This window comes from Acipenser ruthenus, chromosome 7 (genome assembly GCF_902713425.1).
Source record: "Acipenser ruthenus chromosome 7, fAciRut3.2 maternal haplotype, whole genome shotgun sequence".
Classification (NCBI taxonomy): domain Eukaryota; kingdom Metazoa; phylum Chordata; class Actinopteri; order Acipenseriformes; family Acipenseridae; genus Acipenser; species Acipenser ruthenus.
The window spans coordinates 2,247,466-2,391,644 of record NC_081195.1 but is presented as its reverse complement, the minus strand read 5'-3'; the positions used below and the strand labels follow the sequence as shown (position 1 = coordinate 2,391,644).

General features: G+C 39.0%; 3 protein-coding genes across 12 annotated transcripts; 1 reads left to right on the top strand and 2 right to left on the bottom strand.

Moving 5' to 3' along the window:
• Positions 1-17,047: 17,047 nt before the first annotated feature.
• Positions 17,048-29,056, bottom strand: LOC117416235 (xaa-Pro aminopeptidase 1-like). The gene is made up of 20 exons (XM_034027325.3): positions 28,994-29,056; positions 28,625-28,749; positions 27,155-27,218; positions 25,394-25,498; positions 25,154-25,246; positions 24,562-24,705; positions 24,171-24,266; positions 23,534-23,615; positions 21,478-21,688; positions 21,121-21,210; positions 20,849-20,899; positions 20,494-20,552; positions 20,331-20,408; positions 20,164-20,235; positions 19,923-19,983; positions 19,651-19,720; positions 18,900-19,073; positions 18,435-18,511; positions 18,187-18,285; positions 17,048-17,865 (listed from the first exon to the last, which is right to left on the bottom strand). Exons 1-20 carry the CDS (start codon positions 29,004-29,006, stop codon positions 17,746-17,748), a joined length of 1,884 nt encoding a protein of 627 aa, XP_033883216.3. The 5' UTR covers positions 29,007-29,056; the 3' UTR covers positions 17,048-17,745.
• A 6,718-nt stretch (positions 29,057-35,774) lies between these two features.
• cusr (Copper-only SOD repeat protein) lies at positions 35,775-57,236 on the bottom strand. Its single transcript, XM_034024530.3, has 10 exons — positions 57,065-57,236; positions 54,084-56,172; positions 47,866-47,965; positions 44,128-44,205; positions 43,293-43,397; positions 41,176-41,317; positions 40,038-40,152; positions 39,148-39,272; positions 36,995-37,075; positions 35,775-36,768 (listed from the first exon to the last, which is right to left on the bottom strand). Exons 1-10 carry the CDS (start codon positions 57,102-57,104, stop codon positions 36,662-36,664), a joined length of 2,982 nt encoding a protein of 993 aa, XP_033880421.3. The 5' UTR covers positions 57,105-57,236; the 3' UTR covers positions 35,775-36,661.
• A 7,472-nt stretch (positions 57,237-64,708) lies between these two features.
• LOC117414749 (gamma-adducin) lies at positions 64,709-136,628 on the top strand. Of its 10 annotated transcripts, none has more exons than XM_059026118.1 (17): positions 64,709-64,832; positions 89,867-89,915; positions 109,038-109,127; positions 116,131-116,358; positions 121,390-121,528; positions 123,234-123,385; positions 124,049-124,129; positions 126,040-126,189; positions 126,453-126,596; positions 126,778-126,876; positions 128,434-128,607; positions 129,458-129,718; positions 130,958-131,077; positions 131,424-131,510; positions 132,127-132,250; positions 132,961-133,056; positions 133,887-136,628. In XM_059026118.1, the coding sequence occupies exons 4-17, from the start codon at positions 116,164-116,166 to the stop codon at positions 134,168-134,170; spliced, it is 2,106 nt and encodes a 701-aa protein (XP_058882101.1). In that variant the 5' UTR covers positions 64,709-64,832; positions 89,867-89,915; positions 109,038-109,127; positions 116,131-116,163; the 3' UTR covers positions 134,171-136,628. The 10 variants fall into 10 exon arrangements, with proteins under 10 accessions (XP_058882101.1, XP_033880424.3, XP_058882100.1 ...); XM_059026116.1 differs by lacking the exon at positions 64,709-64,832 and adding an exon at positions 65,347-65,516; XM_034024533.3 differs by lacking the exon at positions 109,038-109,127.
• Positions 136,629-144,179: the final 7,551 nt, after the last annotated feature.

Sequence of the window (144,179 nt, the reverse complement as noted above, 5' to 3'; positions counted from 1 at the left end):
TAATGGGACTTGTGGTTTAACATCTTGTAATTGCTCAGAAGTGACTTCTCCTATTATTAAAAATGCATGTCACCAACCTCATTTAAAGCAGATTTCAAACCACATGACACTTTTTTTATTGCATCACTGGCCCAGTTGTTACAAGTGTTCTGTGTGCATTACTGTTTATTGATTTTGGTTTTAAAGAAGCTTATCCAACCTCAGCTTATTGAAGGAATTGGAAGATGACTATTGGGATCAATCTATCGCTCCAAAAGTGTTTGAATTTGCATTTGAGAGCTTATGAAAGGGGTAATGGTGGCAGACCCCACGTGAACAACCCCTTATAGTTTTATTTGTGTACCAACAATCCCTACTTGAACGACCCTGTCATTCAGATCTGGGCCTCTCTTATGTAAGATTGCCAACAGGGCTACATTGTGCCGAGTTTGTGAGGTGGACTAATGTGACCTGAGCCAGATTCAAATACAGGCCTCCAGTCTGTCAGGGGGGAATGCATCAAAGGCTAGTAAATGAGGAAGTTGTGTCAAGTCTTTCCTCGTGTTAAAAGCCACAGATCCTCACTGGGGTTCAGTCAGAAACTGCAACGTCTTCATGAGCCGCTTTCCTGTTCTATGACCTATACTGTAGCTAGAAATGGAGCTTGTAGAGTGGAAATGTATTGGTAATCATATTAGAGAAAAATGTATATGTTAAAGGGTACATCAGCACTACATGAAAAATAAAACATAAACTATCCCACCTTGCTGTTCCGAATGTATTTGGTCATTGAATAATAATCCATATGCGCCCAAACATCTGCATAATGCCACACTGCCATGTCCAAAATCACTGTTCTCGAGCATCTCTTCTGAGCCAAAAAACATGACTTCCGCATGTACCCTCACATGTGCTCTGAAACGTACCGACGCATGCCCAATGAAGCGTTGTATAAGCTTTATTACCGCTGTGTGGAAACACACTAATCTGTGTGACAAACATGGTCCGTCGAATTTTCCATAAGGAAGGAACTTGTACCTGCTTTTGTTTTGTGTAGTAGACATCTTTCACACTGTTTCCTTCGCATGTTGTATTTTGATGTTTTATTATGATTAAATTTGAATTGAAACTGTTAAACTGTGTGGGTGTGTGTGCGTGTGTGTGTGTGCGTGTGCGTGCCTGTGTGTGCGTGCGTGTGTTTGCGTGTGTGTTTGTGCGTGTGAATACGTGTGTGTGTGCGTGCATGCGTGCGTCAGTGTGTATGTGTGTGTGTGCGTGCGTGTGTGTGAGTGTCTGAGTGTGTGTGAGTGCATGCGTGCGTGCGTCAGTGTGTATGTGTGTGTGTGTGTGTATGTGAGTGAGTGTGTGTCTCATTGGATTTATGACTAAATCCAACACCAGGGAAAGGAAACCTGAATGTACTAATTACCGTTAACCTGTTTTAGAACATGGAGAAAAGAGAAATACTGGCCTGCCATTGCCAGAACAGTATGCACAGTAGGAGGCAGACTTCATTTCTCCAAACACTTGTGAGGAGTGGTTGCGCAGTGTAGATAAGAAGGCAGTGCACACTGTGAGATACATCTTGTTTATTATCACAGTGGGCATGCAGAGGCAACAAAAAGGAAAGCTGCCTGCCTGATATAAATGAAAAATAAAAAAGGATGGTCTTCTACAAAAAAGAAAATACTGACACATTTATTTTGCACCTGCTGCTCATTACCTGGGAGTAATATCACACTTTATACTTTTATATGTTAGCTTGCGAGGTTCGGGGGGCGTGGAGCTGGGGGGGGCCGCTAATCTTCCAATCTTTCAATTTTCTAATCTCCCGTTAATTAGTATCTATTTACTATTTAAGCCCTGATCACCTGCACCTTTTCTGTCTAGTGTTTTGTTTTTGTAGCAAACGCTCAGACGCCGTCGTTTCGTGCTTTATCGCTAATATCTAAACTTCGTTGCCTCGCTCACGCAGGTCGTTTCTCTGCACATCGCTGCCAAGATATTAGCAATCATTTTCTTACCTGCTCAGGTGATCTTTCTTTTCATTCAGCTTCTCTTTTCGGCTCCAAGAGCTCCAACGTTACTCTTTCCTGTTCCATCCAGTCTCCACCCCGCCATCATAGCCGTCCAAAGCGCAGCTTCATTACTCAACTTGTCTGCAACCTTATCAGAAAGTCTGGTCCTCCGTTAAACTTTCAAGCTCCTTCGACATGACATCAACATTCCCGTTGTCTGCGATTGCCTTACCTTAGCTCTATTTAATTCTACTACGAAGTTTTGTCGGCGGAATCTTTCTTTACTCCTCGCCTGCAATCAGACGCCCCTCCCCTCGCTCCCACAGAGCCAGCACAATTACCGTTCCATCAGAAGATCCTGCCCTGGACCTCCATCAGCTACGTTCAACCTTTTAAAGACGTACCCAGCCCATTCTAAACTCCATTTTCAACCAGTGGCGGCTCGTGACTTGACTGGTCACAACATTCTCCAACGACACTGCTGTACTGTAACTTTTCCACCGGCACCTCACAGACTATGGTTACCATGGCAACGCCCTTATTGAGTGACTGCAGGGAGTGGTAAGTCGTCATGGTGACCAGGCAGCTTCATCAGGCTCTGCGTGCTCTGCGCCTCAGCACTGCAATCTTCCGGCTTACTGTTGCTGTGCTTTCACAACTGGCGGAGACGACTTCAACGCGCCGAACCATGACATCTAAATACTGCGTTAACTTATTTATATTCATGACTATCTGTCCTAAACATGTCTAGAATATTTATTATTCAAATCTAAAGGAATAAGCAAATGTTGTTCTACATAGACAAGGATTTTAATCGTAATAACTTCATAGATTCTACCCTGCTTCACTCAAGTCAATGATGTAATTCCAATCATAACCTCTGGATGGCAGTATAATACCACAAGCTCTCTCTCTCTATACATTAAACCAGTTTGGTTTCGCTGCGAAGCTCGGACACTACAGCTTTTCTATCTATTCCCGCAGTTCTCACTCGGATGGATTCTCGGGAGTTCCCCTCCTGCCTCATCCTCTGTTTATTATTATTATTATTATTTATTTCTTAGCAGACGCCCTTATCCAGTGCGACTTACAATTGTTACAAGATATCACATTATACATTATTTCACATTAATTTTACATACAATTACCCATTTATACAGTTGGGTTTTTACTGGAGCAATCTAGGTAAAGTACCTTGCTCAAGGGTACAACAGCAGTGTCCCCCACTGGGGATTGAACCCACAACCCTCTGGTCAAGAGTCCAGAGCCCTAACCACTACTCCACACTGCTGCCCTGCTGCCCCCCTTATCTATATCAAATGACATTCTTCAATTTCAACTCTTGCCCCCCCCCCCCCCCCTCCCCCCGCCCCTTTGAGGCGGACTGCTCCCGACAAAATCAATAGATTTTTCAACAGCCTCAGAGCAACGGATTCTTCATCCTCTTAGGTTCTACAGCGGCCTCAGTTCTATGTATTCTCCATCTCTGGCTTCATCTAAATCACTTTAACTCACAGTCCAATATCCACCGCATTCAGCAGATCTCTGCGCTCTACAGCAGATATTCACACTACCGATGGCAATCCACCATTCACTATTACAGATCCCTGTTTCAGCAGATCTCTGCGTTCTACAGCAGACCACCACGCTCTACCAATGGCAGTCCACCATTCACAATAACAGATCACTGCTTCAGCAGATCTCTCTCTCTCTCTCTCTCTCTCTCTCTCTCTCTCTACAGCAGACCACCGCTCATTATTGACAGCACTTCTTTGTTTACTTCCTCAGATCTCTGCACCGTTCAGCAGATCCCGTCCTCTACTGTTAATTGCTCCTCACTGCAGCAGATCTCTGCTCCCTCTTCAGATATACTCACTATTATAGCATGCAAGTTGCTTTAGTTCACAGTCTAAATCTGTACCTGCACTACTCTAGATCTTCCAATGCTTCCGCTTTCCTCCAATACGCAGATCGTGGAAGCATTCCGCAGTCAAGGCTAATGCTAATCCCCATCTAATCAAAAATACGAGGTGCTTGTCTTTCTCAGCAATCTATTCATATGTCCACACATCCTCTCAAATATTACAGCATTAATACATGGAGAGAAACGCGGTGAGACTGGAAATCTGTCTTGTTTATGAGTTAAGGAGTTCCACTCTAGGAGAATAACTGGAGTTGTGAAACCCAGTCTCTCAATGTGAGTTCACCTTTTCCATTTCAAGCAGACATGATAGTAGCAGACTGCAGATCGATCCCGTATTAACTGACACATAGGATAGTCAACATCTCATCTCTGCCCTCCATTCCAGAAAATGGAGCACAAAGCGTGCTGAGCTTCCCCAGCAGTCGATTTACGCACATTCATTCAGTTCCAGCTGCTACCTCAACTGTCAGTTCCAGCTCCCCTTCGGCCTCCACTTCTAGTCTCCAAGTTCCGTCGACTGGTCCCGTCTGCTGCGTGCCCCCCCCCCCCCCCCCCCGATTCCCCAGCTTCACCAGAATCATACTCTCAGTAACCTCCTTCAATCTGCTCAGCATTTCATATCTGCAGCTCTCTCCCTCCTTCGAAAGTTTCATATTGTACAGCTTGGTCAGTGTTTTAAACGTTCCGTGCCAGAATCGGATTCATCCTATTCCTTCAATCAAACCAGATCATGGCTTTCATCGTCCAGCTAGGGATTTTCTATTCCCACCATTCTCTCCATACCAGTAGTTTGTCTGACTCTTTGCAGAATCTTCAAAGATCCCCCCCCCCCCCCCGCTGCACCTTCCCGCCTGCCCATATCAACAGTCATTCTCCATTCACTCATCTCTACTCTTCGGAAAGTTTGCTTGTCCCCTTAAGAAGATCTCCTCATGGAGACCATCTGCCTAACAACTGATTCTTAAGAGCCTTCCCTTCTGCCTCACCTTCCCGCTGTCCGCATCAATGAACATTCTCAGTTTGCTCATTCTACTCTTCGGAAACGCCACTTCTCCCCATACAAGGATCTACCTTTGGAGATCAGTTGTGTACCTCCAGACAGATCCATTTCAGCACGGTCAGTTAATTCAGCTGTCAAGCAGATTCCCCTATCTGCCCCTTATTTTCAACGTCAAGGTATCTCATCTGCTTCTCGGCCTTCTTCGGTTTCCTCAGAACTCACTGTTTCTTCTGCTTCTAATTTACTTCACCATTCGGTCGTACCTCCAAGAGGGATCAATTTCAACGTGGTTAGTCCATTCAGCTGTCAAGTAGAGTCCCCTATCTGCCCCTTTGATCATCAAGGTATCCCCCCAGCAAGAACCCCCCCCTCCCCCCCCCCCGGACCCTCAGTTCATTGATTCCCCTCGCTCCTATCATCACTCATCGCAAGTTCTCAACCCACCAGAGCAAGCCTACCTCCTCTACTCCACCCCCTCATTGATTTCTCTCGCTCCTAGGATCAGTCGTCACTGGATTCCAACCCCCCCCCCCCCCCAATCATTCTGTAGGCACAGCCCCCTCTGCTGCGAGGGCCAACATCAATCACAGCGGCCTTCAGCTTCCTCAGAAGCTCAGAATTCACAGTTCCTTCAGCTTCAAGCTTCCCTGCAGCGACGAAGATCTCCTAATCAGCCCACCTCTCCACCCTCCTTTCTAGAGCAGGCCTCCCTCCTCAGCTGTATTCTCCCCATTCATTTTGTATAGGTGCAGCTACCTCCGCTGCAAGAGCCAGCATCAACCACAGTCTGATCAAGACCATGGGCCGCTGGTCCTCTTCTGCAGTAGATTATTACGTTCATTCATCTCCCTCCGATATAGTTGCAGCCCATTTTAAAATCGCTAGCATGCCCGGAGTGGGGGCTACCTGTTCGCCGGGGCCACCAGAGGTTTTCCCCTAATCCGCCTCAAGGGGTTTTTTCCTCTCCACTGAGCGGCAGGTATACACATAGTCACATCCTACTAACAAATTTACTAATCTCCCTCTGTTCGTCCTGTTCGTCCTTCTGGTCTTTTGTCTATGTTATGCGTTGACATGTGCTGTCTTTTGTTTGTCTCACGGTGTGGGAGTTTTCGTGAGGTGCCGGGGGTCCATCCTTTGGGGGGCAAGTGAGGCTCACTTCCCCGACCTCAGGGCTAGGCAGCCACCTCCCTTACCTTCAGGGGTTCTCACCGCGTGAGTCAGAGCGGACCCCCGGCCAAATTCTGTCCTGTCGCAGCTCCTGCGCTCATCTTATCTCACTCGAGGCTCTCTTCTATTCTGCCTCTCTTCAGGACGTGGTCACTCATGCCGAGTCCTATACTAACCTCAATGCTTGTCCTTATTTTCAGGTCCCAGGAAGCGTGACGTCTCGGCCAATCAGGGGTTTTACGAGCGCCCCTTACAGAAGCCTCAGATGCTGGGTACCTCTCTCATCTTCTCCCGAGGGGCGGCTTTCCAAGTCATAACCCTCATATGTGTTTTCGGTTGCCGGGTCCTCCGCCCCTGGGATGTCGACAGCGTCGGCCCCAGTAGGTGACCTCTTTTCTATCCTGTCTTCGGTCGCTGGGTCCTTTGCCCCTGAGTTGTGTTGGCAGCGCCGCCCTCAGTCAGTGACCATCTTTCTATCCCGTTTCGGTTGCTGGGTCCTCTGCCCCTGGGATGTGCGACAGCGTCGCCCTCAGTCAGTAACCACATTCTGTCCTACTAACTGCTCCTTGCTGCTTCTTCTGCCTTATCCTTCCCCCCAGCTCACGCCCAGTGAAACTGAAGATAAAAAAAGAAATTCTGCAGCACAAAGCAGAAATAAAGGGAACACATTTTCCAAAATGAAATAAACATATCTGTCCCTGATTATTCCCGTCAGATGGGCATGGAGCGACTTAATTAAAGCAATAAAATATTCAGAATCGATTCCTGTGTTGTATGATAGGCCTGAAACATAATTGATGCTGGGATGCAGGGCCACTGCTGGGATTGTGAATCCTTTCCATAAAGCTGTCACTTGCATTACAATGGCCATGCAAATATTGAAATAGTCACAGACTTTGTTTTTAGTGACCGGACTGGAATTACTCTTTCTCTTTACTAAATAAAGCTATTCTGTCACGGAGGGACTCAGCTGTGCGCTAATGCATTGAAATACTGGCTGTGGCCACTTTATTAGGAACTATTAGCACGCACACACACTTGGATTCACGTCATGAGGAAATGTTACACAATAGAACTGAATGAATTTACTGTATGTGCCCTGTAATGGACTGTCCTGCTATAGCCTAGAATACTTATTTTTAATGTAAGATTAGTCAAAGAAAAGAAGGATTTATCAGTCTGAGGAAAGGTAGTTCATCCTCCTTCAAATAATTAAACCTTTCAGACTTGTCTAGTCCAATCAGAGTAGTCTTGGTAGCCCATGGTGGTCCTTTAAACCCCAATGACAGAGCGATAGCTGCAGTTTTCTTTTCTTTGTGTCCCAGCCCTGTAATGTATATCACAATAACTATCAGAGACTGGGAAGTCACAAAAGACTAGTTTCCTCCCATCAGTTTCTCTGAAACAGAACTGCCCTCTGTAGTTTCCACAGTATTCTCTGTAGCTTTCCGGAACATTTGCAGCAGGCACATTTAAATAGGCTTTATCCCCAGGTCTCTTAAAATATACATTTATTTCATTTCACAACAGCAGAGAAACAAGGAAATTTAATTGGGAGAAGCTGAGGCTGCAAGGACTCATAGTTCTCATTGACTTGAGCGTAACACTTGAAGAGTCTATTCCACTGGCAGCACAGCCAATTATCTCTGAAATACCTATAGTCTATTTTGAAGCAGACACTTGTTATCTTTAAGGCAACATGTTTGATCTGATTAATCCACTCTACACCCACTCTCCCATATCCATCCACAGAGGTGATCTCAAAGGAACTCAGAAAATACATTTTTGAGGATATTAAATTGGACCGGCATATATCACAAACAGAAATCATGCTTTGCTTCCAACAAAATGTCCTATAATGTAGGGCACTGCACCTTTCAACAATCCTGGTTACCATTCAATCAAATGAGTGGGTCTTTATGATAGCTGCATCCAGTTCAGCATCTCCAATAGCATTGACAGGCTTTATTGGTTTACAATAACAGCTTTGCAGTAGCCAACTCTTAATTAACTGCAAGCAAATGTTGCACGACTTGTTTTTGTTTTGTAAACTAAAATCCTTTCATACTGCAAACATTTAAAGCAATAGTTGTCAAGATGGACCACTTAAAATCTTTACTTTTGTTTTCTTTCAGTAACTTCCTTTTTATAATGAGCTGACTTCTTTTGTTAAACGATTTTAGAAGTGTGTAGGTGCAAACAAAAACACATTTAGAGTCCATAATAAAAATGAAAACGTTGTGAAATCAATGCTATCTATGCATGATATAAAAAAAACCCATAATGACTTTGTTTAAGTAAATACCTACTGAGCAAAAGGTTTATTTTTCATTTTGGTGATAAAAATTGTCCTGTAACTGTGTGGAGATATTAACTGACAGCATTTAATACCTCAGGTCTAATCATGAACTAACTACACTGTTGCCTTACTATGGGTGTACCTTACCTTGGGCCATAGTACCATACCTTGACACTCACTGGAAAGGTACAAGTTTCACAAAGTGCTGGCCCCTGATCTATGCATTTTAAATTGCACTGGGTGCAGAAGCAAATTACTGGCACAGAGAGCTTGACACATTTTTCACATCTTTAAACACCAGAAGCAAAACAAGCTAATTAATACTATACAGTATATGCAAAGCAACCACTCATTTACAATAGAACTGACATAATATTCTAAACATGTACAAAGCGTCCAAGCAGTAGTCAGTGGCCAACTTCTATCCATTTCTATACATGGACTTCCTAAAGGGTCATCGATGTGTAAAATGTCTTGAAGGAGGGGTATTATACTGCAGTAGAATTAGGAATTGCACCATTCCTTTGTATACCTGTCTGTAACAATTGATATATATGACTGTGTTTGGAAGAGCTTTAATGAAACAGTGATCAGCTTGTCGTAGTCAACTAGATGCTCTATAGGCATATTGAAAATAAATCGAGTCAAAGGTGGCTCCCTGATATAGACATCTTATTGCAGCTTCATATAATGCATTATTGTTACAAGCCTGCGGGATGAAATGTGAAGATGGGTTTGAAGAGATGTTAAAGTAGAATCTTTAGTAATCGAATTCTATTGTATATCTCTATATCCTATTGCATATCCTGAAGAGAACACCTGACCTCCTAATGTTGTTACAACAGGATTTGATTATTAAAGCTTTCCGCCCTTACACTGAAATATAACACAGCAACCTGTGTACCTGTCCGTTTGTGTTTGCTCTTGTTTTTCTTTCTTAACAGGCTGTTTCTAGTCCCGAGGCTCATGCTGATGCATTCCCATTAAATCATACCTCAGCCCCTTCCATCTGGATAATAAAGCATAGTCTGTATGAGCAAGCCAAGGAAACAGGGCTGATTGGAGCTGCTGCAACACATCCAAATATTACATTTCCTAGGGGTGTAGTCCTAAACCTGAAGGTACCGGAACACCACTAAAACTTACAATTCTAAACAACAAGCATGATACGAATTAATTTTTATACTGAACTTCTAGTAACACATGTAAAATGTAATGCTGTGCATTTATCTCATTTCTACACGTATTTCCACAAAGTGTTATAACACGAGATCAGAGCAACACCCTCTTGCAGGTCTGCCTACAGAACCAGGCAGTAATGGGTTCCACTGACATTGAAAGAGTTGGTGGAAAAGCCAGTCACAAAAACCCATCAAAGGTTCTTAGGCAGGATCATTATTTTTAAATTGTGAGTTCTGTGCAATTTGGCGCTTGTCAAGCAATAGCAGATCAGGCGCAAGTTAATGTCACAGCGGAGAGGACGTCGCTCTACACTGCATTTCTGAATAACTAAAGGCCTGATAAAAAATGACACATTTCAGATAAGCGCTGCCTCTAGGACCTTTCTCCGCTCTGCTTATGCAATTCTATTGTTGTTTCCAATCAGGTTTGTGTTTTCCATAAACTGCAGTCAGGGGTGACAGACTCAGTACTGTAAAGCTCATATCCCATACGTCTTATTACACTCTACTGAATACAACACTTTTGTTGCTAGTTAGTGGGCATTCTACTGAAAACAGATTTTAAGGAAAGGCATTCCTAACTCAAGAGTCAAATGCTGCCACCATGTGGCAGCTAGTTGAAATTCTATGAGTTTAATATCAGAACTTCTGAAATGATTTTAACTGGCATAAATATTTGCAGTTACACAGAATTCTTCCAATTGCTTTTCAAATACATTTCTACAGTAAGTGTGTTAATCCAACGTGAATATAAAGCAAGTCCTTTGATTGTGACCCCTAGTGCTGTACTAAGTACAAAGGTAACACACAAACTTTGTTAACTTGCATCAAAAGGTTTTGTCCAAGCATCAATAATTAATATTAGTAATGTTATCTGTAGAAGAAGAAGAAAACATAGTCTTTATAGAAAGTGTTGTTTATATTTGTATATGTGTCCGTCTGGGGCTCGGGTTTTCTCTCCAGGGTCAGTACAGAGCTTCAAGACAAGCCCCCTGGTGGGAGAGTGCTGTTGCAGGTACAGATTGTGAGGACAGGGCTCCATTGAATGCTTTGGTTCCAGCACTGTCATCTTGTTGTGCAACGAGTTCAGATAAACCAAACAAACAGATGCACTTGCTGTTCTGCATATGGTCAGGGAAAGCCTGAGGTTATGACAGGTCAAACTGGACAGGGATTCAAGTATAAACAGTCAATTAAATCTTTCATCCCAAATATAATACAGTACAGCATGGACATGATTTTCAGAACAAAGAGTGGATTTTGAGTATATATACTTAAGTTGTGTATACATAAAAGTGGTTTTATTTTCAGATCATAAAGGTGAACTCAACTACCAAGTGTTGAAAATCAAGCCCTACAATGTGTGTGTGTGTGCGTGTGAGAGAGAGTGTGTGTGCGTGTGTACGTAAGTATTCAATGAAGCCAATGAATGCACACATCAGCTACAGTTATGCATACAGTATACATATTGAGACATACTGGTTATGTTGGAAATGCTGTTTTACTACTAAACAGTGCTATTTCATGAGAGAGTTCAAATGCAAACACATGCAAATATAGTGGTTTCCTGGTTTATTGGATAAAGAAACATACTTATTACACACCAGGGTTTTTTGGGGGATTATATAGTGTTTTGCCTTATGTGCAAGCATTGGTTCTTGTTTTTACAGTATATTCTATAGTACATCTAATGCAAGTGCTGAAAACATTATATTTATGAAGATATGTAGATCATCCTGCCACCGTCATCAGAGATCCTTTCACCAATGTGGTCTTAGTCTAGGTCCTTGTTGACAGGTATGCGAATCACAATAGACACTAGTCTTCAGGCCACAACTCAGCAAGGTTGTGGGTTCAGTGTAGGGTGCTTGAGTCATGCAGTTTCATAATAGAAACTCTAAGTAATACAGCATTTCTTTTTTTTATTATTATATTATCTCCACCGTTATCATTTCCCTGAATTTAAATGTATTGTGTAAAATCCCCTCATTGGTGGGATAGTGTAGGCTATTACATTTTTTTTTTTTTTTAGGCTATTAAATATTCTTTTTTTAAGCTATACATTTTTTTCCAGCTATTAATTTTTTTTTTTTTGGCTATTAAATATTCATTGTTTTTAGCTACTAAATATTCTTTGTTTTTGGTTATTAAATATTCTTATATTAAATACAAAGCTGTGCTCAATTATATATAAGGCCTGGGGAAAGGGATCTTTAAATATGATCACTTGTCTGCTTCATTGTTCAAAAGGTTTCAGACGCTGTGAAATTACCCATGAAAGAACTGAGAATGCAGTGTTTGTAAGCACTTTCACAGCAGTGCTTTGTCCCCCATAGTAACATGGTAACGAGAAGCAGACAAAACACGCATGCTGCAGCTTCTCAGAATGCTGCCAACCTTCTATCACCTTTTATGATGATTCCGTGTGGTACTGGACAATAAAATATATCCGGAGAGTTTCATGACGAGATTAACTGATCAGTCCTTTGGGAATCCGGACAGTTTATTGATATTTCAAAGTTTTGAAGTTTGAAGTTATAACTTTGTATTGTGTGCCATGACATTCTGGTTGCTTTATATGGGCTGATTCCTGCCAGTGTTATAAGTATTCCAAGTGGCCCACTGGCACTGTTCCCCAAAGATTCAATGAATAATCTGTAAACAAGGACAAGCGAAGAGAAAGGATGTGAACAACAAAAGAAAGTCGTTTCCAAGGCAACATATGCGGGTAAGTTCAGTCACATGAATTCATTTGGATCATTTCAATGGCAACATGAGTGGGAACATCTCTGCTACTGCAAACGGCTTCAATTTGAACAAAACCACCGACCTGGGGATAGCTAACAGAGAGCTGCATGATGCTGCCATTGGTAAGTGCATCGTTTATAAAGTATTTCTAACTTGTACAGTGTTAAACTCCAATCCCAGTACAGTACAGTGAGCTTATCCAGTAAAATGATGTGCAAAGAATGGTTTGTATTATATACTCCACAGTCTTTTAGAAAATACCATGTGGTATAGCACTGAAAGGACATTACAGTGAGATAATTACTGTTAATGGTGGTAATATTGCTTTCAGTTTTATTTGCTCAGAATATTACATGTTTATGACTGTTTAAAGGTTAAAAGACCCCTAATAGTGTTACTATGACCATAGCCAATATACTGCATAACCTTAACTAGTACTGTTTTGGCTAAATTAAATAAGCATGACCAGATATGTGATGTTGGTTCCATCAGCAAAAAAAGAATGCTTCCCACTGGTGGCATAACGATGAGTCCAAAATCAAACACATTATAAAACATTTTTAATATTCATAATCCTAATTATCTCACTGTGAACACAGTAGGAATTTGTTTGTCATACAGTATGCTGCTTTTTCCATTTCTACATTACAATAGTATAGCTCCAATAAATCCTTATTCATGCTAACTGTTGATACAATATATTATATATTTTTTTCTTTCTGTTTATTCATCACTGCCCTGGTATAAGAATAAAAGCACATTTAACTGGTCAGTTACATAACTTGCTGAATGCACCTTGAGTTCTTGACAGTACAAACACAAAACACTGACCAGTAGAAGTTAACAATACAAGTGCAATGCAAATAAATGCAACTTCCCAACGTTTTGGGATGTTTACCAGGCCTTTGTCAAGAGAAAGTGTGTTTGAAAACAAACAGATGTACTTATAGGCTTTTGATGCCATGGAAATTACACTCACTTATTTCTATTTAAATCTATTAATGTGTTTGGAATGTAATTTGCTACACAGTTAATGATACACATGTATGTGTCATTTCTTTCTTTTCAGAGTTTAAAGTCTTTACCATCGCGATTACCTCTTTAGCCTTGTGTATCCTGACCCTTACTGGTATATTCTGCAGCTTTTCCTATCACAACCGAAGGTGTTGAGATCCAGTTTATTAAACTGTGTTCATTGATACATTTACAGTAAAAAATAATGGAAATGTTGTCCTAAGCCTTAGTTATCTGCTTCATTATTTGGTTAGACAATTATGGCTTCCACCTCAGCTACTCACTCATTGTGTGATCCCTGATCCAGCTCAGCTACTCACTCATTGTGTGATCCCTGATCCACCTCAGCTACTCACTCATTGTGTGATCCCTGATCCAGCTCAGCTACTCACTCATTGTGTGATCCCTGATCCAGCTCAGCTACTCTCTCATTGTGTGATCCCTGATCCAGCTCAGCTACTCACTCACTGTGTGATTCCTGATCCAGCTCAGCTACTCACTCACTGTGTGATCCCTGATCCAGCTCAGCTACTCACTCATTGTGTGATCCCTGATCCAGCTCAGCTACTCTCTCATTGTGTGATCCCTGATCCAGCTCAGCTACTCACTCACTGTGTGATCCCTGATCCAGCTCAGCTACTCACTCGCTGTGTGATCCCTGATCCAGCTCAGCTACTCACTCGCTGTGTGATCCCTGATCCAGCTCAGCTACTCACTCGCTGTGTGATCCCTGATCCAGCTCAGCTACTCACTCACTGTGTGATTCCTGATCCAGCTCAGCTACTCACTCACTGTGTGATCCCTGATCCAGCTCAGCTACTCACTCATTGTGTGATCCCTGATCCAGCTCAGCTACTCTCTTATTGTGTGATCCCTGATCCAGCTCAGCTACTCACTCGCTGTGTGATCCCTGATCCAGCTCAGCTACTCACACACTGTGTGATCCCTGATCCAGCTCAGCTACTCACTCGCTGTGTGATCCCTGATCCAGCTCAGCTACTCACTCGCTGTGTGATCCCTGATCCAGCTCAGCTACTCACTCACTGTGTGATCTGTGGGGCTTGCTTTGAAAGAGGACCCCACTGGAGATGAGGGTGTATCTTAATTGTACATAAAGCACAATAATAATCATTCATTAATAATCTTTTAAGTTTTTTTTTTCCCAAGATGTTATGTCTGTCAGACAAGTGTACGAACACAACTGGTAATGTACAAAAGTGTTTTAAATACCTGTTTTGTAGAGCTGTTTTTAAATTGGTAATGTTGCCTTCAGTTCTGGGTGTACAATTCAGGTTTAACCCTGTTTGAAATGAATGACACATTTACAATATAAATACAATACACATTCTATAATCTGCTGTTTTATGTTGGGTTTTTTTTCAGTTGGTGGTTATCTTTCTGACTGTAAAGGCTAGTCTGATATTTTCCTGAATAACAATTCATGTATTTTGGATACAATTACATTAGATGTGCCATTTTGTCCTTACTTATAACAACCAAAGTAAGGAGAAAGTGTTTATCATCATTAATAGAGACGTACTCAAAAAAGGAATAAAAACAATGATTGTTTGCATACTTTGCATTCTCTTTTATGTCGCCCAGTCCTTTGGAGACATTTCATTAAGGAGCTGAATAGATTTATTTTTTTCTTAAGAAACACTGTACACATGAATGCAGACTGCATTTGATTGAGTTCTTCATTATCACTTCACAGGCAATTCAGGCAAGCCAGGGTGTACGAGAACACTGTCGCCCATGAGAAAGGACAGATTCCGGTGCATATCAAAGGGGTGAAGAGGACCCACAGCTTTCAGCAACGATTATCCTTAATGAGAAAGCAGGATACTTACAAGGACAGTTCACAGATTTACTTCATCTACAGCAACCCCATTGCAGTTGCTGAGGAGGATAGCAGTGTGATGCTGGAGGATGATCAGATCCCATTTCAGAATATGATGTTACACAGTGATAAACTCAGTGATACTGAACAGCTGGGAGGTGTTATCCATGACCCATCCACATTTTACATGCAGCTCTGAAAAGGGAAGTGTAGGGAAGCTTACATCTCTGTAACATTAGGAACCTATGAGTTCCCAGTCCCTTAAATTCAACACCTTTGACTACCAATGAATTTAACACTTATAAAACCAAGTTTAAAAAAAAATTATTTAAAAAAATGGGGTGGGGGGTTTGAGCTACTGATCAATTATAACTTCAAAATGTGTTAAGTATTTTAAAATGACGAATACAGTAGTTGTTGTTACTTAGGAATTACTGTAAGTATTGTAAATATGGCAGGTAGATTTTTAATTCTGTGGGAACTAAATACAAAATGTGTGTTTTGCAAAAAAAAAAAAAAAGGATTAATACATAACAGCTTCAAGTTATGACACATGCACATGAGCTTGTGTCCTGCTGTTTATTGTTTATTTCAACATTATCTTGACTGTTATTATTTTATTAACTAAATAATAATAATCCATGTTGTATTAGCTATTATTGTATTAGCTCAACACAAAAAGTGGAGTGATTTATAATTAAATGATTAAATGAAAATAGGTATGTATGATTCTTCTTATAATCCCTACATCTAAAACTAACCACTACTGATATTTGGCGAGAGACCTCCTGGTGAATCTGTTCCTGGGTCTTGGTAGACTGGCCATTTTTTGTTAAATTTAGTTAATTACCCATCTTTGTAAGCACCCTCTTTCTGAGGGTGCTAAATAGATTTTTCTTTCTCCAGCTGTCACTCGATTAAACAGGACTGATATTTTAACCTAATTCATTGTGAATCTGGTTTATCTGAAAATAGATTTTTTTTTTTTTTCAAGACTGCATGGTTAAACCTTGGCAAAGTTCCAAAGAGGTTTGCCCATTCCCCATGTGAAAGATCACGAGACCCAGAACACACCGTAAAAGACATGCAAGATTAGGTGTATGTAACATGAACTCTGTACCATAGCTGTGGGGCCACAGCAGCTCTGTATACCAGGACAAAGTCCTGTCCAGAGACAAATCAGTGTGTCCTTTTGCAAAAGGGTCATGCTAAATGTCTAGAGGGACTTTCATTTAGAAAGAAGAGCAATGCAATCAGATAAGGAGAAACTGCATCAGTTGCAATAATATATTCACAATGTCACTACCCTTAAGCAATGTTAAATGTTAAAATAATCCATATTATAAACTCCCAGATTCTCTTAACAATGTAGACTGGGAATAATGGAAAGGCCCCCAGTCCCTGATCCAATAGCCTCTTCAACCTGGTGTTTAAAGCAAATACATCTTTCTGATTTGAACTCAGAGTCTCTATGATTGGTTTTATAGAAAACAGAACTGATGTAATTGTTATCCCTGAGAGTCTCTTAAACTGAGTGTAGTAAGAGGCTCTGAAGTCTGTGAACAATTTAATCAGGGAACTCCTTTTGAATTACTATACTTGAAAATCTACATATGTTTAAATTTGTATTTGTCTGTGTTTCAAATAACAGTTTTTTCTGATCTTAAATTGCAACCCAGCATCTATATTTTATAATGTCAATTATTAATAAAAACATAAACTTTTTTTTTAAGACATGGGAGTCAACAGATTATATTTTAAACATTATTTATTATTATGTCAACCTGTTGTTTTAAAATAAAAGTTAGAAGTTAGTGTTCTTTTTGCCTTCATGCATCCATGAGTATAAATAATTATTGCGATTCCAAACTCTGTTGTAGATTTCAACAAAGATGTTTTATTCAATACAGTTGAACAGCTGGGTATTCCATTTTCCCTAAGCACAGGTCATAACAGAATCAACAAGACAATACAATGCTGGAATTTAATATAGCTTCTCTTAGACATCACCCCTTATTCCTCAACCTATCAGAATATCATTGACCACGTGGGTCCACTTTCATTTTATTAACTGAAGTGATTGTAACATCAAAGCCTGTTTGATGTTCCCCTCAGGAAACCCTGATGTTATAAAGATAAGGAAGGAGATTGTTTAAGCTTTCAAGGAAGCCCCCAAAGTGTCCTCTCTGACAAAGCACAGGGTCCCCTTTTAAACTGCCATTTGGTGCACTTTAAAAGCTTTCCCTTTATCATCTGTCTTCCTGCTCCAGTAATTAATATTAAACCCAAATGGTCTTTTAACTAACTAAATAAATTAACCCAAATACTAACAAACTAGAACTAAACAGTTCATCTTTTAAACAAATCATTTCTTAAAGTGCACGTTTCTCCAACATAACTGTATTAATCTGCCTGCATTTTCATTTATAAAATAAGCAAACAATTGTGGAGACTTTAGCCACAAGATTTTGAAACTGTCACTTTTTTTTCTGAAGATAAATGATAAGATAAGGACCTTCTTGTTCCATTCGCTTCTCCATGTTAGATTAAACTGTTAAATCGAGCAGCGCACTTATGCAATGGGCTGAGTTTCCCTGATGAGCCACTGAAGAGCAGCGTGTCGACCTTGCCTCTCCAGCTCAGCCCCCACCACCTCTCTGCATTGCTTGTGGTACTCATCCACCCAGTCTCTCTGCACAAAACAACAAGGTGCATCATCAAAAAAAAACAGCAATGCGTTATGTTTTCACCTCCGGTGGAAGATTAATGTCAATGACCTTCAATAAAACAAAGCAGATAGGATAATAGATGACTTGGAGTCCATTCAAGACTGGTATAAGATAGTGAGGGGCTAGGATAATGTCATTAATCAGTAAACAAAGAACAGGTGCGGGTGACGGGACTTTGTACAGTACTGTGCAGAATAGCACATTATACATTTGCAACATACAAGCCAGTTAACAGGTGTCGGTGTATGTCATATGAATGTTATGGGTGGTGAACATGTTCTTACCTCCTTTTGTGTTAACATGTCAGTATTCATCATTTTGACTTGAATGGGGACAAGAGTAAGTGGTTCAAAAGTCAAACTGCCTCGGTTCCTGTAGTTGTACTAAACGTAAAAAAAAAAGAAAACGCACAGAGTAACCAGTGCTTTTGTCAAGCTCAATGTAAACTGTGACTGGTAATGCTGACTCTACCTTGCTTGGCTTAAAAACGCTCAAGAATATCTACCAGAAAAAAAAAAGACAGTAAACTCACCTTCGGTTTGGCAGGAACCACAAGTACAACATTTTCAATTCGAATGCCGAAAGATCCGTCCTCATAAAATCCAGGTTCTAAAGAAAATACCTTTTATTTATACTGCTCTATATATGATGATATATGATATAATCATGGCATTTCTTAAGCAGCATGACCTAGGGATAGGGCTGGTGAAGACCCTTTGTGCAGTTAAATGCCCTGAGCCACAATACTGGTCCTAATGCTGCTAGGGGGGTTTAACAGCACTGGTTTCAGGTGCTTGAACAGATTGATTTGTAGCAGAAAATGTAACATTACGTTCTACCGTACCTAGAAAAGCAGTCAACCCAAAAGGGGATCCAAACAGATCATATAAACTAGCTGTGAATGAACGTGTACAGTAGCATTTCAAAGTTTGTGGTCTGTGTCACTAATGTTGCCAGGGGTTAAAACAATAAATGAACAGAAATTAAAATAGTTTACCATCACTGACTATCATCCCTGCCTCAAGAGGCTCGTCAGCAAAGGTTTTGTAGCTGATTCCACAGGGGCCCTCGTGGACGTTCAGAAAACACCCAACTCCATGTCCCGTCCCATGAAGGTAATCAAGACCAGACTCCCAGAGAGCAGAGCGTGCAAATGAGTCCAGGAGGTGCCCTACAGATCACAGAACAGAGAGTTTGCACAGAACCAATCTACAGTCAAAGTGCTGCGTATCAGTACGCAACACTCCTTACATACAGATTGTGTAAAGTCACTGGACCTCTGATATGCTAGACTAGAATCAGAATGGTCTGTATTTTGCTTGAACCAGCCTAAACCAAACGAGCAAGATGGACTGAATGTCCTCCTCTCGTTTGTAAACTTTCTTATGTTCTTATGTTCTTATGTTCTTAAACCTGGGCCAAAATCATTTGCACCTGGATTTGAGAAGTACCAAACTAGAGTGGATCTCTGCTGTAACCTAGGAAGTGTGAAGTAAGGGAAAATAACTGGGGATCTGAACAACTTGGTTCAAAACACTGCTCAGCAAGCAATTCAACCCTCTTTGACCTCTTGTTCCCCAGTCACATTTGGCAGTAAAAACAGGGTAACGTTGGATAAATCATTTGTAAATGTAATACATTGAATCTAATTAAGGAATGTATTACAACTTGCACAGCATTTTTTGCTGTAAGTGGCAACTTCCCCTCATAACACACATTTAGCCCAGTAGCTCTCTCGGGACAAGTACCTTTGGTTCCACTGGGAAAAACTGCAGCATTTATAGCTATGTAGCCTTTCAGGACATAGGTGAAGCATTCCTATGAAGTATACAAAATAAACTGGTTAGTAAAGTCATCTACAAAAGGAAAATTTCCAAAATCATATCTGAACTTACCAAAAACTGTTCATTTTTAAACACACACTGTTCACTTTTTGTATTATACCACAAGTGTGCCATAAAATGATGACTTGAGGTATTTCTGCAAACAGATCTCAAGGTGCTAGACTTCCTTTTTGTACCTTTTCATAAGCTGTAGGGGTGCCAAAATGAACTGTCCGGGTTACATCAGTTGTTCCATCCCTATGAAACAAAGCAGCTGGTATACACATGACTGAATGTAATCAAATAAAAAGGGTTTCAAGGCTAGGTGCTCTATCATATTAATACAATATATTTAAAGTTGGACGCATATTTATTTTATCAAAATGTTTTTTTCTCGCAAATATGTACATGTAAATGTTAGCTTGTCAATACACTTACTTGAACTGAGCTCCAGAATCTATCAGGTACAATTCATTGAGGCTAAGAGTCCGGTTGGTTTCTGGAAGTGGGCTAAGGAAAGAAAGCACAGCAGTGCCCATTATACAGTACAGCTGTACCCAACACCAATTCAATTGCAACACACACTTATCTAATTGTTTTCCTACCTGTAATGAATGATAGCACCATTCGGTCCAACGGCAGAAATTGTGGGAAAACTCAAGTCCACAAAGTCTTTCTGTTGACTGAAAAAATATATGAGTTAATGTAAGAGTTTCCTTTCTACCCTAAAAATACCCAGGGAAAATCTGATGGTGGTTTCAGTCTCACCGACGAAGTTCTTGAGCTTTGTCAGCACTTGATATTTCTGTCACTGTGCCCTTTGGGACCTTGGAAGAAAAAAAAGATATTTTTTTAAAAAAGAAGGTTGGCTAATTTAGCTTAAGCTACTATCAGCAAATGTATTGATCATATGAATGAACAGCTAGCAAAATTGGCCTCAGGGGGTGCCACGAATGTTTCACACGGCCAGGTAAATAAAAGAAGCTGCAGGCAGTTACTACGCTGGACAATGTGTCCCCTAAAGAACTGGTACGGAAATGGGAGGAATGATGCAGCAGTGTTGTGGGCGTGTCAAACTCATTAAAACTCACCTCATTCCTAATGAATAAATAAACAAACATACCTCTTTATCTAACCATGCAAACAGTTCACAGAGTGCAACAGCATCTTTGATCTAAAACAAACAAGAATAGAGACATTACATTTGCACTGGCATTATATAGTCACTTATTTAACACTGAATATATATAGTCACTTATTTAATACTGAATATATACAGTCACTTATTTAACACTGAATATATATAGTCACTTATTTAATACTGAATATATACAGTCACTTATTTAACACTGAATATTGCTAAGCATGAGCTGGATTCTGCCTGGTCTTACTCACATGTGCCCTCCTCATGCCTTCAATTTCAGTGGCATTCTTCACTGCCTTGGCAAGGCATATGGGTGTGTATTGAGTTGGGGATCTGTGGATCTAAAGGGTAGAAAAAGTAAAGGCAAATTTAAATCAGATTTTACAATGAGTGAAACCTGTTTAGTTAGCTCTTGAAAAGTTAACTCAGTACACATCAAAGCTTTGTCACCATGCTTGTCCATCATATGAAACGTATTGGCTCAAAAATCTTTTTTTTTTTTTTTTTTAACTGAGCATGCAACTTATATAGATCACATGCTTTCAGTGGACTTGACCATATGAAATGTGGCTGAATTGTTATTGAATTTATTCTGTGGTTCTACACACCTTTGGAATGGTGTTTGTCAGCGCAAAGCTGGCTTTGTCACTGATCCACACTTTCTCCTTCGGACCAAGCCCACCACAGACGCCCTGCAGTTCTGTCAATATTGATTCGTACAGGAGAACCTGGACTTCAAACTCAGGTTTAGAAGAGGAGTTTAACTGCAGATGTTCCTTCACAGCTGGATCAGCCATACAGTCTCCATTTATGAAAAGTCTGTGAAAGTGGAACGCACCGATAATAATTATATATTTTAATTCACTGCTGATGGAAGTGAAGAAATCACTTAAATCACTCACACAACCAAAACAGCTTCAGTTAAATCACCCACACAACCCAAACAGCTTCAGTTAAATCACCCACACAACCAAAACAGCTTCAGTTAAATCACCCACACAACCCAAACAGCTTCAGTTAAATCACCCACACAACCAAAACAGCTTCAGTTAAATCACCCACACAACCCAAACAGCTTCAGTTAAATCACCCACACAATCCAAACAGCTTCAGTTAAATCACCCACACAACCCAAACAGCTTCAGTTAAATCACCCACACAACCCAAACAGCTTCAGTTAAATCACTCACACAACCCAAACAGCTTCAGTTAAATCACTCATACAACCCAAACAGCTTCAGTTAAATCACCCACACAACCAAAACAGCTTCAGTTAAATCACTCATACAACCCAAACAGCTTCAGTTAAATCACCCACACAACCAAAACAGCTTCAGTTAAATCACCCACACAACCCAAACAGCTTCAGTTAAATCACTCACACAACCCAAACAGCTTCAGTTAAATCACCCACACAACCAAAACAGCTTCAGTTAAATCACCCACACAACCCAAACAGCTTCAGTTAAATCACCCACACAACCAAAACAGCTTCAGTTAAATCACCCACACAACCCAAACAGCTTCAGTTAAATCACCCACACAACCAAAACAGCTTCAGTTAAATCACCCACACAACCCAAACAGCTTCAGTTAAATCACCCACACAACCCAAACAGCTTCAGTTAAATCACCCACACAACCAAAACAGCTTCAGTTAAATCACCCACACAACCCAAACAGCTTCAGTTAAATCACCCACACAACCCAAACAGCTTCAGTTAAATCACCCACACAACCAAAACAGCTTCAGTTAAATCACTCATACAACCCAAACAGCTTCAGTTAAATCACCCACACAACCCAAACAGCTTCAGTTAAATCACCCACACAACCCAAACAGCTTCAGTTAAATCACCCACACAACCCAAACAGCTTCAGTTAAATCACCCACACAACCCAAACAGCTTCAGTTAAATCACCCACACAACCCATACAGCTTCAGTTAAATCACCCACACAACCCAAACAGCTCCAGTTAAATCACTCACACAACCCAAACAGCTTCAGTTATCACAGCAGCTTCTTACAAAGCAGAACTGACTGTAATCAAATGTTAGCCAATGAACGTCATTCAGGCAAAACCCTATGGGCCATTACTGCAGCCTTGTGTTTTAACCTGAAATTGTTTTTAGCCACTAACGACTTCTTAGAAAATGTGATGGAAGAGTGTTCTCACTACCCAATTAACAGTGGGCTATGTGGGACATCTATCAGCCTTGTGCTATGATTTTAAAGGATTTCTTTTCTCCAGGGAACACATACAGAGACCCTTCCATGCAAAATCCACAGACTGGAAGCTTTATTCCTGTTGTATAAAATCAGCATGTGAAGGGTCGAGAGATATATAGATAGATAGATAGACAGATAGATAGATAGATAGATAGATAGATAGATAGATAGATAGATAGATAGATAGATAGATAGATAGACACACACAATGTACTCCTTTTTCATATCTTTTAAACGATGAAAGTGGTCACTTTTTGAATCCCAATTCAGTTGCTGGCTCCCTGCAGGCGAGTGGGATCAAGCTGTTCCTCCTCTTACTATTTAGCTCAATCCCCAACTTTCAAGTGAGCTAATAATGAGGAAGCTATGGATGTGCATACAGTCAAAACTAATTATTTCTGTAAAAGCAAAAACACTAGCACCAACTTCCTACCTGATGGAGCTTCTTCCAATTATGGCATAGGCAAAGAACACTGGGTTATACTCAATATCTGCACCACGGAGATTAAAAAGCCCTACAAAAAAAAAAAAAACAGAAATAACATTCCATTATAAGTAGCTGTTAAAAAAGCAAGGGACTCAAGCTCTTTAACCTGGGCTAAATTTCTCCTGAAAGCTCAATTGTCCAGCTTGAAGACAGGGACATTTTGGGAAACAGCATGTATATGCAAAGGGCTTCTCTCTATAAACATATTCAAATTAATAACATATACTCATTTTGTATTTAAATAACGCCTCTTTGCAATCAAAAGCTACAATAACTAATTAAGAAAGCATGAACAGACAGCCTTAGAGGACTAATTAACAAGCAGTTTAGAGCTTCTTAGAGTGCAGCATGAGCAGTATAGAATATTGCATGCACTATATTGCTTTACTAAAGTGCAAAATAAGTGGGCAACACATCAAGTCTAACTGTTGTTGATCGCTAAAATCCTTTTCACCCCTCTAACTTCAAAAGATCTTTCACTTTTAACATATTCACTTGACCTTTAATATAATATAACTCCTCATCCTCTAACGATCCTTGTCACACACGGTAGATCTTATGCCACGCAACCCCTCTTACTTACATGCAATTTCATCCAACGCTGTGATAACAAACCAGGTGATCTTTCTGTCAGCCATCTTTGTCCGTAATGATGTGATCTTATCCTGCCAAGTTATACCTGAAAAGAAAACAGTGCATTTTCCCACCAGTTTATATTTCTGTATCGCAGTGTGTCTTAAAACATGCAGATATCAGATAACAGTACATTTCACAGTACTTTCCACTGCATTCACTTTGAAAAGTCTGTAGATATACATTGACTATATTGTACATCTGTCTATGTTTGTATACATTTTACTTATTTTATTTTTCAGTTGCTGTGTTGTTGTTTTGATTTGTGTTTGACAAGACTCAACAATTCCCCCAAAACAGGGATGTCACATATTTATCAAACATGAGCAGGTTATATTCACCTGTGTAATTCAGTCCCAGAACTATTAAGGGTGAACTCGGTCTGGCTGATCGATCCGTCCAAAATAGATCAATGAGGTTTTCTTGAACAGCGACAAGAGAGTGTCCAGCACTGGTCAAGGCTTTAGACATGGTTTTCCACTGATCTGAAAAAAAAGAAAACTATGTTTAAGCATTTGGACAGAGAGAGATGTAATGAAGCAATTTAACCCATTAAGTGCCATTGTCCTCATTTGAGGACTGGCTATTTTGTCGTTTTTTTGGAGCATTTTTAACTGGCATCTACCTGTTATTTTAATTTTCTGTTTAACTATATTGCTATGAAAACTTACTCTTAATTTTGCGAATCGCAAAATGTAAGTCTAAATGTAAATACAGCTTGTGTTCTGATTTTATTTTTCAAAGAAATGTATTTGGTACTTAATGGGTTGGTTAAAAAATGGAAACATTAGATGCATTAGCTTTTAGACAGTCAAAATACCAAAAAATAGGTATTGATATTGTTTCTTCTTTACTAGAACCTATCAAATGTGTCATTTCCAGTGGAAAGAGTCAGGTGCTAATGCTATATTTTTTGACCCATCTTTTACTGACCTGCAGGTATGATCCAGGGATCAACTCCAACCTTCGAACCCTCAGGAAGAACACTTAGCAGCCAATCTTCCTGGGAGGGAGTTTCCTTTAAACCTGCACAGAAATACCACATCAGCCTTGATTAGAGAACAACAATGAGGCTTTAAATAGAAGGACATTTCAAACCAAATCCAACTGGAAAATATTCAACAAAGACCAAATATGAACCCAGCACTATCTGAAGATATTTAAAACAATTACCCATCTTCATGAGGGTCCAGTTTTTATCTATCTGCTGAGCAGCCTGCAGAAAATAGCGACCATCTGTCCATATTGCTGCATGCTTCTCTGTGATAATAGCAGTGCCTGCAAAGAAATATTACAGCTTATTTGAACTATAGGTCAGACCACTTGATCTCACTATGAAAAATATTAGCTATGAATAACTGTCAGTCAATGTACAGTATCTCATAAGAACATAAGAACATAAGAAAGTTTACAAACGAGAGGAGGCCATTCGGCCCATCTTGCTCATTTGGTTGTTAGTAGTTTATTGATCCCAGAATCTCATCAAGCAGCTTCTTGAAGGATCCCAGGGTGTCAGCTTCAACAACATTACTGGGGAGCTGGTTCCCGACCCTCACAATTCTCTGTGTAAAAAAAGTGCCTCCTATTTTCTGTTCTGAATGCCCCTTTATCTAATCTCCATTTGTGACCCCTGGTCCTTGTTTCCTTTTTTCAGGTCGAAACAGTCCCCTGGGTCGACATTGTCCATACCTTTTAGAATTTTGAATGCTTGAATCAGATCACTGCGTAGTGTTCTTTGTTCAAGACTGAATAGATTAAATTATTTTATCCCGTCTGCATACGACATGCCTTCTGGTCACTCTTCTTCGCACTCTTTCTAGGGCAGCAATACCCTTTTTGTAACGAGGTGACCAGAACAGAACACAATATTCTAGATGAGGTCTTACCAATGCATTGTAAAGTTTTAACATTACTTCCTTTGACTTAAATTCAACACTTTTCACAATATATCCTAGTATCTTGTTGGCCTTTTTTATAGCTTCCCCACATTGTCTAGATGAAGACATTTCTGAGTCAACATAAACGCCTAGGCCTTTTTCATAGATTCCTTCTTCAATTTCAGTATCTCTAATATGATATTTATAATGCATATTTGTATTGCCTGCATGCAATGCCTTACACTTTTCTGTATTAAATGTCATTTGCCATGTGTCTGCCCAGTTCTGAATGCTGTCTAGATAATTTTGAATGACCTTTGCTGCTGCAACAGTGTTTGCCGCTCCTCCTATTTTTGTGTCGTCTGCAAATTTAACAAGTTTGCTTACTATACCAGAATCTAAATCATTAATGTAGATTAGGAATAGCAGAGGACCTAAAACTGATCCCTGTGGTACACCACTGGTTACCTCGCTCCATTTTGAGGTTTATCCTCTAATCAGTACTTTCAGTTTTCTAAATGTTAACCACTCCCTAATCCATGTGCATGCATTTCCTTGAATCCCTACTGCGTTCAGTTTGAGAATTAATCTTTTATGCAGGACTTTGTCAAAAGCTTTCTGGAAATCTAAATAAACCATGTCATATGCTTTGCAGTTATCCATTGTCGATGTTGCATCCTCATTCAATCAGACGTCGTTCTGTCTACACCAGAAGTGATCTGGTCCCCGTACCCTGACTTCCTATTTTGTGTTAAATATCTTCTCCCTAAAATTTATTTTAAACTAGAATATCAACTACTGAACAAGGCACTTGCTACTGCAAACAATCAGACTATTTTTTTCTGTTAAATGTATCACAGCAATCTGTAATCTTTCAAACTATAATCTTTTTTTTTTTTTTTTTTAACTGATTAACACTGAATGCTTCTAGACAAAATAAAATCCATTCAGGCCATCCTCTCAGCATAATAAAAACATAATGATAAATGATCAAAGGAGGGAAGCTGAGATACATTTCTCAACAATGAAGGGTAAACAGCTTCGCCAGCTCCGGTACCTGCAGAGCCAGTAAATCCGGAGATAAATTCCCGTCTGCAGTCACAAGGTGCTATGTATTCACTCTGGAAAACAGAGGAAGGAGAAATATGGAGAGAAAGAACTAATTAGGAGGAGTAAGAACAAGGCAGCCTGTGACAAGCACACTGATTAGCCACTTCCTCTTTCATTAGGACAAATAAGTAGATACACGCAGATAAGTACCACTGCACTTCTCATTAAGGTAAAGGTCAGGCATGCCCATATTTGGAAAATGGATTGCACTGCTAATCACAGGCTGCACAGGGCTATTCTGTATTAATCAGAGAATGTCCCTGCAATAAACTCATTCTGCAGCTTTATAAATCCACCTTCATTTTCCACAAGTCTAATTGGTGGCAATTAACTAGTGTTTCGAAAGGGGTTTTAAACATTAATTTGTGCTGCGTTCAACCTTGCATAATTATAAAGACTTTCAGCTAGACTTCACCTATTTTCCTATGGAGAATTACCTCTTATCATGCCTCATTATAAAAAGCATTACAGAACCTGCGGCGGTGTTTATAAGAAACACTTTACTTTCTTTTGCTGCATTTGCTGTTGTCCATATCAACATAGTTTTGATACTTTTTATTCACATGTAATAATAGGCAGCAGTGCGGAGTAGTGGTTAGGGCTCTGGACTCTTGACTGGAGGGTCGTGGGTTCAATCCCAGGTGAGGGACACTGCTGCTGTACCATTGAGCAAGGTACCTTACCTAGATTGCTCCAGTAATAACCCAACTGTATAAATGGGTAATTGTATGTAAAAAAAATATAATGTGGTATCTGTATAATGTATAATGTGATATCTTGTAACAATTGTAAGTTGTCTTGGATAAGGGTGTCTGCTAAGAAATAAATAATAATAATAGGTAATTAAAACAATGGAATTGCTTTTTTTCAACTCAATAGATTTTTTCTTTTAAACACCCCAATGTGTCCAGCCCGTGCTCCCTCATGCAACAAAGCTGGTGCTCTGACTGAAAACTAGCAGCATATTGTGGGAACAGAAAACCAGCATTGTTGCTGGAAGGAGTGTGATCTGGACACACTGCAATCCTTAGAAGACATTCGATTTTTCTCCAGGGAAACGCTCCTAAGTAAGTGTTGAGAAACGTATTGCCCAGTTGATGTCCCATGATGTGTAATTAAACATTTTTAAATAGTCTGCAATCTTTTTCTACACGTGAACGCTGCAATATCGACAACACGGCACACAGAAAAGGTAACACAATCCGTCATTGTAAACTTTGCAGGGGGTTTCTGTTCTGCAAAAAATAAATGCTTTTTTTTTGTCATCGTAATTTATTTTTGTTGTCTTCTGCATACAGTACCTTAATAAATTAATCTTTACATGAATGAAACATGCTCACACAAAATTACTCTGCTTAATTCAATTGATTTATAACAGACAAGGTAAATGTGGAACCAGCTAGAGCAGCTACAGTACCTGGTGTGCATCCCCTGATGGTACTATGTAAGCCTGTATGGGCTCGGAGATGTACTTGCTGTTTTTCATTGCTTGCCGCAACTGTCGAAGCAGCTCAGTGGTGATCTTGGGAGGCATTCTTTTACCTGTATGAATGCAATTTCAAGTGAATTCAAAGAAAATTATTAAATTCTCTAATATATTTCCTCTAAGGAGGAGTACAGTGAGCCTCTACTGTATCAACAACACTGGAATAGTAAATCTGAAATTGTGACTTCTATGAGTAAATAAGTAGTCCTACTTGTAATCAATATCAACTGCAGTGTTTTAAATACCATATATAACAGCAATCTTAATATGATTTCAAAAAGAGGTGCACAAATTATTTACCTTGACCTTCCATTTCCTTTCGCAGATGGTAAAATAAATGGATTCACAGGCTTTAAAAAGACCTGTGTATGAAAAGGGTGTGCCCTGACCTTTCATCTCATAGTCCAAGGGTGCTCTAGATTGCAAACTGAGTCAGCATTTTTCCTCACAGGCAACTCTGATCTTGTTAAAGACAACTAATGTAATTTCACTGAAAGCTTGGTGCCATCAGATAAAGTGTAAAACCTGCTGTATAGTTCAGGGTGGCACAGTGTGTTAATGTGCTGGTCGTAAACTGGCACATAGCCTACCTAAGTGTATTATTTATTATTATTTATTTCTTAGTGTATAGTGTAGCCGCGCACTGTGAAGTACAGAAACGCTGTCTCTTCCTTAAAATGTTCTGGGAGGAATGGGGGTGTGTGGCCAAGTGGGTTGCAGTCGCAGGTGTAGAGGTGATGCAGTGCTCAAGTAATGACAAACTCATAAGTTCACGGTCCAAACAATGTTTAATTTGATACCGTTTATAATCCAGGTCGTTATGACCGCAAATGATAATCACAGCAATGTGTATTGCACTGTTAAACACAAGTTACAGTGCTGAAATAATAAACACAGTATTAAACACACGCAAGACACACACATGATCACAAGACCACTGTGAGTGCTAACATGCAAGTGGTGAAATACAATTTATTCGTGCACAGTTGTGCAGTGTTGTCCGGGTTTGGTGCTGGCCTTAAGCGACAGCTCCAGATCGTGTTAGCCGTCTAAGGCCCTGTCCACACTATGCCTTTAAACCCTATTAGTTGCATTTAAGCCGGCTTAAAAGTGCTAAATACGGTTTGTGTCCACACTACGCAGCATTTAATACCGTACTCGAGAACGGGACTCGAGACCACCTCAGGAGGTAGTCTCGAGTCCGGTTCTAATTAAATCGCATCAGGTAGTGCGGTTTATCAGAAGTGTAGACGCTGTAATATCAAACTACATTTTTTTGTGTATCCTCCAATATCCCAAAAGTGCTTTGTGGTATGTTTGGCGAAATACTCAGAGCAGGCGCCTGAAGGACTATCAGTGTACACTCCGCACTAGGTATTCATTTTTATGCTTCAAAAAATCTGTCAGGACATATCTGTTAAACTAGTGGGGAAAATAACAAAAACACAATGTTAAATTAGGCGACTGCAAAAATGAAATGCGATTTAAAAGTAGGATCGGGGATGAACAAATTCCGTAATTTGTCAGCTCTGTTTGAAATAAAATTAAGAGGACCAGAATTAGGCTCAGGCAAGATATGAAGGTAAAAACAATTATTGTTTTGTAATTAACAGCTTTTCCTGAGTTTAATTATAAAACAGAATCAGCTCAATTTGTTTAAAGGGACTTCACCTGATTAAAAATAAAACCTGAAAACTTCAAGCCCTACTTGTGTGTGTGTGTGTTCGGATTTACTTTTTCTACAATACTTATATTTCTTTTTAGCAATGTGGACCTCTGTTAATATGGGGCATAACACATTAAAATAAAATACAGTGCATGGTGGGATACTATCATATTAATTTCCACGGTTCGTTGCGCTGCTGGGAATTGTAACTGAACTATTCTAATGGTGTGTGGACAGATTAAGCCTGACTAAACATGAAACGGTACTTCAATGTGGACACTTTGAGCTGTAGTAATTAGAGCGGTTTCGAGTACAGTTCTCGAGATCAGTTATGTAGTGTGGACAGGGCCTAATAATAACAAACAAGTAGGCCTATAATTAGACACGACAAACAAACAAAACACTCACGGTATGTTAATAGTTCTCCTTTAGCGGTTCGCTCTTGGCACACAATTGGCCAAGGGATGAAAAGTGAATAACAGCAGCTGCTGTCTGATTTTACTTTAATATTACTGCTGTGCTGGGCTCTCCTCCTTCTGACTGTCCTTTGCATTAGGACCACACTACATTAGTACTGCAACTCTGGTTGAGAACTGAACTGAATGCAACCATGCAATGAATAATGGAAGCTTCCAAAGGCTTTACACAAGATATAGGTCAAAAGTGGCCTTGTAGCTTTTTCACTTACTGATAAAGTTTAAGTGTCTACTTGTCAGTTTGCAGACATTTATAGCAGTGTTTTACTGGCTCAATGAAATAAAGGCACTCAAAATCAGTTTGGTTAGTAGCATTCTTCCATCCACATCCCAGATATGATTTTAAACTATCATCCAGGCACATAATTACAGTTAAGCCTCCTGACAAGAGAATCTCTTCATGGAAATTAATTAATATATAATATATATATATATATATATATATATATATATATATATATATATATATATATATATATATATCATTATTGCTTACATATATAGTATGAAATGTTTCACAGCCTTTAAGTAGCCTCCCACGTCTCACCCTGAAGCCTGCCTGCAAACTGACCCGTAGACATTTAAACTTTATTGGTAATTGAAAAAGGTGTGTAACATTTGATGTTTTTGTTTGTTTGTTTGTTTGTTTTGTTGTGTTTTTTCTGGAAATATGAACGGGACACCCAACAACACACATCTACTGTTGTAATACAACACAGCCGTGCAGACATGTGTGTATTCAGAATAGCACACATGCATCGACAGTTTCCTTTATCAGGGTTTACACAGTTATTCACATACTATTGTGTTCAGTAAAATGTAGCGCTTCTACCTGTTTTCCCGTATTTTTTTCTGTTTGTTTGTTTTGTTTTTTGCTTGAATGGCTGTAGCTCCGTGTGTTAACAACTGCTTCTGGAAGCTGCCATTTCCCAATGACGTCTTTACCCTAACACGGGCAACCAATCAAAACAAACGAAGCCACTGAGGGGCGATCCTCAGATTTATCTGACCTGAGTGTAAACTGTAGTCTGCATATCCGGACACAATGCAACACATTGATTGGAACACATGATAATTGCATATTCCTGTTAACTTTTAAAAAAATAAAAAAGTGAAGTACATTTCCTATGAAAATGCCCATGCAGTAGATTCCTATGAAATGCATATCACATGTGCCTAACAGTTTTATGCATTTAACCAGAAAAGGAATGCACTTCACAATTGTATGCAATTACACCGTGTAACAAATTTTTTTTTTTTTTTGGTTCCTGGGTAGTAAGTGTTATTTCCTAATTACTTATGCCTCAAAAGTATAGAAAATGGCTATTATTCCCCACAAACTTTGCTTTTGTGACCAGGACAGTGATATTTTGAAATTTACCTATTTTCCAGAACATTCCAGATAGATTCAGTGCTGAGTAAACTTGGAGTAACTTCTAGAACTTTCTAGAACTTTCCAGTAATATAAATAGTAGTATAAATACAGGGGCCTTAAGCCCACCAGTTCAGTTTAGTTCCAACTGCCTAAGTGGATACATATCTGCATTTTTCTGAGATGGCATCAAGAGGTTGCAAGCATCCGGCAGACGCATTTTGCTATGTCTGCGGCCAATTTATCAAGACAAGAGCGAAAAAGTACTCCGTGGAAGCATCTGCTAAGATGTGTGAGGCCTACAAGGCATATTTCGGCTGCCTGTCGGGGATCAAGACAAATCCTGGGCACCTCATTTCACCTGCGAGCACTGCAAAAAAACTCTGGAAGGTAAGATGGACAATTGTTGCTCGGAATTTTAAGTTATAAAATTTGTTAAAATTTTTAAAATTGTAAAAGTTTTTAATTTTAAAATGTTTTACAATTTTCAGTGTTATTGAAAAAATATATCATATATGAAAAATGTTACGAGAATCTCTTACACATTAGTCATGGGTGAAATAAATGTATTTTTGTAGGATGGTACAGAGGGGAAAAGAGAGCCATGAAGTTCGCTATCCCAAGAATTTGGCAGTAACCCACTGACCACTCAAGCAACTGCTACTTCTGCATGGTGGACCCTTCCAAACGTCGGACTGGCAAGAATGCACCTGCTATCACGTATCCGGACCTTCCTTCATCCATCGCCCCGGTGCTACACTGCCATGAGCTCCCGGTACCCACTCCTCCAGAGAGAGAGCAGCCGTCTTTAGAAGAGAGCAGCAAGTCAGAGAGCGAGGAAGACGTTGTAGATCCAGATGACAATTTCAGAGGTGGAGCTGAGGAGAGAAACCCATACTACCCCAACCAAAAAGACCTCAACGACTTGATTAGAGATCTTGGTCTCACCAAGTCCAATGCCGAGCTTTTGACGTCTAGGCTCAAGCAGTGGAACTTGTTGGATGAAAGTGTGCAAGTCGCAGATCAGAGGAAGCGTCACCAACCTTTTTCCAGCTTCTTCACCCATCAAGATGGGCTCTGCTTCTGCCACAATGTGACCAGTCTGTTCGAGGCAATCGGAATCGCCTGTAACCAGAATGAGTGGCGCCTCTTCATTGACAGCTCATCCAGGAGCCTCAAAGCCATGGTGCTCCATAATGGTAACAAGTACCCATCTCTTCCACTGGCTCACTCGGTGCACCTCAAAGAGGATTACAACAGCATCAAGACCTTGCTGGACGCCTTGAAGTATGATGAGTATGGCTGGGAGGTCATAGGAGACTTCAAAATGGTGGCATTCCTGATGGGTCTCCAAGGCGGTTTTACCAAGTTTCCCTGCTATCTTTGCCTTTGGGACAGCAGGGACACCAAGGCGCACTGCCACAGGCGGGACTGGCCACAGCGGACCGAGTTCTCTGTGGGGAGGAACAACGTCAAGTGGGAGCCACTGGTGGACCCCCGGAAGGTGCTAATGCCACCACTGCACATCAAATTGGGCCTTATGAAACAATTTGTCAGAGCTCTAGATAAGGAGTCGGCAGCCTTCAAGTACCTTCAAGACTTCTTCTCTAAGCTGTCTGAGGCAAAGGTCAAAGCCGGTGTCTTCGTCGGACCACAGATAAAGAAGATCCTGGAGTGCAATGAATTCCCCAAGAAGCTCACTAGTAAGGAGAAAGCGGCTTGGAACAGCTTTGTCGCAGTGGTTCGGGGCTTCCTGGGCAATCACAAGGCCGAAAACTATGTGGAGCTGGTTGAGACTCTGGTGAAGAACTACGGCACAATGGGCTGTAGGATGTCCCTCAAAGTCCATATCCTTGATGCTCATCTTGATAAATTCAAGGAGAACATGGGAGCGTACTCGGAGGAGCAAGGCGAGCGCTTCCACCAGGATATACTGGACTTTGAACGCCGCTACCAAGGACAGTATAACGATAACATGATGGGAGACTACATTTGGGGGCTGATTCGTGAAAGTGATTTACAGTATAATCGTAAATCTCGAAAAACTGCTCACTTCTAAATCTTTTGTAGTCATTTTTGTATTACTTTATTATAAATACATGTTAATTTGGATTCATATGTTGTTTTTTTCTGACTTTATGTGAACGAAAAGACACAAATTCGCCCGTTTTCTCATTGGAAATAGGTAAATTTCAAAATATCACTGTCCTGGTCACAAAAGCAAAGTTTGTGGGGAATAATAGCCATTTTCTATACTTTTGAGGCATAAGCAATTAGGAAATAACACTTACTACCCAGGAACAAAAATTGTGTTACATAGTGTTATCAGCTAAACAATTAATGTATTTTTTAAATATTTTTTCCAAGAGGTATTAGGGGCAATTCTAAAGGTTTTCTAGCATTCATCTAGTTTTATTTATTTTTTTTATTTTTTTTGAGGGGGGTCTGGCAACACCGAGAGCTCTGACAATAGGGCAGTGTTAAGGTCATGTGATCGTAAAAAGTGTGTTCAGTATTCATAACATTACAGTATATCGAATCCTTTACCGAAGAAAATGTTTTGCAAAGTGTAAAGAACAAAAAGGCAGCTATAGGAGTTTAAATGCATTTGTACCGTGAGCTCAGCTTTGAGGTGCTGGAATGGGTTTTTTTCTTTAGTAGAAATGTTTTCATATTAACTATTGTACTTGATAACATTCATTTAAAAATGATATTGATGCCTATGATGAATACTTTGTGTGACTTAGCTATTAACATTTTAAATATTTAGTACTTTGATATATGTTTCAATATTAACTAAATCAAGTTATTAATCAAACTCATAAATCTTGTTACATACCGGTAATTGATTTATTAAAATGTTTGGATATGCTGCTATTTTATTGATTACTGGCTCGTTCACAGTCGTCTTAAAATAACGCTAGAATATTTTTGGAATATAATAATAATACAAAAGCAAAACGTTTTTTGTCTGATTCAAATTTCGCTGGAGATGGATTTATTGTCATAAGTTTTTTTGGGGGGGGGGGTACAAGCCAACTGAATGTGATTTTGCAAGTTGTATTGTACAGAGGCTCTCGTTTCCTTCTGTATTGTGCGCATTCGTCTTTTTTGTGCATCACAGTTCCGCGTGAGAGGTAATGGATGGACATTTTTGTTACACGGTGTTCAGAAATTAGGATTTAAGATTTTAACAGGTGGGCTTCGGGTAAAAAAAAAAAAAGTTTGGGAACCGCTGTTCTAAAGCACATAAATGGCTGTAGTTAGTACAGTAGTTACATTCCGTGTAGTGTATTCTTATGACCACAAGAGGGAGGGAGATCTTTTAAAAAATATAACAAGAACACATTTAAGAGCAAATCCATGCCTGTGTGTGATAATGTAATTCGTGTTTGTAATAAAATGGTATCTATAAACCTAGATGTGTTATCCAAACGATAAGTGAAAAATATTGAAGTACATTGGAGCTGTGTTTTCAGGAATTTAATATTTTCATAATCCCTCATCAATTTACCTTTCTGGGGTATTTCTTAGATTTAAAATAACACAGGGAAGGAATCATTTTGTTGAGACAATAAAAATCAGCCATACACGTGAATCATATTTATTCAATGCTATGATATATCCTTTCAATTATAAAGTCTAAATATCTTCATAGATACAGGAGCAGAATCTGAGCTATTCCCAGGAGCTCTACAGGTTTGCAGCATGATCACACCTGAGTAAAACACAAGTTTACATGAAAGTTAACAAAGGGTTGGCAGGAATCACTAATTGCACGTTCAAGTACATCGTAGCTTGCTTTTTTTTTTGTTTTTGTACATTCAAGAACTGGGGGTCTCAGGATTTGTATACATTATACTTACCGGTATAAGGCTTAATTCATCTAATTAATTTTTAATTAACTAAAATACATTTTGTAATAAAGAAATACAGATTTGTAATATTTCTGAGTTTTTGTACTGTATGTTCATCTAGAGATCTGAATGTAAGGGCCTCAATCTATACCTCTTATAAAGGGATCATTTCCATATCAAAATTTAGATTCTAAATCTGGTTCATTTTTTATGTGTTTTACTAATGCAGTGCCTAAAATAAAGTTCTAAATAACATATATAACGACCCCCTATAAGTAAAATATCCTCTCAACCCTATTACTGCTCAGAAATGTTTCAGCATTTGTTTTTAAGAGCAGATAAAGTGCAAGACAAGTGTACAGATAGAAATTAGAGCAAAAATTATGGGTGTGTGCTAGGCTGTTTCAGTGACACCTCAAAACTCCCTCGCATTTGAAGGAATTGTAAGATACACCTTATTTCACTTCAATAAAGCTTTCTGTGTTTGCGTTGTAATTGGAGTACTGTAACTGGAGTTTTATCATCAGGTCAACAGCTCCTTGGAGGCAAAGAGAATGCTGCATGTAAGGTCACTATGGCCCTCTCAGTGACTGCGAGTTACTGTAACATCACAGAGAGGATGAATTGAGGAACAACAGCTAGCAGGGTCAGTAGGTATCCTCGAGACTTCACATACTGGCTGGCATTATTGGGAACATCGGGATCTATAAAAATAGATAATATAACATATAAATGTAAATAAAATAGTAGCAATATCATTTTTTAAATTAAATTGATGACACAATATTACTGTTTACTTTTAGATAACAACAATTCAGACTACATTACATTTGGAGAGTCTAACTGAAGACTCCTTGATGGGGATAATATGATGTGATAAAGTGACACTTTATATGGCTGGGGGGAATCTACTGCAGTATGCATATTTACCATCTGGAGAGCACAGCTTGGACTGTCTGAATTTTCCCAGCTTCTCTTCATGTTGTAATGTCTTTGTTATATTTACATCACCTGGAAGACAGTAAATAAGGGTACAAAGTTTAACATTTTACAGAAATACGATAATATTCAAATACGTTTTCACATTCTCTTGGTTCTTCAAATCTCTGCTAAAACAGTCTGGCATATACACACATTAACTGGCTTGCAGAAGCACAGGCACACATTTCTGTTACAGTATGTGCACTATGTGATAAGCCAGTCAGGTCATTCTATAAACAATTCTTTGTAATATTATCCAACAAGCCCCTTGGCACATGGACGTGGTTATAAATGAACAGAGGTAACAAATCCAGTGCACCCTCAACCCTGACGTCAGTTTAGCGGTTAAAGTTTCTCTGAGTGTATTCAGTACTGAAAGGCTGGTTTTGTTCTTTCTGCACAAACAATTAAGGCTCTGACCTACCAGGTCTGGAAAAATAAAAAAACGAAAGCAAAGAAAAGGGAACCAGCCGAGGGGCAGGTATAGAGTGGCAAAGCTTTGTGTCAACCAGGAACAAAGTGTTTTCACGGAAAATAAGTATAATGCAACTTTCTGAAAATTATTATACACGCAAGAAATATATTACCAGTAGTACCTATTCTTAGGAAATTACACACAGTACACACACTATATATATATATATATATATATATATATATATATATATATATATATATATATATATATATATATATATACTGTATATATATATAGTGAGCCAGCTCTCAAGTTCACTACCTATCACCTATCAACGATCAGAGGGACCTGTGGGCAGCGTACATGCCTGCCATGACGTCGAGGAGTTAACGGGTGAACAGGCTGCAGGTGCGGTTAGGTAGGTAATTATTGTTTGAACATGGTATATTATCATTAGCCTTAATTGGCCCACAGCTGTAGCTTGTAAGCCAAATTCCTGGCTGATGAGTGGCTGGTAAAAGACAGCCTGTACAGCTAGCCAGGCATCTCTTTTAAACCCCAGAGCAGTCCGGGTTTATCTATACCTGAAAGCAGAGCATTAGAGTTTGAATACCTGGCGTGAAATGCTGCATTTCGTTGTGTCTGCAAATCCCTGTTTGCTACAGGGGCTGTGGGGATCTGCTTTGCCATGCCCTGGACTAACCTATATATCTTACAACTGCAATTCCAGATCACTGTAATTGCATCGCATACAGTTTAGCATGACTGGAGATCAGTGTAGTAATTAAGAACTCTGACATTGCTGTCTGGCTGACTGTGTAGGGATGATATGTACCATACAGACTACCAGGGTATTGTCCTTTAATCATGGTTTATTGTTATTACAAACCTGTAACAAGCCCTTCATTGATTTTTACAGGTTGAAATCCTTAAAACTAAAAGCTACTGTATGTTCTTACCTCTGAATAAATGTAACTATTTTTTGTATTTGTTGTACTTTTTTGTGTATGTAGTTTAGTTATGTAGTATATTAAACTGTTCTAAGGAATTACACATTCTCTCTCACTTTCATTAAATGTAACCCAATCCTGCGTAGAACAAAATACAGTATTCAGGTTTCTCTTTTCAATTCAGTGGTTTCAGAGGCTATTGTATTCTTGTGCAACTGAATACCCTGTTGTAAGAGGTGTGAATTATGGTCAACTAATCCACCCTGTGATTTCTCCTTGGTAGCTATTTTCATGTTCTCAGTACAATGTGATTTGCCCTTTACTCATAAGCTTTTAGTCATTGCAAAGACACTGTTTACAGCATTTTGGATGACATTTATAAAACTAACTGTGAGTTTTAGCCACACACTTGATTTTCAGCATTTTCTCATTTGAAGTAACTGCAGGGGACTCTTTTGTTAGCATATTAATTCACAGTAAGGATGTGATGTAATCCACACTCACCATGACCTACATGATTACATCCATTTCCCCATCTGTGTATTTGTTTCCGAGCATTTTTCATTGTAGTTCCTTAAACTGAAGTCTGACCTGTCACTCCCTGTTCCCTGGCAAAGACTGAGATTTCCAGGTTATATTTCCAATTATAATTCTGACTGCGAGACGTCAAGGATGTCTTCTGGAGGCTGTTTGCCCTGGTGAAAGCTGATGTGTTAGTGACTTGTCAACTTTACCTGACACAAAGAAGTTGACCTGCTGGCACTTGTCCTTATAGATGAGAGACGGAGCCCCTGGTAAAATAGTGACCTCCCACGGCTGGACTTTGAGAATGCTGGCAACTGTACTGCGGAACTCAAACCTATAGACAAAACAAGATGCTGAGGTATAGTACAGTACAGTACAGTGTGTGCCTGTACAGAGAGGCCTTAAGAACACAATGTATCATACTGCACTCATAGAGCTAACAATGATGTACAGTAGTGTGTGCCTATACAGAGAGACCTTAAGAACACAACGTATCCTACTGTACTCATAGATCTACAGTAACAATGATGTGCAGTACAGCGTGTGCATATATAGAGGTCTAGTGAATTCCAGCATCAAAGCTAAACACTCTAGCATTACTGTTAGTGTAAAAGTAACATTGTTTTTTTACTGCAGAATGGTCCTTGTGTGTTTGTGTGCTGTGTAAGCATGTTGCTGCAGCACTCACACAGTAGGAAGGAACTCTCTTGCTACAGTATAAACACTACTGGTGTCATCTGAAAGATATTTACTACATGTAAAATTGATACCTCACCAATGCATAATTTAAGAGTAACAAACAGGTTATTGAATCGTATGCTGCAAAATGAAGACTTGGTGACCTGTTCCTATCTCTACCTCCTCTGGATAATTCCCTGTCTTTCTTCAGCCTTGTTTTCCTGACTTCACACATTGACCAGTATGTGATTCCTCTTGTTGTGCCTTTACGGTGCGTATCCCCATGCTAACACATAAGCTAGTTACTGTCAAACTGCATAGTGAAGACAGGGACCCTTATCATGAAAACTCAATAAAATGCAAAAAACAGACTTAACTGTGTGTTTGTATTTCCCCAGGTTGTAGACTGAGGGACACTGACCTGCTGAAGGAGTTTACTTTGAGGAATGTCAGCAGTGCAGTAGGAGAGTCTGGCAGAATGCTTGCACAGTCCAGGATTCCACTAGTGCTCTTGAGGACTATTGACCTGTATACAACTACAGCAGGAAACAAAGAAGGTTCAGGAGCTTTTATATGGATCTTCTTACTGGAATCACTAGGTTTCTGTTCCAGCTATTTTATTTCTCCTGTTACTCTTCAATATGTTTTGGTTACTCTTGCATAGCTGGTCAAGGTTTGTCGTTACCGTAATATCTGGAAAGCATGCAAGCAGAAAATGACATAATGTAAAAAAACAAAAAAAAAACAAACATACAAATAGTATTTTCCATGCCCTGGACATTACCTAAATGTAGTTTGCGTTTCATACATTTTATATGAAATGTGTTTTGTGGTAAGGGAGTTGTTTATTTAATCATTCATGCTGCATATGATCACTGTAGGTTTGCTGGAAATACTGTACGTGTGTTTATTCCCACTGACTACACAAACGGTGTCAGTGTTATAAACTGAAACATGATCTGAACTGATAAGGAGATAAGTTCACTTTAATATGATTCCTCGTCACATCTTAATGAAAGAGGGTTTGTGTTCCATTCTTAAGATGCAGGAATTATTCAAGAGAGCTCTTCTTGGTCATACAAAAAAAAAAGGAAAAACTGGAAAAATGCATTCTTTACAAGTTTTCTAACACTTTACATTAAGTGACTTAGTGTAATTTTGTTTGCATGATATAACCCCTACACTAAACCTAACCCTAACTATAAACCTAACCCAAACCCTAACTCTAAACCTAACCCTAACCCTAACCCTAACTCTAAACCTAACCCTAACCCTAACCCTAACCCTAACTCTAAACCTAACCCTAACTCTAACCCTAACCCTAACTCTAAACCTAACCCTTGTTCCAATACAATTGTGCACTTACAGTACATATATCGTACAGAAAGATGTACACGTTAAGTACATTATAAATATGCATAATAACATTGTAATTATGTGTAAGTACACATGTGTTTACTATGTAAGTACAATGTAAATACACAGCAATTAGACATTTAATGTTAAGTGTAACCATTTCCTATTTCTCTTGTTTCTCAGACCTGCCATTAGAAAATTACCAGTGAAATCCCCAGCCAGTGGGAGATTGGCGTCAGTTAGCAGCTGCCGGTTTCCCAGGCTAATAGGACCTTGTTTTGATGTCATGTCTCCAACCATGCAGCTCAGAGGGTGACCAGGAGAACAGTTAGTGCTGTAACCAGCCTGGAAGCACAATCAAGGGTTAAAGTCCATCATAGATTAAGAAGTTCTACCTGTAAGAGCTCTATCACTGATAGTTTTTAAACTCTTGGTATGCACAGCAGTTCTAGTGACACAGTGGTACTGTACATAACACCAGATCCAGGAGATACTGCTCTATGAATGATTGTAGAAGGTAATGTAATTATTTTAAAATCATAGAAGCATATCACCATATTGGTAATTGAACATTCAATTTGAAATATCAAGTTTACATTGACAGTAATTTGTTGTTTATGAATGTAGGTGTATAACATTAGTCACTACTAAAATGAATATTTACCAACATTTACTATCATCCATCTTGTTGTTCAGAAAAATATCTAGAAAAAATGTTCAAATTGTATGTTGTGCATGATAAGCCCTAAAGGAAGCTTTATTTATTTATTTATTTAAGATTTATTTAATAAAATAAGAAATCACCACTCCTTTGTTATACATTATTATGAATTCATTACATTTTGGGTGGTGGTGGATTTTCTGTAGTTGTGTCAATTTCACTTTACAATATTACCTTCAATTACTGCACTAATACCTGATTATGACATCATTACAACAGGTGTGACAGACTTATAAAGCCTCGGGCTGCCTGCCAGTGTAACCTCCCTAGAGATCATCTGTGGGATCATTAACCTACAACAAATGCATCACTAATTGTAGCTGGGGTTGGAACCTCAGACATCAGTGATTTGTAAGTAGTGACAAGTGTCCTCATGTCGTTATCCGTGAAGAGAAAGGTGGACCAAGAGTGCCGTGTGTTTCAAGAGAAATGGGGAATTTGCATTTCTTTGTGGACATGAATGGAAAGCCAACATGCTTAATTTGTAATCAACATGTGGCTGTTGTGAAAGAATACAATATAAAAAACACTATGAAGTAAACCATGGCAAGAAATATGATATACAGGAACGTTATGTGAAGATAAATACTGAATTACCAGTCATTGTAAAAGGAACAATCGATGTTTACTAATACGTGTAACAGAAGTGATGCTGCTGTTGGCGAGCTATGTGATTGCCCACAAAATAGGTGTTTCTTCAAAACCATTTTCTGATGTAGTTTTTGAAGAAATGCTGCTAAAAGCTGCTGAAACAGTACATCCTGAGAAGCAGCAAACTTTATCCGTCATGAATATCAACAAATCTAAATTCTGTTCTCAACTAACTGGCACACACCTTAGCATGATACTCAAGATATGCTCTGCCCAGTCATTTGCTCCAGGTGTTGATGTGCTGGTTCAAAGAGGTCTCACGTATCAGGAAGCAGCAGCAGCAGTACCTAATATTCTTTGTATATCTTTTGGTGAGTCAGTGGGAATAAATAAAAAACGCATCCATATCTATTTATATTTTTAGATCTTTTTGTGCAATTTTTTTTTTTTTTTACCTGTATCCTATTGAATAAAAAAAAACATATTCTGCGATATTCTGTGGGCCGGATGACATAGCTCTGGGGGCCCTGATTTATACGATTAAAGTTACATACATAGATTTACATACATAGATTTCTAAAAATGTATGTATGAAATACAGATGTCAGCGTGACAGAAGAGCTTAACCTCCAGGTTAGTTGCTAAAACATTCCTAGCAATGAAAGTCTGAATGAGGGGTGTGTTGTGTGCGGTTGGCTTTGTGGAGGTCTGGATCCCGTGCTGCACTGTTCATATCCTCAGCTCTTTGTGATACACCAGGGAGGTGGCTGAAAGCATGCTTCATCAGCGCTGACAACTGTTCTTCTCAAAAAAGCACAATGGAGTGACAAATAATGTTTGCATGAGTTGTGAAAGTAGTGCAGATTGTTACATACAGTGTAAGCACTTTCCATTGGTTTTGGTTGTGAAGGTGGCTTGGTGTTAGATTCCACTGCTCCTCATATCATAACTGTTCCATTCTCTGTCCAGCTGGGTTTTATTCCGTCCCCGGAGCCTGTTAGGACTTACCCCAATGCTCATTTTGAAGGGGTTGTAGTCGTCTCCCACGCCTGAACACGTGTGGTCATTGTCCTGTAATCGGTTGGTGTGAATGTACCAAGAAGCTTCTGTGACCTTCAACATCCAATGGAAAGGACATGAGTCAGACTTCCTAACTGACCCCTTTATCAGCACAACATTCAGTATTCAAACAAAGACGCAAATAATAGGGTCAAAGCTATTTTTATTCTGTACTGTATATAGTATGTGAAATACTATGGTTCCCAGTATTTGGGCAATTACTGTATATGTGCAGTTAACAAAATGGGCAACTTAAATTCATAATCCTTGGGCATTTTCAATGTTTATTACAAACTGATGCAATCTTCCAGTTGCAGCAACACTATACCCTGCCAGGAAAAGCCACAGCTGGCTTTTTTCGAGCATTTTACAGTAGTGGGGAATCACCCAATTCTCTGGTTATACTGAAATTGCCCATTCAAAATAAGAGCTTAATTCAATCATTGTGTATTCCCTGGTACTGTAAAATGCTCTAATAATTCAGCTGTGACTTACCCCAGGTGGTAAAGGTTGATCAAATCAAGAGGTTTTTTTTCTGTCCTTATGTTTCTTGACTTCTGAATATTACCAAAAGGCAAACTGCTCCCATCACCCCCCTATGATTTCTTTTTATTGAACAGGATGTGTTTAACAATAGTTTATTTTCATTTTGTTATGTAAGGGAAAGTAATAAAACTTATGGAATCTCTGAGAACATTCCAGCTGCTGAAAATAGATTTTAAATGTTTGATTTGATATTTTAACCACTAAATTCCAAGAATCTTTTCTTTTTTTTTTTACTTACATCAGGGCTCTGGGTTGACTGTAAATCCACTTGTAAAATAGTATCACTGGAGCTCCCATCTGGAAAGATCTGCTGAACCTGAAACACAACATTCAAATGAGACGCGATTGAACGTGGAACGCATAGTTCTGCACAGCTGTAGTAAGGGTCTGTTTCCATTTAAATGGATCTTGGGATTCTTATTAGAAATCATACACATTTATTTTTTGGATGGGAATCTAAATGCTTAAGTGAATGCAACACATTTTCTAGTATCCGGTACAAAAAACACTGTTTGATTTAGAAATAAACATTCAACCATCAAATCAAATAGATACAAGGATCGAGAGTAGAGCAATACCCTATAAAGGGGACTGCAGTGTTGCAGCTACAGTATGAGCTGTGATTCAATCCTAGCAGCACCAATAAGCACTTGGATGGTATTGGTCAATCCTAGCAGCTGTCTGTCTTTTGTGGTAGCAGTAACCTCTGCCCCATGAACACTGTGCAAATATAACATTGCAGATCTGTACTTTCCCAGCTATTAATGATTCTCGACTCTGAGACAGTCATCTCTGTAAAATCATACAAGTGAGCCACTATAAGCAAGGTGCTCAGTGAACTGCATTAATGTATTGAAATGGGTTTGAATTGTACCTCAATTACCACAGCGATATGGAGAAGCGTATCACCATATCGGTAACTGAAAATTCAATTTGCAGTACAAAGTTTACATTGACAGTGTGCACATTTGTTACTGACACTAATTTGTTGTTTATGAACGTAGGTGTATAACATTAGTCACTCCTAAAATTAATATTTCATTTTTCCTATCATCTGTCTTGTTGTTCAGGAAAAGTTCCAGAAAAATTGTACAAATAGGATATTGTGATAAGCCCTTAATAAAATTAAGCTTATTTTTATTTTTTTTATAAGATTTATGTAATATACTAAAATAAAAAAAAATAAAAAAACACCACTCCTTTGTTATACATTATTATGAATTCATTACAATTTGGTGATGGCTTATCTGTAGTTGTGTCAATTTCACTTTACAATATTACATTCAATTACTGCACTAATACCTGATTATGACATCATTACAACAGGTGTGACAGACTTATAAAGCCCCGGGCTGCCTGCCAGTGTAACCTCCCTAGAGATCATCTGCGGGATCATTAACCTACAACAAACTGATGATTGCACAGAAATGCTATGAATAGCATTGTACCATAAATACAGATTTCTGATCTCTGCTTGTATTTCCACCATTTTCTGCTTTGAACCAACCACCATTTCCTGGAGTTTTTTTATTTCTCCCTTATAATGGCCAGAATTAACACAGGTCACCAGTGATAAAAGACTAGTGTGATTACCCACTGAGCCAGCTAACCTTTATATATATACAGTATGTGTGTGTGTGTGTGTGTGTGTGTGTGTGTGTGTGTGTGTGTGTGCCTGCCTGCGTGCGTGTGTGTGTGCGTGTGTGCATATTCAGTAGCTTTATGGACATTGATGGGTTACAGAATTACAGTATGTGTAAAACCAAAATGAAATCTTTATGAGGGGCCCATTCAATTTCTACAAACATAGATTAGGAAAAATAAAATAACATTAAACGCATAACAAACAACTTCAGCATAACCCTTGATCTGACAGATCCATCTGCTGCATTAGAGATTAGATTCATGGCCTTAATGAACACAGCAAAGCATTTTGCTAGGAAGAAGGGACCATGAGCCAGCCCAGTTCTAAAACCCCACTAGGACACAGACCATTATCATCAACACAACTGTAATTAATGCGCTGGCCTGCTGAGGATGCCATCTTTTTATGACAGCTCAAATACAGCAATCAGCATCCGAGTGTTCTGTGGAAACATTCTCCCTATGCAAACTCTTCATGACAAATACAATATTTTCTACCAGGTTAGTTATTGGTATATAAGAAAGATTTAAGCTTAAATGAGCCTGCTTAAAACAATGCACTTTGATAGATTCGCCATGGTCTTAACACTGAAAAGTCAAATAAATAGCTAGTTCCACAGCTAATTGCACAGTGTTTTCTTGCTTCACTGGTTTGGGACACCACATTTCACAGTTTAGAAGACAAAGGGTTATCATACTGTACCATATTGATGTGACAGCCCATCAGGGATTAATGACTATTTGGTTAGATTTCATGATAATCTTGTTGAGGAAATAAATACCTGATTATAAAAACACACAGCCGATGATAAGAAAAATCTCAACAATTACTATGAAAAACAAAAAAAATAAATATTTTGTTAACTGGTGGCATGAACTGAAAACACTTTTCCATCAATAGAAGTTATCTTAAGTTCTTTAACAAATATGTAACTTTTTTTTTTCCTTTCTGAAAATATATAAGCCGAAAATAAAGACTGACAGGTTTTCCCCTATTCTTTTCTGTTATACTTTTCTGTTATACATTTGGTTAGCTGTTATTGAATCTAGAAAATTGACTGCAGACTTTGTGTGTGTGTGTGTGTGTGTGTGTGTGTGTGTGTGTGTGTGTGTGTGTGTGATGCACAGTCTACACACCAGAACCTTTACAGATGTAATTGATAAATTGTGTGAAGGTCCTGTATTTGAAGGCTACACATTCAGTGTACATCAGCCATTTCTTCAAAAGTTGGGAAAAATGTTTTATTTATAAAACTTTTGTAAAATATTTGAAATGTATAAAAGCTTCACCATGTCAATCCCAATCTTCACTATATTATGGTAGAGTTACCATGTATAAACAGCAGCAGGCGTGGCGACCCAGCCAAGGGTTAGGTAATGAAATCCAGTGGACCCTGTCCAGGACTGCATGTTTGAAGCTGTATAGTGTTTCTTTACTCTATAAGGGGCGTGTGTGTGTGTGTGTGTGTGAGAGAGAGAGTGTGTGAGTGTGTGTGAGAGAGAGAGAGAGAACTTGCTGAATCATCCCCTCGTTTTCTTTGTCACCAAAATACAATCAAGTCTCTCAGGGTTTCACAAGTATATCCGTTGATCATCTCATCTCTCTCTATCTCTTTCTCTCTCGTTATGTTAAATGACAAAGCCTAATGGGATCCCTATCACTATTAACAGACAGAAGAGACTGTAATAGATCAGAACAAACTCAGTATCGTGGTTCATAACTGCACATAACAATGCAATAATGTTCCCTTGTACAGTGGCACTGCATTATAGTGCATGGTTATTGAAATATTAGTGGGAACATGCAATTATGTAATCTTGATTGCCTTCATCTGTACACATCACCATGTTTTAGGAATCTGTTTTACTGTACTTCGACTCAGAGATCCCATTCAGCTAGGCCTATATATAGAAAGGATTTATAGAAAGGATGAAAACGGCAAACTCTGAACTCTTTTTCAGGAACGTACATTGAAAACTTCAAACTTCAAACAATATATTAAGGTAAAGCGGAAGCATTACAATAACATTACTAACCAGAGCGGCCAATTATACATTAAAGACAGGACCGTCCGACATACAGTACCTGTACATTTATTCCATCGCTCCAGTTCTGAACCAGTCAATGAAATCTACACAGATACAACTGTCCCTATAGAAAGCATATATGTATTTGATCTATCTTTGAGAATACCAAATGCATTTCACTCATAATGGTATAAGTCATATTCACAAGCCGAAATAAAAAGAAGTCTCACAGTCTACTGACAAAGCAGACAAAGCAAATGTCACTAAAGCGCTTGGCACTGCAATTAAATAATGCTGTGCTTACCATTGAAATGGTCCCCTTGACAGCATTGTTGAAGACAGCCTTGGCTCGAACCCACCCCCCTTCTGAGGCCTTATCAGGCAGGATGTCCGCACATTGCATTCTTCATTTTTGATACCAGCAAAGAAAAAAAACCCATAGTTATCAGCACAACATCCCAGCGGACAGACTCAGAAATACATCAGTAAACGTGAACCCTGTCCTTATCTGAGGTTTCTGTTGTGACAGGCTTTATTTATTATGGTACTTCATTTCTTGTTTGTTTGCTTTGGTAAAACTAAAGAAATTCAGAAAGTTGCTTTGATTATTGACATTAAGCAGAGGTTTTTAACTGCCATATCCTACTGGTCTAAGTAACACTAGTAGGGTAATGCAACCTTATTCAATTTGAATGGACTTCTCTTTGATAACAACTGTTAACTAAATCTTCTCAAAAGGAATAAACAAATGCTAAAAAAATGTAAGTTGAATATAGAAAGTATAAAGACCACAACGGAAGTATTGGGCACGATAGACATGTTTTTAAATATTATCAACATCATTTCCATGAGCAACACTGGAAAAGTCATTTTTAGCACAGTGCTGTCAACGTGCTCTAGGTACCATGCTGGCACAACTGTGGAAACTTTCCACTAATTGTATTTGCTTTCTGTGCAAGCTTGGTACCTCTGGTTTTCTGAGAGAGTAATTGTAGCCCTGACCACTTTGCATGCTGCATAGGATATGAAAGGATGCAGACAAGATGCCAGCCCGAACCCGCAGTGCACGCAATGCAGGTAAACTTGTTTTACCCAGGTGACTTCCTGAGCAAATCTAGTTTAATAACCCCACAAACACTGAATGGCTGTGTGGCAGGGCGTAAGCCTTAAGTGTGGGTTTGCTGTAAGTAGTGTGAATGTAAATTTGGCTGGGATGGGGTTCAATCCAACAATACATGAGGTCACTGACTGTGATTTCTGGCAGGGAGGTATCTAACCCCACCCCAGCCATTACAGCCAATCCCAGTTCTCAATTATAAAAGAAAGTTAAGAAGAATGTTCTGGATATCTAATCCTATAATGGTTTAATAGTTCTACTTTTAATCTGTCCTCGTTCTCAATTAATTGTCCAAAATGTAACATAATGTGAAGTGATAGACCTTAAGAAATCCTTCGAACTAGGGAGTGGCAGTCACTCCTGCTTCTGAGGAGAACATACATCACAAGAGTGCTTTTCAAGTCAACCCCGGTCCTCAACTACCCCTAACAGTACAGCATATTTGTTTTAAACATGCATTGTTTTCCATTGCACATGCTGTACATCACAAGAACACACATACATCACTACATCACAACAACACACATAAATCACAACAACATGCATACATCACAACCACATACATACATCACAACAACATGCATACATCACAACAACACGCAGAAACAGGAATCCTTGGAGGTGCTGTTGCTCTACAGATTATATTAATCCGTAATACAAAGGCCTGGGCTGTTAAAATGAGGGAACACGATGCCACTGTGTGGCTTGGAACTTGGTTTCAGGGGACTGGGTTTCAGGCCACTGCACAGCACACAAGGGGACACTTGATACAGCAAAGCTGCCTCAAACTAAGTCTCCCGGTCTCCTGGAACCAGGTTTCAAACCACTATTCCTGAAAAAGTGCCACATACTGTACAAGAAATGTTGTTCTACTGTATAAACATCTATTTGGTCAATACTACCAACAATGCTATATTAACATTACTATATTGCAGTTTTTTTTCAGTTGCTAAAATCAAGTTTATGAAACCATTGGCGCAATTTTCAAAACTCTTAACACAAAACTCCAAACTGAGTTGCAGAAATCTAATGTTTCGGAACCCCAGACATTTTTGCATTTGATTACATACAAATTACAAAATCTACACAATTTCACAATTATCTACATTACTTGCTCAGTCAGAAATACATATTTCAAATATTTATATCTGTTTTTCGAAATGCTTCACTCTAATGCTATTACCAAGAATGACATCTCATTATTGATAATCGCATCATCCCAACACCACATAAAAGGCTGTGTAGACTGCATGCAGTTTGTGACAACATGGAGCAGGCTGCAGAACAAGATGCTAGGTGAGGGCGAGGACAGGGACAGGGGCAACGTCAAGGAAGACGATCACCATCACGATCACCATCAGTCTCCCTGCAATGGCTCGGATTCAACAAAGGCACCAAGTAACAATGAAACAAATTGGCTTGGTGCCTATTGAAAAAAATAATCCTAGGGTGAAGCAACTGGGAGTAGGTTCAGGTAAGAACACTATATTTATTCCTCAGTATACTGCAATAGAAGTGCATACACAGGGACAGTAATGTTCTTATGATACTGGTAGCATGCGAGTTTGGTATAGATACCATAATACTGTGGTAGTACTGTGAGTTGATATGGATAAGTAAACCCAACTGTGCATCTCAATTTTCAGAAGGTAATGGAGCTGGATGCGAACGTCAATCGGCACAAACACATTTTTGTGTTTCAACTTGGCCAAAACACGAAGACGTGGCAGGAGCATCATCGGCCAGCGTGCGACAATTCAAGTCCCAGGGCAGCGTGGGAGCAACATCACCATGTGTGCTGCCATTTCAGAAGATGTCATGGAGCAACATCACCATGTGTGCTGCCATTTCAGAAGATAGCGTGGAGCAACATCACCATGTGTGCTGCCATTTCAGAAGATGGCATGGAGCAACATCACCATGTGTGCTGCCATTTCAGACGATGGCGTGGAGCAACATCACCATGTGTGCTGCCATTTCAGAAGATGGCGTGGAGCAACATCACCATGTGTGCTGCCATTTCAGAAGATGGCGTGGAGCAACATCACCATGTGTGCTGCCATTTCAGAAGATGGCGTGAAGCAACATCACCATGTGTGCTGCCATTTCAGAAGATGGCGTGAAGCAACATCACCATGTGTGCTGCCATTTCAGAAGATGTCATGGAGCAACATCACCATGTGTGCTGCCATTTCAGAAAATAGCGTGGAGCAACATCACCATGTGTGCTGCCATTTCAGAAGATAGCGTGGAGCAACATCACCATGTGTGCTGCCATTTCAGAAGATGGCATGGAGCAACATCACCATGTGTGCTGCCATTTCAGAAGATGGCGTGGAGCAACATCACCATGTGTGCTGCCATTTCAGAAGATGGCGTGAAGCAACATCACCATGTGTGCTGCCATTTCAGAAGATGGCATGAAGCAACATCACCATGTGTGCTGCCATTTCAGATGATGGCGTGGAGCAACATCACCATGTGTGCTGCCATTTCAGAAGATGGCGTGGAGCAACATCACCATGTGTGCTGCCATTTCAGAAGATGGCATGGAGCAACATCACCATGTGTGCTGCCATTTCAGAAGATGGCGTGGAGCAACATCACCATGTGTGCTGCCATTTCAGAAGATGGCGTGAAGCAACATCACCATGTGTGCTGCCATTTCAGAAGATGGCGTGGAGCAACATCACCATGTGTGCTGCCATTTCAGACGATGGCGTGGAGCAACATCACCATGTGTGCTGCCATTTCAGAAGATGGCGTGGAGCAACATCACCATGTGTGCTGCCATTTCAGAAGATGGCGTGGAGCAACATCACCATGTGTGCTGCCATTTCAGACTATGACGTGGAGCAACATTACCATGTGTGCTGCCATTTCAGACGATGACGTGGAGCAACATCACCATGTGTGCTGCCATTTCAGAAGATGGCGTGAAGCAACATCACCATGTGTGCTGCCATTTCAGAAGATGGCGTGGAGCAACATCACCATGTGTGCTGCCATTTCAGAAGATGTCGTGGAGCAACATCACCATGTGTGCTGCCATTTCAGAAGATGGCGTGGAGCAACATCACCATGTGTGCTGCCATTTCAGAAGATGTCATGGAGCAACATCACCATGTGTGCTGCCATTTCAGAAGATGGCGTGGAGCAACATCACCATGTGTGCTGCCATTTCAGAAGATGGCGTGGAGCAACATCACCATGTGTGCTGCCATTTCAGACTATGACGTGGAGCAACATTACCATGTGTGCTGCCATTTCAGACGATGACGTGGAGCAACATCACCATGTGTGCTGCCATTTCAGAAGATGGCGTGGAGCAACATCACCATGTGTGCTGCCATTTCAGAAGATGGCGTGGATCAACATCACCATGTGTGCTGCCATTTCAGAAGATGGCGTGGAGCAACATCACCATGTGTGCTGCCATTTCAGATGATGGCGTGGAGCAACATCACCATGTGTGCTGCCATTTCAGAAGATGGCGTGGAGCAACATCACCATGTGTGCTGCCATTTCAGACGATGGCGTGGAGCAACATCACCATGTGTGCTGCCATTTCAGAAGATGGCGTGGAGCAACATCACCATGTGTGCTGCCATTTCAGAAGATGTCGTGGAGCAACATCACCATGTGTGCTGCCATTTCAGAAGATGGCGTGGAGCAACATCACCATGTGTGCTGCCATTTCAGAAGATGGCGTGGAGCAACATCACCATGTGTGCTGCCATTTCAGACTATGACGTGGAGCAACATTACCATGTGTGCTGCCATTTCAGACGATGACGTGGAGCAACATCACCATGTGTGCTGCCATTTCAGACGATGGCGTGGAGCAACATCACCATGTGTGCTGCCATTTCAGACGATGACGTGGAGCAACATCACCATGTGTGCTGCCATTTCAGACGATGGCGTGGAGCAACATCACCATGTGTGCTGCCATTTCAGACGATGGCGTGAAGCAACATCACCATGTGTGCTGCCATTTCAGAAGATGGCGTGGAGCAACATCACCATGTGTGCTGCCATTTCAGAAGATGACGTGGAGCAACATCACCATGTGTGCTGCCATTTCAGACGATGACGTGGAGCAACATCACCATGTGTGCTGCCATTTCAGACGATGGCGTGGAGCAACATCACCATGTGTGCTGCCATTTCAGAAGATGGCGTGGAGCAACATCACCATGTGTGCTGCCATTTCAGAAGATGGCGTGAAGCAACATCACCATGTGTGCTGCCATTTCAGAAGATGGCGTGGAGCAACATCACCATGTGTGCTGCCATTTCAGAAGATGGCGTGGAGCAACATCACCATGTGTGCTGCCATTACAGACGATGGCGTGGAGCAACATCACCATGTGTGCTGCCATTTCAGAAAATGGCGTGGTGGCCCATAGGTCGTTATTTGGGTCGTACAATTCCACACATCTACTGAATTTTCTAGATGAGCTGCACAATAACCTTGTTCAAGCTGATCAGGAGATCACATATGTCATTGTGTGGGACAGTGTTAGCTTCCATCACGCAGTGGTGGTGCGGGAATGGTTAACAGCACAGCAGCAATTCATTGTAATGTACCTGCCACCATACTCGCCTTTCCTCAATCCTATTGAGGAGTTCTTCTCTGCTCGGAGGTGGAGGGTTTACAATCGTCAACTTTATCAGCATGCCACCCTTCTGCAAGCCATGGATGCTGCATGCGATGACATTACCCAAGAACAATGTCAGGCGTGGATTCGGCATGCAAGAAGGTTTTTTCCCAGGTGCAAGGCAAACGAAAACATTTTTTGTGATGTCGATGAGAACTTGTGACCAAATGTACATGAGAGGCGAGATGTACCTGAGTGACCTGGTGTGGTTTATGTTTAAATAATTCATTTGTATTCATTTCTGTTTGCAGATTTTGTCCTCCTCTTCAATTATTAAAATGTATTTTGACAAATGTATCATGAGTTTATTGTTCTTGAGTTCACTGTTTGTTCAAATGATTAAGCAATAATGCTGATATTTTCTTTTGTTTCAATGACTAAACTAATGATGTGATGGTATTTCATTAATAAATTCTGGTTTGGAGCTATTTGGAACTATTATGTTGTTTTGCAAAATATATTAACTAAACAGAATGCAAAACTCAAGGTTTTGCGTGTTTAACAGTCTTCTGCCACTAGAGTTAGTGGTTTTGGTTCTTGTGTTAAAAGAAAATTGCACCAATAGTTTCATAAACTTGATTTTACCAACTGAAAAAAACTGTAATTAATCTACTATATATATATATTTGGGCAATCAAGCCGTACCCTGTAACTCTTTACTGAAGCAGGATGATCAAAATAAGATTTATATAACTAGCAAAACTTTATTTAAAAAAAATAATAATAAATAAGAATGCTTACCTTTTTCCGTCTCCATAATGAACAACCAGTGAGCGTCCCATGATACTATTTGGTCCAAATAGCGGCAAGTTATTATCCACATACTGTTCATTCATCTGGGTTAGAGTTGTTAAAAGTCCAAATTTACCACTAATGTCACCAACCTCATACTGATCCGAACTGCCAGTAGCAGGGGGAGGAGATAATGATTGGTTTACAGAGAAGGGATTGAAATGGCCCAGAATGTTTTCATTCGAGCAAGCGTCTCTGTCCAGAGAACTTTTCCTAAGGGGCAATATGTGAACATGATAGCCCCCAGCTGCAGATTGTAAGTCTGTCAGAGACACTTTAATCACAGTGGGCTCCAGGTATGAGCTTTGTGAGAACTGCACTCCGCCACGGGATGACCCAGCCCCGAACCAGGGCCCTGTTTGCGCTGAAGCCGAGCGCAGAGCAGTGATATTTGCGCAAGACAATCTGCTGCCTGCCTTGTCTGCCCCATGAATCACCAATGATCTTCCAAGAACAGAGGTGATCCCAGAGAGCCCTGAGGTGGTGTCAGTGAAGAAGAACTTGGTTTGTACGGTTCCTACACGAGAGGTGAGGCTGATTGCCATGTGCTTGCTGGAAAAATCTCCCACTTCACATGCAAAGGGGCTGTCTGGGTTGCAGTTGGGGTAATAATTGGTATCATTGGTGTCAACTTTAAATGGGTTATAATGCCCCTTTGTACTCTGACACACATCTGTGTCAAAGTCTGTTTCCGAGCTGATAGGGTACTCATGGGCGTGCCAGGTGTGGTTATTGGTTGCAGGGGACAGTGAGTTCCCATAAGAGAGCTCCAAGAAAACGGTTAAGTCTGAATCCGGGTTACTCTTCAGCTGGTTGAACATGATCCTCCCAACCACAGGACCTTTCAAGACAGCTACTGCAGTCATCACATTTCCTGGATAGCCAATTGTCCCACAAAGGAGCCTTGAACTATTTGGATGGTGTATCACCACTGAGCGGCCGACAATACTGTTCCTTCCGAAGAGAGGCAGGTTCCAATCCGTAAACGTGGAATTGAAGTTATCCTGACCTGCCATGGACCCATGCCTACCACTGAGATCGCCTGTCTCATACATGTCATGAGTTGCTCCTGGAGCTCTGGGGTATTCAGGAATTGTTGTGTCCACATCAAAAGGATTCCAGTGCCCGCCCACATGGTCATTGTGACAAAGGTTTTCTTCCGAAGTCTTCCTTTGTGGCATGGGAAATTGGTGGACGTGATAGGGCCCCACCAAGCTCTTTAGGTTCGACAGGGACACGGTAATTTCTGTAGTATCGAAAGGAGAGGCTTGGCTAAAACTAATGGACCCCCTCATATGTTTCATGTTGATGGGAGCCGCAACATTTTTGACTTCTACCTCCCTGATTTCCGCGCATCCGATCTCCCTACCAAACCTGATCAGAGCAAAGTGTTTGTCTGTGCTGAGCTGGGAAGCTTCCAGTCTGGACTTGGTTGCATTTTGAGGGGAACCCACTATCAGCATTCCAAGGGATGTCAAGCTCAAGCTGTCCAGCATGCCAAAAAGAGAATCACAACTGGAGGACTCATTCGGTACTACAAACAGACTGACTTCTGATACACCGGCACTCTTCTTGATGTGCATCAGATCAGAGAGAATCCTCGCAGCATCTTCTCCTTCATTCTGACGGATGTACAAATCTCCAGCCACAGATGAAAAGAACTTGGCTTGCCAGGTCTTGATATTTCCATTTTTTTTCCGTACAACAGCACAGGCTTTATCGCCATTATCGCTGCATGGTTCCACCACTACAGACAGATCAGCCAGGCTGGTTCTTCCTTCAAAGAGGTCTGATACATCAATCTCATCAACAGATTGACTAGCACTGAACCGGTAGATCGTCTTCCCGATGTTGGACTCCAGACAGGGCTCTGAGAAGTGGCCATACATTACAGGGAACTCATTCAGGGAGATGTTAACTAGTTTGCAAACCCCAGTCAGATTCACAGTAGCTGTTTTTGAGCTGGAATCAAACTCCACCCATCCCATCACTCCTGCCATGTTTATATCAGCTTTGAAATGTTCACAAACAGCTGCTCCTAAAAAGGAGAAAATGGCACTATCAAAAAACAGCAACAGAATGTCAACTGTACAAAACAGTTGTGGGGAAATGTAAGCTATTGTTTTTAATCAGGCCTGAGATCTGTGTTGATTTCTGTGATGACTCTGATAGCAACCGAGGTGGTTAGTGTGCTGGTCTTATTATTTTTGTATCACACCTTACATCTGATAGAACTGCAGTTTACAATGATCATTTTAAAAGGAAATGCTGATGGTAAAAGGAATCTCTTTCATGTGTTGTATTTTTCCAAAGAATTATTGTTTAATGTGTGTTGCTTTATTATAAATGCAAGTATTTTTTTTCTAAATAATTTTATGTATAAATACAAAAACACAAAACTAACATCGGCCTGCCTGTGTAAATCTATGTAAAAAAAAGTAACATTTTAAATTAAGATTATTATTGTAACCCTCCTTTCAAAAAATGTGTTACACTGATATACGTTACTCTTAGCTCAGAGGTATAGTCACTTTAGATTGTCTGTATATAAACCTTTAAAAGCAAATTAAATAATTCACAGTTTGGACATAGGACTACGACAAGCCTCCTAACACTCAAGAGAAATACATTTAAAATATATCATGTATTATGTATTAATGAAAGTGTTAAATGTTGACATTTTCTATTGTATCATTTCGAAATACATGTCTTTCAGATTGCTTCATTCATTTACTATTGCATGGGGGGAAGAAATGGTTTACTTTTAATAAGTAACTATGCAACTTCACTGCATGCAGTTTTAACTACAGAAGCTTTTCTGTTGATACAAATGTAAGTACAGTATCTTAGTATCTAACACCAAGACTACATCATACAAGTACTTCACATTAACATACATGCATAATCTTAAAGCTTAACATACAACTCACCCCACAACGCAAACAGCATCAGACTCCAGCAAAGGCACATGATGGCAGACCTATAGTGCTTTCCCTGAGCAATGCACAGTCACCTCTGTTGGCGTCTGAGGTGAGTAAGGTGCTTTAACTGGATTCCACTCTGTGCTCAGCACTTCAGCAATGGCTCTGTTCTCATTGGCTGAGCACCACCACCTCTCAGAAAAACAGGGCAGGGAAATGAAAGCTTTACCACTGAATGTATACAGAGCGACACTCAAAATATAGATGCTATTGGAGTTCCCCCACCCCCACCCTTCTGAATATATATTTAATATTAGAACTTAATGCAAAAATAATAAGCACTTCTCTTTATTGCACTATCAATAACCATTTTCCTATATGGTTTCCTGAACCCACATACTGCACTACTGTCTTTATAAATACTCTACATCAGCCTAAAATAGAAGGTATGGTAAAAGGCATCAGCAGTTATTAGAGCCATGATAAATGGTGATTGCTGATTGATTGAACAGTGCTCAGCGTCTGTGTGACAGGGTAACATCACGGCCAGGATGTTAATCGGCAGGGAGAGAGACTCAGAGGCAAGACAGCTGCAGTGAAGCGCTAATACGCACATTTATTACAGAAAACAATAAACAAAACACTGGAACAAAATAAACAGGCACAGTGCCCAAAACAAACAGTTAAACAAAAAAAAACTCACACGCATAAACAGGACAGGACAGGACAGGACAGGGCAGGGCAGGACCACACCTTCACCTTCTAACACCAACATTAATGCTAACATTAAACCCATGGTCACCCTTTTTATACACCTGTGGCTGGTCCTACGTCTTTTGACAGGGAGGGATTTAACCCCCTCCCTGCCAACCCAATGAACACACTCTTGAAAATGATCTACCTGAATTCTGAACAACAAATTCTGTTGTAACAGTACAATCAAAACCCCTTCTAGTTACTGTATAAAGATAAATTGTATGAATATTGTACTAGTATCTTTGCTAGCTACACATGTCTAATTGCTTAGTGTAATTTGAACTTCACTTATTCCTGTTGCCATTTCTCTTAGTTTTCAATGTGTATATTGTATTATAAGCTCAGACCAAGTGGAAGTGCTAAAGAGCAGTGAAAAGGTAACCAATCAGATCCTATATATTTGACTCACATAAAGGAAGGGACTAGTTTACCTTTGAATAACCATTACCGGAGAACTACAGTGGTATCTTTTCATATTTTCAAATACTGCACCAATGGTATCACAATGGTATGAACCAGAAATACACTAGTACTGTTTTATTGGTTTGCAGGACTTCCTTAGGGTGAGGCCATAATTAAATCATGTATTAATGCAAATATCTCTCAAAATCTGTGTGAGATTCTAATAGAAAGTCTGCTGTGAGAGATGGAAGCAGAGGTACAGCACTTCTCTTTCAGACTCATTGCCTATACTGAACATTTTTGTCACACAGTGCCCTCTTGTGGTTATTGTCAGTCATTGACATAGAGGCATATTTTCAAAGCAGTAATTATTTATTAAAATAAATGGCTGCTTTATATTATTATTATTATTATTATTATTATTAATTAGTCATTTAGCAACCTACAGAGGCTAGGGTGGAGAACTATGCATCAACAACTGCTGCTGCAGCAGAGTCATTTACCATAGGACCTAAGTTTTACATCCTATCTGAAGGACGGTGCACAAGGAAGGAGGTTAAGTGACTTGCTCAGGGTCACACACAGGGAGTCAGTGGCTGAGCCTGTATTTGAACCGAGAACCTCCTGGTAGCAAGCCCTTTTCTTTAACCACTAGACCACCAAGCCTACATATAAGCGGATCCTTTTCCCTGTTCTATAGCGATATTCAATAGTTTCCAGATACACGATTACATACCCAAAACAAATCACTGTTGTCAAAATAGCCAACATGTGGGTTAACATTTTATATCCCAACATTTTTCATTTTTGTTTTACAGACAGACGCTTACTGTGTTTGTGGAAAGTGTGATTGAATGTGACGATACTGAAGTTGGCTTCTTATTCGGACAGCATCTTATTCGCATTCCAGCTTCTTATTCGCATCCCACAAATATAACACAAATTGAATAAATAACTGGGGTATTTCAAGGGTTAAATCGCTTTGGGCCACTTATTCCAACTTCAGCGTCGTTTGTATGTGGCCCATTTCCTCAGCCTCACTGTCGTGTCAACTGTAAAGTGAGGCTGACATATTTGTGGATTTGCAAACTAAAAAGTACCATAAGAAAGCAGAGCAACAGAGAGTCAGCGCCACCATTTCTTGAAACATCTCGTTTTGAAACAGACGTAAAAAAAACATTGCTGGCCAAAACGAAACATGTTATGGGCATTCTGATGATATCACTTCAATCGTATGTGGAGCGTGTATCTCTTGTAAAAACAGAAAACAGGAAAACATTTTTCTGTATTTAAAACAAAAGTCATTTTTTAAAAATATATGTTTTGCCTTATGATCAGCAATTCAATAAAATGTACCTTCCAGGTATGATCGTTATTAACTTGCAACACAAGTAAGCATTACAATAGCAGTTAACAGCAACGCAGAAATATTGCACAGTGCTCCTTATACAATAGCTCTATATGCTCTGTGCTTTCACTGTGCTTTTCTACACCTTGCTGTCTTTCTTTACCATGAAATAATGCTGTAAGCTTCTATTAGGCTATTCTCCGAGTTTAATAGCATGTTAAATATACTAGAATTTGAGGACAATGATGAGCCAACTTAAATGAGCCAATGCAGAGCTAAAATAAATCTCCATTCTTCACAGACAGGCATTCATTGTAATGAGGGTTACATTATTTTTCTGAAATGATGACTTGTCTGTGTCGATTCATAAAGAAAGCTGTATTGTCCCTTTTCAAAACAGGCAAACATGTGCACAAGTTTGAAGTTTTTGATTGAGACCCAATTAAATAGTTCTAAATTAATTTTAGAGCTATTTTATGTGGCTTATTTTTTCGTGATTTCTTTTTACACAAAACTGACCCTGCAATTGAATGCGGTACACTACACTGCATTGTCAGCCGTTCAACTTTTAAGAATGGCATAGTGATGCACTGTGCCCTAAACGAGTTCTCTGTAATCTAAGGCTCAACTACAAGGCATTTCTTTCCTGGTATAATCTTCTCCCATGCTCTTAGCTTTGCACCTGTTACTGCACACTTTTTCTACCTACTTTGGTTATTAACTTCAAATTCTAACAGCCATAATAGGTCTCCCGCACTTTGTAGTTTATGAAATAGGCTACTGTCCTACCCAAAGGTATCTCTTCCCAATGTTATACAAGTAACTCCCAGTTGGGGGAGCTGTTTCTCTCTCTCTCTCTCTCTCTCTCTCTCTCTCTCTCTCTCTCTCTCTCTCTCTCTCTCTCTCTCTCTCTCTCTCTCTCTCTCGTTGCTGGTATTGAGTATGTACATGCTCTCTTATTCTATCATGTGTTATATACAGTCAGTCTATCAGTGATATTTATTCTGGCTGCCAATAAAGCTGTGTTTTGGGTTCAGTGTGCTGTGGCATGGAAAGCTTGATCAAAAGGAAGCAGTTGGTAACACTGTATGGAGGTGGATATGACCAAACAGTCCTGACAGACCTAAACTATTGGTAGCAGGAGTATTTTTAAGGCTTTTATTTTTATATATATATATCCTGAAAGTTCGGTCAACAAGTCATTATGAAAAGTTTTCCTAGAAAAGTGTAATGGGTCCCTTCAGATTTTCATGAAAGGACAGATTGTTGGGGATTCTCGTTAAGAACAACATAGTTGCTTGTCTGCACTCAAAGCAGCTAATGGGAACTGTAAGCTCTACTCCGGTGAACAATGGATCAAAGGGTTTTGTGGTGCATGAGGCTTCAATTCTTCATGTATTTAAAAGGTTTATACACACAGCTCTTTCACTGTCAAACCTGCTTCCCTATGATAAGTATGTAACTGACCTCTTCAATCAGAAATCTAGAAAGTTCCCTGATTCGAACAATATAGTTGACAGTACACAAATAAGTATATAAGTTCCCTTTCAATTCGAAGATGACCGCCAACAATACTTTTGGGATATGCCTGCTTGTCAGGTATTTGCTGAGCATTTTATATCAAAGCTGCCTATAGGCCCCTCCATGGAGTGACGTCCTCGAGTCCCGCCTCCCGATGTAATAAATAGTCACCGCAGCTGAAGGATGAGCTTAATGCTACGCAACTGCGTTTCATTTTAAATATATATATATTGCTGAGCAGACAAGCACATTGATCCACTCACCCATAAAGTGGTGCGTAGGTATATATATATAAAAGGTGTTTTTTCTTCTGTCTCTCTTTTTCTCCCTTCTCCAGGTCTGTAGGCTGTGCCACCCGCTGCAAGCTACGCGCTGCACCGGCCGTGTGCTGCACGCGGTCCAGACGCCATCTGAGGTGCTCCTCTCCACTGCAAGCTACGCGCTGCACCGGCCGTGTGCTGCATGCGGTCCAGATGCCATCTGAGGTGCTCCTCTCCACTGCAAGCTTCGCGCTGCACTGGTTGTGTGACTGCACTGCAACTGTCTGTAGGCTACGCTCCACACCGTTGCAAGCTACATGCTGGTTGTGTGACAGCCCAGACACAGACACACAGCCCAGTATCTTGGTGCTCTGCCCTTGATACTTGGTGCTCGGTGCTTCGGCGCCCCAGTGTCTAGGCCTCGACGCCCGCGGTACCCTCAGGTCCTCAGTGCCTCAGACCCTCGGTGCCTTGGTGCTTCGGCACCCTCAGTGCTCTAAAGCCTCGATGCCTCTGTGCCTCGGCACCCTCAGTGTTCAAGTGCTTCCCGACATCGGTGGCTTCGTGCCTCGGTGCTCCATAGTCTTGGTGCCTCGGTGCTTCGGCGTCCTCTGTGCCTCGAGAGCTACACACCTCGGCGCTTCGACGCCTTGAGGCTTTTCGAGCCCTGTGCAGCGGCGCCTTTGGTGGCACGCTGCCCCAGAGCTTCGGTACCTCAGTGCTTCGACACCCTTGGTGCTTCAACACCCATTTCAAAATTGGTGCATGGCCGGAGGCCACGATCCCATTTATTGCCATCTAGCAATGATTTTACAGTTTCTACAAGAAAGTGTATCTAGCAGCCATATCTGCACGCCATGTTCCCATCGACTCGGTATCTCCAGGCGCTCATATTCTGGCGACCCATTTTCTAAAGAGTGCTCGGCGGTTACGTCCTCCTATAAAGGACGTCCTCCACGAATGGAGACTAGACATGGTACTGGAGACTCTGACTAAGGCTCCATTTGAGCCCATACATTCAATAGAGCTGAAGTATCCCTCTATGAAGACAGCCTTTCTATTAGCTATCACTCTGCTAAGCGGGTCAGTGAGCTACAGGCACTGTCCGTGCACAGTTCCTGTATGCGTATTTGAGACAATGGAAACAGCGTGTCATCGCGCACGAACCCTGCTTTCCTTCCTAAGGTGATTACAACGTTTCACTTGAATCAGTCAGTGGAACTGGAGGCTTTCCATCCCCCTCCCTATCGGCAGCTTTGATATAAAATGTTCAGCAAATACCTGACAAACAGGCATATCCCAAAAGTATTGTTGGCGGTCATCTTCTTTTTCAGGGAACCGGGGTTACATCCGTAACCTATCGTTATTATTATGTATTTATTTTATTTTGTGTTTGGTTATAAGGTATGTCCTGCAATGTCTTTAGTTTGCTATATTTGCTGTATACAATACATTTTCTTCTTTACTGTATATTGACACTAGGTGTCACTGTCTGCCTTGTTGAAATGTGTTCTTTTAGCAGAAAGCCCAACCCCTTCTTGACACTGTTTTCTGTGTTTTAGTTATTGCAGACAAGTATGTTAAATCTATTGAGATTGCTAGAACAAGGCAACAGAAGATTTCACAAATAACAGAAACAAGTACATATACCCTAAGTATATATACAGTAGGTCACTGTGAACTTTTGTGCTTCAAGACACCTTTTCATTTTGTTTACATTTCCTAAAGGTAGTTTCAGCTTTAGACAAACAAGCTTCCTCCCCTTTTGAATGATTTTTACTGCACCTCTTTGTGCACTCCAAGCTTAGCAGGGTTACAAACACTGTTCCTGTTCTATTGATCACCTTTTATAGCATACAGCTGATATTTTCAACATGTTTTTCAACCTTCTTAAGCATGTTTAAGTGAATTAAACTTACAGTACAGTTGTATTTACTGGTCTGGTGCAGATACCCAAATGTCCTAACTAAAGCTTTTGTCCTAAATTAATGTTAAAATAAATAAGATTCAGAAGAAGACCCAGGAAATCAGGTGTGTTCAGTTATCCATACTCTGCAATACAACAAACTGGAGAATTCACACAGTTGTCATAAAGAATGATGGATCATTTTCTTCTTTATATGTTTGCCTAAATGAGAGAACAGGGGACTCCCAAAACCTTAACTCCCTAGAGATGAAGTAAGAGGAGTTTTAATCTCAACCACATAGCCCTCAAGGCTTAAAACTTGCGTTCCACAGAGGGTGCTTTTCAGATGACTTGAAGTGGAAAAATAATCCCTTTCTTACAGAGTCGACTTTTTGCCCAGGGCTACATTAAAGCTAGCTTTTCAAATGTAAATGCCTGTGTAACTTTAACTTGAGGCTGCAGCTAGCACAAATTACAGCTACCATTCTGAAGCATAGTTTACACTGTTATTATATATAGTGCAAAGGAAAGCCAGCATCTCAATGGTGCCACATCTGCTATAAATAGACACTCTTGTGAGACTCACCGTTGGACTAAAGGTTCAAAGTATATTTTGCCTCTTTCTGTGCCATCCATTCCATTAGCTACCATTAGCTATTACAATATATCACTTAAGGGAGGTTGAATTATTAAATGGACTCACAGCAGAACTGAAGTACTTTATATTAATTTAGAGCATTAATAATAAAAAATATTTTCTTTCTTGCCACTGTGCTGGAAATGAGGGCAGACAAATGGGGACAGGTGGTGTGTGTGTGTGTTCTACTGGCAGCATAGCGAAAGGGTGTGGTGGAAAATAGTGGCTTTTTGAACAGTGCAGAATGAACACACAGGTCAAGAGGTCAGGACAATGGTATAATTCTCTTAAATATTCTTGTTCTGTTTATATTAGGGGTGGGAAATAAATAATAATAATAATAATAATAATAATAATAATAATAATAATAATAATAATAATAATAATAATAAAACATTTGAGTACTTGATATTTATTTCTAATTGTAATTACAGCAAGATACTATAATATTAGAGTTGAAGAGTTGATCATGTTTATTTGTTAACTGTGTTAGTTACTATGTAATTACATTTGGTTTTATTGGAACCCTAAGGGCGTTATATCAGCATGTATACTTTGACACACTGCAGCAGCACAGATAGGTACCATTACTAAGAAAAGGGGAAATCTGTTGCATAAAAAACACATATTATGATATTTATTTATTTATGCATGCATGCATGCAACTGTAAATACTTGTGTATGTATAAGTCATCGTTATCCATTTTCTCATTATACTTAGTTTTTAAATAATACAATGTATATTTTATTTGCACAATGTAAATGTAAATTTGGAATGCATTACGTAGTTATTGCAGGTGAAAACCGTTGGCTTGAACTGAAGGCAATTTCTTCAACCCAAACACAGAACGATTTTTAAACTGCAGTCTGGTAACGCCCCTTCTCCAGTCCAAGCTCCATGCATCAAGGACTTTGAGTGTTAGCAGTCCACAGTCAGGGCAGATACGGTAAGATACTGAACTGCGGCGTTGGTTAATCATGTTTTTATATGTAAACCAACCTGATTATAAAATTACATAATTAAGAATTTGCTGTTAAAGAGTATTTTGTTAAAATGCAATTCTCAGGGAACGACTGTCTGAGAAGATAATCGACACTGCAGCAGTATGTGCACTGCCGCGTTTGGGTTAGAATTATTTCATCAGATCCTAAACACACATAATCATTATACAACGTATATTTGTAGTTTAATCACATTTTTAAAACAATGTATATTATTTGTAGTTGGAATACCATAGTCTCATTGGCATCAGAACTAATTAATGCACATTTAGTTTTTGTTTTTAATGTACTGTAGGCTAAATATTTTCTGAAAACGATCATTGAATTGATGAATAATAACATATAGATCATGGGTAGTAAATCATTTTTAAATAGTTTAGTTTTGCACGCAAACATATTAATATAAGCCCTTTGCCGTCTGCTCCTATACAGGGAGGCGGGGCTGCCAGATAGTGATCTCGGTATGGAGTAAACAACCAAGAGAACTAGAGTAGCGGGAGAAAAAAAAAAAACACTTCCTGCCAGATAGTGGTTCTCCGACTGGCGTTAGCAACAGGAGATACTGCAGCAAAGCAAGCTGGTGGGAGAGTGAAGGCAGCTGCAATTTGAAAATAAACTGAGTATTTCAGGTACAGCCTTTTTTAATATTGTTATTACATGTTGTAACTATATGTAAGATTTATTAAAAACAGATAGCACTGACTTTATATTTAGGACCTGTAATAAAAGGAAAAGTCGACGAGTTTACTATACTGCAGCAAGCTGGGGACAGGACTTGGCAGCTTTAATTACTACAAATTCAAGCAACGTTTCTTTATCTCATTTATCGCAATTGTAAGATCAAAGGACAGACGCATCTACCGCTTGAGTTTCAGGTGGAAAATACACGTGTATGTGTAGTTTATTAATTAGGCGTTTATTGATTAACACGTGTGACACAGTTGATAATGATATTAACAAGAAATACGGTCAGTTGCAGTAACGTGTGTAGGAATACATCATATCTACGGCAGAACAGATTTTGCTACTTGTAAGGGAAAGCGATCATTTGTAATTAAAAACATGTGAACGAATTGATTCAGTTATTAAATCGTTTTTTGCCTACGCGAATGAGGTGCTGTATTGTGTATTTATTGTGATGATCACCAAGCGCGTAAAATGCATTCCCTAAACCCCACGTTATATTTGGACTGTCTTTACTGTAACTAAGTCTGCATTACGAGGCCGGATACTGAGTGCAACAAAGACGGGACAGTTCGCAGCCATCCACTGATAAACAGTAGCAGGAATTAAAAGATTTAACGTCACACATTGGATGACAGACTTACTGTGCAACAGTTGTGATGTATATAATAAAGGGCTTTGGCCACTGGATCCCTTCCTCTTATCCGTCATCCGAAAAAGTCATGAGTGAATCACATTGCACACGGTCACTAGATGCTTAATGTCGTACTTCAGAGCGCTGATGTGCAGTGGAGGCTTTGTAATAAATGTACCTAGTTTCAGTTATTTTAATAAAAAAAATACAATTATGTTAATTGTTACATAACTTTGAACACAAAAAAGTTAAATGTAGTATAAACTTAATGATCAGCAAACGCTGCACTGTGTAACAATTTTTTATTTTTTTTTTTGGTTCCTGGGTAGTAAGTGTTATTTTCTAATTGCTTATGCCTCAAAAGTATAGAAAATGGCTATTATTCCCCACAAACTTTGCTTTTGTGACCAGGACAGTGATATTTTCAAATTTACCTATTTCCAATGAGAAAACTGGTGAATTTGTGTCTTTTTGTTCACATAAAGTCAGAAAAAAACAACATATGAATCCAAATTAACATGTATTTATACTAAAGTAATACAAAAATGACTACAAAAGATTTAGAAGTGAGTAGTTTTTCGAGATTTACGATTATACTGTAAATCACTTTCACGAATCAGCCCCCAAATGTAGCCTCCCATCATGTTCTCGTTATACTGTCCTTGGTAGCGGCGTTCAAAGTCCAGTATATCCTGGTGGAAGCGCTCACCTTGCTCCTCCGAGTACGCTCCCATGTTCTTCTTGAATTTATCAAGATGAGCATCAAGGATATGGACTTTGAGGGACATCCTACAGCCCATTGTGCCGTAGTTCTTCACCAGAGTCTCAACCAGCTCCACATAGTTTTCGGCCTTGTGATTGCCCAGGAAGCCCCGAACCACTGCGACAAAGCTGTTCCAAGCCGCTTTCTCCTTACTTGTGAGCTTCTTGGGGAATTCATTGCACTCCAGGATCTTCTTTATCTGTGGTCTGACGAAGACACCGGCTTTGACCTTTGCCTCAGACAGCTTAGGGAAGAAGTCTTGAAGGTACTTGAAGGCTGCCGACTCCTTATCTAGAGCTCTGACAAATTGTTTCATAAGGCCCAATTTGATGTGCAGTGGTGGCATCAGCACCTTCCGGGGGTCCCAGCCGTACTCCTCATACTTCAAGGCGTCCAGCAAGGTCTTGATGCTGTTGTAATCCTCTTTGAGGTGCACCGAGTGAGCCAGGGGAAGAGACGGGTACTTGTTACCATTATGGAGCAGCACGGCTTTGAGGCTTCTGGATGAGCTGTCAATGAAGGACAGTATAACAAGAACATGATGGGAGACTACATTTGGGGGCTGATTCGTGAAAGTGATTTACAGTATAATCGTAAATCTTGAAAAACTACTCACTTCTAAATCTTTTGTAGTCATTTTTTATTACTTTAGTATAAATACATGTTAATTTGGATTCATATGTTGTTTTTTTTTTACTTTATGTGAACGAAAAGACACAAATTTGCCCGTTTTCTCATTGGAAATAGGTAAATTTCAAAATATCACTGTCCTGGTCACAAAAGCAAAGTTTGTGGGGAATAATAGCCATTTTCTATACTTTTGAGGCATAAGCAATTAGGAAATAACACTTACTACCCAGGAACAAAAATGGTGTTACATTTAGTGCACCAAGATGGAAGTTAAAACGTTTGCTAATTATTACGTTTCTACTAGATGTACAATAATGTTGTTACGCAATACATAATTAAAAAAACAAAAACATGATATTATACAGCTGCATACGGTTGTCATAGCATCAGAAACCATATGACCAATATTTTATTTCAAACACTCGCTCCTGTAATACATATATTAAAAAGTTGGGAAGCTAGCAATGAGCTACCGTAAATACTGTACCATAATGACCTTCTACCCTCTGTGTATGGAGCCAGTAATTCCATCACTTTCATGTACTGCCCCTCTCCATCACTTTCATGTACTGCCCCTCTCCATCACTTTCATGTACTGCCCCTCTCCATCACTTTCATGTACTGCCCCTCTCCATCACTTTCATGTACTGCCCCTATTTTTTTGCGCTTGCCCCGCTTCTTTCTCTGATATGTGTCACCAGGTTAGGCCATTGTTTCTTTACTTCCTCGACTACAATTGAAATAAAAAGTATATGCTTGTAATAACCTATACTGCACACAATCCCCGTGCTTATATATGCTATCGGTTCTTAATGTCATGTTTTATAATACATATCATCCACGCCCAAGTCCACTGCAATGTCTGTACGTATGTTTTTTTTTCGTTTTTGTTTTTTTTGTTTTGTTTTTTTTCCCCAGTCTTTGCCGTTTTTGTTGTATTTATCAAAGTATTTTTTGTTTGGTGACACACACAACTATTTTTTCTATTTTGTTCAGAGAACAGCAAGAAACCACATGTCTTCCCATTACATTCGTCAGTGTAATTTTTAACGCACGTCAAATCGGATCAAATCGAAATTGTTGTTTCAGTTCCAAAATTGACGCATCACCATCATACGATAATTACAGACTCAGTGTGCAAGGTGCAATAGGGAATGCACATGATCGTGTTTTTTTTCTTCTTCTTTAGACGCGCGTTAAAATCAGATGCATAATCGGATCCAGTGAGCACTGGCTCTAGTAGGTTCCAAGTGAAAGGTCGATCTGGAAAGCTAGACGTTCTTGCTTTCTGTTGCCTGGGCCATACTATTATTTTGGAATCGAATCGGGGGAATAATGACACGCATAATTTTTTTGACGTTTATATTTTTGTTTATGGAATTCCAAGGTCTGCAGTATTAGAAGATGTTTTCCAGAATAATTAGTAATCTGGAAAATATGTTTTTCAGCAGCCTCGCCAAGAATGTTGAATATGGCCCGGCAACTTTTTTTTTTTTTTTTTTTTAAAGACAAATGCAGACCCAGCTGCAAATATGACTTCTTGTAAACTTGGGTGTCTTATGGAAAACAATGATATGATTTTTCATGTGCAACTGCTGTAATAGTCAGATCTGTATAGACTCTATACACACCTAAATGTCTATATGACAACTGTTATATCAAAGTAGTCTGGAGCTATATTAAATATTAAGAGGGATGATATGAACTATTGCAAATATCTGCTTGCTCAAAGAGTAGGCTATGCTCTACTGCACTAAGAAGATGGATACAATCTCTCCCCACCCTTTTGGTAGAGATACTGGAAAAATAAAGTATTGTAGCTTTTCGCAGGCAGGCAGAAAAGAAGGCGACAACATGCTTGATTCAAGTTCAATTCCTTTAATTGCTCAGAGACCACTGCTCTGTCTGCTTCACTGCAATCCTGGAACAGTAACCAGCTTGCAGAACACAACACACATTTGGCGGCTCAGCGCCCTTTTATAACGTAGCTCCGCCCTGTTATTCTACTTGGTTGCCGGAGCTTGCACACATCCCATTGGTCCTCGGCCGCACACCAGGACCAATGGGCACAGACAAACAACAGCCAATTACAGGGAAGACACAGATAGCACCACACGCGCAGGTTACATTTACACATAGACACAGAGACAGGGTTATACAAGGGCAATTCCACAGGAAGGTCAACCCAGGGGTTCATTTTTAAAAATCATCCTATCATGATGAGCTTACACTCATTTTACAGGGAATTTTGTCAACTTTTAGGATTTATAAGGCATTACCAAAAGAAAGTTTGGATTATAGGAGTAAAACTACTTTTTTTGGCAGTAGTATATTCGGCAGTTACATAACTTGATGCGAAACGTATGGAGTCATTAAAATTTGTACAGGTTACTAAAGAATAATACATTCATTTTAATATTTCTTTCTAAAGCATACTGTGTTAGCTTAATTATGAGGGCAAACTGCAAATTTCATCATCACTCAATTTTGTAAAATTAATAATGTTAATAACGACACTGACTCCCAGTATGTCCGACACCGAAATTTCATATTTTTTTAGTTTGCTCCCGCTTTGAGTTTTGAAATTATTTCATACCATAGATTCTCTGCACAAGGGGTCCCCCTAACATATTTACCATATTGATTGCTCACCACAATCTACACTTTAGCAGAAATCCTGGTGTCGGACATGCATTTTTGTGTACGTCTGACACCCGTACGTCCAACACCATGTTTAAGTCCTGCCACCTGTTGGTCATATGCAATCATAACTTCCTGTTGTATCATAACTGCAATCATAACTTCCTATTGTATCATAACAGCAATTATAACTTCCTGGTTTAAGCACATGGTTGAACAGGTGGTGTGATAATCCGCATTCATCCAAGAATACACCTTCATGACCCATATCCTTGAATCATTGAAGAACAAATACCCTGCAATCACAGAAGTTAAGATCTGTTCAGATGGAGCCAGCTCACAATTCAAACAGCGGTTCCTCTTCTCAAACCTGCATTTGTGGGAGGAGAAGTTCAGCTTCAAAGTTAGCTGGCATTTTTTTGCAACATCACATGGCAAAGGAGTTGTTGACGGGATTGGAGGAACAGTTAAAAGATCAGTTTGGCGGTATGTTCGTAGTGGAAAGGATCAAACAGCAACACCATTTGACTTCTACAGAGTAGCTAAGGAGAGAAATCCAGGAATAAATATCCTGTATGTCTCAAGAGAACAAATTGAAAAGGAGAGGAATATGCTTGAGACTCACTGGGAAGGCACACCAGCAATTCCAAATACACACCAAGTTCACAGCATTAGGCCAAAGGGAAAGTTTGATTTGATTGTAGCTGAAACTTCTGACTCCCCTCGTTCTATGGAAGTGCCAATTAAAGACAAAGATCTAGATGAGACCCTCGATGAGTCCAGTCAACCAAATCAAGAGGAGGATATCTCTGGTAGAGAAGTCTTCTTGGTAGGGGATTGGGTCCTTGTTAAGTATGATGGCAACATATTTCCAGGAGAGATCACCAAACAGAGTAAAGAGGATGGTCAGCAAATCTACAATGTGAATGCCATGTGCCCATCTGGAACAAAATGGAAATGGCCTGAAACTCCTGACCACATTATGTACTTTGAAAAGGATGTCATTAGAAAGATTGAAGCTCCGGTTGTTGCAGGAAACGGGGGACAGTTTATTTTCGTTACCCAATTCTAGGCTCTCTGCATACTGTAGTTGTATTTTGAGTTAGATTACAGTACTCCAGTAGTTGCAGTAAATCAGGGAAAGTTCTTTCTCTACCCCATTCTTGGTTCTGGTTAGGATGTTAGTCATAAGGGTGCATTGCAGTTTTGAGTACACTTAAGAGATTAGTGTTCATATTGATGTTTCTGTGTGTTGTAGGCTTTTTACTATATTAATGTGTGTTGTTTTTCTCTCAAAACACTTAAGATTACATCAGGTCACTATATTGTTCATGTATCCTGCATGTAATAATAGTTCAGAATAAAATGGTGAATTTGGGGCATTTAAATACATCTTGTGAGTTTTCATTTCTAGCTTTAGTTGTTACACCTCATTTCAGTTAAGATTGTGGTGAGCAAATTAAGTAAATAAGGTCTGCTAGAGGTTAGCGGTTAGCGCTGCAGGGGCCTGGGTCTGATTCTGGTCTATGTGATTAGCATGTTCTCCCCATGTTCACATGGGTTTTCTCCAGGTACTTGTGTTTACTTCCACAGACCAAAGACATGCTGTTCAGGTTGATTGGTCATTCTAAATTGCTCTGTGTGTGTGTGTGTGTGTGTGTGTGTGTGTGTGTGTGTGTGGTGCTCACTGCCACCCTATGGAGGATTAAGCGGTTATGATAAAGGATGGATGGGGGTCAACGAGCATTTATCAATACAGTGTACTGTAGCTGCAGAAAAGGCTTAATATATAGAATTAATCACTTGAAATATTCCTAAAAGTTAAACCTTCCATTAACAGCTTTGGTAAATTGATGATATTTGGAAACTTCTTTTTTTTTTTTAAATTAAAGTAGTGTTTGTACGTCCGACACTTTCACAAATGTACGTCCGACACTTAAAACTGTACGTCCGACACTGAAGAAAACTGTTCCTATTTCAGAAATAATGCATGCAATTTGAAATACTTAATATACAATTCACTACTTTGTCTTACCTAAAAGATCAGCATAGAGTGTATTACCAGAGTCCTCCTAATTCAGAGCGATCTGAATGTTTCTGACCAATGCTGGAAAAATACACTTCTCTGATTACGTCTGACACCGACTGTTTTTTACCCCCCCCCAGATAGGATATTTAGTATTTGACCATTTTTATATGATGGAACAACTATACTAATAGGGACATCTACCATGCCATAAAAGAAACCAAGCAAGTTATGTCAGTTAAGAAGCCACAGATCTGCAAAGTGTCCAAAGCGTACGTCCGACATTGTGGAATTGCCACCAAGTAAACGGCGGGAAATACAGAGCGGGAAGGGAACACAATACAGCGGTAATTACAGTACACAACCACAGGAGGAATACAGTACACAACCACAGGAGGAATACAGTACACAACCACAGGAGGAATACAGTACACAACCACAGGAGGAATACAGTACACAACCAGAGGAGGAATACAGTACACAACCACAGGAGGAATACAGTACACAACCAGAGGAGGAATACAGTACACAACCACAGGAGGAATACAGTACACAACCACAGGAGGAATACAGTACACAACCACAGGAGGAATACAGTACACAACCACAGGAGGAATACAGTACACAACCACAGGAGGAATACAGTACACAACCACAGGAGGAATACAGTACACAACCACAGGAGGAATACAGTACACAACCACAGGAGGAGTACAGTACACAACCACAGGAGGAATACAGTACACAACCACAGGAGGAATACAGTACACAACCACAGGAGGAATACAGTACACAACCACAGGAGGAATACAGTACACAAACACAGGAGGAATACAGTACACAACCACAGGAGGAATACAGTACACAACCACAGGAGGAATACAGTACACAAACACAATTACACAGATTGCTACAGTTTTGCTTTTACACTCTAAGCAGCAGACTAGCATTACTACTCTGTTTGATGGGATACTGGGGCCCCTTTATTTTTCAACCAGCTGTAAAGGTTCACTTAAATCGCATGGGTGATTAGCAGCCAATGCAAAATGTGTGTTGGTGCTCTCAGTCTAGATCCACATGGACAGGTGTCCAGCAGAAACACTTCTGGCTGGGCACATTGCCTTCTGAAATTCCATCGTGAATTGTCTATTTTTGTCAAGATTGCTGTTTAGACTCCAAGTTGCTATTTATAATTACTCTGGTTAGGTACATTTTACAACCAGGCAGGTTTGATTAATAGTAAGCTGTATTCCAGCAACAGTTAACAAAAAAATCTAACATTATTTATGTGCACAGTTCTTATCTCAAAACAATATATTAAGTTGGGGTTTGCCCATGTGTTCCCCATTCGGTACTGCATTTGGGCTTCATTGAAATGAAAAAAAACAAACAAACATTATTTCCACTGATTTATGGGGTACTCATGCTATTCCTGACATGCCTGCGTCAGTTTATTTCAGGCTAGTACTGTACAACAAATCATATATTGTGATTGTCAGAAAGAATACCTACGCTGATTGGTTACACTGGTTATGCATTCTTACATACTGTAATATCATGCAGCATTAACATTTATAGAAGTTTACAATGAAAAATCTAAGTCAACAGTGCTATGTGTACTGTGCTTCCTACCATGAGGCACCACACCTACGACTCTGCACTCAGAACAGTCCAGCAGTGCTTCTGTTTGAAAGGTGGTTACTGTTTGTTTGATTAATGGGGTGAGACACAGGCACGATGTACACTAAATGGCAGCGACCTCGCAATTTTAATGAATAGAGTGCATATGCGATGAAATGTGTGGCTCAAATGTGTTGCTGTACATTTTGCTTTACTTTTGTTTTTAATTAACTGTGCTTGAGGCCTATAATGACTTATGTACATAGCCCTTTAAACAGTGAAAGCAAGCAGAGTTGTGTTTATATATATATATATATATATATATATATATATATATATATATATACACCCACATATTCCCCCAGCTGCTAGGTCAGCAAATCCTAGGGAATTCCCTATTTAATTTTTTATTTGATTAAATCATTTTTGTACCATATCTCTATTTTTGCTTTTTTTTTTTTTTTAATTTTCATTAGAGCATAGATTGTCATTACAAGTATGTTTGTCAATAGAACATTTCCATGTTACTGTATTGGCAGAAATCACTCAAATTTCCTATCATGGAGTATCGAAAACCTCGCGCTTGTGCCCCCCCAATCCCAGGGGCAGGTAACCATCGTGTTTGTGACGAGAGAGAGCTGCTAATAAAAAATATCCCCTTTCCTCTCCACTTTTGTATGTTGGGGGAGGGGGGGGACAGAAGGTGCGACTGAAACCTTTCCGAAGTACGTATTTTATTGGCTCATGTACAGTATTTGAAAAAGCTGTAATTGTACAGGTAAAGCTAAGCATGGGATTGTGATGGGTTTTTATCTGGTTCAGCAGACCCTGCAAGATCAAGGAGTGAAAGAATTCCAAGTCTGTGGTGCTACCCATGTTTTCAAAGGGATCTTATCGTTGAGTAAGAGGTTTCCATGCTTAGCTTCCCTTAAGAGGCCCTTGTAGTGATTACATTGCTGTCTTAATACAGGGGTAAGGGTTACAAGGACTGGGAAAGTAATTCCGATCTGAATATTTTCATGGCATTGTTCCAGTGGCAGGACCATTGTGCCCTGTTCTAGTCGTCTAGGTTACGGACTTGGGCTGGAGAAGTAACAGGCTGATTGATTATTAACTAACCTTCCCAGTTCACCCTGCAAGTTACTGTTTTTTTTTTTGTTTTTTGGGGTTTTTTTTTTTCCATTTCCAAGAAGACTCCCACCCTAAAGAAAAATAGTGGTTGTAAGTCACATGGCAGACATGACCTCTGCTGTGGTTTGATGAATGAAGTGATGAGGGTATTTGGGAGTGAATTCAAATGATGTCATATATCGCTGAGTGTTGGTGTAACTGAATCCATATCTCGCCAGATGTTGCTCACTGCCTTGAGTAGAACCAGGCACGTCTGCGTGTTAATACAGATTAATTATTTTTTGAGTGCTGCCACTCGACATAAAGCTTAGCAATCCTACAGTTATATCAATTTACACTTGCAGCTGAACAAAATTTCTGTTTTCTGTGACCTTTTAACATGTGAAAAACAAGAATAAGTGCAAGCTTTGGGGTTCACAAAGGAACAGCTTCACAAAGAAGCTCATCTCGCAGTACTGTATGTGCACCTGGTAGCGTGTTGTTTTTCCTGCAGAACTTTTGAAGTTGTTATTAATCCATTTTTTGTTTTAATTGCGTCATGGTCGGCTCACCCTTCTGTGACTGCATTTATAATAGGATGGTTGTTTCCAGTATGTTCCTATTACCAGTCTTAAGTCAAGCCCAAAACAAACTTGTTTACATGTTTTTGCATTTTGCTTTGTTGTTGTTGAAGGTACCCGATCTGCATCCTCTACAGTGTTTTTCCACATCCTCTTTAATACTCCACTGCGAACTTACAGTATCCCTCAGACTGTTCATTGAAACATAAGCAGCAGCAACATATTCGAGCGAGTTGCAATTGAAGTCCAAAGAGTAAGACCTGGGTTATTGATTTTACTTTTGTATTTATGCTGCCAGGAATAACATGGGGTGGAGAGTCCCCACCCAAACAAATAACCACTCCTTAAATGTATTCTGGTGGTTGCCATTTATTTTTACAAATGAATTGAATCAAGTGCTGCAACACTGTACGTAATGTTCTAAAGAATGTCTATTTCTAGTAATGTATCTATAATGAGCATTTGAGTGCTCTAACTCACTTCTGGCTACAGTATGCAACATGATCTCTCGCGCTGTTTTTTTTTTTACATTAAAAAAAAAAACTAAACAAAGTATGGGTTAAAATACTATGTCTGTCTAAAATTCAACACATATTTTATTTCAACCTGCCGTAGGGGACACAAGTGATCTCATCGTAATTACCTCATGAGTTTCAGGGATGGTTATCTAAAACATGTGGCTCAGGTTTGCAGCTCCAGAACTTAAGCGTTTGGTGTCTTACATATTTTATCCAAGTGTGTCTTTCACTGAAGCAAGGCGCTTGTGTGGGTGTATGCATTTTTGTTTTCCAAAGAAAAGTTCAAAATCTTTCTCCTAAGGATTACTTGGAAGTCTTTGTCTTGTTTCTGTTTGAAATGTGGTTTGGGAAGGGTGAAACTGCTATGCAATGTTTCCATCCTTGCAATGTCTGGCATGTTCTGGTCAGACTGTTATTACAGTTCTGAAAGTTGCTGCATACACTGTAGAGAATGGATAAAGAAAAAATGTGAAGCGCTGTCGAAGTGGTGAATGAGTTGCCCCTGGCATTAAACAGTGATGACCCTAATTGTTAGATCATTTCTGTATCTGTGATAGATTTGCTCAGTACTGGCACAGAAGGACAAGTAAGAATTTTACTGCTCGGCTGAACTTTCAAGATAAGTCATCTCATATTGGATTTTTATTTTTTTAATATGTTGAAATATCCTTTTTTGTTGCAATATATATATATATATATTTTGTTAGTACCCTTACAGCTCATTGAAATAGTGCTTCATTCCTCCTGAAAAGTGATTAAATTAAAAGTTATTTTACCATGTATACTTGGATGCCTTTGGTATGTCCTAGAATAAAGCAAAGAAGCTGTGAAAAGAGATGAATTATTGCTTATTCTACAAAGATATTCTAAAATGGCCTGGACACATTTGTTGGTACCCCTTAGAAAAGATCATAAATAATTGGATTATAGTGATATTTCAAACTAATTAGTTTCTTTAATTAGTATCACACATGTCTCCAATCTTGTAATCAGTCATTCAGCCTATTTAAATGGAGAAAAGTAGTCACTGTGCTGTTTGGTATCATTGTGTACACCACACTGAACATGGACCAGAGAAAGCAAAGGAGAGAGTTGTCTGAGGAGATCAGACAGAAAATAATAGACAAGCATGGTAAAGGTAAAGGCTACAAGACCATCTCCAAGCAGCTTGATGTTCCTGTGACAACAGTTGCAAATATTATTAAGAAGTTTAAGGTCGATGGGACTGTAGCCAACCTCCCTGGGCGCGGCCGCAAGAGGAAAATCGACCCCAGATTGAACAGAAGGATAGTGCGAATGGTAGAAAAAGAACCAAGGATAACTGCCAAAGAGATACAAGCTGAACTCCAAGGTGAAGGTTCGTCAGTTTCTGATCGCACCATCCGTCGCTTTTTGAGCGAAAGTGGGCTCCATGGAAGAAGACCCAGGAGGACTCCATTTTTGAAAGAAAAACATAAAAAAGCCAGACTGGAATTTGCTAAAATGCATATTGACAAGCCACAATCCTTCTGGGAGAATGTCCTTTGGACAGATGAGTCAGAACTGGAGCTTTTTGGCAAGTCACATCAGCTTTATGTTCACAGATGAAAAAATGAAGCTTTCAAAGAAGAGAACACCATACCTACAGTGAAACATGGAGGAGGCTCGGTTATGTTTTGGGGCTGCTTTGCTGCACCTGGCACAGGGTGCCTTGAAATCTCAAGACTATCGAGGCATTCTGGAGTGAAACGTACTGCCCAGTGTCAGAAAGCTCTGTCTCAGTCGCAGGTCATGGGTCCTCCACCAGGATAATGACCCAAAACACACAGCTGAAAGCACCCAAGAATGGATAAGAACAAAACATTGGACTATTCTGAAGTGGCCTTCTATGAGTCCTGATCTGAATCCTATCGAACATCTATGGAAAGAGCTGAAACTTGCAGTCTGGAGAAGGCACCCATCAAACCTGAGACAGATGGAGCAGTTTGCTCAGGAAGAGTGGGCCAAACTACCTGTTAACAGGTGCAGAAGTCTCATTGAGAGCTACAGAAAACATTTGATTGCAGTGATTGCCTCTAAAGGTTGTGCAACAAAATATTAGGTTAGCGGTCCCATCATTTTTGTCCATGCCATTTTCCTTTGTTTTATTATTTACAATATTATGTTGAATAAAAAATCAAAAGCAAAGTCTGCTTTCTATTAAATATGGAATAAACAATGGTGGATGGCAATTACTTTTGTCAGTTTCAAGTTATTTCAGAGAAAATTGTGCATTCTTCGTTTTTTGTGGAGGGGTACCAACAAATTTGAGCACGTCTGCGTGTGTATATATATATATATATATAATATATAATTTCATTTTGTCATGCTGTTGGCAGCATTTGTACTATTTGAGCAGTATTTATTATTTTTATTTTAAGCGAAGTTGCATATCGATTGGAATCTGTTTTTTGCCTGGGTTTCAGCTTGGTGTGTCTACAAAGAGGTCAAGTGGTCAATCAGTACTGCACTGAGTATGTCTAAGTATGTCTACGCACAAGACAACTCTGATTTGTAATACTCCTATTAAATCCTTCCTCATTGGAACCAATTAACCATAGATAACTTTTTAGTAGAAATCAGCCCATTGTGCTTTTACACAAACATATACACACACAATATTTGTGCCATGTTGAAAATTAAAACTTTCAAGGTCACAACACAGTACTACACTCTTGTAACATTGGTACATTTAATCCTAGTTGTACATTGCTTACTGAACTGGATAATTGTATTAAAATATAGTAAGGTTAGAATACTGACCTATACTTTAGTTTAATGAATTGGTGAACTTAACAAGTTTCCAATAAACTGTTCATACACTTTTCAAAAGTTATTACATTTTTACATTTTAGGCAAGCTACAGTAATCTCGTGCAAGTAAGCATAACTATTAAATTGAATTGCCTTTAAGGAAGATCTGTTTTGTTCTTATTGGGAGGTACAGTAAGGGGGTCCAGTGCTCAAGAGAGTGGGCATTTCAGAGCTGCAATTTGGCAGTAAGATGCAGCACTTTTCCTGTGGAGCTGAATTCTCGAGGCCAGCAAAGCTGTTTGCATAGATATTGAAGTGTTTTACTATGGTTACTGGGTCGAACACAGCCATGGGAATGCAGGAAGTGCCAAGTTTCAGGGAATGGGTTTCAAGATGTAGGACATGGCAGATTCATTCAATTGCAAAATTGTCTTTCATGTGAACAGCTACAGAATGGTTCTGCTGTACACCCGGGGAACAGAATATTGATCTTTTTATAAAATTTTTCTTTTCTCAATTCCCTTAACTGTTTCTTTGAAAAAGCCATTTGTCTTCCAAACGAAGAAATTAATTTTAGTTTTATTCAAACTCTAAGACTGGTCTTTCTGCATACTGTATGTGCTGACCTGGTGGCATATTTACAGTATGTTATGCTGCAATAATATCTTCAAAAATGGCCAGTTCTTTTTTTCCCACTTAATAATTAAACATGGCATTTGAACATATATATATACACACTTACTGTGCCATTACTAGAATATTACATTGACAAGCTGTCAAAGTGTTGTGCAGAGATCTGTGCAGGGGTAATTTCAAGTCCGTTCTGACCAATTTGGATGCAGTCAGATTGACTGACCCGAAGACTTGCTTGCATTAATGGTTTGAGAATTGTAAACACATTTTGTTTAACCAAAATGGACAATTTTTTTTCTGTCACAACCACTCTAATATGTACAGCGGTAGAGTAATAATCTCAAGATCAATAATCAGACATTAAAACCAAACACACTGTCTTGTGGTTAAATAGGTAGAAAACACTACAGTATGGAAATAATTTGTTTTTTAATAGGGTGTAAAACATCAGATCTCATTGGCTATCATGTTTACTCTTGCTCCATTATCCAAAAAGGTGTTTGTTTGTTAATACTATTTGTATACAGGAAAGTGCATTTTACAGCATTTTCTGTTTGTGGTTTTATATTGTTTTACATGTTTTGTTTTTTTTACTTTGTCCCCAAATGTTTTATTTCCTAACAAAGTAAAGGGCTAGGTGAATGGGAAATAGTGAGCAGTGCTTGGAGCATGACAGATTAAGGCATGTTTCATATGTTTTGTTTTTAGTTTGTCTCCACATTGCTTTTATGTCTGTGAACAGAAAGTGACAGAGACAAAGTGTGGTGTGTGTCAGTGTGAAATAGTCAGGGTGTGTGTGTGTGTGTTGCAGTAGGGTGTTTGGGCAGAGATAAATCTAATCTGACATTGATGGAACGATCACTAAAACTCACAGTTGCCATCCTTTGATTAGGGGTATACAGGTAAGCGGAAAATGATTTTTTTTAAACACGAAACTCCTGTTCATTTCATCTTAATGCAGCCTATTAAAGTGTGCTTCTACTCTACACATATAGCCTAGGTTGTGACCGCAAAAATGCAAATCCTTAAAAGAAAATTGAATTTGTTGAGTGATTCAAGAAATATTTCCATGTGTAACACAAACAAAATAGCAATAACATTTGAAAATTCCATTAAACCAGTTTCAGAATCAAAGTTTCGCTGTGCAGGGATCAAGTTTAAATGTGCCCAAAGCAGGGGGTTTACTGTGGAGGTCCTGTCTTGTACAGTAGGTCACAGAACCTCACCCGACAAGTTTTTCCTGATGTGTGACCTAAACCTTGACAGCTTTCTGCATACTGTAGCTGTCTTCTTATCTGTGCTTCTTGACATTTGTACAGATTGTCAATTAGGTTACTGTAGATTACCTTAGGTGAACTTTGCCTATTTTACAGGGCCCCTAATTTTAAAAAAGTCACTTGGGCAAACTGCCCAGATGCTAAACACTGATATACAAGGTCAGTATGGGATGCATTCACTAGTTGTTGGGGGTGCCTTGGCTGTGTTTATGCATAGGAAACAGCTCTATGGCGCTCTGCACTGATCTGGATGGCATGTGTGAAGTCTTTCCAAGGCTATTTAGGATTAAATATCACATTCCATTTATTGTGCTTCTAGAAGTACATTCAACTGGTTTGCTTTATTGAAGAACTAAGTGCTGTTTTATATGGGAATGAAATACAGTCTTGCATGTCACTTTGAATAAGAGCCTGGCAAACCTTTTTATTTCTTTGCTTCAGTCACAGTCTGCTGTAACTTAATTGCATTGCATTATCCTTCAAATAGTTCATTAACCCTGTGGAATATATTGGTTCCTCCAGTCCCATGTTTGGTTAACGTTTCATTCTGAATGGCTATAGCTCGCCAAGCTGTGGCAAGAACATCAGTGATTTAAGTTTATAGTAGATGATAAGATGGATTTATGACTTCTGTTATGAGCAGAAGGTAAGATGCTGCTGTGGGAAAACTACTCCTGGTTTCTTCTCAGCTTCTTATTTTTTATTTGTAGTTGGCAGGTATTTAAATAATTTATTGTATTTAGAACCAAAGCAGTTTATTGTGTACCTGCATTGTTGTATGTTTTCCACGGTACATGCATTTATGAGGTTATTTAATCTGGTTATCAATATGCTATTGTATAACAGCTCCATAAAATACACACGTTAGGCTAGTTCTTAATGAGCCTGTGAGATTGTAGCACTACAGAAGTACAGTATATGGTATAGGGTGCCTTTTGATATTCTTTTGCAGTACCTTTCACGTGGAGCCATATCCGACGTAACGGATCTGTACCGGTTGCTTTCAGTATCTGTAATTCTACAGTTTCAATCTATGACAATCTGTGACATCTGGTTGTATAGAGGGGTGGGGGACATCCTGCTACAGGGTGGAGCAATTCTCTTTATTAGGTCAGGAAGTGTGTTGATGCCAGCATGATGAGGTGCCAAAAACATGCTTACAGTATTGTATTGAATGAGGAACAGAGGATCGTTTTAGGTTATTTCAAATCTAAAATGACGGAGGTCAACATTTTGTTGTGCGCAGAAACCTACGGTTTGGGTCATTGTTTGTGATTTGCCCTGTGCCTGTAAGCTGCACACTAATAAAGGGATGAATCGGTTTGAGAAAGCGACGGAAGATGTCTGCATTTGCAGAGTAAAAATAAAACAAAACAAATAGCGTGATCATTTTAGAAAGAGAGCTAATGATAAACAGTATTTAAAGCAGTATTTATAGTGTCTGCACGTACTGTAATCTAGCTTTTAATTGTGCTGAATTTCATTATCCCTGACAGGTGGGGATACTGAAATAGCACAATGTTGTCTTGACACCAGTCCATAATTTAGGCCAAGGGGGTTGCCAAAACACTTGCAGTTTGATTATTTGTGGAACTTGAATGGAAAGATACTTTAATTTGTGGAGTGAATTTTGTGCATTCTGTCATCTGCTGTAATGCTGGAAGGATGTTGCATAAATATCCTGTATTACTTTTTAGCCTTAAGTACAGTGCAATAAAAACTGATACATGTTCAATTTAATGTATGTGTGTAGACCCTTTGGTGCTTTAAAGTGCATTTTGTTATTGTTTGAATGGCTTCAGGTCTTTTAAAGGTTTAGTTTAACTGGACTTTAAGATGGTGGCCAATTATATATATATACATATATATATATATATATATATATATATATATATATATATATATATATATATATATATATATATATATACATTTTTTTTTTTGTTGTGATTTTCTGAAAAAGAAACTCCCCATTGAAATAACGGACACACAACAGAAGACAGCTTTCACAGCCCAGCTACAGAGAGATAAGTAGGGTGTGCCTGAAGTGGTGTGCTTGGGTAGATTCTTAAAATAGATTGTCAGTTGAGTGTTCCATTTTTGTTACAGTCCAAAGCACCTTGTCAAAAGATGCTGATAAAGAGGAAAGGGTTTCATTCTAGCACTTGGCTACTGTAAATAAAAAGTGTGTGTGTGTGTGTGTGTATATATATATATATGTGTATATATATATATATATATATATATATATATATATATATATATATATATATATATATATATATATAAAAAAATAGTGTTTGATCATTTTTTCGGTGTCGGTAGTCCACGTCACAATTTGGCACAGTTGGAGGGCAGGGTCTTGTTTGACTTGAACTCTCCTTTTATACTGTCCACAGTCGGTCTCCTCTGTCATAAACAATAAGTTTTTTATTCTCCAAGCATGTTAATATTGCATTAATAAACAGCCCACGCTTGTATTTAGATAAAGTTGGATGCATGATACTTGTTAAATATAAAGTATATCCTTTGATGACCTGATCATTTTAGTGAATAAATAAATAAAAATAAAACCTCATTCTGGATGGAGCTATGGTCTAAATTTAACTTGTTTTTATCCTGTGTTGAGTGGCTTACTTAAATCTGACTACTGGTTGTAAACTGGAGAAGGGAGTACAGTATCGTGTTTACTGTGCCGTATGAAATGGGATCTTTAAATAACTCTCCAGACACGGGGACACATGCTAGTGTTTAATCACAGATCCTTGATTTCTTGAACAAAGTCCAATCAAGCAGAAAAGTGTAGGTACACGTTGTTTCATGTCTGACTTAAACATACTAGTACATTTATTATTATTTCTTTTATCCAGTATAACTCAAAGAAACATATTGTTCCCACTAAATACATACATTTCTGCATGTTCACATTTAATACGAGTTAATTAAGCTGCAACTGCTGAACAGAGCAAGTGTATGAGGAGAGTGTATTTAATCCGAGATGAACGTGAGGTTTGTAAATTAGAGGGAGTCGGTTGTCTCCAAGTACACTCAATTCATCCTTTACTGCTACAGTATACTATAAAAGGTCCTGGATTTTTTTTAAAGGTTATTTACTGTATTTTTGGAACAGATCAGTAATTTGCCTACAGAAGGTTATGTGAGTGGGAGTCTTTGTGTTGTCCCTGTACGTCAAAAGTGAACAGCATATCTCAGAAAACACTGTATGAGTTTGATTTACTATTGCTTTACTAAGTATATGAATGGGAATATTTCATGTCAGTGGACAGGAGGCAGCGAACATTAGGCAGGCCATCTGTCATACTTGCAGCCACTCCATAGAGTGTTCAAGTTTAATTGTAGTAATTAGAATTCTGCCCTGGAAGGGCAAAATAATTATTAAATATGGTCTTGTGAGGCACTGCCGCTTTCTTCTAATGGCAAATGGCATGCTGCCAATTAAAGTAAATGGAAACGTTGTCCAACATCTTGAACTGTTTAGTTGTTTAGTAAATACAAAATAAATAAGAAGTAGATTATTGTTGTCAACAACTTTTTTTTTTACAAAAATAATTTGCATCTTTGGATCTATTTAGGCAGATTGAAACATTGGATTCTTTTACATGTACATTGAAAACGTGTTTGCTCTTAAATAATTGGTTGTAACTGGAGTGTACGCATGAGCTCTCTTGTTTTGTTTTTAACTTTGTCCAGCGCTCTGGGATACCGTGGCATGAAAGGCACTGTATAAAAATACATTGGTATTGTACCTCTATTTTCATTGTAAACATATACATGTAGGAGGCTAGGACAGTAACACTATTACTGGAAACAAGGGATCTGACTCTGTCTATTTTATTTTGACATGGGTTTGCAACCAATTTGTATTTCTAAATATATGTATAAACCGATTTAAATTATTTTGAGGTTACTCAGTTCTGTTGTGAAATTCCTGAGAATTTACTTTTGGCAATCGTGGGAAGCAGTGATATACTGTAGCTCTGTGCTCTTTCTTTGGGTTATTTGTTCTGAAGTTGTGCGATCAGCATTTCACAATAATTACAAGAGGATTACTGGAGATAAGGAAGTGTATTTCTGTCTCAAAGATGATGCCAAGCTGGCACTAGCCTACCCCCTTCAGGTGTTCCACGCCTGGAACGTGCATCTCCAAAATCTAGAAAACTATAGTACAGTAACGGTATGATAGCATCGAAAAAACTGGAAAAAGAAGATTCCAATCCGGGTGCCAGAAGTCAGTGTAAACATAGCCATGGTTGTTTTAAGTGCAATGCACGTCTATTATCTTTCTGTCATGTTTGTAGTGAGGTCACCATGGAGACATGATGTCTGAGGTCAAGACCTTGAGTTCAGGGGCTGTGTGTGCACATACAGGTCCAGAGCACAGCTCAGGTCAGAGTTGTAAATGTCTGTTTGTGGATAGAGCAGGAGTTTCCACCAGTGTCAGGTATGATTCTTTCAGAGCATACCTGACAGGAAAGGAACAGGTCATGAAGTTTGGAAGAGAAGGAAAGATGGAAATGACTGTGCAAACAGGATAGGGTGCCTGTCTGTACAGCCTTCGCGTGTGAGTGTGCTCAACTTCCTTGCATGATAGTAAACTGGATCCAGATGGTCTTGGAAAGGAGCTGAACTTCCTGTTACAAATGAAAACAAAGTCAAGTGCACGCTAGATGCTGAAACTGATTTTATTTTTTGTTTAGATTTTAGTTTCTTCTTTCTCAGAGTCCCATTGCTACTATTTTCTCTTGACACTGCTAGACCAGAACCCAAATTTTCCAGATTGGATTAAGTGGTAATTTTTAAGTAATAGCCCCTGATTTTGCATATGCTGTACCATTTCAATGTTAATGCAATAAAATGCCAATATTGCTACAATATGCTTGTCTCCTTAAATTTCACATTATTTGCATTGCTCAATTTACCCCTTAAGCATTCTGGGATGCAGGCAGTTCGATCCATCAAGCTTGGCCCACTTCACTGTACAACTTGGTGTACATTCCACTATGCATTTACCCCAGTGTGAATCACAGTGTCCTACACACTCCATGCTAGAGGTGGACCTAGGTCTGGGTATAAATACATACAAAATAACCAGTTCTGAAATGCAAAGAAGAAATAAACTAAAAAAAAATCAGCTTTTTAATTTTACAGTACAGTATGTCATATACTGTTTGATCCATCTCTAAGACACCAGTTCTCAGTCTGTACATATTTTTCATTATTAAAGTATGTGAGGCAGCCATTTGATACTGTAACGCACTGCATGAGCCATTTGAGCAGTTGATTGCCTTACCAGTGGATGTAATAAGTTTGTAACAAATAACTTTTGGGGGACACTGAATTGGGATATATGGGAGGACTTGAATAGGGTTCTGATCCATCAGCAGTGGGATTTGTTGTGGTTTCCTATTAAAGACTAAATGGATACGATAGTTTTAATATATGCTGTACAGCTTTGTTTAAAGCCAAAATGCTTTGGTTTTATTTTTGTTGTATAAAGTTATCTGTGGTTCGAACCAGTGCCTTTATCCCCCACTACACTATCGGCTCCATGAAGAAACAAGATGACACTGCTGTCCGTGCCAGTTAAAACCTTTTTTTGTGTGTGAATTTGCCATTTCCGTTTATAATGTTAGTTTATTGGTATTCAACCTGTTACAAACAGTATACCACAAGGACAACAAAGAACATGCACTAATTGACATTTCCAGTATGTTGGCAATCTCTGCTCCAGAAGGTCATGCTCTGTTGGAGTTGTTTGCCTTGAGGTGGGCGAATCTGAGAGTGGCTCTGCAGCATTGTGCAGAGCTGCACTGGATAACAGTATGATCTCTAATCATGCCCCACTTCAGGGATTCTCAAACCAGAACCATTGTCCTTCCATCAGTGCTTCATGGCTATTTTGTTAATTGCTTTTAACAACTGCTACAGTAACCTGGATTGGCAGCCGCCTACAAATCAACCAACTGCAGTATTACAACCCCCGTCAATTTCATCTCCAACACTGTAAGATCCAGAGACATTATAAGACTTGACCTTAATAAAATGTGCAGGCTTGTGGGAGTTTAAAAATGCACTGCACATAACCCACTGCTGTAGCAATAATTGAAGTGGTTCGAGATTATAACATTAAAATGTAGCTGGGAATGTTATCCATTTTAAATGGACTGTAGTTTAGCTTTGTGACACCAGAGCCTGTTTACTGAAAAGCACTGTATGATGGCTATAGATTGTGGGTAATGCTAAGAGACTAGACATTTTTCTAAAGAGCAGAGTCAACAGAAACAAGATTAAGAGGCTTTTAGTGTATAGTGCAACACAGACAGAATCACTCAAAAAGTGCTGCTACTAGAATGCAACTAGGCAAACTTCTTTTGTTAGTAGTAACTCTGCTCTACTGAGTGAATATGTGTATGTATGTTCAGATTCAGCTTTAATAGTTTTATTAAAAGAAACCACGTGCATTGATGGCAAAACTTTACAATACATGCAGAGCAGTCATACAAGTGGGGTTTGGCTTTAAACAAATGATATTGCGCAATTAACAGTTTCGTCTGAAATAAATTTATATAAATTCAGTTGCATATTGTCAGTTACTGCCCAAAAAGAATCCAGTTCCCTCTGACATCTGCACTGCCAAAATAAAACATGTAAAGTTGTGGGAATAAATCTATAGGCATGTTTACATTGAAGCAATTTGCCATGTCTGTAGCGGCACTGATGCGGTATCACTTTAAGTGTAAATGGGAAATGCCAGTAAAATGCAGCCACACTTTATTCCGCCACTGAACCATCTCTCGTTGTAGCGGAAAGTGACCAAATTGTCGACACTGAACTAGCAATATTGTTGTGTGTAAATGGTGAATTTAGAAAATGAAATGCGGCATCAGTGCAGGCACTGATACTGCATTTTCTATGGGAATACGGCTTATGATACATTCAGGTATTCAGGAGTGCTTCAGTGTATTTCAAATACAATATAGTGGGTAATTGTATCCTGATTACTGGCAAGTATTCTCAGCATAAGTCAATAATGTTGTTATTTTCATGGTAAGCATTTAAAAAAACAAATGTACCAGTGCTATTTCTAAAGACATTCCAAATAACCTTAACGTTGAATTGTTATTCTTTTCCAAAGCATTGCATTATCATAGTCAGTGGGTTGTGAGATCAGGGCTTTTTGCCCTTAACAAAATGTTGCCTAGATGTTGACAAAAACATCACATCACATGCTGTTTAGTGCTTGTTTGTCTGCTGTAAGCAGCCTTCATAGGACCTGCAGAATGCAAGGACTGGCTTAGCCACGGTTCATGCTGACTGTGTAATTACATGTTGGACAGTTTCCTACACGATTCTTCGTAGTGCTGTGTAAAAGAAGAGTGTGTGAACAGATTGCTTTCAGGTCTTATCTGATCTTCCTCTAATTTAGTGGTGTAAGTGTAAAGATTTTTTTCTGCCACACGGTATACAATGTGTTAAGTTTCTGTTTCTTTCCTTTTGATAACAATTGTTCATTGATATTGTCAAGATTGCAGCTTAATAGATCGTAATAAAAATGCAAAATCGGTCCAACAAGGTGGTCGCTGACCAATGCTTTCAAACAGAGACTCGCTGTGGAGCGCAAAATAATGTTTCAGACGAACCAGTAAATGACAGAACACAGTCAATAACTGTAACAGACTGACAAAATCAAACTAATGATTTCAGTTATATAACAGTTCGCTAACAAACTGTGGCCCTGTTTCAAATTATAATTATGGCATTCATCTCATAAGAGCTACAGCACAGCATTCCCTATTTAAAGTTTTGGTAAGTGTCAAAACTCTTTTATAATACTTTGTTATTACTATTGTATTGACTGAAGGGGAACATTTTAATGTATCATTTTGAGAGTTTGTGAGCTCACATACATAGTTAATGTATTTTGTTTATTATACTATACTCTCCTAGTCAAATAACTGGTGAGGTTTGCAGATTGCTTCCAGATCACTGGTTTACAGACCCTCAAAGTAGATTGTGACCCTGAGGCTTGCATTTTTGCTGCATATGTATGTTTTGTTGCTTATCCGTTGTGTTCTTCCAGGGCAAGGAACCCCACTCTAATTCAAGCCCTGTCTGCCCTTCTCCAATGCAACATTTGACCTTGTTTGTTAAAAGCCAAAGAAAAAAATAAATGCATCATTCCTTTCATGGTTTATTTAGAGTTCCAGAAAGCTTTTGACAAAGTCCCGCATAAAAGATTAATTCTCAAAATGAGCGCAGTAGATGCAAGGAAATGCATGCACATGGATTAGGGAGTGGTTAACTCGTAGAAAACAGAAAGTACTGATTAGAGGAGAAACCTCAAAATGGAGCGAGGTAACCAGTGGAGTACCACAGGGATCAGTATTAGGTCCTCTGCTATTCCTAATCTACATTAATGATTTAAGTTCTGGTATAGTAAGCAAACTTGTGAAATTTGCAGAGGAAACAAAAATAGGAGGAGTGGCAAACACTGTTGCAGCAGCAAAGGTCATTTAAAATGATCTAGACAGCATTCAGAACTGGGCAGACACATGGCAAATGACATTTAATATAGAAAAGTGTAAGGTACTGCACGCAGGCAATACAAATACTGAAACTGAAGGAGTCAATGAAAAAGATCTAGGAGTTTATGTTGACTCAGAAATGTCTTCATCTGGACAATGTGGGGAAGCTATAAAAAAGGCCAACAAAATGCTTGGATGTATAGTGAGAAGTGCTGAATTTAAATCAAGGGAAGTAATGTTAAAACTTTACAATGCATTAGTAAAACCTAATCTATAATACTGTGTTCAGTTCTGGTAACCTCAATAAGCTACTAACAACCAAACGAGCAACCTCCTCATTTGTAAACTTTCTTATGTTCTACAAACCCTGTTTTTTCTGGTTTAATATTTGCTGTTAGGTAGATAAAAAACATGGCATAATGAAAAAGTGTCCTCAGTATTTGTATGTAACTTTGTCCATATCTGTTTACCTTGTAGTTAGTGTAAATGTCTAGCTATACTGTGTACTGATACAGTATGTTGGTGTATTTCTGTTTTGTATTTTAGGTGAAACAGTAACTACAGGAGGTCAGGAGGAGAGAGAACTTTCCACAAGGTAAGATTACTGGTTCCAGCGAGTTTTGTTCTGTCCCCAAGACGTCATAGTTCAGTGGATTAGAAAGGGCACATCATCACACAAACAATTTTTGTATTTGTGCAAGTAATTCAGGCATAAAGGCAAAAAACATGACCCATTTTATCAATACAGAATGTGTTTGTGACAGCAGTACGTTTTATAGTAATCGTGAGGGGAGGGGAATGCACTTCCAAATGAAACATTTCCGTTATGTACTGTAGTTGGGTTAGACTTTTTCCCGGAAGTACAAATTGACATTGAAAGTAAAGTAGACATTGAAAAAAACAGGCCCCTCCATTATAGAATAACTGTGGTTAGAAAAAGAGCTGCATAATGCCTGTTGTGGTCAGCTGAATTGCTGTGGTAGTGTTTGCATGCTGTGTTAGATGTCTGATCGGATACTGTTGCCAGCTGCATGCATGATGTGATTACACTATGTAACACAATTTTTGTTCCTGGGTAGTAAGTGTTATTTCCTAATTGCTTATGCCTCAAAAGTATAGAAAATGGCTATTATTCCCCACAAACTTTGCTTTTGTGACCAGGACAGTGATATTTTGAAATTTACCTATTTGTGTCTTTTCGTTCACATAAAGTCAGAAAAAAACAACATATGAATCCAAATTAACATGTATTTATACTAAGGTAATACAAAAATGACTACAGAAGATTTAGAAGTGAGTAGTTTTTCGAGATTTACGATTATACTGTAAATCACTTTCATGAATCAGCCCCCAAATGTAGTCTCCCATCATGTTCTCGTTATACTGTCCTTGGTAGCGGCGTTCAAAGTCCAGTATATCCTGGTGGAAGCGCTCGCCTTGCTCCTCCGAGTACGCTCCCATGTTCCCCTTGAATTTATCAAGATGAGCATCAAGGATATGGACTTTGAGGGACATCCTACAGCCCATTGTGCCGTAGTTCTTCACCAGAGTCTCAACCAGCTCCACATAGTTTTCGGCCTTGTGATTGCCCAGGAAGCCCCGAACCACTGCGTCAAAGCTGTTCCAAGCCGCTTTCTCCTTACTAGTGAGCTTCTTGGGGAATTCATTGCACTCCAGGATCTTCTTTATCTGTGGTCCGACGAAGACACCGGCTTTGACCTTTGCCTCAGACAGCTTAGAGAAGAAGTCTTGAAGGTACTTGAAGGCTGCCGACTCCTTATCTAGAGCTCTGACAAATTGTTTCATAAGGCCCAATTTGATGTGCAGTGGTGGCATCAGCACCTTCCGGGGGTCCACCAGTGGCTCCCACTTGACGTTGTTCCTCCCCACAGAGAACTCGGTCCGCTGTGGCCAGTCCCGGCTGTGGTAGTGCGCCTTGGTGTCCCTGCTGTCCCAAAGGCAAAGATAGCAGGGAAACTTGGTAAAACCGCCTTGGAGACCCATCAGGAATGCCACCATTTTGAAGTCTCCTGTGACCTTGATGCCATCTCAGAAAAATGCAGATATGTATCCACTTAGGCAGCTGGAACTAAACTGAACTGGTGGGCTTAAGGCCCCTGTATTTATACTGCTATTTATATTACTGGAAAGTTCTAGAAAGTTCTAGAAGTTACTCCAAGTTTACTCAGCACTGAATCTATCTGGAATGTTCTGGAAAATAGGTAAATTTCAAAATATCACTGTTCTGGTCACAAAAGCAAAGTTTGTGGGGAATAATAGCCATTTTCTATACTTTTGAAGCATAAGCAATTAGGAAATAACACTTACTACCTATGAACCAAAAAAAAAAAAAAAAATTGTTACACGGTGTTATTACTGTAATTTCCTTAAGTAACTTTGTGTGATAACGAAGGGTTTCCTATTAGGCAAGGCATTGTGACCAACCTAGATCGGCAACCAGTAATCCATAGAAACATGACATTTTGTTCCACTCCTTTTGTTGTAGCGCAGGTCTTAGAAAGCTTCTAAATTTAGGGTAGAGCTTACTAAATGCAGCATGTACAAATAAGATATTTTTTCAGTTTATATTTTTAGCAGTTTATATCTGTTGTTACTGTTGTGTTATCAGAGGTGAATGTACAATTGCCATTCCAGTATCCTGTGGCACATGTGCAGGCAGCACTATTACACCCCCAACGCCCACAGCTGACAGATTTCTGTTCTAATTGCAGGACAGTATTTGGCTGTTATATTGCAAAAACAAACGATGCAGGGAGCCTGGATCTTTTTCTAAATATCTTTGCTTCTTAGCATGAACTCCAAGACGCAAAGCCGACACCAAAAGGATAGATTGTGCAGTCTGTATGTAATAGAAAAGTAATGAAGTGTGCCAGGTAGGTTTCGACTACTGTATGTGCTGTGCACTGTCTACTCCAGAAGGTAATAAACACTAAAAGGAATGCTTGTTTATCAGACGGTAGGTGAGATCTGCTTTTTGTTGAGGTCTGGTATAAAAATCCAATCCAAACAAAACAATTACCAATGTAAAACAGAGACTTGTTGTATTATGTGTTTGGTAGGTTTCAGAAATCTACTGGTCTCGAGGACTGTAATATTTTAGTCTAGTGGTTCAAGCCTAACCCACAATCCTGTAACTCACCAGGCCATCTTTTTAGCATCCCATCGTTTGATACTGACTGCAGGGTCAGCTTATAGCTGAGAACACCAGGCACTTTTGGGCCAGTAGACTAGTCGGATTTTTTTTTTTTTAAACGACCTGCTTTTGCACCTTTTAGACAGTGCTTGTATGTTGTCATCTCATAGCAGCACTTTATGTGAGGTAAAGGGAGAATTTTGCAACATCTGCTACTTGGATAAACCGTTTTTCTGAGACTTAAGTTACAGAAATGATTAGGACATGGTGCTGCTGAATGCTTGGCGCTCCCTCAAATACTTTTGTATGAAGCTACACTTTCCAGGCACCCCCACCCATGGTGGATGCAGTGGGCTCAAGTTCACAGCCTTGTTTCTTTGAACCCCTGTTTCCCCACAAGGGACCCACATATTCACAGGCAATCAGGATGATAAAAGTAATGGGTCTGAATATTCTCCTTCACTTCCTTTATTTTATAAGACATTGTCATGAAATAAGAGTTTGTTAAAGTAGTGCTAACCCAGGCTGTATCCCTTTGATTCCAAGCAGTGTTCTGTTGAGTTGAAGATCTTGGTTCTTTGTTGGCTTTTTCCAGATCTATTCTAATAACAAAGCACAAGAAGTTTAAAAACTTTAAAAACTTTAAAAATCCATTGTGTTGTATAATAATAATAATAATAATAATAATAATAATAATAATAATAGTACTGCAACTAACTAAGAGATCTGCACTACTGCAAGTACTAATAAGAAGCAGTAATTCAGATTTAGTAGCCTTTATTACCTTTTAAAAACTACAACACTATTGTAGTTCTGTGTGAAATCTTGGAGAGAATTTTTATGAAGTATCTTAAACCCTTGTACAATTGATCACTTGCAGGATCTATTATCCCAGGGACAAAGTAGAGGCTCTAGACTAGCCATGACTGGAATGGTAATATGACTAGGTCAAACTGCAGTGCACTGTGTCTTTTAATGGTTAAAGGGCACGGTTATTTGTAACTGGTCTTGTAAATCATTGAGCTAATTCAGCTCCAGGACCTTTCTCTGCTAGTATACAATGTGTATAGGGCACCTCAGCTTTTTTTTACAGCTCATATTTTTGCATGTCACTGTACGATATGACTGACATAGTGTACTGTAAAGGCTGGGGATACTTTAATGTTTCTATATATCTTCAGGGATAGAAATAAGGCTCCTACTGCATAGCAGTTTCACCAATTCCAGGCTTTACTAGGAGTTTGTTTAGCCCCAGTGAGTAGGTAACAAGCTCGGGTGTGTCTTATTAACCTCATAATAAAACCAGGAATGCAGTGGGGTGGAAGACTTGTTTCCATCTCTGATCTTGCATGATTACAGTGTGCACCAGTGTGGGATGTTCCTGTCTGACCCCAGTGTGCAGTGTTGCAGCAGACTCCATGGTGGTGTCAGGCCAGCACAGTCTTCCATTCTGCTCTAATCACTGTTTCATTGCTGAAGAAGGAATAGGATCTAACAAAGCACAAGGAAGACTTGAACAATATCATTCCAGCTTTATCGTGAAGCATCTCCACAGTAATAAATATATAGGGGGAGTGTTCGTGTGGTGCCATTAGCTACTTAGGTACACATTTTCTTTTGGAAAAGTGCATTGGAACTTTAATAACTAGTTTACACTTTTCCAAAGTCTTCAGCTACCGAGTTAAATATTAAAATTGGCTGATTTGTAATCACTTCCCTGTGACCTCTGTTTAACTCTGCCAGTCGCATTCAGTATTTCTGTGCTCCAGAAAACAAACTGCTAATGCTGTGGTTCATCTTCTTAAGCAGATGGGGGTATTCCGTGATTTGCTTTTAGGATTCTGAATTCAGATAAAGCTCTCTGAAGTTTACTAGATCTTGCCTGGAGTAATGCAATGGGAATGCTGTTTGCAGCTAATGAACCTGATTTTGACATGTGGACAAGATGACTCTCATCTGTATTGTTTTTGCCACATTGCTCATGCAACAGATACTGCAGTGAAACATCATACTTCTGCACTCCAACAGAGTCCTGCTCTTTGTGTTATTCAGCACTGTGTCTGGAAATGTAATTTTATTCTTTTATTTCTGGGTTTTAACCATCTGCAATAAATACTTTCAGACTGACTTATTACCTGGTTGGCCATCAGTGTCTGAAATGCATTAGACATGGCCGCCAATGCACTGCCAGATTCTATGGAAGACTGTGCTGGCCTGGCAGCAGTGTGGACTAGTGGTTAGGTCTCTGGACTCTTGACCGGAGGGTGGTGGGTTCAAATCCCGGTGGGGACACTGCTGCTGTACCCTTGAGCAAGGTACTTTACCTAGATTGTTCCAGTAAAAACCCAACTGTATAAATGGGTAATTGTATGTAAAAATAATGTGATATCTTATAACAATTGTAAGTCGCCCTGGATAAGGACGTCAGCTAAGAAACAAATAAATAAATAAATAAGTATTTTACACAGGGGCTAAATTCAAATTGGAACTAAATAATTAAGTAGTTTAGAACCATTTGACATGGTTTAAAACATGCGAGTAGTTGTCTTTGTGTAACATGTAAGATGTTGCATTCCTGACTGGTTATTCGACTGTAGTGTGACCTTTCACAGAGGCACTGAAAGTATAGTAGCATAGGCATATTAAATATCAAGCTGCCTTCCATGCCTGACACACTCCAGTCTGTCACATGATTTTATTTGTGTGTAGACAAGCAAGTTTACAGTAGCTTCCAGCAAAAAGGCCTCGTGTCAAAAGCAAACTTAGAGCTGACCTATAAATAACATGACAGTGCTGCAGGATCAGTAGTTACTGTTGAGACCTGCAGCTTTACGAGGCTTTTAATTCAAACATACGGGTCATGGGGGTATCCTGAGTACTCTTGAAATGTCAAAAAATGAATCCATAATAATTATACAAATGATTACTTTGCTGAAGAGGCTTCTGCATAATGTTTTGATGGTTCTTCTGCTCCACTGCTTCCTGTATGTCCCATGATCTGATTTAAAGACTTCCAGCTGATCCTTGATAATTGGTGGCTTAATTAAATTATTGTTCTTGTTTATAGTAAATTAAATAAAGCATAAATTACATTGTGTGTTCAAGATGTTTCCGTAGATAATAATATAGCATGTATTGACATAAATGTCTCTTATGAGAGGTTGAAAAAGTTATTTAACTCTAATTGTGCATTTACTGTAGTCGCCACCATGCAAAGGATGCTGTTTATGCTGTATGGCATGTCGATTCCTGTTGAACTTTCCTTTTTATACTTGAGAACCCAGCCCCACAACCAGGCTTGTTAGCCTGTCATGTATATAGAGAGCCTTGTGGGAAATGTTGTGTTAATTTGAGCAAAGTGGTGGTATTTGATAGAACCTTTTGAAACCGCTGCATTTTAAATGTTTTGTTTTGTTTTGTTGTGCACAATTTGGAGTAACACCCTTGCTCAGAGTAGGACTGATTCCATGGGAGATATTTGAGCTAGTGACAGATGTTTATCACAGTGCTGGAAAAAAAAAGTGGAGGGAACTACTGTAGACTAGGCAAACCAAGTCACTAACAGGGGGTACTGATCTGAACACCTGTGGTAATGAGGTCAGTGAGAATTACTGGGTCTGAAATCAATGGAATAAATCACCAGAGACTCTGTAAATGTCTAAAATGTATTTTTTACATTTATTTAAAATAACTCTGTTGTGTTCTTGTACAGTAGTGACAAACAATCCCATAAGCCCACTCTGCTTTATTTGATGCACATATTAGGCTACATTTAATTAAATTTAAGCCTGCCAAACCAGAAATCTATTCATTTTTTTCTGACCCCTTTGTTGTTTCTTGTGGGGTGGGGTGTGGTGGGGGGCTAGTACAGCACTCTTAGTACGATTTTAAAACCTGCTTGGGGTAAAGACCTAGACCGGAGTGGATCTCGAGGGCCAGAATTGAGTACCACTGATTCAATCCAGGGACCGTTTGGCTGCATTAACAAAATGGAACTGAAATGCTTTTTTTTTTTTTTTTTCTCCCCATTTGTAGTCGCTGTTTTAAAATAATTTTCTGGGACATATTCCAGGAATTGTGGTGAACTATACAAAAACCCACACTGATTTTTATCATGAGAAAAATTGCTTTCTGAAAGCTTCTCAACATGAAGCTGAGCCTGGGGAATCATTTACAGAGGAATGACAGAACAGTCAAATGATCAATACAGATAAGCCCATTCACACGTTATTAAATCAGCTGTGTTTTTTGTCCTTGAGTTTAAAATAAATAAATAAATATATATATATATATATATATATATATATATATATATATATATATATATATATATATATATATATATATATATATATATTAGTGTGGTTTATATTGGTGCTTTGTGCTACATCAGATTTGCATGAAGTGTTGAATTCCCCTTGAAGTTCCTCTTTTCGAAATGGTATTGATCGGAGCGTTGATTTTATTGGCCCCGTGTACGTAAGTCCCACATTACCTCTGCTTCCATGGCTGCAGAATAGCTGCACGCTACATAATAATTGTTGATGTGTTTCTTTGTTTGCTTTTCTTTTAAATCTGGTAGTAGTACTGCATTTCATGCCTCTGCATAAGAGAAATGGCCATGTTTTGACTGGAGGATTATAATCGTAAAGATGCAAAGAATGTCTGTCGTTCTCGTTAAAAGCTGTGGTATTCATAACCACTGCAGTGTTGAGTGTAGGAAGATTTCTCAACGACCTTCATGTCTCCTGAAAGGTTGCTTTGTCAGATATTTCCTCAGTTTAGACAAAACATGTATGACCGTGTAATGAGTAGGCTGTATTTGTTCAGGAGAAACTTCACAAACAGGTATGGTGTTCTGTGCATCTAATGCAGTCACGCCAGTGATCTCATGCGAATGCAATGCTGTCTTACTTTATTAAGGTGCTTTGTGAGCCACAGAGATGTCATCACAGAAATTATTTTCTTAACTTTTTGGCCAGGAGACTGGAATGAAATTCCACTTCAGTATTATTAAATCATCTTAGTTGAGTGGCTTACAAAACTGCAAATAACCTCACCAGTGCAGACTATTTTTTGGTTTCTTAATAGTCATGATGGTAAGTTGGATTTGGACCCAATTGAGACAATGTTAAGTTCCCATCCCCCAAAATTGGCCAAAAGGCGGTAAAATGTCATGAACTGAACAAAAGCTTGGAAGTCATGCTGCAGTTGCCATCCTTGCATGTGCATGGAGAATTCTAAAAGGCGTATCCTGGCTCCTCCCCCTGGAGGCAGGTCTCCCTGCCCTGCAGATAAGCTCCAGGATCGTTGCTTGGAGTCCTACGCTGTGAGATAAAGCAGCAAATGTTAGGATAGAGTAGGTGGATAAGCAATGCAATGCTTCTAATCTCTCTTCGGAGCTGGGAAACCCTGTTTACTGTCAGAATGTAAGGAAGGGCAGAAGGGAAAGGGGCTGGTGCTGCAAGGGGCTGGAAGGATTTGTTTGACACAGTGCAGAAGAAATTTGCATTCGTGAAGAGGAGCACAGAATCTGTTACAGGTTAGTTCAGCATGGACTTTAAATGCAAGGTATTAGGCGTATACCCAAAGTGTAATACACAGCTGAAGTAATTTAAACTATTCTTTAAAATATAAAATGGTTAATTGAATACAATGTATTTTTATTTATTTATTTATTTGTTTGTTTATTGTATTGCTATTTCCTGTGTTATAGTAAAACCAGAATGGATCTAACTGTGTGCAAGTCTTATTTCCATCCCTGAAAAATTACCAATAGCCATTTATGTCCACTGTAATATCTCAAAAACCATTTGGGATTCAAACTTTCACAAAATAGGACTATGACATTAAACTTGAACTTTTACCTAATATAGATGCCTTATTTGCAGTTAAGTTATTTTCCATTCCCCTATTCTTTATGCATCCTTCTTATTCATTCTATGTACGTGTAATTGGAGGTGCAAGCTAGATGTTATAATTTACATTCGTTTTCGAGCCTTCATTTTCAGTAAAATGGGGCTGTTCGTTTTAAGGAAACCATGCCATTCAGGTTTAACATTGTGATAACTTTGTTATAAATTGTAAGGAGGGGTTTTGATCAGGTCAAGGTCCTTTGGAGGGGTCTGTTCCCCTTTTAATCAGCATTGGGTTCGTTTTAATGCAACCTAGCTTTGATAATGTGTTTCAGTAATTATTTTGGCAGAGATTCCTGCAATGAAGTCACTATGCAGCACCAGTTCCAGCTGCTGAAGTCAGTTACAGCTGCATTCACCTAATTTCCCTCCAAACAATACTCTTGTTTTCACTGCTGACATTAAGCTCTGCTTGAATCACTCTGGTAGAGCAAATGTCATGTTTGCATTGAGAGAATCGTCTGAGAATCCATGTTTAGTCAAAATGAATGTGCAGACATTTCGGTTTTGACTTTCCTTTTAGAAGAGATACTGTGAAATTAGCATAAAAATAACACAATTAAGAATTGAATAACAACTAGGGTAAACAAAGACACCTTAAAGGGTAATTGATGTTAGTCACACAAAAACAGCAATAGTATGTAGCGACTAGACAATACGTGGCTGTCCTTGCTAATCTTTTATACAATAGATACAAATTGACCTAAATAAAGGACTTTTTTTTGGGGGGGGGGGGGGGGGGGTATGTACTGGATAATAAAGCAATGTCTTCATAAAGTTATTTTGTTTTAACAATTTCCCAGCAACAAATGAATCCCTGGATGCTTGCAGTATTCAGTGTCGGTTCAAGCTTCGAATTGCTGTTCACAAACATCTGTAACATTTTAACATCCTGTCTCAAAGCTCTGTAGTTTACAAAAGTTCAGCAATAAAGAAAAACCATGAAGGGAAACTAGGAAAAAGGATACAGGATGAAGGATATTACTTTACTGATACACAGCTGGGTCGGTTCCTGGATGACAACAATAGGCATTCCACTTCCAGTTCGATGAGCACACTTCTGGGTGTGTGCTTCGAAATGTCTAAACTTTTTTTAAATTATTATATATTTTTTTTAGATAAATGATTCCTATGCTTATAAAGATATTTGTTTGTTAAGAGAGCCTTTTGTAATTTATATTAGTAACCTAGAGGAAGTTAAACTCGGCTATTATGTGGTTAGATACAAGGCCGTTGACTAGGCAGATTGATGCAACAATAAAAAATAATGTGAGGTTCAATATTATTATTTATTTATATATATATATGGTATACGCCTTATATTTAGTCAAAACAAAAGTCCAATTTAAAAAAGTTGGGATTTGTTATAAACAGTAATATCTTGGTTTGTAAGCTCTGAAGCAGGGGTCACACAGCATCTTTGTGTCACTGCCAATTGTTTTAGACCCTCTAAACAATTCTAATGTAATGAAAAATGACATTGGTTACTTTTTAAATTAGAATTAATGGGTCTGTTTGAGTGGACATTCAAAGAATGAAGGAAATCCTTACTAATGGCCCCTATAACTCATGGAAACGTTTAACCCTTCATTCCCTGAGTGTACTGTAGTAAGAAATTGTTGTGGCAGGGCATGTTAATAGCCTTAAATAAATACATAAATAAAAGATTTGAGCAGCGGCAGTCTTCTGTGTATATTCTAGAAACCATCATCTGTTGGACTGATACACAAAACAAACCAAGTGATGCAGGGGGAGTAATTCCCAAGCTACATTAATTAAGGTTATCAGAACTCCAGCTATTAATGCCAGACAACCTAGATCTGGAACTCATTTTATCTGCAGTGATCCAGTGTGAATTCTTGTTGCATTAGATTAGTTTTGTTCTTGGTGTGTATTACTGTAGATCAGTTTTCAATAGCATCCCCCCACCTACCAAAAGGGAACGCCTAGAGTCCTCTGTGACTGCACAGCTGGGAAGCTGTGGATGGAATTATTGATTGCAGAGACACATTGGTCCTGTTTTCCGAGCATTGTCATTTCCTTTGCAGCTGTGGAGGATATGATCCAGGCTCGGAGAAAAATAACAAATGATGTGTACTTCAGTGTGTTTTGCAACATACAAACAGGATAGAAGTTACTTTTTAAGTCAGTTTTGCTTCCAAAAATGCATTGCTAAAGCCGTTCAATCTGTAAACCTTATTTTAGTGACCATAAAAATCGTTTCCAGTGGTTTTAACAATCTGATTTTCTGGTTTATTTGTGGTCCATTTATTAAGTGCACAAATTCTGTTTTGAAGCTGATACAGGATAACATGGATTTCTCTAAACGGTATTAAAAATCTGTATTGAGAAAACTGAGTATCGTTTTTGTGGTTGTTGATTTAATTTAATGGGAAAGACTGGAGCAACTCCCCACAAATGTACAGCATTGCAAGAAGCAAATGCTGTCTGTAGGTCTGCATTGGTTCCTGTTTTTATTATTTTTTTAATTGCAGGCCAGAAAGGCTAACTATAGTAACTAAAATGCATCACTTTGTTTGAATTCAAGTGGGCTTTGGCAGGTAATCCAACATTATGGAAGCAATTAAAATTCTTCTGAAACATGTGGACTCTTGTTTGTTTATCAAGAGTGGGTGGTGCTTTGGAATGTGGCACTGTCCTTCACTGTAATTTTAAGTTCAATTAAAGCTCTGGCAGAAACCATGGATTGTTTGAAACAATCGGTCACTAAATTGAATCTGAAAATGCCTTCAGCCAAACGCAAAAACATATGATCACGCCGAACCCATCCAGGGGGAAAATCTACAGGCTCTGAAACATGATATAAAAAAAGTGCAGTAGTTAGGCAGATGTCTTGCCTATATAGTGAATGTATTAACATAATCCCATTTGTGGGTATTCGTTGAGACGTTTCTTCTACTTTGCATATTTACGAATGAATACTAATACGCTTCTAAAAGGCACACTTACTAAATGACAAAAGTATAATTATGGGATCAGACTTCTGCAAAGTTCTAAAGATTTAAGAAAAATGTGCTTATCATTATGTTTTCTTTAGTATTTCACTGAAGAAAATCCAGTAAGCAAATGTTTATGGTCAGTCGCAACAAATGAAGCTTCACCACTGAGTAGTTTAAGATAAAGTCCTGAATAGGATCAGCATTCAACAGTGTTCAAAGTCCAAGGTCTACAAAACCTCATCAAAAGTTGCATCATGGAGAAAAATACCCCTATTGTTGAAGTCGTTCTCTTATCAGCTGAACAGCTATGCAATCACAATTTCTAAATCTTTACCTGTAAATGAACAAGCTTGAACACCCCTATTGTAGCCTGAGCCCGCACTGAGATACTGTAACAGATTAGTAAGAGTAAAGCAGTATTGTTATGTTAATATCTGGAAAAAGGCTATAAAAAAGATGAATCATAACAGAACCTGACTATTGCTGATGCATGTGTGCATAGTAACAGTAACAGAAAGATTGTGATATTTTTTAATTCCATTCTAGTAATGAAATGTAACCTTGTGCAAAGGAATTCTATGCTATTTTAATTTTGTTTGCCCTTGCAGTACTGTCGCATGAGACATTTGACATGTTCTTGGTGTAAAAGTGGTCTCATTCAATAAAAAAGGAGAGAATTAAAGACATTAAAGGGCCTTTTGTAAACGATTATAAAGACGCTTTGTGAAGCCAGTACTCTGTGCTGGACAGTGAAGTAGGGGTGGAACAGCAGATTAAAATAGCTTTCTTTTTAAGAATGTCTTCTCGTTGCTGGAGTTTCACCAGTGCATTTAGTGTTTCTATCTACTGAAACATGTGCTGTTATTTTTATTTGTCATTGTTCACTCAGTTGTATTTCTCTCCCCTGCAAGGTCCAACACTGGTCACATTTAGAAATTAGGCCCCCTCATAACCTAGCCAAGAACTAGTAAAGTGTGCACGTTGCCTGTGCACGAGCACCCTGTGTTGATTCCCTACTGGAAACTTGACATTTCTGATTGCCCTAACAGAAAAAAATGCTAGATCTGTCTGGATAAGCGTGAATGCACTTACTAAACATCTGTTGTCGGCTGCAGTATTACATTTTATGAATGTGAATAACCTCCATGTGACCCTTATCAACCAGTTGTTCAGTAACTTAACTTGATACATGAAGCTACAATCTTGTATGCATTCAAACTGACCCTGACTTACTCAGGGTCGAATAGCACATTGTACTTTTTTATTTTATTGTATTTTTTTTTTAAATTAAATTCATACAAAAGAAATATGGAGGAGTTTCCTTTTGCTCAATTTCTTAACTTTGCTATGGCTTATCGTGCTCTGTAGCACTGCATAGTTTACGACATAGGTCACAAGTTTAGCCCCTTAATCCACATCTAACGGTCAGTGAATATGGAAATTTACAGATTTGACTAAAGCAAGAGTTTATGATTGGGGGCTGAAGAAACAGGGAAGAACTTTAACCCTCTATCCTGATGGAGTAAGCAGAGTTGCAAGACCAGGAATTTACAGTAACAAGAATAGGATGTTAGCGCTTCATTGACTCAGGCTCCCAGAAAGGAGGGGGGAGTAAGCTGCACGGTTTGGTCCTCACTAACAAAATGATCCTGCAATCAACGGCATGAAAATCTTTACCATACAGGATCACAATTCGAAAGTATTTCTCTGAATGGCACACCATGTTTTTTTTTTTTTTTAACCATGTGTTTTGGTTAAAACTGAGCGCTCACTAAAAGCAAGATTAATTGTAACTTTTTTGTGCTGCCACTTCTCTCTCTCTCTCTCTCTCTCTCTCTCTCTCTCTCTCTCTCTCTCTCTCAGTGTATTTAATTATGTATTTACTATTCATTTATTATTCCCTCTCCCTGTTGAGGAAGCTCATGGCTAGTTGCCTGAGACCCACAGTGGGAATTCACTTCCTGTCAGGAAATGCAGCTTTTCAATTTATTATGTCACTGAGGCAGCCACGGGTGAACAATAGCCATTTAAACTGTTTAAGCAATGAGCATCATAACTGAGCCGATGTGTACTTTGTTCTCTGATGTATCAGAAAAGAAGTGTGTTGGCAGCACTTGAGAATATGAAGCTGCTTCGATTGGATCCCATGCACTGGTGAGCTCATGTACTGGTGATGAGGAAGGGAAAGTTGAGCTCTCGTGCACTAGTGATGAGGAAGGGGAAGGTGAGCTCTCATGCACTGGTGATGAGGAAGGGAAAGGTGAGCTCTCATGTACTGGTGATGGGGAAGGGAAAGGTGAGCTCTCATGCACTGGTGATGAGGAAGGGTAAGGTGAGCTCTCATGCACTGGTGATGGGGGAAAGGTGAGCTCTCATGCACTGGTGATGAGGAAGGGTAAGGTGAGCTCTCATGCACTGGTGATGGGGAAGGGAAAGATGAGCTCTCATGCCCATGGGAGCGGAATACTCGACAGGCAGTGTCTTCAGAGTATATAGATATGAATGCATTGTCTGTTTACAGATTATATTGAAAAGGACCATTTAATGTATTTTTTACCAAATTTGATATGCCCAGTTTGAATGCGACCTCACTACTGCAAGCTACTAACCGATCAGAAGGACTGCAGATGAATGGGCAAGCCAATCACCTGCCCATGCCTAACCTAAGCAACAGATGTTACCAATCTACTTAACCCAGGAGGCGAGGGCCCAGCCTGGGAATCCCTGCCTGGCCTCTCCGGGTTGCTGGAGCACAATGATGTAAACTGTAGCGCAGCAGATTTCTGACTAATCCTGTGGGAGCACAAAGGCCAATAATTTGATTCCTATGGTTCTCTATTCAAGATTGATCATATGACTCTCCCGTCACTCCAAGCAGCAGTGTTTTTATTAGGACCCCATTTCTGTTTCAAATTATATAACACTCAGATTGAAAACCTGGTCCTGGACACTTCTGTGTTATGAGAAAGTGTTATGTAAAGTCTTTCAGTTTTTGGTATACTGTACCCTGTGCACCATTTTCTATTTGGAGCATCTATTTTGGTTGGTTTAAATTAGTAGTTTTTTTTTATTTAGTTTGGGCTTTTATCAGTACTAACTGCCACATAAAGGAAGTGAGGTTATTCATCAGGTTTTAACTAAAAACTTATGAAGCTGAACATGGCCATTGGGAAACCAGCAGGATATATCCCAAAGCACTCATTAAAATAGTAAACAGTGTTTTATATGGGGCACATTGCTGCAGCAACTAGGTAAAGTTAATAGTTAGGAAAGACAACTGTTGGGCGTACTGGAGGAATGTTTTTTTTGCATTAAAAGTTGCTAGTGTGCTTGACCTGTAGCAATGTTAAGAATACCTTTTTTATTGGACAAACTTGGAATTTGATGTAGAGCACAACGGCAATAAAAACACCCTAGAATTTAATACTAGCTGGGTGTAATGGGCTTTTTGTATTAAAAACATCTGACACACACAGCTTAGAAAGCAGTTGCTGTTTAGCAACATTTACAACTAATATACCTTGATAAAATTGTGCCAACTTCTTCTGTTAATGTTTTTTTTTATTTATTTTTTTATGTTTCTCTAAGGAATTGCTCTATAGTATCTGAAAGTTTACTCGAAGTTTCCAAGGGAACCTCTCAAACTTGGACTGTGGAGCAGATGTTATAGCTAAAGGGGTCAGTGTTTGAAGTGAACAAGTTCTGCTTTTCATGAAATCAAACATATGTCCCGAATTGAGCCAGCCTATTTGACTCCATACAGTTTCCTGGAATTGTTAAGTAAATGAACGCAGGATTCTAGTGTGTCTTTCTCAGGGTCCACAGTGCAAACACAATACCAGTACCTTCTTATAACTGTCAGCCACAGCAGTATGTTGAGATTGAAATTAACCAAGAACTGTACAAACTCTGCATCAAAACGTTCATGACTGTGATATATTTCAGTGAGAATCTCTCTTCTTGAACTAACAGAACTATTGTCAACGATGTCTCAGCCAACAAGATTTATGTTGTGGACGCTTTTATACACAATTAGAACACAGTGTTCCATATTTGTTTTCTAAAGCATTAGATGCACTAATTGACCACATACTGTACCAATTATCTTCTGCAACTCTGGTACAGAAAATATGCTGCTTTTATTTAAAACTGTGTGCTTGAGATTTTAATATTTCAAAAGTTTTATTAAAGAGTTTTCAAGCTTTAGACATTTCGAAAGTCACTTGGAAAGTCCTGTGTTCTGGTTAGGCAGTTCTTTCCATTCTCAAAAGAAAATTTGGCTTTAGTCTGTGATGCTTGCGATGGAATTGGTGCCAGCATTTAAGGAGAAAAGGAAATCATTTGATTATGGACTATGGATGTCTGCAGTGCATTGTGTGGTTATGTCAGAGACATTAACTGGACTAACGGAACGAAAAATATTATTTATAACCGAATCTTGCAAGGTTTGTACTTTTAAAATGAGCTTTGGTATGGAAGATAAGATAGAGCTAGTGTTGAATTCCAGGGTAGACTGACACTCTGAATTGCTGGCCTGCGAAGTAATCCCACTTTTAAAATATTGTTTCCCAGGTGGTGGTTTAGTAGGATATTGTCGCGTTTGGCATGTTGTGCAACTGTGATGGTGGCAAAAACAAAACACAAGGTGTAATTTATAAGTTTAATAAGCATAAATGTAACAAAAACAGTGAGGTAATACTGAAGGTTGTTCTGCTCCAAAGAATCACACTGCATTCTACAAAACTACTATAAACTGGTTACAGATTGTGGACCTGTTACAGTATGTTAGCCTGACTTCCAACGCTGTTGTAACTAAGCTAAATAACTTATGAAGATACAGTACAAAGCAGCCTTTTTCTCTATGAAAGACACATTTTAGATGTTTCAGTAAAGCTTGAGTTTCCCTGCTGTGTTTTTGTGTTTTTGTTTGTTTGTTTGTTTGTTTGTTTGTCTTATTCTCTCATTTTGGAGATTTTTCCCTGTAATGAACAGTGGTGATACTGTCAGCTTTTCATTTCATCACGTTTGTAATAAAAATCCCTTTTTTTTTTTTTTTTAAACTGAATATCTTTTGCCTGTTTTCGAACAGGGGAAGTTGATATCTATTCAGGGTTACCAAGATATGTAGTGCGCAAGTAGTCTGGAGTGGAGCTAGTTTCAGTTATCTCATATTCATTTGTTGCTTCCATACTTGTGAACAATAGTGTTGATAGATAATAAACTTGTGAAGAACATCTGTGTAGAAAAGCTGTTTTAAGTAAGGGTGAAAGGGCAGCTTGATATGGGTTAGAAATATTGGACAGTGTATCTTAACTAATGTATTCTTCATTTACCAGAGAGTGTTCCAGGGGTACATGTTAAAAGTTGCGCTCTGGTGTACCTGATGTACTTGGTGTTTAGACATGTTTCCGGGAGCTCTTTTGATGCCACAGCAGTGCCTTAAAAACAATGTGGATTCTAAACAAACCGAAGAATACAGTCACTCTGATATTTTATATCCATTTTAAGTTGTCCTTTTAAGTTTATAATACTGTGTGGTGTATGAATGGACCATGTCACAGATTTAAACTTCTTTTTTTTAATTGGCTGCTGACCAGCTGTTTAATTTGAGTTATGTGCTAAAAGAAAGAAGGGGGGGGGAAAGGCAGTGAACAGCTAACAACTAACATTTTCAACTGTCACAATTGTTAATAAATACAGTATGAAAGATAAGGGCATTTTGTCCTTGACCGCCCAAATGCATCTAACATAGACGCAAAGGTCAAGGGAACAAGAGTTTGGCTTGTGTCCTAAAAGTCCTGTTTACAATCAAACAAACTGTCTCTGTGTCTCAGACTCCCATTGTGTGCAGAGTTTTCCTAGCTAAAGTGTAAAATGTTGTTTAGGCCTACATGGGTTATTTACTGTTGCGGGGACTGCCAGAATCTGTATAGGCTGCTCATTAAAAACCATAATTGGCAGTAAGATTAGTGGCCTGTCAAAAGATTATTATTTTTTTTTTTTTTGCTGTCAAGAATTGTCAAAGGTTTTGGAAAGAGTGCATTTTCATTACTCTTGTTTGAATTGTTGTACTGTATTGACAGGCTCTGTACAGTGGTTTATCAGTAATTATCTTTTAAAACCTCGTAATAACATATTTTCGATAACCTAAAAAAATGTAAGAATCAGGAAAGTATAAATTATGTGAACTTTATTCTTGAATGGTCATACTCTTTTGGTCTGTATGTCTTCGTGTACCCTTATTTCTTTTTTCTAATAATTTGGTAACTGTCTCAGTATAATACTTTCTTCCAGTGTAATTATTATAATTATTTTAATAACAGTTTTCTATTGCTAGGATTGCAAGGTAATCTTGTTCTGTGCAGTTATGAGTGGCACCAGTGTGGAACAAAAGCTGAATAAAGGCCCAGTTTATATACATGCTTCTGTTGGACAGGAGAATAGTGAAAGAATAGTGTGGCTTCCTTCTGCAATGTAATCTATAATAGTACTGTACGGTATGTGTCTAGTGGGAGGTGCACAGTACTTTTTTTCTTTTTCTTTTCAAATTGTTCTTTTCTTTATATTTTTTTTATTCTTTCTTCTTGTCCTGTAGGGAAAGTCAACTAGTAAAACAACTGCAAACTACAGGGGAAAGAAATGCTTGAGCAGCTTTTACTGTGGATTTTTATCAATTGTAAAAGTGTGTATTTGTATTAAACAGATTATGTTTATGCTAGAACTCATTTGGATGACTAAGTGCTGTGTAGTTTTAGACAACATGCCCACAATTGCAGACATGTCCTTGCTTGCAGTACAGTAGTTCAATAGAAGTGTAGAACTCACAGTGAGATCTCATTTCCATTGTGTAAAGTAATAGAATACATTAGACAGAGCAGGGGTTCACAATTGTGATGCACACACACAGGCAAGCAACAGTTACATCACAGTAATAATAAATGTGTATGTGCAGTATTTGACAGTTAGTCTAACAGTATCAACTTTTCAAATCAATTATCGCGATTGCTTTGATTGTGCTTCCTGAGACGATTCTCCTGGCTCGTATCTGGAATACCCAAGGGTTAAACTTTGTAAATCACATAGAGGTAGTGTGGACACAGCTTTCCTAGACGGAGAGCATAATTTTATACGCACTTTACACACAAGAAATGCATTGATTGTTGTCATGTGCTTTGCTACTGTACAATATGAGTAGACTTGACCCCTTCACATCATTATTATTATTATTTATTTCTTATCAGATGCCCTTATCCTGGGCGACTTACAGTCGTAAACAAAAATACATTTCAAGAATCACAGTACAAGTATTAATACAATTAATAGCAAGATTAATACAATTAACATGTGCTTGCTACTGCAGAAGAGGCAGCGTACACTGTTGTCTGTGATAGAGCTGACTACTAATGAAAAAGCATGTTTTATATTCATCCAATCAGGTTCCACTACGTTATTTCAACATCTGCAGAAGTGTGAAGCCATGCATTGCATCTCAGTGGGGCCATCCAGTTTGCTTAAATCAGTCAATCAAAGCACTAAGTGGAGCTGACATGGATTCTTTCAATTAAATCAACTCTGTCTTGTAATTCTTTTCTAATGCCCTGAGTGGCCTAGAATGATCCAGGGTCTATCCAGGATACTTAATCAGGACATTGCTAAGATTGCTGATTTTGGTCCTTTGTGCATTACAGTTGGAAACAACAGCCATAACTTTGCTTACTCCAAAAAGCCAAGGAAACCCCGTTGACTGTAACCAGACTGCACATGACCACATGTTTAAGGTAGAGCTCTGTTAAATTCTGTGTTTCAGGCATCCCTCGAATGGGTTGTTATAAAGATAATCACACCTCAAGTCTGTTACCTCAGAAAACATGAAGTTGCATTAAATGATTGGTAGTTTAAGTTGTGTCCTCAGAAATCCTGCTACGATGTTAACACGAAATGTGCTGCATGCAAGTGTGAAAAGTGGTAAAAAATGATGGACTGAATGGGCTACCACTGTTTCTAAAACAGAGTAACTATGAGCGACCTAGACATAGAGAATTTAATTCCTAAAAACTGATTCTTGTAGGAAATCAGTGTGTGACTGACCCTTACTCTCGAGTGCTTTTTACTGCATATAATTCGTTATATCTTCATATTTCTCCAGAAAACATGCAATTTATTTATTTATTTATTTTTTGAAGAACAGATGTATATAAATGTTTTAAAGCTAGAAAAATGAAAGGTCACCGTATTCGTTTTTTAGGTGTATGCCATACAAGACTAAAAAAAGTGAGTGTGTTTATTATTTTTTGACATTTGTGTTTTTCTTGGATGTGTATGCAAAAACAAATGAGATACGTCTTTCCAAAAGTCCACAAAACAAAATTCAATGAACAGTGATATTTTTCAGACCACAAATACTGGTTAGGAACACGAATTGTAATATGTATTGGTCGTCTTGGATTTTGACCTTTTACCTTTTTTTGGTTCCAGAATGCATATAAAGTGACCAAATCTTAATGAATTGTTGGTAATTTACTTTAGACATTTTAAATAATGATTGGTGAGAAAATGGAAAAAAAATCTATCTGTTAATAATTTTTAAAGCCTTTCCTCAGCCCTGCCTTAAAAGGGTTATGATTGGTATAATTTGGTTATGAGGTTGAACTTTTGACTCCGTACTATGTTTCATCAGGCAGGAAATGAGAATTACGAAACTTCAGTAAGTAATAATTCAAGCGGCTATTGTTTTGCTGCTCTGTCTGAACTGAGAGAGGCTCTACAGTAAGGGCATTTCTTTGGAGACTCAGGTATTGACAATGCATGGGATGTGCTGAAGACAGGTTGAAAGTGAGGTCATGCATATTGTGCTGCAGTTATAGCCTAGGTTTTTATTGTACTGCATGAAGCCCATGTTCAACATGCAAACATGTATTTAGTGTTATCGTTTTACATTTGTGTGGTTCTAATATTCACCAGATGTTTGATTTTAAATTGTACATGAACCATCAAATTCATAATTACTTATTTCTCATTTCCTGCTCTTGTTGATTTTCTTCACGTTGAATTGCATCAGTTATAAATCAGCGTGTACATGTGCTTTTCTACAGGTCTTTAAGTCCTACTTCCCTGAAGTGCTTACACAGCCTCTCCATAAAACTAAGTTGGTTTGGTGGATCACTAATAATAGTCAGTAACTCAGAGTAGGTATTAGACTTAATTAACCAAAGTTGTTATGTTTTTTTGTTTTTTTTTTCCTGGGATTTTGTTTATAAAGATACTCTTTCTTAGTCAGGACACAGCTGAGTAACTCCAGTCTCTAAAACCAATATTGCTTTCTGGAAGGGTAAACAAAGGCTTAGACGAAGACCACCTGTGGTGTTTTTGTAACATTGCTAGTTGTTTTTTTCTCTGTACAAATACCCTGCAAAGTTTGAACTGGAGTAAATGTTTATACATCTTTATAAAATATATATATATATATATATATTTTATTCTACTGTATGAAGTTGGTATAAAAAAAAAAGTACAGTAAAAAGGAAAGCCATCAGAGGAAATTGCCTGTCGTGTCAGAGTGGGAGTCCTCCATAAAAAGGGCTGGTGTAGACTCGCACTGGCTGTGAAAACAAGTTCCAGAATGAATAAATGGAGAAAAGCAGGTTGGCCTCTTTTGCTTAATAAAAACAATGGAAAAGGTCACGCAACTAACTATTATTAATGTGATTTAACCCCCCCCCCTCCCCCAAACGATTAAATTACGGATCATCCCAAATCAAATAATATATAACTACTGGCAGCAGATTTTCTGATCTCATGTTTGGCTTGTTTAACTGGGTGGTGTGCTGGATTACTGACAATTACAGGCTGATGTTCAGATGATGTTGGGGTGAACACGTTTTGGGGGGGCGGTATTGGATTGGATTTGCTGCGTGAATGAACAACTCCTACAACGTGGAAACTTGGTGCAGTGTGCATTGAACTTGTGGGGGCTTGGTGCAGTGTGCATTTAACTTGTGGAGGCTTGGTGCAGTGTGCATTGAACTTGTGGGGGCTTGGTGCAGTGTGCATTGAACTTGTGGGGGCTTGGTGCAGTGTGCATTGAACTTGTGGGGGCTTGGTGCAGTGTGCATTGAACTTGTGGGGGCTTGGTGCAGTGTGCATTGAACTTGTGGGGGCTTGGTGCAGTGTGCATTGAACTTGTGGGGGCTTGGTGCAGTGTGCATTGAACTTGTGGAGGCTTGGTGCAGTGTGCATTGAACTTGGGGAACAGTATTTGTTTTCATTATGTTCCTCATATTTAAACACTGTTTTACTTAGTACTAAGTGGTTTAAATTGAACTGGTTCATCATGTATCACGTTGGTACTTTTTTGATAGGTTCTGGATTGGGGTGCCTTGTTTTAACACAGTCAAATGGTCTTGAATACATTTCTTAACAAATACCAGACTGAATTTTACACAAATGAGCTCCATATAAATCAGGACAGAGCAGGTGCTGAAACAGAACCAGCTTGGCTTTGTGCCATCATATATCTTTTTATATAAATTCTATTTCTTAAACTGGGACGGCCTGAACCTGGATATCATGTCCTGTGCACATGGTGCTTGTGTGTGAAAAGACCCCCCGATGCTGCTGTGTTGTGCCAGCTGGAGATGGTGCAGTGGAGCAATGCTGAGACATCACTCTACAGCCACACTGTAAAGTGAGTGCCAGTGGTCGTCATGGCAGTGTCACAGGTTTCAATAAACCAGTTACATAGAGCAAGCTAATACATTTATAACATTTGCATAAAAAGACTGCAGCTCTCTTGTCTACCTTTTATGATACTGTAATTTGTTTACCCTAAGATCATTTAACCATTTCACCATGTACTTTATCTTTTTGAAAGTATAGTATACAGTAAATGGGTTCATGTAGAATGTGTAATTGCATTAATATATATTTAACCATTAAGACCTTAAGACCCTCTCCAACATCCTTGGCTTTAATTAATATAAACGCACTGATGCACAGTGGCTGTGACCTGTTCCAATGTGCTGCTAAGATCTTTTCTTGTTTCTGCCTGCATTTGTATTTACTTTAAAGAAGACTAATGTACAAGCTCATTTTACATTTCTTTATGTCTGAAGATTACAGACCAGCCTTCCATTTATCTAAGTGGGTGTGCTCGGCCCCCTGCAAACTTTCTCTTCACTAATTGACAGCTGCTGTGGATGAATTCATTAAGGTTCAATGAAAGCGATGCAGATTAGAGTATTTCTGATTAAATATTGATATTGGGGAATATCAGTATTTAAATATTGATAGTGGGGAAGCTATAAAAAAGGCCAACAAGGTGCTCGGATATATTGTGAAAAATGTTGAATTTAAATCAAGGGAAGTAATGTTAAAACTTTACAATGCATTAGTAAGACCTCACCTAGAATATTGTGTTCAGTTCTGATCACCTTGTCACAAAAAGGATATTGTTGCTCTAGAAAGAGTGCAAAGAAGAGCGACCATTATTATCCCTGGTTTAAAAGGCATGTCGTATGCAGACAGGCTAAAAGAATTGAATCTATTCAGTCTTGAACAAAGACGACTACGCTGTGATCTGATTAAAGCATTCAAAATTCTAAAAGGTATAGACAATGTCAACCCAGGGGACTTTTTCAACCTGAAAAAAGAAACAAGGACCAGGGGTCACAAATGGAGATTAGATAAAAGGGCATTCAGAACAGAAAATAGGAGGCACTTTTTTACACAGAGAATTGTGGGAGTCTGGATTCAGTTCCCCAGTAATGTTGTTGAAGCTGACACCCTGGGATCCTTCAAGAAGCTGCTTGATGAGATTCTGGGATAAATAAGCTACTAACAACCAAGCTACTAACAACCAAACGAGCAAGATGGGCCGAATGGCCTCCTCATTTGTAAACTTTCTTATGTTCTTATATAATTTACCTATTGTCCTATGATGTAATGCAAGTACTTCTAATTAATGAGCAAAAATAATCCAAGGAAAGAAGTTGATTGAAAACAATATGAAACAAACATGTTGTTCTCTTTGCTAGCATGCATGTCTGTCTACTAAATGCACTGCCTGAGTTGATTTTACTAATCCAGCACACTGTATGTAAAACTTAACATAAAACCCGATTTTTATAAGATGCTTTAATTATGCCTGCAAAGTTAATGAGTTTTGTACTCAAGTTGTACATTTCACTTTTATATGACAATGTTTTAGATTCTTTTATAGACATGTTTTGTTTGTACCTTGGCTGGGAAAGAGGCAAGGCTATTATTTATAATGGAAACAGTACAGGATGCTTAACAGCAACCCCTGCTAGGAGGGGGAAAAAATTCAAAGCTGCTCGTGTACTGCTTTGCTGCTTTGTCAGTAGCATATAGGTGTCAGCAAAGCAATTGTATAAAGTCACGATGGGAAGCTTGTTTACTTTGTAGCACTGTGTGATCACACAGGAAGTGGGGACAATCACTGAAGCAAGAGAGGAGGCAAGGAGTGCTTGAGGGAAGTAAAGGTAATTTGCATACAGTATGGGTGTAACCTTGAGTCCTTAATCAGCAGCATCTCGCTGTGCAGTGGTAGAACAAACAGTGATTTCTTATGGAGGTTCAAGCAGGTTATACATGACTGAGCAGACATTAAGCACCTGGAACTGTATAAAGATTATAGACTGAATATAAAATACATACTTGTATTTTAAGTTACAGTAAGTTACTAACCTGCCACTGTACAACAGAAACCGATCCGTAATGCTTAGTAAATGCATCTTTACCTTCATGACAGGAACAATTATATTAGAATGTGTTTATACAACAATATATGTAATGACATACTTGTAATAATAATAGTATAATAATCTTGAGGCTTTCCATTAAGTCATTCTGTGAAATGCATTCACCTTTAGAATCTTTGACAAAATGTGACTTTTTGTAAAATTCTGTTTATTGTAGCTAGGTCCAATAGCTGCTGTTCTGCCCCAGCAGTAGTTTAATTATGCAGGTCACATGGTCCCCAGCTTCCCACACACACACAGGGCGTGTCATCACTCTCAGGGCTGGAACTCCATGCACAGACACACTCACTTTAAAATAGGATTTCATGGGACAGGGTTGGGTCGTAGAAGGGGGCTGGCATTCTGTTTACTGGAAAGGGTTTGGATCAACAGGGCTGGAAGATCGTATGTTTAGTTTTTGTTCTCTTCAGATGCTTCCTCAACTTCCTGAAACAAGATGAGATAATTCAAAGGTAACTTTAATTATGTGGAATTTAAATCTTAAATCTGAAAGTAGTTTGCATAAATATTATGTGTGGTGGTTGATCGGAATGGATTAAACCTGATTCTTCTTGCATCGTTCTAAAGTGTGTAGATTAGAATCCCTTGCTGAATGCGTGACAGTGTTTGCTTGTTGTTTAAATATGTGTGACTAAAACTTGTGTCAGTGTGTGTGTGTGTGTGTGTGTGTGTGTATATATATATGTATATGTGTATGTGTGTGTGTGTGTGTGTGTTTTACCACATGTCCTAATCTTTGTTTTTGATATTCATAACTCCAGCTGGAGACAAATAAAAATGGTTATAACATACTGTCATGTGTACAATAAATCGAGTCTGACCTCCTGAAATGTGTAAAGTGTGTTTACCCTCCCACGAGGGGTATCTAGTGTTAGATTGGGTCTTCTTGCTGGTAGTTGATTATTGAAAAGACTATTATTAAGGAGTCTTGTTAAAGGCACAGTGTATCAAGCAGTTTGTCAGTCAGTTGAGAAGCTTGCATGTAAAGCCTGGCTCTACTTTCTTCCAGACACCTGCTCAAACCACTGAGCCACACTACTTACTTCCGACATCCTCAGAAGCAAGAGAGATTGACATGGTTGATAGAAATTAAAGTAAACAATTACAGATTAAGCTTCATAGCCTTGTGAGGGACTGGTCATGTGAGGCACCATCTGGCAGACCCTGAGGTTTTGCTGCCAACCTCTAATGTGACAGAGCTTATTTTACCCTGAAGAGCAGTGGAACCTGGATAATGACATCTTGCAGAGCATCTCTGTAGTCTCAGTATGACCATGTGAAACCAGCTGCAATCTCCCAAACACCAGGCTGTGATTCCCTGCTGCAGTGTGAGGAAGGCAGCGTCCCTGTATCCTCGTCCTTCTCCTCAGCATGGCTCCGATTGGATTAGGGATGTGATAAGAACTGGGCAGGGTTTCTGTTCATCAGTGTTCAGTTTTGATACTGTAAATGCCTGTAAATCTGCACATTTCTTGTTCCTCATAACATTTTTGAAACTGCGTTATACATTTGTGGGAGAAACAATTTACTTGAACGGCACTTTCTACCTAATCAGTACTGTGTGTTCTGCATCCTCTCTTGAATTTTTTTAGCTTTCAACAAGCTTGTTTTATTTGGGTATTTTGTGTTGTTTAATACACTGTGTGTTGCATTTTGTTTGGACTTGAGAGAGTGCAAATAATTTCAGATTTATTTATTTGGATGAGCAAATACAGTAGATTTTGAAGAAAGTTGAACATGTAAACCACCAATTGCTTTAAATCATATCACCCTTTTTTTTAGGTGGATGAAAGTGTCCTATATTTATATACAGTAACATGCATGCACTGAAAACCATAATATATGCTTTTTTTATTTTTTATAATGGCTCAACTTTATACCCAGTCACTCAGTCATCCCTTAATAGAATATGCATTTAAAAGTTGTATACATGTGTGCTGTCAGAATCGCTCGCTGCGTGGCCGTCATTCACTCTTACTGTCCCGGTCTCATTGTGTTTCAGGTGAAGATACACATCAGAGCACAGCAGTGAAACATGAGTGCAGATGCTATTCAGGGGGTGGTGACTACCCCTCCCCCACCCAGCATGGGCCACAAAGACAGATACTTCGACCGGATCGACGAAAATGACCCAGAGTACCTCCGTGCAAGGAACATGTCTCCAGACCTGAGGCAAGACTTGAACATGATGGATCAGAAGAAGAGAGTCACTCAGATACTGCAGAGCCCGGTACGTTGTGCTTTATCTGGTTTGCTGTGGAATTTCACACTAACAAAGGAAAAGAAGAAGAAAAGGGGGAAGGGGGGACAGTTTGCATTGTGACTTTGTTCTCAGGCTGCTGTGTGGTGGAAGTAGTTAAGAGTCTGTCTTGTGAGCAAAGTCCTGGCAGCGTCAAAGTTATGCTGAACTAAACTCTGTGATGGACTGTTAATGTTCATGCAGATTTTACAGTCTGAAGATAAACCACATTTATAAATTTACTCTGTGTTCTGGATGGTAGCTAAAAAAACTTTTGGTGTGCCATTCGTTATGCAGTTTATCACTTTTGTTATATTTTGGACTGTGGAGCATAATGCAATATTCAGACTGCCATCAGGTGATATCCATTTTTCACTGGATAATGGATTTTATTTAGTTGTTTTTATTGTACCTTTTAATATAATTGTGTGGCCACCCATGATGATTAGGCTTGCTTTGTAATTGTAAGTGGTTATGTTGTAGGTATTTAGGTAGTACAAGCTTGGGTTGGAACAGTAACTGTGTTGACCTATGAGGAGCTATAAAACAACATCAGTTCTGACAGTGTCAGCATCCTATTTCTACGTGGGTAGGACATAATAAAGATATACGGTAAATCAGCAGCAGCCATGAAGAGGCAGAAACAGTTAGGTTTGGCCAGCTGAAAGAACAAGTAAGGCTGAGGCGATACATCGATGTATCGATGCATCGTATTGTTTGACAACCATTGATAGTCAAGCCAGTGCATCGTTTTTGTATAAAGGGTTTTAACAAAGGAAAACATATTTTTTATGAAATTTGGAATCTACAATTATTTTTTGCATTAAGCGCAGAGCTTCTCTGCTCCCCTCAGGTCTGACTCTCTGAATCTGCATGGGATTGAGTTCACCTTCTCCCCCCTGCCCCGCCCCCTGGGAGTGTTTACTGATGGGATAGGATCTGTGCAGGAGTCTTCAAAGTAACAGAGCAAGTTAAGAGCGTTGTGTTAGAATTAAATACTGTATCGACGAGCTACAAAAACAATGCCTTCCGATGTTTGACAATTATTTTCTAAATTAAGACGACAAGAAAGAAAAGTAAAGAAAGTAGTGTTTGGGATACTCCACGAACACAACTCAGTTGCGTGACCATTCAATGAGATGCAGAGGTCGCGCTAGCCTTTGAAAATGTGCATTTGTAAATAGCATACCGTCTCAAAATCTGCGTTTTCAGCCATAACATCTGCATTTTTACATATTGCATCAACATAGTTCTATTGTTTTTCCAGTGTAACGATTTCAGATTAACGAAGTTTACATGCAGAACAGTACACAGTGTAAATAACGGTACCGGATGTAGAAATATACATAAAACAATTTCTTTTGAAAATCCCCCCCCTGTTCACAACGTAAAAATCAGTGTTGTAGAACATGTACCAGTGTCTCTGCGGGTAGCTGTCAACATTGTTTAAAAGTTCTGTTTGGGTGAGCAGCTTGCCTACGATCAGTCACTCAAGTCATAGTGTAAAAAGTTTCCCCATCAGTATTGGCCCAGAGGGATCTGTGAATGGAAGTAATGTCACCACTAACTGGACTAGGTCTGGTTCACCAGGAGCCAGGTCTAATAGTCGACATCATTGCATAAGAAAGCATGAGCATAACAGGTAGCATTCTCAATGAAATATTCTTCATGTTATCTCGTGCAGAGTGAAGTTGAGTTGGCCAAGTAAGAGTTGGGTTTTGCAGTTAGGAAATGTACCCACATTCACTTCTTAATGTTTCCAGTGATTTTAACATAATTAAGGGAAAGTAGCAGTATATTCAAATATGCATCACCCCTCCACCCCCCGTACACACATTAATACTATTTCTATGAATAGATATTTCATTTACTTGTTGAACAAATTGAACAATGCATGAAAGACAGATTGCAGGTCAGAGCTGTTTTAACAGACCTGTAATGTTAGAATTGCTCTCAATGTCACTCATTTTGCTGACATACTGTACAGTAGTTATGGCCTTTGGACTGTCTGAAAAATACCTTATCATTTTACTAGTAGATTGTTTAAGTCTTATGGCTTTGCTTGTCAAACTGGCTTTGCACATGACAGAATGATTGCTTAAAGAACTTTTTTTTTTTTTTGTACAGCATAAAAGTAATCCCTGGAAATTTGACAGGCATTTTACTAAACCTAATTAGCTCCGCCTGAGTAATCCTTAGTAGTAAAGTAATAACTTTAAACCAGTTATACCTTTTGCTAATTCATTTTTTCTAACTTTGCATATGTATAGTCAATTTTAAACCACAAAATACAACAAAAAAGAGTATGTTCATTTACCTCTGACCCTGTGTATCAGAGTTGAGCTTTGCTGTACCATTCGTTGCCATGGCAGCTGTTAAATGTGAGGGAATGTTGGCTAGTACCATTAGGAGGAGAAGCACGTTTGAATGGGTAGAGGAGTTACAGCACCTTCCGGGTATAAATTGATAAGCCTATAAAGGATGTCCAGCACAGAAATGCAGGTGTTCACCTAAATGGAGTTGGAGTTTGACCTGATCAAGATCTAATGCATGCTGCTGTCCTGGTGAGACAGAGACAAGAGAATACTAAGTGGGTTAGAATTCTGAAAGCTGTCATTTAGAATGTGTGGTGAAACAGTGCTGGAAGTGGTTAAACCTGGAGGAGTGATATGGACTGCTGGGTCTGGGAGGAAGCTGTAAAGCTGTCGGTTTATTGCGAAAGAGTTTCTGAAATGAGAGGTATTGGGAAACCTCTGGCACTGTTCTGATTACAGCAGTACTATATCCTAATGGACCTCTTGAGCAAGACTCACCACACCTCCCTGAGGTTTCACAGCTATGCACAGTTTAAGCGTGCTTTATTGTTATATTTCTAGGAAATTGGATTGTCTAGGAGGGTTTTTAGTTCCCTTTTAAATGTCAGAACTTTCCTGGTAATTTTGTTTCATGCTGACTGGCTGTGTTTTTCCAACCTGTCATAGTTTAATTTAAATACAAATGCAAAAAGTAATGTAATCTTGTAAGTGGATTTAAATTAAATGCTTCTCAAAGCATTTCTTTTTTATGTTCAATCCCAGGTGTGTGTGAATAATTAGTGTGGAGTAGTGGTTAGGGCTCTGGACTCTTGACCGGAGGGTCGTGGGTTCAATCCCAGGTGGGGGGCACTGCTGCTGTACCCTTGAGCAAGGTACTTTACCTAGATTGCTCCAGTAAAAACCCAACTGTATAAGTGGGTAATTGTATGTAAAAATAATGTGATATCTTGTAACAATTGTAAGTCGCCCTGGAATAAGAATAATAATAATAATCACAGGAGGCTGTGTGGTCCAGTGGTTAAAGAAAAGAGCTTGTAACCAGGAGGTCCTCGGTTCAAATCCCACCTCACTCACTAACTCAGTGTGTGACCCTGAGCAAGTCACTTAACCTCCTTGTGCTCCGTCTTTCGGGTGAGACATAGTTCACACACCCTAGTCTGTGTAAGTCGCCTTGGATAAAGGCATCTGCTAAATAAACAAATAATAATAAGAAGAAGAATAATAATAACATGTAAATGCAGTAGTAAGTTCTCAAGCATGGTAGTTTGTTAATTGATCGAGATACAGTACTTCACTTGAATTGTAGTGCTGATAAAAATATGTTGAGTTGCTAAGCAACGTTACATCAACATACTGTAGATGCATAAACGCCTGATCTTGTAATGCAGAGGGGTGTATTTTACAGGTCATTTGATCAGTTGTAAAGGCAACAGCTGAAGCAGGATCCATAATAGCTACAAATGAATGAACAGGGGTGATGGATTTGCTAAGACTACAGCCAGTTAATAAGGTTGATTCTGTTGCTGGTTGTCATGTTTATTTGTTTATTTGTTTATTCATTTTACCATTTCATTTTTTTTTAAATATTTTAGACATGCTTTAGAGCAAGCTCTATAGTAATTAGCCTACTGTAAGGAGGAAATAAGGCATTTACAGTGTCCTCAGGGAATCCAATCTCACAGACTTGTCAACTTATCAAACATCTAAAGCAGGTTGGACAGCCCTTGCTTTTGAAATACAAACCAGTATAACCCTGCAGTAGCACTACCCCCTGTGGCAATGTGCCCCGCCCCTGTGTGCATATTATGTGTTTGTATGTTGCGTGCGTGTGTTAATGTTGGTGTATAGTCATTGGTACACGGGATATAAACAGGTCTGTGTTTCACGTGTATTTAAAAAGTGTAGATTTGTATTTAGGCACGAGGAGAGCACAAATCACTTCACGTGCTGATTAAATGTAATATGTGAGCACGGGGTTGCACAGAATTAATTCACGTGCTGGGATTCAAGTGAATAATTAATTAGTAATTGAATCCCAGCACAACAGTATATATAGATGCACGTTTCTTTCACTCAGGGTTGGGTGTTCGGTGAGTGGAGAACGGGAGAGAGAGAAGGAGTAACTAAAAGTGAAAAAGCGTAAATATAAGTGTTATCTGCTCACCGTGTTTTGTTCGTCTGTCTGTGCACTGTCTAGTCCGTTTTGTTCGTCTATTTATTTTGGCCTCAAGTGCCGTGTTCTGTGTTTTGTTGTTTCAAACCTTTTATTTTCTGTTCTGTTATTAAATGCTGAGCGAAAGCATTCGCTCAGCTTCACCAAACCCCAAATCTCTGTCTGTTTATTTCCTGTATCTGGTCTGACGCCACCCACTCCGGCCGTCTTTGTGACACCCCCCGACTCCCAACCAACACATTAACAACTGCACACAGAACAGATGAACGAGGCAGTGAGAACTGCTGTGCCCTGCAGGAAAAGGGGGTTTGGAGTCATTGTTTACCTTGAATGTAAACACATTAACAACTGTTTCACGGTTCCTAGAAAGTTTAATGTCCTTACAGTGATTCATTTTAGGGCTGCTTAATACAACTCAAAGAACCATGTTTCTTTTTGTTTTTTTTCGTTTGTTTTTTTAAATGTAATTACCATAAACGATACCAAAGCTCATATTGTTAACCATTGATTTTTTTTATTTTTTTTTAAATCTAGGCCTTCAAAGATGAACTAGAAGGCCTAATTCAAGAACAGATGAAGAAGGGAAACAACCCCACAGGGCTTCTGGCATTGCGGCAGATAGCAGACTTAATAATGACCAGCTCGATGGCAGGATTCGCCACCTCTCCCATCAGTAAGTAGTAGAGTGTATTGTCAGGGCCCTTGTAAAAGAAAAAAGTACTGAGATGCAATTAGACTGGTTTTCTGCAACAAACAAATTGCAAAAACAATATAATATTATCAAATTATGTGCAGTTAAAAAAAATAGAAGTTACTCTGCATTAAAACCTAAAATAATTTAGAAAAATAAGCATCCTTTTCAGTAACATAAGTGATATTGATCTCTTTCCCTTTCCTGTTCCTGAACTATGTAGATTTCATTCATATCGGCTTTTATGGATTGTAAATGACATTATGTAAATTATGCATTTGCTTCTGATGTTTTAATGAACAAGTGATTTCTATTTTGTTGGTAATTCAGTACTGTAGTCAGGTTCCATGTCCCTTTGGCCTCCGAACCAGAGGCACTTACAGGGAGACCTGCATAAACTGCTGAGTGCGATAAAACAAGCTGTCCAGCCAGCCTGATGAAATGCACTGTCCCTGCATTCTGTACTGGAGAGGCTCTCTCAACTAATCCCGGCTCTCTTTCCCTCTGCCACTTCCAATTGGTCTGTTTACCATAACTGTCATTCAAAGCGATTGCATTCTGTGTCACTTCATACAATTTTACTAACAGAAAATGAAGGCTACACCACATTTTAGCTGATAAATAATAAACCCACCAATTTCACAGTCGTCGTGACGGTGTGTTTAAAGTCTTGTATGCTTGGATTATTTCACAACTCGGAGGTAGTCTTTATATAATTTAAAACAAGCAGTAGTGTGTAAAGCTGGGACCACATACCTAGTAATTACTATTGTTTAAATAGCTTCTGTTTTGTTTTGGGTTTTTTTTTTTTTTTGGGGGGGGGGGGCGTTACATAGCTATTGCCACTAGGACCTGTTCTCTACTACTTCTGTATTACATCACCTCTCTGCTGCTTTTTAATTGCAGTGCCACACCAACAATCAAAGGCAGCTGTGGCACTTGCTATCCGCTAGAGTGGGCAGCAGTTCACATAGAGCTGCCTCCATGGCTGTTCAGCCCACAGACATGAGAGGTCAAAATAACAGTGCATTATCTACAGGAATATATAGCTCTGTGATTGTGTGCCCTGTGTAAGTCTTACACTGATGGTTATTGTGGTTGTGCTAAAATATTACAGATAATCAAACTCATAGTACACTATTTGGTTAGTAAGGTTACTATTTCTGTTAATATTTGCAAATATAAAGACTTTGATAGGAACCATAACAAAAGTTAAAAATTTAATAAATAACAAAAAAAAAATACTGTGAATTGTATGATTTTACTACATTGCTAAAAAATGCCTACCTGGTATATGCAGTACATAATGTTTAATCTGTAACTAGAAAAGTCGTAATATTAATAGCAATAAAAAGAAAAGAGTAACATTTCGATGAGAGGTCATCTAGTAATAATGAATATCCCACAGAATGTATTCAGTGTGATCTCAGTTTAATTAAATATTTTTATCTGGTTTCACAGACATTTATTGGCACTAATCTAGGACTATCCAAAGTCACCTCAGGTAAGGTAGTCAGGGTTTGTAAAGAAACCCGTTTATAGAATGCAGGAATGTTTAGGTAACAGAAGCTTAAGTAAACACGGACAGTTCCAGCTCTTCAGCTCTGTATCGTTTGGGGCGGATTATGTGCCCGCCCGCCTCCCAAGTTGATTTACAAAGTGAAAGTGTTAATTGTGTCTCATTTAGGCCTTGGAATGGTCACGCCCATCAACGACCTGCATGGAATGGAATCCTCCGTGTTTGTGAAAGGAGAGAAGCTGACTCGGTGTAAACTGGCCAGCTTGTACAGGCTGGTGGACCTCTTCGGCTGGGCTCACCTAGCCAGCTCCTACATTACAGTATGTGCCTCACTTTATTATACAGGGAGCCAGTCGTGTTGAGACTCGGTGTACTGTACGCTTTGGGTTTCAGGACCTCCACATATTCAATGTCTAAAGCTAAAGCCTGTCGAAACGGCACCAAAACAGGTTGATTCATCACCTGTATGGCAAATACAACTATTATAGCCTTGTGATTGATTGTGAGCCGAGTAGAATAGAAGTCCATTCTACCTGCAGTAGTTTTCTTGCCTGCCACCTGCACACTTTGAAATCATGTGCTAAGGTGAATGAAAACCATAACTCTTCAAGACAGAAGGGTGTGTGTTTCTTCTTTACATATTGCCTCATGGTTTGATTTTTATTATTGGTGGTATTATTATTATAAGATCAAACACACTGGATGCTGCTGCAAAAGTAATTCCACGTGAGCAGAAATGAATATTTGCCCTGCAGTATTTGAAAAGTTATTATCACAAATCCCATCTTGCACATAAGCACAGGCAGCTGTGGCCTGCTACAAAGAATTCATTGTAAAAAAATAAAAAATAAAATGCATTTTCCATTAATAAGATACATTTCATCTAAACCTTGCATTTGATCTTTTTTTCCCCAAATAAAATAAACCCCCTAGTATATTATCCAGCATGGCTTCATTGTTGTTTTTTCTTCACATTTTGCCAGGTGAGGGTTAGCAAAGAACAAGACCATGTCCTCATTATTCCCAGAGGGCTGTCCTTTGCTGAAGCCACAGCTTCAAACCTGGTAGGTACAGTAGGACTAAGTCATTATAAAAGTAATTTGAATTCTATTTAAGTTTTGTTCCAGTTAAGCCGGGTAAGCAGTCTTCATTTCCAGCACATCTGAATGCAAGGATGTTTTTTGAAGTTGCACAGTGAATCTATGATTGATAGGCACAGGGTATTTGTATTTCCTCAAAGTCATTTTTAAATCCGTATTTTTTTAGATATATATTTTTATAACAAACCACACTAGAAGAAGTTAATCAAAATGCCATGCTTTGGTGTTGGACTTGTATGTGGAAACACACATACATGCATATTTATTAAGATAAATCATTCAATATGTGCTCAGTTGTATAGCTGAAAGCAGTCTTTGCTGTCAGTTATAAAGAAGGAACTGTGCTAGGTGTCACTGCAGACCTTTGCATGATACCAGGAGTGTTTATACATGTACAACAGAACAGGTGGCTGGGTGGCATGGATTTGGGTTGTAGTCTGTTGTTATGTGAGCTGTCTGTCTGTCTGTCTGTATGTATGTACAGTATGTATGTCCAACAGAGCAAGTGCATTGTAAAGTATGTCCTTTCATTTGCCAGAAAACATACTTTTTGTACAGGTGCTTTAAAAACCCACATTTAATACTACATCATTAGTGCTGTTTAATATGTAAGTGGTTGATTGCAACAGAAATATATATATAATAATAATAATTACGGTTACACTAGCTGTAAACACTTTTAGGTATAGTGACACATTCCTGTTGAGGAAAACAGTGGAGCTGTACATTGTTTTTTCTTAACGCAAACGTGCAACACGTTAGATCAATTTGTGTGGAAGCCTTGAGTCTCCAGCACTGGATATAATATGATTTAGAGATGGGACAATTCTACATTAAAAGCATGGGGGAATTGTCATGGATTTTATTCAGACCCCTCCCAAAAAGCTGCTAGGGTTGCTGTTTACTTTTCTTCCTCAGAACACATGTAGCTTGCCAGCAGTGTTTGTTGTAACCTGCCATTACAAACCCTGTGTGAGGAAATGACTTTATGGGAGCGTTTTGGATTGAGTTAATCAGTAATTAATGCCAGCTGTGTTTACAGAGTAACTGCCATCAAAACATGTCAGCTTTTTCCATGTTTCAAAAGTCCTGTAAAGCTGTGACCATATTAAACAAGCGACTTTAAAGGTGGAGAGTACTTATTTAGAGGAAACTGTAAAGAGGATGTGTAACCTAAAATAAATCTTAATAGGTACTGTAGGCTGATCTCCGAAGTTTAGATTTTCCTTGTGTTTTTGTTTTTTTGTTGATAATGTTAGTGCTCCATAAGTTAGTGTCAGCGTGTATCTCTTAACCTCTTGGGAATACTGGGAGTAATCATATTGTTAAATAAAAATCATTTGTGTTGATCATCCTTGTAGTCTAAATGAAAAACTGACAGTGTTTTTTGAGATGTTGTATTGTTGTTATTAATGTTTTTTGGGGGTATTTTAAGAGTAGAGAATAATTATTTGGCTAAAGGTTTCCACACACCGGACGTGATGCGATTGGTCCTATGATAAAATGGTACTTTCACTGCAACACTTCCTTTCACACAAGTGGTGACCGGCGCTAGCGATGTCATAGGCGACTTTCCTCTGATTGTATCATCAGCTGGAAAAAATCACACGGATGATAGTCCTGTTATACAGCGAATACAAATGTAGAATACATACTAGCTTTTCAGAATACTTATTTCAGTAAAGGTAAACTGTATCATTATATAGTACAGTACATTACTATAAACTCTTAGACACAAAGTTGAAATAGTAAGGTTCATTAAATGCATAAAGATAAACCTGAATCAGTTGACATTCAAAACATATGAAATGAAATCACACATTATACAATAAAACATTTCGTACATGCAGCAACTCTCCCTTTTCTCTCCCCAGGTGAAGGTGAACATTATTGGGGATGTTGTGGATCAGGGTTGTACAAACCTGAGCATTGACCATGCTGGGTTCAGCCCCCACTCTGCTATCTACTCGATGCGCCCGGACTCCAGATGCATCGTACATCTCCACACACCTGCAGCTGCAGCAGTAAGTACTGCCAACCACTGCTTTTAATACAGCTCTTTCATTAATGCTGAAGTATCAGGCAAGAGAAAGAATTAAAACAATAGCTTACTGACATGCAAGCAATATATAAGACTGAAACACATTTTCTTTGTGTTTTTATTTCTGTGCAGTAACTGGGGAAATGGTGCCGGGTTGTCATATGAAGTGACTTGCAGAATGTATTGAACAGCCTTTCGTACAGTAAAATGATGTGGCCAATGCTGTGCTTTTTCACTTCCATGTAGGTTTCATCTATGAAGTGTGGCATCCTCCCCATCTCCCAAGAGGCACTCATTCTTGGTGATATTGCCTACTTCAATTACCAAGGATGCCTTGATGAATCGGAAGAGAAAGTTGAGCTCCAAAAAGCTCTGGGTCCATCTTGCAAGGTACCAGTAATTAAATTGTATTGTATTGTATTGTAAGGATAGATTTTTTTTACCTAAATAAACCGTTCTATATTATTGATGAGCTTTGATATTTTATGAAAACCATAATATTGATTTATGTTACATTAGTACAGTAGTGTGTTTTCACAGTCTCTGAACTATTCCTCCCTTCTGTTCCCAGGTGCTGGTACTGAGAAACCATGGTGTGGTCGCTCTTGGGGAAACGATAGAGGAGGCCTTTCATTACATTTACACTGCCCAGTTAGCCTGTGAAATCCAGGTAAGATTACTTGTTTTAACCAAATATACATCATTTTAAAATTGTGTGTCCTGGAAAATACACACAAACAAAAAAAAAAACATTAAAACGGTCTAATATACATATGACCTTGAGGTATATGGTTAAGGATTACAATGATACTCAGAAGTAACATAGAGTAAACTAAATTAAACCAATGTCTTAAGTCAGTAATATTTCATGTTAAGTGGTTTAATTTGCTTACAGACAGGTTTAAATGAAAACTCTATTGTGGTTGCATTGTTACACCTTGATGATTGTTAGCGGCTTGTAGATTCACAGTTTGCACCTTGTTACTAAACTGTAGCAGTGTGTTCAAGATTGACATAAGAGCAGATCAGCTGATGGGTACATAACAAAATCACAGCACCACCTTTTTGTTTGGTAACAAGCTGGTAATGCCACCCAGCAGACCAAGGCAATGCTAAGCCTAAATGCAGCATTTTTTTATGTTGTGTTTTTTTTTTTTTTTTTTTTTTTCTTGACATGCAAGGTTGCAGAGTTTCCTTTTTTATTTATTTTGATATTGTTTTTAAACCTATCCTCACAACTTTTGTGATGTAGTGGCAGTTCTAATCTGTTTTAATATCAAGTTTTAAAACCGACAATTTTGTCCAGTCACAAACCGTACAAATAACAATGAGCTCTTTTTTTTCCATTATTAAAAGCTGTGGAAGCTGTGTCCTGAGGCTTGTACTTGAAATGTGTTCTCCCCGGTACAGGCCTAGAGATCTGCTACGAATCTGTTCAAGCCTTTTAAATCCAAACACTTAAGGTGTAGAATAACATTCCTAGGCGGTGCGGGCCGAAACGCTTTGTACCCATGCTTTATTTATGCATCAGAGCTGGTTCTGTGTCGGGTACTTTTCTCATCAGTTTGATGTTAGATGTTTAGGAAGGTGGGCTTGTCTACAGTGCTGCACATTTGTAACCACGAATCTAGGCTTGAGTCAGCTCCAGAAAGCACTTTTTAAACGACTCTAATTTCCTTCACAGTCTTGTTATTTCATAAAAAAAGGTCAGCGCTGTGAACCATATTTATCTTTTTTGTTGTTGTTGTTGTAATGACACTATGTGTACACAGTATGAAATATTAATGTGCTGGATTAGACTTGTCCAACCCTGACTGTTTTATCTTACACCTACTGGCAAGAACACATCTGGTAAGCAAGTGGCTTAAATTGCAGCTGAAGTTTTATCAATCCCTGCAAACAGCATTATTGTACCTAGTCGGAGCAAGAATCCTTTACGGTCACAGCCCATCAGAAACGGAAGACGCATTTTTCTCGCATTCAAAAAAAGTGTGACTCATCAAATACTTGTCCTGGCGGCTACGGTTTGTGTTACTTGTTTAAAAGCTCGTTTTGGCTTTTAAACCGGTTTGTTCTGTAATGTTTTGTTGGCATGAGGTTTGGGTTTGGGCAAGACTTCTATTTAAAAATAATAATAAAAAGAAAAACATCCCCTTGGATGCAACCCCTCTAACAATTGTGGATAAACCAACATGCCACGTTACCATGATTTTTTTTTTTTTTTAAGGTAAATGCATTGTCGTGTTCCGGGGGAGTGGAAAACCTGATTGTCTTGGACTTGGAGAAGTACAAGGCTGTCACTCAGGGAGTGGCGGTGGGGGGGGTCAGCATGGGCACCCAGCAGAAATGGAAAGTGGGAGAACTGGAGTTTGAGTCACTCATGAGGATGCTGGATAACCTGGTGAGTGTGACATGGAAAACAAAAAAAAAAAAAAAAGCGGCTTTGCAGAAAAAAAATGTTTGGCTTTTTAAAAATGATTTAAGAATGATTTTACATCATACAAGAACTTTCAGGGTTATCAAATTACTATACAGCAGGCTCTGCCAAATCGTTCAGCCAACACGTTGTTTTTCTTGTGCTTTCTGTAAGCGCCTGTCTGGAATATCCTACGTATTTGGAACTCTCATCCTGTCTTCCAGACTACAGAGCTTTGTTCTGAGAATGTCTGGTGGATGATTTTATATTGTTCTGTAGACACTGCTATCTGTTATTATCCAAAAAAATGGTTTAGTTGAATTTTTACTTTGCAATTGAGAGTGTGAGCTATTGGGGTCTATCTAATTAATCTAATCTGCAGTCAGTTGTTTAAATCAATCAAATGTGACCCTTCCTGGCATTAAACATATTTTTTACAGACATAAATACAATAAAAAGACTAATGACCTTAGATGTTTGATTTTCATAACCTTGGTAGACAAAGAGCAACTAGTATTTAGATCAATTAAAGAGACCCCAGTGTGTGTTAGATAGCTGATGAAAATAACTGGCTCTGTCAGATATGTATGTGTTCTGTATATATTCTCAGTTATCTCCTGACAAGCCGCCAAGTGTAAAAGAAAAATGAATACATCTTGATTGTCTTATCCTGCTTTCTTGGGAAACCCTTTCAATCAAATATGAAAAGAAGGTCTTGATGAAATATTAATGGATCTATTCATTGCGGAGCCCTCAACATTTTTCTACACGCAAGAGAATTGCAAGCAAGCCACATGACTGAAGTGAAGGCGCTTTTCTGTTGTGTATCATCCAGGGCTACAGGACGGGCTATGCCTACAGACACCCCATCATTAGAGAGAAGCCCAGGCACAAGAGCGACGTAGAGATCCCTGCCACCTCCACTGGCTTCCTGTTCGATGAGGACAGCGCAGCGCCACGCTCCGCTCTCAACTTCCTGGCACAGAAACAGCAGCGTGAAAAAACACGCTGGCTCAACTCTCCCAATACCTACATGAAGGTGAACGTGGCAGAGGAGCCCCACAACAGGGAGAGCAGTCCCAGGAATAAGATAACGGTGAGTGGGACTTGAATGTAGCATCATCACTGGAGCTTTCCACTGCTGCTTCTGCTCTCAGCTTTAACTCCAGCACTAAAATAAATTATATGTGTGTATGTCTGTTCTGTACTTCACACACACACACACACACACACACACACACACACAGGGGCTCACAGTGCTATCAAGTTTTTATTACCAAATGAGATAGGTGGAACCACTCCAGTTCATAACCTCAATCATTTTCTTTTAATGGGCACTTGAAACAACCAATGATAGCAGGCATCTCCTATTAAGCTGTCCATTCAGAGAAGAGAGATGCAGTTACAGGAAGTGGTGTTGTGAAGCTCGCTGTGGATGAGAGGAGTTTTAAAAAAATAATAATAAAATCATTTACGTAAGCATTATACTTAAAATAATATTATTTCCCCCTCCATTGTAAATACCATTGTGCCGTCAAGCTAACATGTTCAACAACACTAATAAAGTGACAAAGTGTTTTGGTTTTTGAATCCCCAGGGTGGGAATATGGTGGTAGGCGTAAGAACCTAATGATAAAGGTTTTGTGAACCCCTGTGTGGGGTGGGGTGGGGGGGCAGGTTTATGGTGCTGGCTGGGTCAAAAAAGGAAGGAAGGAAAGTCCTACCTTATGAGGAAACAGGCCAAGTCCTTGTAGTGTTTAAACAGATGTTAAACAGTCATTATTGTTTTTTAAAACAAACTAAAAGTGCCCAAATATTTTGTTTGTTGTTGACTTTCACCCTGTGTGGAGGTTTGTTTGACGAGTTAGGAACAGTAAATAAAAATATAGTGAGAGCCAATGCAAAGTCCTCATAAACACTCCAAACAAACGTGTGTGTGTGTGTGTGTGTGTGTGTGTTTGTGTGTGTGTTTGTAATTATTCAAATGTACCTCTGAATCTGGACTTGAAAGGCCACAGAAATAAATCTGTTGTCTGAGACTGCCACCTGGAGGATAGAAATAAAATTACAAACACAGAAGTTAACACATTTTTTGTACCCCAGAAAATACGAGAGCCAGTTGTATTGTAAAAAAATAAATAAAATAAAAGGCATTCCAGTTCCTAATTTTATATGGCTGTTTAGATTGTACAGTTGTGTATGTGTTTTAGCTACTAAAGGTCTTAAAAATAAATAAATAAATAAAAACAATCCCAAATCCTAAATTGCCTAGAACTGCAATAACAAAAGCATTGTGGCCCCAAACTACATGTTTATAATGTTGTTCACTTCATAGTGGATGAAGGCAGATGACTGCACTAAATCCAGCAGCGGCACTCCCATCAAAATTGAAGATCCCAATCAATTTGTTCCTTTAAACACAAACCCCATCGAAGTGCTGGCAAAGAGAAACAAGGTGAGAACATCACCATTTTATAGCTGAAGTATTTTTTATTTCATTCATTTTGGAACTCCTGTGCTAGTAATGTCGTAACAGCTTTGATTTTTGCTCAATCCAGCTTAAACTGATTAATAGGGCTCCCAGAAGGCTTCCAAAAACCCCAGCATTCATTTGCTGTGATAATCGCCAAGTGGTGATTTTATGGAAGTTGCATTTTCTATACACAAGTATTAATGGGCTGCAGTTTATGCTGACAGGGTTTCCAGTAAAGTAGTTAAGTGTTACACCGTATGCATTATAAATATGGGAAATGTACAAACTTTTGATGTCGGAACCTGTTTTTTTTTTTTTTTTAAATCAGATAAGAGAGCAGAATCGATTTGACCTCATGACAGCCGGACCACAATCTCAGCTCTTATCCGGCATAGTGGTGGATAAGCCCTCTACAGTAAGTATCTCTTAATCCCGCTTGAGATGGATGTATGTATGTATGTATGTGTATTTATTTATTTTGTTTATTTATAATATTCAGTAAGCATCCTGTGTGTGTGTGTGTGTGCATGTTATATAGACTGGAATAGGGCACACTAATGTTTACAGTAATAAATACTCTTTTTGAGAAGTTTAAGTGCGTTCTCTGAATATCTGTCAGAATGTGCATTACAGTTCTCTACCACTGTATGTCACACAGTCTCACTGGGAATAGTAGTAATATAAGCTTCATGGGACCCAGAGGTGAAGTAATGCATGGCCAGGCATATGCAGCAGAAGCTGCCCTGAGGGATATAGGTGATAACTGAGTTAAAATATCAGCTGCCTCTAGTGCTGAATGATTTCAGCATTAGTGTACACTTAAAACTTCAGAAACTAAGTTAAGTAGGCACACATTTCAGCTAGTTTTAAAATGCACACCTGTCTGTATTAACTTTATAAAGCGCCTGATTTTTGGCCTTTTATCAACATTTCTTAAATCCAAGGTGCATTTTGTGGAGGTACAGAATAGCTCTGTGGATGCTGAATCTTTGCCATTGTTAAACACTGCTTGTTTGTTTTCCACTCCCCAGCCGTATGTGGTATCGGATGAGGAGCAGACTGGCCCCCTCCCTCCAAACCCTTTCACGGAGCTGAGCGAGAGAGAGATGGAGGAGTATAAGAAGGCAGTGATGCTGCGACAGCAGGGATACCAGGGTAAGAACACAGAGCTGTGACTGCCACAGGATATTGGGAGCTGCTACTCCCTTGTATCTCCAATTGGAAAACATTGATGAAATGGAACTACTGCAAGCACATTAAACTTTATTTTCTTATTTTCATATTGCACAATGAAATACATTGCATTCAAAGGCATGTCAACAAGGTCACTACATGGCAAATAGCCAGTTCAGGGGATACATGCAGCCTTTAACAGAGTGAAGATTTAAACACCATGTTTCCAAAAGGGGACTGACTGAACTTGATAACACTGCAGTTTTTTAGGCTTGCCCTGCTGTCAAGTGTTCATTTTGTATCTAAACCCCTCCTTGCTCCCTCAGCAAAGTCCTCACAAAAAATGGTTGGGGTGAACAACATTTGTGTCATGATGCATCCACACCACATTGATACTAAATACAGCTTCACAGTGGCAAACACAGAAGATGGTTGTCACTTTGTTGCTCCTTTCTTAACACAATAAAGCAGAACAGTCACTTGCTAACATTTTATAATAATAATAATAATAATAATAATAATATTAATAATAATAATAATAATAATAATAATAAAGCTAGTTACTTGTGGTTGCTATGTTTATCCCCGTGCATATGCTAATACTGCTGATACAAGCTAATAATATGACTGACTATACTAAACAGCTGCATGGCTTCTAACAGATGTTTGAAAACAAAACTCTCCCCTTGCAGATACTGAACAGGATTTCACATCTGATGACGGTTCCACACTTTCACAGTCTCTGTCACAAACTCAGTCTCCTCTAATAACTCCAGCTCCAGAAGCAGGTATACCCTTTCCCAGCTCATGTTTAGAGATCTCAGAGGTTTCTTTTTTCTTTTTTTGTATGAGGTTTATAAATATGTGTCTGTGCCCTGGAGGTTTTCAAAAGCTGCCAAGCACAGTTAAAATGTGACAGTGCAGCTGATCAATGTCCTGTAGTGGGCAATGTTCTGTAAATAAGAAATAGATTTATCAGTGATAAAAAAAGAAGGTGGATATTACTGATAAAACAGTGTGTAAACTAATAACAAGGTTAATGGTATTTGTTATTTTATAATAAATGTGTTAATCGCTGTTTTCTGCTCGAACAGGTTTGTTTAAAGTCAAGCCCTGTTTGGATGTACACTTGGTTCTGTAGCTCAGCCCAGGTTCTGTTTAGTTGCTTGCGTTGGTCATCATGTTCCAGTCTGTCTAGATGCAAGGGAGCAGCTTGGATTTGGATTCATTCACCTGCTCAGTACCAGCACTGCTCTGACTCAAGCAAGCTCAAGAAACCTCAGCAAAACAAACCCTGCTGATGCTAACCATTGCTACTAAACCGTTCACTTTCTCAGTGCAGCAATGCCACTAGCCTTTCGCATATGAAGGACTGGGTTCAAATACAGCTCAGTCCACTCCATAGCACAGCTAGGCAGAACTGAAAAAATATACAGGTATATAGAAATAAAACACCTTAAATATTAGCGTACAGTAACTAGAACATTGTATTTCTGTCATGTGAGGGGTGGGGTTACATTTTTGGGGGTTTGTTGGATCTGTCTTAAAAGAATAAAAACATATGATTGTGAATTGGAAATGGTCTCACTAACTCTGCATGGCTCTTTTGTTTCCCTAGAAAACCACACAGACTCCAACCTGACCCCCCAGGGCACCCCAGCTGTGATCGTGAATGGGAAAGACGACCTTCATGACGTGGAGGAGGACCTGACAAAGCGAGTGAGCCAGCTGACCACCAGCACTGTGGGGAGTGTGGAAATCACCATCAAACCAGCGGAGAAGATCGAGGAGACCCTGTCTCCCGAGAGCTCTCCCTCCAAATCACCCTCCAAGAAGAAGAAGAAATTCCGCACGCCTTCCTTCCTCAAGAAGAACAAGAAGAAGGAGAAAGCTGAAGCTTAGGGGGAGGGAGCATCATTTCTTTTTTTTTTTTTTTTTTTTTAATGAAAATTAAAATTATATGTTAAAAAAAAAAAAAAAATGACACTGCACATTTGAAAACAAACAAATGTGAAAAAAAAAATTGGTCACCTCAAGTTCACAGGTTTATGCATCTCTCTCTTTCGTGGGGGGTGGGAGACGGGTTGGGCGGTGATTTCACATGAAAGTTCAAACTGCATTTGTAACGTGAGCGGGAAGCTAAAATAAATCCTGGCTACCAGGCTTGCAGGCGGTTCTACAGTCTTCCCTCCTTGATAGCCAGGTGAAAGGGCAGAGGAAATCATTTTTTGCTATCTGAATTGTTACATTTTGGTGGGTAAATGCAAAATAAAAGGGGCAGGCATCAAATGCTGCATTTCATTCACTGTATGCAATTCATTAACTGCATGCTGCCCATCATTTTGTTATATATAGAATAATGCTTTTTTTGCTTCTGTTCAGATGATACGGTCACTTTCAGTATTTTCAGCCAACTAGGTTCTGGAACCATTGTTCATTTTGTTAGGAATTCACACCATACAGAATCTATGTGACTGCCACACAGCAAGCTAACAGTTTCTTGCACCTTCTTGGGTTTTAGAAACCAGTTGAAGATGAATGGGGTCTGCAGAGGTGGCCCTGTAACTGCACAGCCATACTCTAACTTCAAGACAAACTATTAATTCTGCACTGACTCAAAAAACACTCACCTTGAAAGACCTGTGTGGTGTTTTATTTGGAATGTTAAAGCACTCGTTCGTTCTATTAGTTAAGTTTTTTTGTTTCTTGCCAAAAGAAAAAAAAAAATCACGTTTTAGTGAATCATAATCTCAAGGTTTAATCATTTTTATTTTTAGATTTTAAATTGCATTTAGAAAAGAAAATAGAAGATTAATCTCACTGAATCAGGACTTTTTATTACACTTAAACCTGGTTAACATCAAACTCTTTTAAATTGGTTTTCTATCTATTTCTATACTGTTGCGTTAAACAAATGACCAGCATGTATTGCAAGAATCTAAAGTTATAGAACTGATCTAGTGATGCCTGCTTTGTGAAATAGTATAGTTATGATACAGGCATTGTAGCTCAGATTACTAAAAAACATATATATAGGAGTTATAGAAAAACTGGATTTTGTGTTTATAGATTTATTATTTTTTTTAACTTTTTACTGCACTTTTTTGTGGTATTTAACAACTCCTTAAACGCTGGTGTTCCCTAATGTACCCAAAATGAAGGAATGAGAAATAAATGGAAAAGTTGTGGTTGGGTGATGAGAGGGATAGACCAGATGTGGTAAATGTGGCATAACATTTTTGAAAGTCAATGCTGTCAGGCTATGGTTTGTGTCAATAAATAATTGCAGCAACTATGTGACCAGTTCCAATGAAAATCAGCCTACATGGAAAGACTACCAGAACGGCATCCTGTGTTTTTATATATTATCTGAACAGCAGGTGTTTAAAGAGCTGTAATCCAACACAACAACCACCACCAAGCATGTTTCAACGGCAGTTTCTCACAGTGACGGCACTGTTAAAGGATACAAGACTGCCAACCTGGTGAATTCATCATCTGGTTATCTGACGCTTTTTTCCCCCTCTATATATTCACTTACGATTTGTAGGTGTACAATTTAGCTGTGTTTGTTTTACTGCTTGGTTTTTGTTTTTTTTTCACATTGGACAGTCTAGAGTTTTCATTTTAGAGCAGTTTTTTGTTTCTCCAAACTGAAACTGAAAAAAATATATATATATGGAAAAAATCTACATTGAGCAAACATATTTTGGCTTGGCTGTTGTAAGCCATGAGCAAATGTATACTAATATCCCAGCTAGCAATGTGAATGAGTTGCTATGGCAGACGGGGAGTGGGCACATTAAAGCTTTGTATGTTGCAAAGAGGGAGGCCAGGTTTGGATAGATGAAAGCTGGAGGAGGTGAGAGAGAGCTTTACAAGACAGAATCCTGCATTAACTAATACTGGGGGAAAAAATACCCTATGATAACAACGTGCTTAATCTCAACTGTTTATTTGCCACTGTTTTTATGTGTTAAACCACATTTTTTCCCCTTGTTTGTATTAAAAGATATTTTTGAAATAGTTTTCTGAGCACTATGCTTTAATAACGGTTTTTAAAGCGCGTACATTATTTCTGAATGGCTGCATTGCTTACCTCCCTTTTGTTTGTTTTTTTGCACCTTGTTTTAATAATGTCTCTTATTCATTTGTTTTAAACTTAGCTTTGGCTGCTTGAGTATGAGCCGAGTCAATCTGTGACCTGTGGAAACTATATTAATGCTTATCTAATTGAGTTGCTTTTAGATGTATTGCTAATCTGTGTACATTCACAAATAAACAGTATTTTAAGGAATGATTGCCATGTTAATCTGTGAAATTGGGGATGTGGTCTTGTATTAAAGGAGAACTCAACTAATTGGTACTTTTATGAATGTATTATTCAATTGCTTTTTCATGCTTTGATTGTAGTACGCCAGGCACATTTTTAGTGTGTGTGTGAACATTATATTTGAGAACTCACCAGAAATTGAGTGACATGACCAGGGAGATGAAATACATATGAAATGGTTAGGGGTGGGACATGTTAGTCCACATGCAGGATCACATGATACAAGTTACTATTGTTGCACCAGAATAGTAGAAAATATGCAATCCAGATTATATTCTACCGAACAAAATCCAGGTTTCATGGGACACAAACACATTTTTGTATTATTATCTTTAACTGCACACTATCTAATATCTGGAATTGGAACAAGACTACCCAAACTACACAGCCTAGGTCAGGGGTCATTCCACTCCAGAATCTATTGGTTATCATTACGTGGTTTAACTGTTACAGAAGTGTGGGGTATGGCTGGAAGAAGCATTTGGTCTACGATGGACTCTGCAGTGCATCCCTGGTCTAGTCAAATGCAGAATTCAATGACCTCAATATCAGATGGTATCTTAGTTGCAATAGGCCCTAACCAAACTGATTTTGCAGGTGTCCCATGTAGAAAAAAATAGAAGTACTATTACAACAAGATAAATGAAGAGGTAGGGTGCATTTGTTTCTGTTCTGATATCAGAGTCTGTTTTATTGCATTGGATTAAATGATTTGTTGGGCTCTGTGTATGCAGAGGCAGTGACATCACTGAAGGAGTGCCATTGTGCCTTAACTCTGTAACTCCCAGGATGCACTCACTCAGCAGAACACACTGGTGACACTTCCAACCCATTGCAGAACCTTGTAACAACCAGAATCAGAAAGACAGGAGAGCCACAAGCGAGTATCACCACTAGACTAAATAAAATATGCAAGAGGCACATCAGGACACATATATGCTACTTACCCTCGGGTAACACGTGGGATGTAAAAAGAGCTTTTCATTTGCCTTTATTGAATACAAAACACAATTTGTTGAGTTCTTTGTTTTTCAACCTGTCCTGTATTTGTATCAATAAAGAAATCCTTAATAACCTGACGGTGGAGTGTTGACAACATCCTTTAACTTATCAATGTTCAACCAACGCCTATTGCTTTCTTATATATATATACAGCTCTGGAAAAAATTAAGAGACCACTGCAAAATTATCAGTTTCTCTGGTTTTACTATTTATAGGTATGTGTTTGGGTAAAATTAACATTTTTGTTTTATTCTATAAACTACTGACAACATTTCTTCCAAATTCCAAATAAAAATATTGTCATTTAGAGCATTTATTTGCAGAAAATGACAGCTGGTCAAAATAACAAAAAAGATGCAGTGTTGTCAGACCTCGAATAATGCAAAGAAAATAAGTTCATATTCATTTTTAAACAACACAATACTAATGTTTTAACTTAGGAAGAGTTCAGAAATCAATATTTGCTGGAATAACCCTGATTTTCAAGCACAGCTTTCATGCGTCTTGGCATGCTCTCCACCAGTCTTTCACATTGATGTTGGGTGACTTTATGCCACTCCTGGCGCAAAAATTCAAGCAGCTTGGCTTTGTTTGATCGCTTGTGATCGCTTTGTTTCCACGTCGGAGGTATGGCTTTTTGGCCGAAAGTCTTCCATGAAGGCCACTTCTGACCAGACTTCTCCAGACAGTAGATGGGTATACCAGGGTCTGTTTTCTGCTAATTCTGAGCTGATGGCACTGCTGGACATCTTCCGATTGCGAAGGGAAGTAAGCATGATGTGTCTTTCATCTGCTGCAGTAAGTTTCCTTGGCCGACCACTGCGTCTACGGTCCTCAACGTTGCCCGTTTCTTTGTGCTTCTTCAAAAGAGCTTGGACAGCACATCTGGAAAACCCTGTCTGCCTTGAAATTTCTGCATGGGAGAGACCTTGCTGATGCAGTAGAACTACATTGTGTCTTGTTGCTGTGCTCAGTCTTGCCATGGTGTATGACTTTTGACAGTAAACTGTCTTCTGCAACCTCACCTTGTTAGCTGAGTTTGGCTGTTCCTCACCCAGTTTTATTCCTCCTACACAGCTGTTTCTGTTTCAGTTAATGATTGTGTTTCAACCTAAACATTGAATTGATGATCATTAGCACCTGTTTGGTATAATTGTTTAATCATACACCTGACTATATGCCTACAAAATCCCTGACTTTGTGCAAGTGTACCTAGAAGAATTGATGCTGTTTTGAAGGCAAAGGGTGGTCACACCAAATATGGATTTGATTTAGATTTTTCTTCTGTTCACTCACTTTGCATTTAGTTAATTCATAAATATAATCTATTAACATGTCTATTTTTGAAAGCATTCTTACTTTACAGCATGTTTTCACACCTGCCTGAAACTTTTGCACAGTACTGTATATATATATTCGTAAATCCTTTAAACACGCATTTAAATATTTGGGAGCTGCATACACTGTCAACAAATATAATACAAATTGTGGCACTTTGTATAGCAGCTTTCTTGCTTTAGAAAATGTCATTCATTAAGCACAAATGTGTTTGGTCCTTTTATATTTTCAATTCCATGTTTAAAAAATAAGTAAATAAACAAATGTAAGCAATTTGGCTTATTGGAGCTATTTATTATCAAGTTTTTAGAGTTTGCAGTAAACGACTACTGTACAAACAGTAATGCAGGGCTTTGTGGCATTTTATTTCTATATCCCATTTGGGAGGCATTAGTGTAAAGCCAGTAAAACAACTATTGGTTGCATACTGTGTAGTGTGCTAGTGTGGGCACCAGGTGGAGATATGTGACACTGCATGTCTGCTACTGTAGACAATTGCTGTTAAAACACAGGTCAGGGACTGTAAATGTTGAAAACTTTTATGGCAGCTGCCTGATCCTACAATTGTTAATTCGATATATAGATAGTCTGACAGGTGTTTTTTTTGGGGTTCCAACATCCAGCCTATTCAAATAACCTCTTCAAAAATACCAGCCTGTAAAAGACCTTGAAAAGTCCTTCAAAAGTGCAATGCATGTTTGTCACTCTACTGATGAAAATGAATACAGTGCATGGCATTATTGGAACAATATGATTTGAACATATTTTGTGATGAGAGGTTTTGAACTGAAAGCTACTGCCTCATATACTTCTGGATCCATGAGACCGGGTTGTTGGATCTGGTTCCCATAGTGATTATTTCCTTAGTGGGATCTGCTTACCATGCAAATGGTTGGCCAGCCAACAGTAGTAAACAGATAGGTATCCCACTGCTCATGCTGGTGAGATTAGCGACTACATGTTTGCTGGGCTGCCAGTAATAAGTTCACTGTAATTTAATTGTTTTTTACTGATTACATAACTGGTTTACAGATATTTACAGCAGCCTTGAACAACTTCTGAATTATTTTTTAAAAACAGCTTTACCATTGAAAATCTTCACAAAAAAAGCAATATGTTCCAAATGTAACCCATGTCCCTGGATTTATATAGGCTGTACCTATACCAAAGAAAAAGTGTCCCTGAAGGGCTGTTGCAGATCAGACGGCTGGTTATAGCACTCAGGGTAGTTCACATTTCTGTTAGCAACCCCAAGCTGGGTTTGTGGGAAGGGAAACTCTCTGCAAATAGAGCAGATGGCCCCCTGGCGTGTTCTGTTTGAATGCCTTTGCAACATGTCTGCTAGCCGGACCTGACCCTGCTGTAAAGTGCATCAGTTGTGCTCAGACAATAGGTACATATGTGTGTGTCTGTGTGAAAAGAAGGGGGAGGAGGGATTGATTCAGGTCCTAATGATAGCAGGCAGGTGGGTATACATTCTCAGGCACAAAACAATAGTGGAGACTGCAGTGTACCTCTTTTAGGCACTATGGGCTAATCACCACAACTGATTTTGGTCCATACCATTGTATAGGTTACAGCTCCTTAGGGAAGCAGTAAAAAAAACAAAAAAATGTGTTCAGTGAATTTTTCGATTCCCTTACAACATAACAGAATGGATAATGCTGGTGAAATTCCAGAATATGAATTCATTTTTAATATAAAGAAACTTTCTAGTATTTCCCTGTTTTAATGATTTATAGATCCTGATACTCTGTTTATTAGCTCAGGAAATGTGCATTAGTGCATTTATATAGAGTGTAGTATTAATTTGGCCCAAATCTCTGCTTGAAAGGCTGAAACAATAATATGAATTTCCTGTTGCCTCTGGCCTGTCCCAACTGTGTCTGTAATTTGAGAAGGAGAGCTTTAAATGTACTGGCCTAGTGCCAGTCATGTGCTGGGGAAAGCCCAAGGCTTTGCAGATTATGAGGGATCCTATTCCTCTAGTACCCGTTAACTCCCGCTTACAGAGGGGGAGGCATCGTCCCATTTTTAAAGATCGTTATGCAATGCTCTCACCATGTCACGTCATGGCACTGTGGTCTTCTCAGGTTAAAACCTGCTGCATCATCTTCTAGGAAATACCTGCATACAATATGGATGCTGACCATGGAAAAGCATCATTATTCATTGCATGGGGGCTTGTTTCAGTAAGGGACAAACAACGCAAAGTGTTGAATCAGTGAAATAATACATTGGTTCAAGCACTGTCAGAAGGACTACATTGACTTCTAATTGAACTCAAACTCCATATGGCTGTTCACCTTTTCAACTGACTGGCATTCATTTAGAAAACTTGCAATTAGGTGGAATTGGCCACTGGGGATTTATTACTGCTTGACAAATCCCTAGTTTTCAGTTAAGTAGTACATGTAATCAACTAGAATCTTTTCTCTGTTATTTATAAAAATACTTTTTTTGTGTGTTGTATATGTACGAAACTCTTTAAAGAACCTTAAAGACACAAATTCCATGTGAGAATCCTGCATGTTTTTTCCCCCAAGAATGCAAATAGATTTGCAGTTTTCTGCCAGGAGAAATGTGCAAAGTTGCAGCCATCTGCACCTGTTGTCCCTTCGTCTGACCTCAGCACACATGCAGGGCTGTACTGAAAGGAGTCCTGCTCGCTCAGTCCAGAAGCTCTTTTTGTGAAATGACTTAAGCACCCGAAGGAGTAATGCAAATAGACTGTCTACTGAACAGCAGTTCCATTCAGGGCTCTCTTTCATTTGTCCTGCAGCTGCAGACGCAGCGTGAAATAGAAACTTTTCAGCACTGGCTTTAGAGCAAAATAAGAGATGGACACGGTTTTATGGTCTAGTTCTTCGTGTGGAAGCTGTAGCCATTTCCTATTTTCTTACTGGGTTGTTTGTTCAATACTTTGTAAAATGAAAACAAACACAAAAAAAACTGATTTTTTTTTTTACATTCCCTAAGCGGCAGCAGAATTATACAAGTGCACACGTCATTCGTACAGCAGTACGTTTTTGGAAAGGGTTGAAAATGAGACGTTACAATATGCAGTATATCCTGTTTGAACATCTTCATAATACCTTTGGGTGCTTTTAAAACATGAGAATTCAGTTTTACTGTAAAGTCACTTGAGAAAAAAAGTGTGCCTACCTTAAGTTTCTTATAATAAGGTATGACTGAAGACCTTATGATGGAAATGTTTTTTATAAGAAATGTAATGAGGACCAGCCACCATTTGATAGCCCTTGTAGATGTCCTTGTTGCCTCATGAAATCCAGTGGTGGGGTCCGTGTTGTGTTTGGGATACTCCTCCACTCGCATGAGTCCTCTGTTCTTGCTCCTTTTGGCAAAATGATGTTGGGATTAACAGGTCGACCGTCCTTGTTTGCTCAAAGAATTCAATTGGATGTGAAGGTTTGACTTACTGTGCTTCAGCACTGGAATGTACAGGTGATGGCATTTCTTTGAAAGAGGGGTTTCCTCTGATTAGTTGTATTAATTTTTGTATTTACCAGGGCTAATTCAAACCTAACCACAAAGGAGATTCGCCAGTTTGACAAAAAGTCTTTCGATCTACACTGTGTCATCCATAGAAAACCTTAGCAAGCATAGCAAAGCATACAAGAGGACTCAGGTGAGGTCAGGTGTAGAACATCTGCTCAGAAGGGGATAAAACCTGCTATGACTTTATGAATTCCCGGGTCACTACAGAGGGCAATTAAATGTCAGTGTTCAGGGTTGAGTGGGGGGCTTTTAGATGCAGACGCATGGCCACATAAAACTTGTCGTCAGCCACACCAACCCCCATGTTCCCTTTTGGGATGAATGATTGTAATTGGAACTCAAGCTCTATTGCCATTCATCATGACAAAGAGCCTGGATTTATTTGTTAGTTTCATTTGTGTTGGGCTTGTTGGGCTTGTACTGCTACCTCCTTTATTAAACTAGGCACAGTAGGACCGCAGAGTGGAATATACCAATGTGTAAAATACTGTATGTCATGCATGTTGCCTTATATGAGCTCATGTACATGGCCATAAAAAATACAGTGTGCCATTCATGTATGAGGCACACACAGTGTGCCCTTTAATTAAGTGTAATGAGGAGAATGCTTCATCATGATCATTAGACAAGGGGGGAAAAATGCTGTTAACATGAGAAAAATCCATTGTTCATTCTTGCAGTTGGTGTTAACATTTTTTGCAGTTAATGCACATTCTTCCAGGAGAGTGAGATTTGCATGACCTATGGTCCAAATGCCACTTAGCCCTGACCAAAGTTAGAGCGATTCAGAAACACAGACAAATAAATACATGGACTGGGAAAATAGAGTCAGAGATCAAATCAAATGCTGTAATGACGAAGAAAAAAGAAGGGAAAGAGGGGACCTAATTGAAGTCTTTAAAACCATAAATGGTATGGACAAAGTTAGCCAAAGACACGACTCCAAATTTAACAGAGAGAAGAACAAGAGGGCAGAAATGGAAGCTGAGTAAAAGTAAGTTTAGAACAGAAGGTAGGAAGCACTTTTATTACACAGTTATAAATGCATGGAATAGCTGACCAGGTGAAGTAGTAGCATCTAAAACACTAGAAACATTTCTAAAAAAGACAAGATTCTGTGCTTTTAAATGAGTAACCCCCCCCCCCCCCCCAGTAGGGGAGGCGTGTGCTAACAAGGGATGAACCTTGAAGGGTCGAAAGATCTTTTCTCATTCCCAAACTTTTCTTATGTTCCAGTTGTAAAAGCTGTTTGAAGAGGTGAATCTGGCAGTTGGAAGTCCCGCCCCTGTCTGGGATCACTAACCACAAGAAGGGCTTGAGGAGTGGAAGGGTGTCAGGGAGCAGCCCCATTGCTGCAGTCCTTTACCCAGGCTGTTTTCTCTTGCAGTCTACTCTGTCATTCTGTCTTGTACTCCTTTAATTAACCAGGCCCAAGTTAATCAAAGAGCCGGGCAGGGCTGACTCCAGATGGTGTGGACAGTGTTCCTACCACTTTGAAAAAAAAAAAAAAAGGCTAAAATCTGAGTGAGGTGGGCGTGCTCTAATGACAGGTTATCTGAAACACAAGGAAACGCTGATGTGCTGGTTGGTTAACGGGAGGTGATTTTTTTCCCCTGTGCTATTAGTGACACTTTTGACACCAGATGCTCTCTGTGGAAAACAGAATGAGACAATGGACATTGAGATCAAAAGGGAATTGTCTTGGGGTTAGGACAACAC

Excerpts from the sequence above, each read along its gene's own strand:
- LOC117416235 (XM_034027325.3), bottom strand. Across the intron at positions 20,553-20,848 it reads TTGCATGGTTAGATAAAGAG|GTCCCAAAGGGCACAGTGAC; the intron begins GTATGTTTGTTT and ends TTTTCTTCCAAG. Across the intron at positions 20,409-20,493 it reads AAAGCTCAAGAACTTCGTCG|TCAACAGAAAGACTTTGTGG; the intron begins GTGAGACTGAAA and ends ATATTTTTTCAG.
- cusr (XM_034024530.3), bottom strand. The coding sequence starts at position 57,104 with ATGTGCCTTTGCTGGAGTCTGATGCTGTTTGCGTTGTGGG. Across the intron at positions 37,076-39,147 it reads GGTCAACTTCTTTGTGTCAG|GTGATGTAAATATAACAAAG; the intron begins GTAAAGTTGACA and ends ACTGTCTTCCAG. Across the intron at positions 36,769-36,994 it reads CAAGCTGTGCTCTCCAGATG|ATCCCGATGTTCCCAATAAT; the intron begins GTAAATATGCAT and ends CTATTTTTATAG.
- LOC117414749 (XM_034024533.3), top strand. The coding sequence starts at position 116,164 with ATGAGTGCAGATGCTATTCAGGGGGTGGTGACTACCCCTCCCCCACCC. Across the intron at positions 123,386-124,048 it reads TAGCCAGCTCCTACATTACA|GTGAGGGTTAGCAAAGAACA; the intron begins GTATGTGCCTCA and ends ACATTTTGCCAG. Across the intron at positions 126,877-128,433 it reads AGTTAGCCTGTGAAATCCAG|GTAAATGCATTGTCGTGTTC; the intron begins GTAAGATTACTT and ends TTTTTTTTTAAG.